The sequence below is a fragment of the Bufo bufo genome, chromosome 9 (assembly GCF_905171765.1).
Source record: "Bufo bufo chromosome 9, aBufBuf1.1, whole genome shotgun sequence".
Lineage (NCBI taxonomy): Eukaryota > Metazoa > Chordata > Amphibia > Anura > Bufonidae > Bufo > Bufo bufo.
Genome location: NC_053397.1, coordinates 108,732,437 through 108,876,615, shown reverse-complemented (window position 1 = coordinate 108,876,615; position 144,179 = coordinate 108,732,437).

Here is a 144,179-nt window from a genome sequence, read left to right as displayed (position 1 = left end):
TACTTAGTGCACCAATCAGTAATATCTACTTTTATGGGGAGAAAAATAGAACTGGATCACACATCCACAATGCTATGCTTTGATCTAATCAAACTCGCTTCTCAGCGCCTGTGCCGAATGGGAGGAGTGCTGATACCGGTAATAAAGAAGAAAAAGTCAAATAACAATTATCATGGAGAGAAAAACAGAACTGGATCGCACATCCACAGTGCTATGCTTTGATCTGAACTCGCTTCTCAGCGCCATTTTAAAGTGTACAGCCCCCCATACTGCATGCTGTACCAGAGGCCTTAGTGTACATTTTGATCAAAAGGCATAAGCCCACTCACCACGCCAAGGTCGCCTCTTTGAGTGGGACCTACTCTGACAAAGAGGTGCAGCTCTTTAAAATGGCGCTGAGAAGTGAGTTCAGATCAAAGCATAGCACTGTGGATGTGCGATCCAGTTCTGTTTTTCTCCCCATGATATAAGTAATATCTACTCAGACCTGATAAAATGTGAAGTTTCATGTATTGCGCAAAAAATATGCGCATCATTAGTGCCGATTTGTGCAATCGCAAAAATAATGACTGGAGATCACAAATTCTAGAATTCTCTAATTTATTGGAAATATTATGCTAAAAATTAGCAAAATATCACGAAAACGAATATTGCCTATGCCGCTCATAACTAAACATCACTACTAAAAAGTTAAGCAATAATGATATTTGATAAATATAAAAATATAAAATATATTATATGAAATATAACTTAATTAACACATAGGCACAAAATATCTAGACAAGGTAGAGAAATAAGGATCTGTGAATATAACTGCAGCACAATCTTTGACGCACAAGAAATTCACAACCACATTTTTGTCTCTGATTAACGAAAGAGCTATTCTTTGAGGGTTTTGATAACACTAAGGGGTGCACTGTTTAGGATAGGGTATCATTGCTTATCAATAGGATATCTAAGTAACTACCAGTGTTTCAGAGTTTTATTTATTTTTGCTTATCTCAATGTCGAAATCAGTTAATTTATTCAAGTTGTTAAGCAGGTAATTGTAGACCTTAAACATAGTATGTGCTAATATTAGCTGGTAAAGTAGGCCATGTGCATTAGACTTAGGTTGGTTGAGCTCACCACTTTCAGCAGAAGTTGTCAGTCATCTAATTTATACTTGCCATATATTGAGAAAATAAGGATTGGACATATTTTTTTTTTTTTTTTTTATTATTTTTTTTTTTTTTATCTTAAATCAAGATATTAGTACACAAATCAGTATTAAACACAATAGCATAAAATAGTGTATCAATTACAAAACATCATTATGAACGAATTATGTACGTCAACTTAAGTTCGCATCTAAGATAATAGAAAATCTGAATATATATCCCACCCCACCCTCCCCATTGGCTGTCGACCATGCCGTATTAAAATTTGAATGTCATACATATCGCTACATAGTTATGCGTGTACCTCTCCGCTTTCTTTCAATATCCTCAAAAATTCTAATTCGTTGAAGGGATGAAACCCATTCCCTAATCGAGGGCGGGGAGACAGAACCCCAATACTTAACCAATATAGCCCTAGCCACCATCAATCCCCTCATCCAGAGCTGTCTAACCTGGCGTGAGACTTCAATTTCAGGTGAGTCATATCCCAAAATCACTGTCATAATCCCCGGATTATGGTTCGTTAAAGACTCCTTTTGTAAGGTACAGAAAACCTCATCCCAATATTTTTTTATTTTGCTGCAGCTCCAAATCAGATGGACATAGTCCGCATTAACATAACCACATTTAGGGCAGCAACACTCCCGAACCCTATTTTGGGGAAATTTTCCTTGAATTTTAGGGGTATAGTACAGTCGATGAAGGATCTTGAATTGGATTAATCTATGGGCACTAGAAACGGTCGCCTTTCTCACATTCCTATAAATAGTGGACCATTGCAGTGGAGAACAATTCAGCTCTTGCTCCCACTTACTTGGGCTTTTAAAAGGTGTTACAGTTGCCAATGCTGTTCGGAGTTTAGCATATAATCTAGATAGCTTCACTTTCTCGTACTTCTGGGCGTCACAGTAATCAAAAAATATATTCTCTCGTGGATGAATACGGCCCCTATTCCTAGCGGCTTCAAATATGTGTTTTAATCGTGTATACATAAATAAGTCTAGTGGTGAACTATCTATAGAACCAAATTCTGAAAATGACTTAAAATGGCCCAAATAAAAAAGGTGAGAGACCCTATTAATACCCTTACGTGCCCAGTAACCAAAGTCAGTAATTTTAAAGAATTCCTCTAGGCCCCTATTCTCCCACAGGGGGGTGAAGACAAACGGATCTGAGACTTTGAGAATCTCCTTCAGCTTGTTCCACACCCTCTGTAGTGAGTAAGGGATCAGTAAGGTCTTCCTTGTTGCCATGTATCCCGTCTCCAAACATGAAAAGATATTCTCTATTGGTTTATCTATTACTTTAATCAAATAGGGTGACAGTAAATTCCCTTTCCAATAACAACAACGCTGAATCTGTGAACATAAAAAATAACCTTGAAAAAAAGGAAGTGACAGCCCACCATCTGCCTCTGACAACCATAAGTATCTCTGCTTTATCCGTACCCTCTTCCTTCCCCAAATTAAATCGTTAATCAGGGACTCCAGTCTATGAAAGAAAATGTCATCGATCCAAATGGGGGAAGCACACATCGGGAATAAAACTATAGGTAATATAATCATTTTAATCAATGCTATTCGATCTGTCTGTGCCAGTATCAATTTCCGCCAGGCGCTTATTTTAGCCTTAACTTTATTCAGAACCGGGGCCAAATTAAGCTCGTAAAATCTATTTATAGGGAGCCCTATTTTAACCCCCAAATAATCCAAGGTGTCATTTGGGGTCAATACCCGTACTCGCTTCCCCTCATCTACAGCTTTCCGGTTCAGTGGGAGAAGCAATGACTTTGACCAGTTGATCATATAGCCTGATAATTTACCATAGTGCTCTATTACCTCCATCACATATGGGAGAATTTTCCAACCCTGGTCCAAGAACAGAATCACATCATCAGCATATAGGCTTATTTTGTCATTCACTCCCTCCACCCCAAAGCCTTCTATACAATTATCTGATCGAATCCGACAAGCCAATGGTTCAATAAAAAGGGCGAAGAGGAGCGGAGACAGGGGGCAACCCTGCCTCATCCCCCTCCGCATCATAACTGGTGGAGAACTCATACCATTGATATTGATGCGTGCAACCGGCTGTTCGTATAGCATTTGGGTCATTTCCAAAAATATATTCCCGAGGCCAAAGTGGGACATCGTGGCCCACAAAAAGGGCCACTCCATCCTGTCAAACGCTTTTGCGGCGTCCAGAGACAGGATGGAGTGGTCTATATTACCCCCAAGAGACAAATTCAGGTAGACCCTATAAAGACTCATCTGGATTTGGCGGCCCGGGATAAACCCCGTCTGATTGGAATGTACCAGAGAGGCTATAACCCTCTTCAGGCGATTAGCCAAAATTTTTGCAAAGATCTTATAGTCTGTATTTAAGATCGATATAGGTCTATATGACCCCATATCACATGGATCCTTCTCCTTTTTTAAAACCAGGGTAATAACTGCCTCTCTAAATGATGGAGGTAGAGAGCCACATGCACAGGATTCATTCAAAACTAGAAGTAGGATCGGCAGAAGTGATTTGGCATGGTACCTATACAATTCAAACGGCAATCCATCTGGGCCTGGAGATGAATTATATTTTAAGGATGGAAGAGTCGCTTGAAGTTCCTCCAAAGAAATGGGGGAATCCAACTTCTCTCTATCTTGTAAAGATAGCTTGGGGAGCTCCAATTGTTGAAGATATTGGTCCATGTCAATACGGCTAAACATAGACTCAGATTTATAGAGGGTGGAATAATATTTAACAAATTCTTCCCTAATCTCCTCTGCGGATCTTAACCCAACCCCCTGAGAATTCCTAATTTCTATTATACTAGTAACCTCTCTCTGGTTGGCCACCAAGCGAGCCAAAAACCTGCCCGTTTTACCGGATTCACAAAAGCGATTCTGGCCTTGAAATAGGAGCTTATGTTGGGCTTTATTATACAAAAGTGTCTTAAGCTGTGAATTAGCCTCCTTTAACTGACTAATGTATTGCTCCTTATGGGATTCAATTAATGCAGCGCGTAGTCTCCTTATTAAGTCTGTCAGATCTTCTTCCCTGCGACGCGATTCTTTTCTAAACCTATTAATTTTATTAAAATATAAGCCTCTTATATGGGCCTTCAGAACGTCCCACACAAAATGAATATGAGTTGAGCCTACATTAATGTCCCAAAATTCCTGTATATCCTGGTCTAAGCAGGATTGCTCCCCTATCACCTCAAACCAGTGAGAATTCAGTTTTAAGATCCTTCCTACAGTTGGAGCCTCAACAAACGCGATCAGTACTGGGGAATGATCTGAAATTCCATGGGGTTCATATTTCATTCTCAGGACGCGGCTGCACAAATCCCGGCTTGCAAAAGCCAGATCAATACGGGACATTGACCCGTGTGCCTGACTAAAACATGAAAAGGTTTTTTTGTTGCCATAGAGGTGGCGCCAGATATCAACCAGCGCCAGCTCCTGGCACACAGCAGTTAGAGGGGACCCAGTACGCCCGCGTCCAGAAAGCGAAGAGAACCGATCCAGCTCCGGGTCAGGGACTGCATTGAAGTCACCTGCCAATAATAACGCACATTGATTTTTTGTGGATATATATTTAGCTAACTGTGAAAGGACCATTGATTTAAATGGTGGGGGGATATAAATAAAGGCCAATATCACCTCCTGCCCTTTCCAATACCCATAAAGGAATACATATCTCCCTTCTTTATCGATCAAACTATCTAATGGTTGAAACTGCATCCCCCGATGGATATATACACTGACGCCTCTTGCATAAGAGGAGTAGCAATCGTGGTACTCAAAAGAAGCCCATTTCCTTTTCAGTGTATAGATCCTATCTAAAGTTGCGTGGGTCTCCAATAATACCACAATCGCAGGAAGATGACGGACCACAAGATCAAACACAACCGTCCTCTTCACTCTGTCTCCCAAGCCCCTCACATTCCAGAACAAAATATTACACAGGATTGGACATATTGAATTTAAACATGCCTGATACCTACCCCCAGAGGGTCAGACTGTGGCTTATTTCACAATCCGCTTTGAAAAAACATGCATTTTTGCACAAACTACAAGTCATATACAGTATATGGGAATGTGGCTAGAAATGGCTATTGAAAGTATATTGTCAGCTTAAGGCCTCATGCACACGCCCGTTTTTTTTCGGTCTGCAAAACTGATTACCGTTGTTCAGTGATCCGTGACTGTTTTTTCTTCCGTGGGTCGTCCTTGATTTTTGGAGGATCCACGGACATGAAAAGTGAAAAAAAAGTCAAGTTTCCATTGAAAATTATAGGAAAAACGGACACGGATCACGGATGCGGATGACTATCTTGTGTGCATCCGTGATTTTTCATGGACCCATTGACTTGAATGGGTCCGTGAACTGTTGTCCGTGAAAAAAATAGGACAGGTCCTATTTTTTTCATGGACTGGAAACACGGATCACGGACGCGGAAGCCAAACTGTGCATTTTCCGATTTTTCCACAGGCCCATTGAAAGTCAATGGGTCCGCGAAAAAAAACGGAAAACGGAAAACAGATCACTCCATAAGGAGAAATAAATGTGACATAAATGTTGTGGATTTTCTGTAGTGGAATTGTGTGCATAAAATCCTCAGCTTTTTACAGTAGCACCAGTACGGTTAATGAGATTTACACACACAAACGTCATCCACAGACTATGTAAAAAAAAATGACCTGCGGATTTTAAAATTGATCTATGGTGTAGATTTTAAATCTACAGCATGTCATTTTATGCGGATTACATAAATAAATAAAAATGTCCTCTCCCTGCCTTGCCACACCCCTTTTCCTGCAACAAAATTTGTGACTTTTTCATGGCATATACAATAAAAGTCCCATTTCATCCTGCATGGGATAAAATCTACAACAAATATGCAGCAGAAATTCCTCTGCTGATTTATAACGCCGCCCTTCATATGGTCGTACCCTTGTAGTCTCAAATTTACATTTTCCTTGACATTATATCTCAGAAAAGTAGTGATAAACACTGCAGGTAAATTGTGGTGTACTGAAAATCATTGTCGCTGCACCTTCTTTTTGATCATGTTGGGCCAGCCTGCATTAGTATCATTTTGTTGTTTCTTTTTTTTTGCTGTATGGAACAGAGCAGCAGATAGCACTATTACGTACAGAGGCATGCAATAAATAAACATATAGTGGGTCACTTACTAATCTGAAATACGCCTAAATTAGTTGCGCTGCTCTCTGCAACTTCTCCCGCTGCACACCTGCTCTAATGTTGTGGGCGTGGCGTGGGTGGGGAAGGCTGCCTGTCCCATTTATGATTTTCTATGCCTGTTTTAGGCGTAGAAAATGGTCTAAATGTAAGACAGCTCGGAAGCTGTCTTAAATTTAGAACTGCCGCTGGATGCGCTGAAGTTATGGAGAGGCCTGCTAAAACGCTGGCCTTAATAAATGTGCCCCATAACACATGGTATATACAGTGCATTCCGAAAGTCTTCAAACCCTTTCACTTTTTCACATTTTGTTATGTTGCAGCCTTCTGCTAAAACAAAAAACAAGGTGATGATGATTATAGAGATGGGTCGTGGATCCAGGGAGTTATTCTGATTGCCTGATTGGAGTTGGGAATGATTTTTTTTCCCTCTAAAGTGAGAAAAATTGGCTTCTACCTCTCAGTTGTTGTTTTTTTGCCTTCCTCTGGATCAACTTGCAGGATAACAGGCTGTACTGGATAAAACCGCAGCATGCTGAGGTATTATCTCCATCCTGAAAAGGCAAAAAGACTGAACTGAAGACATCCTGATGCATCCTGAACGGATTGCTCTTCATTCAGAATGCATTAGGATAAAACTGATCAGTTCTTTTCCGGTATTGAGCCCCTGGGACGGAACTCAACGCTGGAAAAAAATAACACTAGTGTAAAAGTACCCTAAACTAAACCAAGATTGAATTTTTTGGCTTCAGTTCTATGTGCCCTGTTTAAAGGAAACCATGCACTGCCCAATACCACCCCTACAGTGAAGCATGGTGATGAAAGCATCATCCTGTGGGGGTGTTTTTCAGCGGCTGGGGCAGGGAGACTGATCAGAGTTCAGGTAAAGCTGAAAGTACAGAGATATTCCTAACCTGATCCAGAAAACACTCTGTGAATGTATTTGACTTGAACCCAATTGAACATCTCTGGAGAGAACTGAAAATGGCTGTCCCCTAATGGTCGCCATTCAACTTATCCAAGGTTGAGACCTGCAGAGACAATTGGCAGAAAATTGCCAAATCTAGGTGTGAAAACCTTGTGGCATCATTCCCGAGAAGACTGGAGGCTGTAATCTCTGCCAAAGTTGCTTCAATGAAGTACTGAGTAAAGGGTCTGAATACTTATGTCAATGCAAGATTTTCTTTTTTCTTTTTCAGTAAATTAGAAAAGATTTCTAACATTTTGTTTTCACTTTGTCATTATGGGGTACTGATTGCAGAATGATATCTCAGGAAATCCTCTCAATGCAAATTGCCAATGGACACTGCAAGCAATGTAATTCTGCTATACATTGTTCAGCTAACAGTGTCATAATATTATGGCTACTGGTGTGGCCACCATTTGCCTCATGCAGTGCAACACATCTCCGTCGCATAGAGTTGATCAGGTTGCTAATTGTGGCCTGTGGAATGTTGGTCCAGAATATTGGCAGGAACTGGTGCACGGTGTCGTATACGCCAATCCTGAGCATTCCAAACATGCTCAATAGGTGAGATATCTGGTGAGTATGCTGGCCATGCAAGAACTGGCATGTTTTCAGCTTCCAGGAATTGTGTACAGATGGGGCCGTGCATTACCATGCTGCAACATGAGTTGATGGTCGTGGATGAATGGCACAACAATGGGCCTCAGCATCTCGTCAGGGTATCTCTGTGCATTCAAAATGCCATCAATAAAATGTACCTGTGTTCATTGTCCATAGCATATGCCTGCCCATACCATAACCCCACCGCCACCATGGGCCACTCGATCCACAACATTTACGTCGGGTCACCCACACGACCCCACACATGCTGTCTGCCATCTGCCCTGAATAGTGAAAAACGGGACTCATCTGTGAACAGAACACCTCTCCAACGTGCCAGATGCCATCGAATGTGGGAATTTGCCCACTTAAGTCGGTTACGACGACGAACTGCAGTCAGGTCCAGACCCCGATGAGGACGACGAGCATGCAGATGAACCCTGAGACAGTTTCTGACAGTTTGTGCAGAAATTATTTGGTTATGCAAACCGATTGTTGCTTCAACTGTCCGGGTGGCTGGTCTCAGACTATCATGGAGGTGAACATTCTAGATGTGGAGGTCCTGGGCTGGTGTGGTTACACATGGTCTGCAGTTGTGAGACCGGTTGGATGTACTGCCAAATTCTCTTAAACGCCTTTGGAGACGGCTTATGGTAGAGAAATGAACATTCATTGCACGGGCAACAGCTCTGGTAGACAATCCTGCAGTCAGCATGCCAATTGCACGCTCCCTCAAATGTTGCGACATCTGTGGCACTGTGCAAAGTGGGAGCAAAACCGAAAGTGTTCCGTTTATATTTTTGGTCAGTGTAGATAGGATCTGTTGTGTAAAAAAATCGTATAAGGAATACAGCGGCTCACCCCTATCACGTATGGATAGGTGCTCACCCTCTGGTCCTACCCTCAGGACCTAGAAGGAAAATATATTGTATACAAAATGAGGGGACACACACACACGGGCAACACTGGATGATTGAGTAAATGCTATTTAATATTCTAAAAACAAACCCCTAAAAAATACATAAAACATGTAATCTTGCAATATAGCAACCTATAAACTCACATATACCACTGATGGCGAATACGTGCAAGCGCTGACGTGAAACCTGCTGTGGGTATGGTCACATATGATAGTGCATACAGCCGTGTGCCAAATCATATATACTGGCGTGAACCCTATTGCAGGTATGGTGATGTCACAAATAGTCCAACCAATGTCCCAATTGACAACAAATGTAGATGACTAGTCACACGTTGTGTTCCAATAGTGATGGTGGTATTGGAAATCCGGAGAATCCCACCAATAATACTGTGAACTGTGTCCAAAATGATCAGACACTAATGTCCAATGCTTCAAGAAACGGTACAGCACATGTGGGTAAACTTCCCAGTACTTACGATATCCAGCCGCTTGTACTAACCCGACTGTGGCGTCCCACGTGACCTGGTGATCTGGGGTTCCGGGCAGACGCTTGGATGACGTCACTGGTATGCGGCGGCAATTTCAAATTCGGAAGTAAGTCTTTTGTGCTGACAACTTGGTATCCAGTTTCTTTAGTCTTTGGCTTGAATCCACGCTCACTCTGTAATGCCAGACGCGTTTCAGGGTCTTGCGCCCCTTCCTCAGTGGCCACCGAGTGAGTGGATTCTCACTCCTTTTAAATGGTATTGACCCACCCACAATTGTGTTTTTTTCAGCTTGTTCCAATATGTGGAGTGGATTTGGTTTCTATTACATTCCTATTATATTTTGTGCTTAAAACATAATTAAAAAGACATGATAATAAATAATACATCCCATATAATAACTACATTGTTAAAACATTAAAACAATGATCTTAGAGTGGAACTGCAAGGTCAGAGATACATTTCGAGGAAAAACGCATCAAAATCGCAGCCATGTGAACTGCGGTTTACATGCGATTTTTTTAAATTCAATGTTCTATAGGGCAAAGTGATCCCTGCCAGGGAACCTGGACCAAAACCGCATAAATATATTTAGGTTTTGTTGGTTTATTCCTCAGGATTCATATATTACTGGGGTAATTGATAGTTGAGTATGAGAGGAGCTGTCCCGTGGGGAGGAGAATCACAGTGTCAATTATTGATCGAATATATCGCAGATATCGCAGTTTGATCAATAATTGACACTGTGATTCTCCTCCCCACGGGACAGCTCCTCTCATACTCAACTATCAATTACCCCAGTAATATATGAATCCTGAGGAATAAACCAACAAAACCTAAATATATTGATGCGGTTTTGGTCCAGGTTCCCTGGCAGGGATCACTTTGCCCTATAGAACATTGAATTTAAAAAAATCGCATGTAAACCGCAGTTCACATGGCTGCGATTTTGATGCTTTTTTCCTCGAAATGTATCTCTGACCTTGCAGTTCCACTCTAAGATCATTGTTTTAATGTTTTAACAATGTAGTTATTATATGGGATGTATTATTTATTATCATGTCTTTTTAATTATGTTTTAAGCACAAAATATAATAGGAATGTAATAGAAACCAAATCCACTCCACATATTGGAACAAGCTGAAAAAAACACAATTGTGGGTGGGTCAATACCATTTAAAAGGAGTGAGAATCCACTCACTCGGTGGCCACTGAGGAAGGGGCGCAAGACCCTGAAACGCGTCTGGCATTACAGAGTGAGCGTGGATTCAAGCCAAAGACTAAAGAAACTGGATACCAAGTTGTCAGCACAAAAGACTTACTTCCGAATTTGAAATTGCCGCCGCATACCAGTGACGTCATCCAAGCGTCTGCCCGGAACCCCAGATCACCAGGTCACGTGGGACGCCACAGTCGGCCAGGCACGGCCACCTGGGAAATCAGCGCTGCAGTGAGGCAGCAAGGAGGGGAGAGACCGGGTTAGTACAAGCGGCTGGATATCGTAAGTACTGGGAAGTTTACCCACATGTGCTGTACCGTTTCTTGAAGCATTGGACATTAGTGTCTCATCATTTTGGACACAGTTCACAGTATTATTGGTGGGATTCTCCGGATTTACAATACCACCATCACTATTGGAACACAACGTGTGACTAGTCATCTACATTTGTTGTCAATTGGGACATTGGTTGGACTATTTGTGACATCACCATACCTGCAATAGGGTTCACGCCAGTATATATGATTTGGCACACGGCTGAATGCACTTTCATATGTGACCATACCCACAGCAGGGTTCACGTCAGCGCTTGCACGTATTCGCCATCAGTGGTATATGTGAGTTTATAGGTTGCTATATTGCAAGATTACATGTTTTATGTATTTTTTAGGGGTTTGTTTTTAGAATATTAAATAGCATTTACACAATCATCCAGTGTTGCCCGTGTGTGTGTGCCCCCTCATTTTGTATACAATATAGGATCTGTTGTGTGTCTCATTTTTCTGTCCTTCTGAAATATCAGAAGAAGGGTCAAATAAATAGTAATGTCAACAAGACCAAAAAGGCTAAATTGAAGCCCCGTCATAGAGTGGGGAGGGTGGGAACAGCATGAGGAGACCATAGATTGGCCCAGTGACAGAGTGTTAAGTTGGCAGCAGCATGAGGAGACCACAGAGTGTTGAGTTTGCAGCAGCATGAGGAGACCACAAAGTGGCCCAGTGACAGAGTGTAGAGTTGGCAGCAGCATGTGGAGCCCACAGAGTGGTGAGTTGGCAGCAGCATGAGGAGGCCACAAAGTGGTGAGTTTGCAGCAGCATGAGGAGACCACAGAGTGGCCCAGTGACATAGTGGTGAGTTGGCAGCAGCATGAGGAGCCCACAGAGTGGGGAGTTGGCAGCAGCATGAGGAGCCCACAGAGTGGTGAGTTGGCGGCAGCATGAGGAGACCAAAGAGTGTTGAGATAGCAGCAGCATGAGGAGACCACAAACTGTTGACTTGACAGCAGCATGAGGAGACCACAGAGTGTTAGGTTGGAAGCAGCATGAATAGACCACAGATTGTTCAGTTGGCAGCAGCATGAGGAGACCACAGAGTGGCCCAGTGACAGAGTGGGGAGGTGGGTGGCAATGCTAGTACCAGCTGAAGATGGTGTGTGGTATCAGGCAGGTGGCAGCATCGTAATAGTAGCTGAAACAGGTAGCCAGAAGAAACAGGTCTCTTTTTTGACAAGTTTTGGGTGAGACACCATGGATGATCTAGTCTAATGCATCAGGCATTGGAGTGTGGAAATCCTGCTGATCCACGCCTGATTCATCTTGACAAAGATCAGTCTCTCCACATTTTGGGAGGGCAGGCGAGTTCTCCTTGGGGTAACTATGGCCCCCGCCACGCTAAACACCTGCTCTAATGCCACACTACTGGCCAGGCAGAAAAGCTTTTCCAGGGCAAACTCGGCCATTTGCAGCCACAAATCCAATTCGGCTGCCCAGTAGTTCAGCAGATCTTCAATGTGGAGTAGCAGGGTGCTGTCCAAGTATACCACCACCTGGTTCAGGTTCTGTTCCATGTGTAGCTGATGCTGCTGGTGAGTAGTTTCTTCACTAGGCAGGTGAAGAAGGCTGCTCATCATCGACTCTAGACTCAAGTTGCTGCAGATAGAGCTGCCCCCCCCCTCACAGCAGCCTTGCCAGTTGAATGTGAATGCAGAGGGCCCCCCCCAGTCATACCTGCGTTAGGATAGACGATGGCACAAATAGGCAGCGGCAAACTGACTACATAGCATGTCTCTATAGTAGAGCCAGTAGTCACCCCTCTGCTGAATGGTGACAATTTGGCTGTCTCTACGCAAGTAAATGAGCATGCAGTGGGCCATTTGTGATTCAGAGAAACTCCCTGCTTCCATCTCCACTGCATACTGCCATGGTGTGTCTGGGTCATCTGCCTCGGCTTCCTCATTTCCCAGTAGCTCCTCTTGCTCCTCCGCTCCTGTCACCTGTGTAGAAAAACCGCCCATTTATCTACACTTTGCTTGTGCTCCAATGTCCTCCTCCTCCAGTTCAGCCCCCACAGGGCTGATGTGGCCGTGAGATGTAGGCACCACTTCTCCATTCCCCTGATCAGCCATATTTAGCAGCATCTGTTCCAGGACATGAATCAGTGGAATGACGTTGCTCAACCCATACACCTGGCGACTGACAAATAAACTGGCCTCCTCAAAGGGCCTTAGCAAATGGCAGGTGACACATATGAGCTGCCACTCGCTGACATCGAAGTTACACAGGGGAGTAGTCCTGTCTGCCTGGATCATCAATAAATCTTTTATGGTCTTTCTTTGTTCGTATAGTCGGTCCAACATATGGAGGGTGGAATTCCCATGGGTGGAAACGTCGCATTCCAGCCTATGTTGGGGGACGCCGTTCTGCTGCTGAAGCTCAAGGAGGGTGTGCTTTGCGGTGTACGAGTGGTTGAATTGCATGTAAAGGTTCCTGACCATTTTAAGGATGTCTTGCAGATGGGGTGAAGACTTCAGGAACTGCTTTACAACCAACTTAGGGAGGACCTCAAAGGTAGTATTTTCCGAAATACTACCAGTATCACAAGCCACACAAGAAAGGCAGCGGGAGATTAGGGAGGTTAACAAGTGGCTCAAGAACTGGTGTAGGAAGGAGGTGTTTGGGTTTCTGGAGAACTGGGCTGACTTCTATCTTGGCTACAGGCTCTGTCGTAGGTATGGGCTGCACCTCAATGGGGAAGTGGCAGCTGTGTTGGAGGAGAAGATAGCTAGAAGGTTGGATGAGTGTTTAAACTAGTTACTGGGGAGGGTAATTATGCTATAGGATAGGAAGATAGTTCAGATAGAGACCGGGGGCAAGGTAATGAAACTGGGGGAGGAATGGATTGAGGAACTAGAACAGTTCAGAAGGAAAGGTGTAGGGGAAAAAATATACATAAACCTCTTAATTGTATGTATACTAATGCCAGAAGCCTGACTAATAAAACTGGGGAACTGGAATTAGTGATGTGTGAGGAGGACTATGACATAGTGGGAATAACTGAAACATGGCTGGACGATAGCTATGACTGGGCAGTTAATGTACAGGGTTACAGTCTGTTTAGAAAGTATCGCCAAAAACGGATGGGTAGAAATACATGGAGGCAAAAAACAATAATAAATTACTAATCAGAGTTTATTATAAACCACCTAAAATACCAGAGTCCACAGAAAATCTAATACTAAACGAGATAGACGAGGCGGCAAATCATAATGAGGTGGTTATTATGGGGGACTTCAACTACCCAGATATAGACTGGGAAACTAAACCTGTATATCCCATAAAGAAAACAGATCCTTGACTTAGTATTAACCAATAGACCTGACAGAACAACAAATGTGCAGGTTGGGGGACACCTGGGAACAGTGACCATAAGGTAATAACCTTCAAATTATCATTCAAAAGAGTATTTCTTCAGAGAGGAACAAAAATACTAAACTCACAAAAAAAATGGGACAAAGTCCTCAAAAATAAAAAATACACCCACAAAATGGGATATTTTTAAAAGCATCCTAAACTCTAATTGTGAAAGTTACATACCTTATGGGAATAAAAGGTTAAGGAACAAGAAGAAACAAATGTGGATAAATAGAACTATAAAGAAAGCAATAAATGACAAAAAAAAAGAAGCATTTACAGGTCCATAAATATTGGGACATCAACACAATTCTAACATTTGTGGCTCTATACACCACCACAATGTATTTGAAATGAAACAAACAAGATGTGCTTTAACTGCAGACTGTCAGCTTTAATTTGAGGGTATTTACATCCAAATCAGGTGAACGGTGTAGGAATTACAACAGTTTGCATATGTGCCTCCCACTTGTTAAGGGACCAAAAGTAATAGGACAATTGGCTTCTCAGCTGTTTCATGGCCAGGTGTGTGTTATTCCCTCATAATCCCAATTACAATGAGCAGATAAAATATCCAGAGTTCATTTCAAGTGTGCTATTTGCATTTGGAATCTGTTGCTGTCAACTCTCAAGATGAGATACAAAGAGCTGTCACTATCAGTGAAGCAAGCCATCATTAGGCTGAAAAAACACAACAAACCCATCAGAGAGATAGCAAAAACATTAGGCGTGGCCAAAACAACTGTTTGGAACATTCCTAAAAGGAAGGAATGCACCGGTGAGCTCAGCAACATCAAAAGACCGGGAAGACCACGGAAAACAACTGTGGTGGATGACCGAAGAATTCTTTCCCTGGTATAGAAAACACCCTTCACAACAGTTGGCCAGATCAATAACACTCTCCAGGAGGTAGGTGTATGTGTGTCAAAGTCAACAATCAAGAGAAAACTTCATCAGAGTGAATACAGAGGGTTCACCACAAGATGTAAACCATTGGTGAGCCTCAAAAACAGGAAGGCCAGATTAGAGTTTGCCAAACGACATCTAAAAAAGCCTTCGCAGTTCTGGAACAACATCTTATGGACAGATGAGACCAAGATCAACTTGTACAAGAGTGATGGGAAGAGAAGAGTATGGAGAAGGAAAGGAACTGCTTATGATCCTAAGCATACCACTTCATCAGTGAAGCATGGTGGTGGTAGTGTCATGGCGTGGGCATGTATGGCTGCCAATGGAACTTTTTCTCTTGTATTAATTGATGATGTGACTGCTGACAAAAGCAGCAGGATGAATTCTGAAATGTTTCAGGCAATATTATCTGCTCATATTCAGCCAAATGCTTCAGAACTCATTGGACGGCGCTTCACAGTGCAGATGGACAATGACCCAAAGCATACTGCAAAAGCAACCAAAGAGTTTTTTAAGGGAAAGAAGTGGAATGTTATGCAATGGCCAAGTCAATCACCTGACCTGAATCCGATTGAGCATGCATTTCACTTGCTGGAGACAAAACTGAAGGGAAAATGATCCAAGAACAAGCAGGAACTAAAGACAGTTGCAGTAGAGGCCTGGCAGAGCATCATCAGGGATGAAACCCAGCGTCTGATGATGTCTATGCTTTCCAGACTTCAGGCTGTAATTGACTGCAAAGGATTTGCAACCAAGTATTAAAAAGTGAAAGTTTGATTTATGATTATTATTATGTCCCATTACCTTTGGTCCCTTAACAAGTGGGAGGCACATATGCAAACTGTTGTAATTCCTGCACCGTTCACCTGATTTGGATGTAAATACCCTCAAATTAAAGATGACAGTCTGCAGGTAAAGTACATCTTGTTTGTTTCATTTCAAATGCATTGTGGGGGTGTATAGAGCCAAAAATGTTAGATTTGTGTCAATGTCCCAATATTTATGGACCTGACTGTAAATCACTAAAACAGGAGGGTAGCGAGGAAGCACTGAAAAACTATATGGAAAAAAATTGAATATGCAAAAAACTAATAAAATCAGCCAAACTAGAGACCGAGAGATTAATTGTCAAAGAGAGCAAAACTTATCCTAAAATGTTCTTCAATTACATAAATGGTAAAAAGTATAAATCTGAAGGCGTCGGCCCTCTGCAGAGTGATGAGGGGGGAGTTGCAGAGAGCGACGAGGGGAAAGCAAAGCTATTAAATATTTTTTTCTCCACTGTATTCACTGAGGAAAATAAACTGTCAGATGAAATGCAGAATGTAAAATGTATTCCACATTAAGGGTCCATTCACACGTCCGCAAAATGGGTCCGCATCTGTTCCGCAATTTGTGCGCAGGTGCGGACCCATTCATTTTCAATGGGACCGGAATGTGCTGTCTGAATCCACATTTGCGGATCCGCACTTCCGGATCCGCTCTTCTATTCCGCAAAAAAGTTGAACATGTGCTATTCTTGTCTGCAATTGCGGACAAGAAAAGGAATTTTCTATGAGAGTGCCAGCGATGTGTGGTCTGCAAAATGCGGAACACACATTGCTGGTGTCCGTGTGGTCTGCAAAACACATACGGACGTGTGAATGGACCCTAAAAGTGTCCTGTCTTACCCAGGAAGAAGTACAGCGGCATCTTAAAAAGATTAAAATAGACAAATCGCCAGGATCGGATGGCATGCACACCTGTATCCTAAGAGAATTAAGTAATGTCATAGCAAGACCCTTATTTATGATATTTAAGGACTCTATACTGACAGGGAATGTTCCACAGGATTGGCGCATAGCAAATGTGGTGCCAATATTTAAAAAGGGTCCAAAAACAGAGCCTGGAAACTATAGGCCGGTAAGTTTAACATCTCTCGTGGGTAAACTGTTTAAAGGTTTTCTTAGAGATGCTGTCTTGGAGTATGTCAATTAAAATAAGCAAATAACACCATATCAGCATGGCTTCATGAGGGTTCGGTCATGTCAAACTAATTTAATCAGTTTCTATGAGGAGGTAAGATCTAGACTTGACAGCGGCGAATCAATGGATGTCGTATATCTGGACTTCTCCAAAGCATTTGACACTGTACCACATAAAAGGTTAGTATATACAATGAGAATGCTTGGACTGGGAGAAAAGATCTGTATGTGGGTAAGTAACTGGCTCAGTGATAGAAAACAGAGGGTGGTTATTAGTGGTACACACTCAGATTGGGTCACTGTCACTAGTGGAGTACCTCAGGGGTCAGTATTGGGCCCTATTCTCTTCAATATAATTATTAATGATCTTGTAGAAGGCTTGCACGGTAAAATAAAAAAATTTGCAGATGACACTAAACTGTGTAAAGTAATTAACACTGAAGAGGACAGTATACAGCTACAGAGAGATCTGGATAGATTGGAGGCTTGGGCAGAGAAGTGGCAAATGAGGTTTAACACTGACAAATCACCCGTACATACTAAATGGTAAAACACTGGGTAACACTGACATGGAAAAGGACCTAGGAATTTTAGTGGACAGAAAACTAAGCTATAAAAAACAGTGTTAGGCAGTTGCTACCAAGGCCAATAAGATAATGGGTTGCATCAAAAGGGGCATAGATTCCTGTGATGAGAACATAGTTCTAACACTTTACAAATCACTAGTCAGACCACACATGGAGTACTGTGTACAGTTCTGGGCTCCTGTGAACAAGGCAGAGAGGGTTCAGAGGAGGGCAACTAAAGTAATGCCTGGAATGGGGGTACTACAGTACACTCAAAGATTATCAACATTCTTAGGGTTATTCACTTTAGAAAAAAGACGTCTCAGGGGCGATTTAAATACTATGTGTAAATATATCAGGGGACAGTACAGAGATCTCTCTCATCGTCTATTTATCCCCAGGACTGTGACAAAGGGACATCCTCTGTGTCTGGAGGAAAGAAGGTTTGTACACAAACATAGAAGAGGATTCTTTACGGTAAGAGCAGTGAGGAGGTGGTGATGGGGAGTTCACTAAAAGAGTTCAAGAGGGGCATGTATGTATTTCTGGAGTGTAATAATACACATATATATTAATGCCAAGAATGGCCTAGACCTATCTTGACCCAGGTATATACTTCACTTTTAATTCGACATAATGATGAAACGGCTGTGAGCCATAACAAACAATTAAAACACTTAAATCCACCCCAAAAAGTTGATGACTTAGTTGCTGCCAGGGTGAGGGAGATGTGCACTATCTCCTATTCACCACAACTATATCTGCAGAGTTTGAACATAGGGGGGCAATGTGTGGATAGAGTAATGTAAGCAAACTACCTGTAGTTGCCTGCAAAAACTGATTAAATAGAATAGGTGACTGTGCTCCTACAAACAAACGTTCACAGCACAGCACACTTGTCTGACACTACGTCAGTAGCTGTCAAGACGCGTTCACACACTGCACAGACGCTGCTAAGCGCTCCACCTAGCTCAAAAACGTTGTTATATTGAATGAAATGTCCTACACAAGGACTTCTAAGTAGGGTTGAGTGAACAGTTCGCATTCGTACCGAACTTTAGGATTTTTGGACCCCGAACCCGAACATTTTAGTAAAAGTTTGGGTTCGGTGTTCGGCGCTTTCTTGGCGCTTTTTGAAAATCTGTGCCCTTAGAAGCCATCACAGCTATGCCTACTAATGGCATGGCTGTGATTGGCCAGTGCAGCATGTGACCCAGCCTTTATATAAGCATGAGTCACGTAGCGCTGCACGTCACTCTGCTGTTACTAGTGTAGGGAGAGGATGCTGCTGGTGATTTCAGGGAGAGAATAGGAGAGAATCTTTGTTCATAACTGGAATCTAACTCAGCGATCTACATACATTTAGTTGTGTGGGTGCAGGGCACAATCTTTTTATCCTGCCCTGAGCCCAGTGACAGAAAAAAACAACTTTTCTCCGTCTGTTACTTAGGTGGGCGGCGGAGGCCATTTTATGCAAGCTCAGTGCATCAGCACTGCATATGAGCTTTTGTGACATTGAAATCCAAGCTTGAAAAACTGCACTAATAATTTGGTTTAAAAAAAATCACCCTTTTTTGGCAATATACAACATCTGGTGCATTTGCAGGATTAGTCAGTGTGCAATTTAAGCTAGAAATATAGCCATAATTTTCTGGGGTTTTAAAAACACACTTTTTTGCCAAAATACCCAATTTTACAGCCCTTGCAGCATCAGCACGTGTGAAATTCAAGGGTTATATACAGCTTTCATATCCTTTTAGTAAAAAAACACACTTTTTTGGCAATATCCAACATCTGGATTAGTCAGTGTGCAATTTAAGCTAGATATACAGCCATAATTTTCAGGGTTTTTAAAAACACCCTTTTTTGGCAAAATCCACTATTTTACAGATCTGCACGTGTGAAATTCAAGTTTAATATATACAGCTTTCATATTCTGTTACTAAAAAACACACTTTTTTGGCAATATCCAACATCTGGATTAGTCAGTGTGCAATTTAAGCTAGAAATACAGCCATAATTTTCTGGGTTTTTAAAAACACCCTTTTTTTTGTAAAATCCACTATTTTACAGATCTGCACGTGTGAAATTCAAGTTTAATATACACTCACCTAAAGAATTATTAGGAACACCTGTTCTATTTCTCATTAATGCAATTATCTAGTCAACCAATCACATGGCAGTTGCTTCAATGCATTTAGGGGTGTGGTCCTGGTCAAGACAATCTCCTGAACTACAAACTGAATGTCAGAATGGGAAAGAAAGGTGATTTAAGCAATTTTGAACGTGGCATGGTTGTTGGTGCCAGACGGGCCGGTCTGAGTATTTCACAATCTGCTCAGTTACTGGGATTTTCACGCACAACCATTTTTAGGGTTTACAAAGAATGGTGTGAAAAGGGAAAAACATCCAGTATGCGGCAGTCCTGTGGGCAAAAATGCCTTGTGGATACTAGAGGTCAGAGGAGAATGGGCCGACTGATTCAAGCTGATAGAAGAGCAACATTGACTGAAATAACCACTCGTTACAACCGAGGTATGCAGCAAAGCATTTGTGAAGCCACAACACGCACAACCTTGAGGGGGATGGGCTACAACAGCAGAAGACCCCACCGGGTACCACTCATCTCCACTGCAAATAGGAAAAAGAGGCTACAATTTGCACGAGCTCACCAAAATTGGACTGTTGAAGACTGGAAAAATGTTGCCTGGTCTGATGAGTCTCGATTTCTGTTGAGACATTCAAATGGTAGAGTCCGAATTTGGCGTAAACAGAATGAGAACATGTATCCATCCTCTGATGGCTACTTCCAGCAGGATAATGCACCATGTCACAAAGCTCGAATCATTTCAAATTGGTTTCTTGAACATGACAATGAGTTCACTGTACTAAAATGGCCCCCACAGTCACCAGATCTCAACCCAATAGAGCATCTTTGGGATGTGGTGTAACGGGAGCTTCGTGCCCTGAATGTGCATCCCTCAAATCTCCATCAACTGCAAGATACTATCCTATCAATATGGGCCAACATTTCTAAAGAATGCTATCAGCATCTTGTTGAATCAATGCCACGTAGAATTAAGGCAGTTCTGAAGGCAAAAGGGGGTCCAACACCGTATTAGTATGGTGTTCCTAATAATTCTTTAGGTGAGTGTATACAGCTTTCATATTCTGTTACAAAAAAAACACACTTTTTTGGCAATATACAACATCTGGATTAGTTAGTGTGCAATTTACGCTAGAAATATAGCCATCATTTTCTGGGTTTTTAAAACACCCTTTTTTGGCAAAATCCACTATTTTACAGCCCTTGCCGCATCAGCATGTGAGAAATTCAAGGGTTATATACAGCTTTCATATTCAGTTAGTAAAAAAACAATTTTTTTGGGCAATATCCAACATCTGGATTAGTCAGTGTGCAATTTAAGCTAGATATACAGCCATAATTTTCTGGGTTTTTAAAAACACACTTTTTTGCCAAAATACCCAATTTTACAGCCCTTGCTGCATCTGTCAGCGTTACATTCAAGGGTTATATACTGCTGTCATATTCTGTTATTAAACAAACACTAATTTTGGGCAAAAAACTTAAATTGCGGCCTAGTCTGGATCAGTACGTGTGAGGACGGCCTTTACATACTGTGGTTCTATTCAGTTATTTGAAATACAGCCATTTTGGGGACAAATCTTTAATTGCGGCCTAGTCTGGATCACCGCGTGTGAGATACACCCTTTATATACTGTGGTTATATTCTTCTATTAATAAAACACCCTTTTTTAGGCAAAATACAGTTTTTCTGGCATAGCAGCATCAGCACGTGTGAAATTCAAGGGTTATATACTGCTGTCATATTCTGTTATTAAACAAACACCCGTTTTGGGCAAAAAACTTAAATTGCGGCCTAGTCTGGATCAGTACGTGTGAGGACGGCCTTTACATACTGTGGTTCTATTCTGCTATTAATTAAACACCCATTTATGGCAAGATCCTAAATTTGAGAAATATGAGGAGAGCGCCAAATAAGGGATGTGGCCCAGGTCGTGGTGCTGCTTGTGGGGCTCCTGTTGCAGGGAGAGGACGTGGTCGATCTGTGCCAGCTACACACACAAGTGAAACACCTTCCTCAGGTGCGAGTAGGCGACAGAACCTGCAGCGGTATTTGGTCGGGCCTAATGCAGCTCTACGAATGGTGAGGCCTGAACAAGTACAGGCGATAGTAGATTGGGTTGCTGACAGTGTATCCAGTTCCTTCACATTGTCTTCCACCCAGTCTCCTGCTAAAAGATCATAGTTGGCACCTGCAGCCGATGTCTCTTCTGCTTTTTAATGACTCTGTTAGCAGGGTTTCCCAGGGCCATCCACCTATCTCTGCCCTAGAAGTGGAAGAGATTCAGTGCACCGATGCCCAACCACTTATGTTTCAAGATGAGTACATGGGAGGACCATCGCAGCACGTCTCGGATGATGACAAAACACAGGTGCCAACTGTTGGGGCTTTCGAAAATGTGCAGACCGACAAGGAGGGCAGGGGGTTAAGACTGGGTGGAAGATGATGTGGAGGACGATGAGGTCCTCGACCCCACATGGAATCAAGGTCATGCGAGTGACCTATGTAGTTCGGAGGAAGAGGCGGTGGTCGCACAGAGCCAACAGCACATCAGAAGAGGGAGCAGGGTACAAAAGCGGAGCGGCTGTCCTCTAGACAGTACGCCTGCTACTGCCCACCGCAGCAAGGGACCGAGCACACCAAAGCCAGCTCCAAGGAGTTCCCTGGTGTGGCAGTTCTTCAGACAATATGCTGACGACAAGACACGAGTGGTTTGCACGCTGTGCAATCAGAGCCTGAAGCGAGGCATAAAAGTTCTCAACCTGAGCACAATCTGCATGACCATGCATTTAAGTGCTAAGCACGAGCTGCAGTGGAGTAGACACCTTAAAAACCAATAAAGGTCTCTGGCTCCTCCTGCTTCCTCTTCTGCTGCAGTCTCGGCCTCTTCATCCACCTCTGGAGTTACAGTGCCACCTGCCACCACGTAAACAGAGGATCTGCCAGCAACACCACCACCTGGGTCACCAAGCATCTCCACAATGTCCAACAGAAAGCGTTCTCAGCTCTCCATCTCCCAAAAACTGGAGAGGGAGAGGAAGTACCCCCCTACCCACCCGCGATCCCTAGCCCTGAATGCCAGCATTTCTAAATTACTGGCCTTTGAAATGCTGTCATTCTGTCTGGTGGAGACGGATAGTTTTAAAGGCCTTATGGCTGTGGCTGTCCAACAGTACGTCGTGCCCAGCTTCCACTACTATTCCAGGCGAGCCATCCCTTCCCTGCACAACCAAGTAGGGGACAAAAATCAGGTGTGCACTGCGCAACGCCATCTGTGGCAAGGTGCACCTCACTACGGATACGTGGACCAGTAAGCATGGTCTGGAACATTATATCTCCATAACAGCACACTGGGTAAATGCAGTGGCAGCTGGGCCTGAGGCGTATAGCAGTTTGGCGCATGTCCTTCCACCACCGAGGATTGCAGGGCGCTTCAGATTGCCTCCTGTTGCTTCCACACCAATTTCAGCACAGCCAAGGGTAAACGACAGCAGGCAGTTTTAAAACGTATCTGTTTGGGGGACAAACCCCACACCGCGCAGGAGCTGTGGACGGGCCTTGAACAACAGACCGATGAGTGGTTTGTGCCAGTGAGCCTCATGCCCGGCCCGGTGGTGTGCGATAATGGGCGAAATATCGTAGCAGCTCTGGGACTAGCCGGTTTGACGCACTGAATTTGGTGGTGCAGAGAGTCCTTAAAAATTACTCCGATATGTCAGAGCTGTTGCATAAAGTGCGGGCCGTCTGTGCGCGCTTTCGGCGTTCTCACCCTGCTGCTGCTCGCCTGTCAGCGCTGCAGCGTAACTTCGGCCTACCCGCTCACCGCCTCATATATACCATGTGCCCACAAGGTGGAACTCCACCTTGCACATGCTGGCCAGACTGTGCGAGCAGCAGCAGGCGATAGTGGAGTTTCAGCTGCAGCACGCACGGGTGAGTCGCTCTGTGGAACAGCACCACTTCACCACCAATGACTGGGCCTCCATGAGAGACCTGTGTTCCCTGTTGTGCTGTTTCGAGTACTCCACCAACATGGCCAGTGCCGATAACGCCGTTCTCAGCGTAACTATCCCACTTCTATGCCTCCTTGAAAAAAACGCTGCTGGCGATGATGAAAGAGGATGTGGCACAGGAGGAGGAGGAAGAGGGATCATTTCGTAGGGTTTCCGGCCAGTCATTCACAAGTTGCTCCGAGTGTGGGTTCCTGCACCGACAAACGCCAGGTACACTATTGTCCAGCCAGGGCACAGTTCTGGAGGATGACGAGGTGGAGAATGAGGAGGAGAAGATGGAGCAGGACGAACCAAGTTCACAGCAGGGTGGCATCCAGACTAGCTCATGGCCATCACTGGTGCGTGGCTTGGGGGATACAGAGGACACAGACAATACACCTCCCACAGAGGACAGCTATTCGTTGCCTCTGGGCAACCTGGCACACATGAGCGATTACATGCTGCAGTGTCTCCGCAACGACCGCCGAGTTGCCCACATTCTAACTTGTGCTGATTACTGGGTGGCCACGCTGCTGGATCCCCGTTACAAGGACAATGTACCGTACTTAATTTCGTCACTGGAGCGTGATCGTAAGATGTGTGAGTACAAGCGCACGCTGGTAGACTCCCTGCTGGTGGCACAGTGGAAGCTCAAGGCGAAGGAAGAAGTCGCCAAAGCAGCAGGGGCATCGCCAGCACCTCAGAAGGCAGGGTTAGCATGGCCGAAATGTGGAAAAGCTTTGTCAGCACGCTACAACAACCAGCACCACCAGCTGATATGGAACGTCTTAGCAGGAGGCAGCATTTCACCAACATGGTGGAGCAGTATGTGTTCACACGCCTACATGTACTGAATGACGGGTCTGCCCCCTTCAACTTCTGGGTCTCCAAATTGGGCACATGACCTGAGCTTGCCCTTTACGCCTTGGAGGTGCTGGCCTGCCCTGCAGCCAGTGTATTATCTGAACGTGTGTTTATTACGGCAGGGGGCGTCATCACAGAGAAGCACAGCCGCCTGTCCACAGCCAATGTGGACAAGCTCACGTTCATTATAATGAAACAGGCATGGATCCCACAGGAATTGTCCGTACCTTGTGCAGAATAGACATGTATACCGGCGCTAAGCAGCCATTGTTATACTGCAGCACAATTGCTCATTGTTAAATTTTGGATATTTTACACTCTTTTGGAGCGTACCCTAATTAAAAAAAACAAAACAAATTAAAACCAAAAACCAGTGTTGGCTACCTTGTCCTCCTCCACTGCCGCTTCCACCTACACCGCTACATCCACCGCATCCTCAAACTCCTACTCCATATGGAACTCCACCTCTTAAATCAATTTTTTATTTGTTCGTAATTTATTTTATTTTATGTCATTTCACTAATTTGTCAATTACATTTTCGGGTGATATTCACCAATTTTGGGGTGTGATGTACCACTTCTATACCCAGTAGACAGGTAAAAAAAATATAATAATTGTCAGTTACATTTTCGGTTGAAATTCACCAATTTTTGGGTGTGATATACCACTGCTATACCAAGTAGACAGGTAACAAAAAATTTAAAATTTGTCTGTTACATTTTCGGGTGAAATTCACCAATTTTTGGGTGTAATATACCTCTCCTCTACCTAGTTGACAGCTTAATAAATTTCAATAATTTTTCATTTACATTTTCGGGTGACAATAAACAATTTTTCTCTGTCATAGACCCCTGCTCTACCAAGTAGACAGGTTAATACATTTCTGTAATTTCTCTGCTATATTCTTGGGTTGACATTTTACAATTTTGGACGTGAACAAACCCCTGCTGTAATTTGGCAGTTACTGTTACAATTTTTGGGTGTGATGTACCACTGCTATACCTAGTAGACAGGTGGAAAAAAATAATAATTATCTGTTACATTTTCAGGTGAAATTCACCAATTTTTGGGTGTGATGTACCACTGCTTATACCTATTAGACTGGTGGAAAATAAAATAAAAATTTTCAGTTACATCTTTGGGTTAAATTCACAATTTTTTGGGTGTGATGTACCACTGCTATACCAATTAGACTGGTAAAAATAAATAAAAATTGTCAGTTACATTTTCAGGTGAAATTCACCAATTTTTGGGTGTGATATACCACTGCTATACCTAGTAGACAGGTAAAAAATAAAAATAAATTGTCTGTTACATTTTCTGGTGAAATTCACAATTTTTGGGGTGTGATATACACTGCTATACCTATTAGACAGGTAAAAAAAAGAAAATTTGTCAGTTACATTTTCGGCTGAAATTCAACAATTATTGGGTGTGATTTGCCACTGCTATACCTATTAGACAGGTAAAAAAATATCACGAATTTGTCTGTTACATTTTTATAATGCAAATTTTCGTGATGCAAATTTTTCTAATTGCCGAGTGAAAACATGATTGCTCCCTGCTTCTTGCTTGTGGGCCAATGACTCATTGGCCCACAAGCAAGAAGCAGGGAGGAATCATGACTTTAAATGGGAAAAATTATGAATAGTCAAAAAAACTAATATATAGCACATATCGAATATATTCGTTTATTCGAATATTCGTAATATTCTAAAACAAGACTATATAGCAATATAGCGAATATTCAAAAAAAAAAACGAATATAGAGCAATTTAGATAATATAGTGCTATAATCTTCTTTGTCTAATGATTGCAATTTTTTTCTCATCTGAAGTTCAGATTAGAAAAAAATTTCAACTATTGAAAAAAAAGATTATAACACTATATCAGCTAAATAGCTGTACATTCGTTTTTTTTCTATATTCGCTGTATTGCTATATATTACGAATATTCAAAAAAATGAATATATTCGATATAGTGCTATGACTCATTGGCCCACAAGCAAGAAGCAGGGAGGAATCATATTTTTGCTCAGCAATTGAAAAATTTGCGCTGAAAATTTGCATTACCAAAATTTGCATTTCGAAAATTCGCATATTACGCGATCATTACCTTGTCGATTTTTTGTTTAAAAAAATCATTGAATATAACGATTATTCGAATTCGCAAATATTCTCCAAAATATTTGTGAAATATCGGGATTTCGAATATGACCCCTGCCGCTCATCACTAATCTTCGGTTGAAATTCAACAATTTCTGAGTGTGATGTACCACTGCTATACCTAGTAGACAGGTAAAAAAAAAAACTAGGCATAGCAGTGATGTACAACTGCTATACCTAGTAAACAGGTAAAAAAAAAAAAATATTATCAGTTACATTTTCAGGTGAAATTCACCAATTTTTGGGTGTGATGAACCACTGCTATACCTAGTAGACAGGTAAGAAAAAAAAAAAATTTGTCAGTTACATTTTCAGTTGAAATTCAACAATTTTTGGGTGTGATGTACCACTGCTATACCAATTAGACCGCTAAAAAAAAAAAAATACCTAGTAGACAGGTAAAAAAAAATCACAAATATGTCTGTTACATTTTCAGGTGAAATTCAACAATTTTTGGGTGTGATGTACCACTGCTATACAAATTAGACAGGTAAAAAATAATTATAAATTTGTCAGTTACATTTATGGCTGAAATTCAAAAAATGTTGGGTGTAATGTACCACTGCTATACCTAGTAGACAGGTAAAAATAATAAAATTTGTCTGTTACATTTTTGGGTGATTTTTCACAAATTTTTGAGTGTGATGTACCACTTCTATACGAAGTAGATAGGTAAACAAAAAAAAAAAAAGTGGCTGTTACATTTTTGGATGAAATTCTAAACTTTTTGGGTGTGATGTACCACTGCTATACCTAGTAGACAGGTAAAAAAATAATAACAAATTTGTCTGTTACATTTTTGGGTGAAATTCACCAATTTTTGGGTGAGATGTAGCACTGCTATACCTAGAAGAAAGGTAAAAAAAAAATAAAAAAATTGTCATTTACATTTTTGTGTGAAATTCACCAATTTTTGGGTGTAATATACCACTGCTATACATAGTAGACAGGTAAAAAAAATAAAAAATTTGTCAGTTACATTTTTGGGTGAAATTCACCAATTTTTGGGTGTGATATTCCATTGCTATAACTAGTAGACAGGAAAAAAATATTAAATTTGTCCGTTACATTTTCGGTTGAAATTACCAATTTTTGTGTGTAATGTACCACTGCTATATCTAGTAGACAGGTAAAAAAAAAAAAATTGTCTATTACATTTTCGAGTGAAATTCACCAATTTTTCGGTGTGATGTACCCCTGCTATACCTAGTAGACAGGTAAAAAATAAAAGAACCTGCATGACCAGGCATCTAAGTGCAAAGCAAGAGCTACAGTGGAGTAGACACCTCAAAAACCAAAAAAGGTCTCTGGCTCCGCCTGCTTCCTCTTCTGCTGCAGTCTCGGCCTCTTCATCCACCTCTGGAGTGACAGTGCCACCTGCCACCCCGCAAATAGAGTATCTGCCAGCAACACCACCATCTGGGTCACCAAGCATCTCCACAATGTCCCACGGAAGCGTTTAGCTCTCCATCTCCCAAACACTGGAGCGGAAGAGAAAGTACGGCCTTCAATACACCCGAAGGTCATTTTGAGAATCTTGTCATGCCCTTTGGTTTAACTAATGCGCCAGCGGTCTTTCAGCAATTTGTCAATGATATTTTCCATCATTTAGTGGGAAGGTTCATTGTTATCTACCTTGATGATATACTAATTTACTCACCCGATTTGGAGACCCATCAGGATCACGTGAGACAGGTGTTGTCGATCCTTCGGGAGAATAAATTGTATGCAAAATTGGAAAAATGTGTATTTGCTGTCCAGGAGCTACCGTTTTTAGGATACCTGATTTCTGACTCTGGTTTTCGTATGGACCCCGAAAATGTCCGGGCGGTACTGGGATGGGACCGGACTGAGAATCAGAAAGCTCTGATGCAGTTTTTGGTTTTTACCAATTACTACAGAAAATTCATCTTGAATTATTCCACCATTGTAAAACCTTTGACAGATATGACTAAAAAAGGCGCCGACTTTTCTGTCTGATCGGATGAGGCATTACAGGCCTTTTCTGCTATTACAAAATGTTTTGCGTCTGCTCCCATTCTGATGCAACCTGAGGTGTCTCAACTGTTCATCGTGGAGGTTGATGCATCAGAAGTGGGGGTCGGAGCAGTTCTGTCGCAGGGTCCATCCCCTAGCAAATGGCGTCCGTGTGCTTTTTTCTCCAAGAAACTCTCGTCCCTGAAAGAAATTATGATGTAGGAGATAGAGAGTTGCTTGCCATTAAATTGGCCTTTGAAGAATGGTGTCATTGGTTGGAGGGGGTTACTCATTCTATTACGGTATATACTGACCACAAGAATTTGGCTTACTTGCAGTCTGCTTAGCGCCTGAATCCTAGACAGGCTAGATGGTCACTGTTTTTCTCTAGGTTCAATTTTGTGGTCACCTTTCGCCCTGGGGTTAAAAACGTCAAGGCACATGCGTTGTCACATAGTTTTCTTGGGGGAGTGATTCGAAAGATCCCTCTCCGATTTTGGCTGATGGGGTGGTGGTTTCCGCTCTGTACCCTGAGTTGGAGATGGAGGTGTTGGGGGCCCAGGAGGAGGCTCCTGATTCTTGTCCTCCAGACAAGTTATTTGTTCCTGCTGAACTGCCATACAAGGTGTTCAAGGAACATTATGATACGGTCCTTGCGGGGCATCCTGGAAGCAAATCCACCATAGATCTTATTTCCCAGAGATTCTGGTGGCCAGGGTTGCGCACGGGTGTGGAGGGTCATGTGACAGCTTGGGAGACCTGTGCACACGCGAAGGTGGCTCACACTCGGCCTTCAGGATTCCTTCTTCTTTTATCCATCCCGTCTCGTCCTTGGATGCATTTGTCCATGGACTTTATTACCGATTTACCGAGTTCCACTGGGAAAACTGTGATTTCGGTGGTAGTAGACCGCTTCAGTAAGATGGCCCACTTTGTACCGTTGCCTAGTTTGCCCAAGGCCAAAACTCTCACTCAGGTTTTTATCGATAACATTGTGAAACTACATGGCATTCCCTCTGATGTGGTGTCTGATAGGGGACACAATTTGTTTCCAGGTTTTGGAGGGCATTCTATTCTCGTCTGGGAATTCAACTGTCTTTTTCTTCGGCTTTTCATCCCCAGTCAAATGGTCAGACAGAGCGCACTAACCAAAACCTGGGGACCTATTTCAGGTGTTTTGTTGCCGAGAATCAGGATGACTGGTCCTCGTTCTTGTCTCTAGCCGAATTTACCTTGAATAACCGTAGACAGGAGTCCACTGATAAGTCGCCATTTTTTGGCACATATGGTTTTCACCCACAGTTTGGTACTTTTTATGGGACTGAATCTTCTGGGATGCCAGAACAGGAGAGATTCTCTTCCGCCTTGTCATCTATCTGACGGAAAATCCAAGTTAATTTGGAAAAGATGGGTGAAAGATATAAAAAAGTGGCTGACAGGAGACGTATGACTGGTCCGGACCTGTGTGTGGGTGATTCGGTGTGGTTGTCCACTAGAAACATTAAGCTAAAGGTACCATCTTGGAAATTGGGTCCAAGATTTATTAGCCCTTACAAAATCTCAGCGATTGTCAACCCGGTGGCATTTCGTCTGGTGTACTGGGTTTCATTGTTAGTGAGGCTATTTATCCCTCCTTCCCCCAGTGGCCTGTGTGGGTTATAGTTCTTTCCTGGGAGCTCTTGATTTGTGGTGGATCATCTGCTTCAGCTCTGCTCTAGATAAAGGGAACCTGTCACCAGAATTTTGTGCATAGAGCTGGGGACATGGGCTGCTAGATGGCCGCTAGCACATCTGCAAAACCCAGTCCCCACAGCTCTCTGAGCTTTTATTGTGTTAAAAACCGCTTTGATCAATATGCAAATGAACCTGATATGTGTCCTGTGTCCGGAGATGAGTCCAGCGGAAAGGAGACCAGCACCGCCCCGCGTCCTCCGAATCTCCTCCTTGCTGGCTGACGTCACAGAGCTGGAGCGCTGAAATCTCGCGATACGCGAGCTAGCGCATGCGCAGTGTCGGCATCATGTTCATTCCCTGTGCTGGCATCAGCACAGGGAACGAACTACACATGCGCTAGCTCGCGCATCGCGAGATTTCGGCGCTCCAGCTCTGTGACGTCAGCCAGTAAGGAGGAGATTCGGAGGACGCGGGGCGGTGCTGGGCTCCTTTCCGCTGGACTCATCTCCGGACACAGGACACATATCAGGTTCATTTGCATATTGATCAAAACGTTTTTTTAACACAATAAAAGCGCAGAGAGCTGTGGGGACTGGGTATTGCAGATGTGCTAGCGGCCATCTAGCAGCCCATGTCCCCAGCTCTAATCACAAAATCCTGTTTCCTATAAGTCCTCGCCTTCATTTCCCTATGTGTGTTTTTCTACGCCTCTAGGGAGACACTTGCTTCTTCCTGGTTTGAAGAAGCAGGTTGCCTCTTCCCTTTTCCCTGCTGCCTAGGGTTTGCCCAGGGTGTTTAGGTTTAGGCACGAGGGCATATGCATATCCACCCTAAGAGTATGCACATGGGCACAGCAGTTTAGGGAAAGCTTTTGGGGATCGCTAGGAGGTGACCCTTTCTCCCTAGCTTTTGGGCCTAGTCGTTTGTTCTTTTTTTCCGTGTTTGGTTATTTTCCTGCTTACCTACCTACCTTGACAGCGAGCAGCAGCAGGCGATAGTGGAGTTTCAGCTGCAGCATGCACGGGTGAGTCGCTCTGCTGAACAGCACCACTTCACCACCAATGACTGGGCCTCCATGCGAGACCCATGTTCCTTGTTGCACTGTTTCGAGTACTCCACCAACATGGGCAGTGCCGATAACGCCGTTCTCAGCGCTACTATCCCACCTCTATGCCTCCTTGAAAAAACGCTGCTAGCGATGATGGAAGAGGATGTGGCACAGGAGGAGGAGGGATCATTTCGTAGGGTTTCGGGCCAGTCATTCACAAGTGGCTCCGAGGGTGGGTTCCAGCACCCACAAACGCCAGGTACACAATTGTCCAGCCAGGGCACAGTTCTGGAGGATGACGAGGTGGAGGATGAGGAGGAGGAGGAGATGGAGGAGGAGGAACCTTGTTCACAGCAGGGTGGCACCCAGACCAGCTCATGGCCATCACTGGTGCGTGGCTGGGGGGATACAGAGGACAAAATCGATACACCTCCCACAGAGGACAGCTTTTCATTGCCTCTGGACAGCTTGGCACACATGAACAATTACATGCTGCAGTGTCTCCGCAACGACCGCCGAGTTGCCCACATTCTAACTTGTGCTGATTACTGGGTGGCCACGCTGCTGGATCACCGTTACAAGGACAACGTACTGTACTGAATTCCGTCACTGGAGCGTGATCGTAAGATGCGTGAGTACAAGCGCACGCTGGTAGACGCGCTGCTGGTGGCATTCCCACCTGACAGCGGGGGCACAGTGGAAGCACAAGGCGTAGGCAGAGGAGGAGGAAGAGGTCGCCAAAGCAGCTGGGGCACCACCAGCACCTCAGAAGGCAAGGTTAGCATGGCCAAAATGTGTAAAAGCTTTGTCAGCACGCCACAACAACCAGCACCACCAGCTGATATGGAACGTCTTAGCAAGAGGCATCATTTCACCAACATGGTGGAGCAGTATGTGTGCACACCCCTACACGTACTGAATGATGGGTCTGCCCCCTTCAACTTCTGGGTCTCCAATTTGGACACATGGCCTGATCTTACCCTTTACGCCTTGGAGGTGCTGGACTGCCCTGCTGCCAGTGTATTATCTGAACGTATGTTTAGCACAGCAGGGGGCGTTATCACAGACAAGTGCAGTCGCCTATCCACAGCCAATGTGGACAAGCTCACGTTCATTAAAATGAACCAGGCATGGATCCCACAGGACTTGTCCGTACCTTGTGCAGAATATATATGTATACCGGTCTTACCCAGCGCAATTGCTCATTGTTGTATTTTTGATATTTCACACTCTTTTGGGGTGTACCCTAATAAAAAAATAAATTAAAACCAAAAACAAGTGTTGGCTACCTCGTCCTCCTCCACCGCCGCTTCTACCTACACCGCTACGTCCACCGCCTTCTCAAACTCCATATGGACCTCCACCTCATAAATTAATTTTTTTATTTTATTTATTTGTGTGTATTTTATTTTATTTTATGTCATTTCACTAATTGGTCTGTTACATTTTCGGGTGAAATTCACCAATTTTTGGGTGTGATGTACCACTGCTATACCTAGTAGACAGGTAAAAAAAAATCCCTAATTTATCGGTTACATTTTACGGGGAAATTCAGCCATCTTTGGGTGTGATATACCACTGCTATACCTAGTATACAGGCTAAAAAAATTCACGAATTTGTCAGTTACATTTTCTGGTGAAATTCAACAAATTTTGGGTGTGATATACCACTGCTCTACCTAGTAGACAGGTTAAAAAAAAATCCCTAATTTGTCTGTTACATTTTCAGGTGAAATTCACCAATTTTTCGGTGTGATATACCACTGTTATACCTAGTAGACACGTAAAAAAAAAAACACTAATTTGCCTGTTACATTTTCGGGTGAAATTAACCAATTTTTGGCTGTGATATACCCCTGCTCTACCTAGTTGACAGCTTAATAAATTTCACTAATTTTTCTTTTACATTTTCGGGTGACATTCAACACTTTTTGGCTGTGATAGACCCCTGCTCTACCTAGTAGACAGGTTAATAAATTTCAGTTACATTCTTGGGTTGACATTTTACAATTTTTGAGGTGAATAAACCCCTGCTCTGCATAGGTGACAGGGACCGAATTTTTAAAAAATAATCAGTTCCATTGGTGGGTGACATTAACCCATTTCTGGCGATGAAAAACCTTTACTCTGCATAGGTGACAGGGACTTAAATTTCTAAAATTCGTCTTTAAAGGGCTTCTGTCACCCCCAAAAGACATTATTTTTTTTGGGCTTGTTAAAATCCTTATTTAATTACTATTCCCTATATAGGGATCTTGCCTTTCTCTGTGGCTTCTTTTCCTTAAAAAACGATCTTTTAAAATATGCAAATCACTTCACTACCAGCAAGTAGGGCTTCTACTTGCTGGTAGCCGCCGCAAAACCGCCCCTCCTCCTGTTGATTGACAGGGCCAGCGAGCGCTCTCCTCCTCCGGCTGGCCCTGTCATCATTTCAAATCCCGCGCCTGTCATCATTCGGTGCAGACGATCTGAGAGAAGGAGGCTCGCCTCCTCAGCACTCCCTCAGTGAGCCTGCGCCGATGACGTCACCGAAAGAGAAGACGTCATCGGCGCAGCCGCACTGAGGGAGTGCTGAGGAGGCGAGCCTCCTTCTCTCAGAGTGCCTGAGCCGAATGAAGACAGGCGCGGGATTTGAAATGATGACAGGGCCAGCCGGAGGAGGAGAGCGCTCGCTGGCCCTGTCAATCAACAGGAGGAGGGGGCGGTTTTTTGCGGCGGCTACCAGCAAGTAGAAGCCCTACTTGCTGGTAGTGAAGTGATTTGCATATTTTAAAAGATCGTTTTTTAAGGAAAAGAAGCCACATAAAAAGGTAAGATCCCTAGATAGGGAATAGTAGTTAAATAAGGATTTTAACAAGCCCCAAAAAAATAATGTGTTTTGGGGGTAACAGAAGACCTTTAATTGGCCCTTTCCTTCGATCCTTCTGCTTTAATAACTTTTCCCATTTTCCGCTCGATCAAAATTAAATTTCATCCATTTATCTCCCTTGGATGTGGTCTCTTTCTCACACTCCCTCTCCGTCGTGGAACCCTGATTCGCCGATAACCGTGATCAACATCGAAAGTTGATAGAGAAGATATCCAAATGGATGGTGGACGTCACAGGGACGTGCGATCAGGCAGAAGTTATCTAGAGTCAACAAAGCGTCAGCAGGGCCTCTCCTGTCTAACGTTTCCTAATCCAAAATACCCCAGTGACATTCCCGAGTCTGGAGTGGGTAATTGCAGTGCGCCCCCTCCTTTCCTTCAATTCTTCTGCTTTAATAATTTGTCCAACATTTCCGCTCGATCACAATAAAATGTCATCCATTGATCTCCCTTGGATGTGGTCTTTCTTTTTCACTCTCCCTCTCCGGCGTGGAACCCTGATTCGCCGCTAACCGCTAACATGGTAGGCGCATAAAAGAACATCGAAAGTTGATAGAGCAGATATCCAATTGGATCGTGAACATCACGGGGACGTGCGACATGTAGGGGCAGTATGTTTGCAGATGCCGACACGAACTGACTGATGGGTCTGCTCCTTGCAACTTCTGGGTCTCCAAATTGGGCACATGGCCTGAGCTTGCCCTTTACGCCTTGGAGGTGCTGGCCTGCCCTGCAGCCAGTGTATTGTCTGAACGTGTGTTTAGCATGATTGGAGAGGGTTATCACAGGTTATATTTCCCAATGTTTTGGGGTGTACCCTAATTTAAAAAAATGAAAATAAATTTAAAACCAAAAAGCAGTGTAGGCTACCTCCTCCGCCTCCACCTACACCGCCACATCCACCGCCTCCTCAACCTCCTACTCCATATGGACCTCGTCCACCTAGATCAAGATTTTTATTTTTTATTTTTACGTATTTTATGTTATTTAAAGTCATTTCCCTATCCACATTTGTTTGCAGAGCACTTGCCATGCTCTTAATCACATCTGATGGTATTTGTAACCCTATAGCCCTTTCCATGACAATTTTAAAGCCATTTTAGTGCTCAAATGTTTCGGTCCCCATTAACTTCAATGGAGTTTGGGTTCAGGGTCAACTTCGGTTCCCGAACTCAAACTTTATGAAGTTCGGTCGAACCCGAACATCCAGGTGTCCGCTCAACTCTAGTTGTGATATATGATTTGGGGACGTCTCCTTTAAATATGATAAGAGGGAGTACCCCATGTATTGTGTTTGAATAATGGAGCCCCGACCACTGGTTATAGTATATGACCTGGAGCAGTATGAGTAAGATTAATGTGAAGTTATAATGCCAATAGGTGTAGATTAACAACGGAAGCACTGCTCTGGAAATAGTTAAACTTTCTATACAAAAATGGTTTTGGAATAGATCTACCACTTAGATCCGGTCTGTTTGTGTGCCCAGCACCATGGTAAAGATGGATTTTGAGTAGTATAAATAGGAAGTGATTGATGGTATTGCTGCAGAGGCAGCAATAGACAATTAGGTCTATAAATTGGATTTTTATGTAGACCATCATGCAACACAAATGCTCCTGGGTGTAAATGAGTCGTATAGGTAGACTTAGAAACTGGGTCTACTTCAGTTGCCAGCACATATAAGCCTGATTTATGAAGGCTAGTGTTCAGCGAACTTACGATTTGCGAGTTCAGTGTTTGGGGTCGGGTTATATAAAAATTCTGTAATGAATTCGGTTACCATGGACCATAACGGAATTCTAGAACGACATGCACCACGGAAACCTATAAGAGGCATTCCGTAATGCATTCTGTCATTACTGAAGTCTATGTTGGCCAAGCCTGGTGGTAAATCACTCATATATTTAGACTTCGAACACAGGTTTGAAACACTTCTACAAAGGAACTGCCATAATGACCCCCTATATGTGTGAAACTAAATTTGGTATCACCTTAAATATACTGACTACAGAAATAAAGTTAATACGTCATTTATACAGCATTATAAATGCACAATTAAAAAATAAAATAAAAATGCTCTCTTTTGTCTATTTTGCCTCAAAAAAATGGAGTAAAAGTTATCAAAACTTTACACTGTGGGGCACATTTATTAAGACCGGTGTTTTAGACGCCAGTCTTAATCAAGACCCATCGCTGGTGGTGGATCCGCCAGAGTTATGAAGATGAGTAGGCCACTTCATAACTTTGGCATATCCAGCGCCGCTTCTAAATGTAAGACAGCTTTCTAGCTGTCTAACACTTAGACCTTTTTTTACCCCACGCCACACTCACTTTTTTAGACCTATTGTGAGTCGGGAGAAGTCGCAGATTGCGGCACAACTAACCATTGCACCTCCATCTGTGCCTAAAATATGCCTTATTTCAACCATATATCCAACTTGATTAATGACCCGTTATATGTTCCTGAAAATAGTAGTAATAAAAACGGTCTCTCATTCCTGAGCCCTGCTGAATAATACAAACTTCTTATTGTCCATAGCACTTGCATAAATGGTCACTCAGTACTTGTGTTCTCTCATGGACAGTGGTATGCCAGCCCTACACGTAGGCTTCATTCACATACAGTATTTCAGAAGGGCCTGGCCGATTGCTTTCTGCCAGAGCCTGACACAATCAATGGCATTTGTGAGCACTTTTTGCACCAGTCCAATGTTCATAGCCTAAAATAGCTAATCAAACATTACTACATAAATATGTTTTTGGGAGACATCTGGCATCAAAACTGATGCACTGGATGTCAGAAACGATCCCATAGAAAACCTTGATATCAGCTCCTGCTAGCACTTCTGTACCATGCTGGACAGAAGCTGCAACATATGGCCAGATATATGGAAACCCTGCCTTACAGGATATTTATTCTGCATTAGGGCATATGCACACAAACGTGTGCTAGCCGGGCCCGTGCTGCTGACTGCAAATTGCGGTCCGCAATGCACGGGCACCGACCATAGGGCTGCCGTATGCTGACACAGGACCCCTTGACTTGAATAGGGTCCGTGTTCTGCATCCGACGGTCCGCACTGTAAAATAGTAGTGCATTCACTGTTTTTTGCGGTGGGGAGGCTTGGACTGAAAACCCACGGAAGCACTCTGTAGTGCTTCCTTGGGTTTCCGTGCCTCCGTTCCTCACCATGCCTTCCTGATTGTAGAACCATTCAACTGAATGGGTCCGCATCTGTGATGCGGTGCACAAACGGCCGGTGCCCATATATTCCGGACCTGAAGTTTGTAGGCCGCAATTTGGGCACCAGCCGACAACGGTCGTCTGCATAAGCCCGCATTCTGATAACTATATCATCTTCAGTATATTCGTAGAGTAGAGAAGAAAAAACGCAACCTTTGTAACGGCGCTAATGCAGGAGAAACATATATATGTTTTATTGTCCTGCTAAAGGGGGATGTTCGCCCCTGAAACGCGTAGACCTGGAATAAAGAGTTGTTTTTTTACCGATAGCAATCTGATTCCACGTTTCCTGCATTAGCGCCGTTACAAAGGTCCCGTTTTTTCTTCTCTACTCTACGATTGTTTTCATCCCAAAAACCGCTTCTACGGTACGGGTAAAGACCTCGGCAGCAGTGCAGACATCCTGCACGCTGGACAGGAAAATACCAGGAAGGCGAGACAAAGGTGTTGTGACTCATCACAACATCAAATGGTAAGCGCAACTTATTTATTGCGATTTTGTGTCAAATGGCAAAACACACACGAGGCGCTGCCTCCTGTCTTTTCTTCTTCTTTTACATCTTCAGTATAATAACATAGATAAAAACAACACATACCTAATACTTTTTAACAGGGCAGTTGAAAGATTTGCACTGCAAGTTTACTTTACAGTGTTCATTTTAGGATATCCTCAGATGTCATAGTCAAATATCAGAATAATATTAGATTGAGACAAAATACCCTCCCTGATACTGGACTCTGACACCACAGGGGATTGCAAAGACTCCACAGTGGGACTGCATGCAAGTCAGTAACTATAGATGAGCAAAATATTCCAAAATTCAATTCAGCTGCTTTGCAAAATAAAAGAAAAAATTTATTTGACACAAAAGGCATTTCCTTGTAAGTAGTAGGTACAATGACAGGGAGCAGAGACTGTGCCGCTCCTCGTCATTGTACCCCTCAGATGACGTGTTCATGGCTAATTGCGGCATCTGATAGTAAAAACAGAGCTACAGCCAGGTCCATAAATATTGGGACATCTACACAATTCTACCATTTTTGCCTCTGTACACCACCACAATGGATTTGAAATGAAACAAACAAGATGTGCTTTAACTGCAGACTGTCAGCTTTAATTTGAGGGTATTTACATCCAAATCAGGTGAACGGTGTAGGAATTACAACAGTTTGCATATGTGCCTCCCACTTATTAAGGGACCAAAAGTAATGGGACAATTGGCTTCTCAGCTGTTCCATGGCCAGGTGTGTGTTATTCCCTCATTATCCCAATCACAATGAGCAGATAAAAGGTCCAGAGTTCATTTCAAGTGTGCTATTTGCATTTGGAATCTGTTGCTGTCAACTCTCAAGATGAGATCCAAAGAGCTGTCACTATCAGTGAAACAAGCCATCATTAGGCTGAAAAAACAAAACAAACCCATCAGAGAGATAGCAAAAACATTAGACCTGGCCAAAACAACTGTTTGGAACATTCTTAAAAAGAAGGAACGCACCGGTGAGTAGAGATGTCGCGAACATAAAATTTTCCGTTCGCGGACGGCGAACGCGAATTTCCGCAATTGTTCGCGAACGGGCGAACCGGGCAAACCGCCATAGACTTCAATAGGCAGGCGATTTTTAAAACACACAGGGACTCTTTCTGGCCACAAAAAGTGATGGAAAAGTTGTTTCAAAGGGACTAACACCTGGACTGTGGCATGCCGGAGGGGGATCCATGGCAAAACTCCCATGGAAAATGACATAGTTAACGCAGAGTCTGGTTTTAATCCATAAAAGGCATAAATCACCTAACATTCCTAAATTGTTTGGAATAACGTGCTTTAAAACATCAGGTATGATGTTGTATCGATCAGGTAGTGTAAGGGTTACGCCCGCTTCAGATCAAACTCCCCGTTTAACGCACCGCAAACAACCGCAAACAGTCCATTTGCACAACCGCAAACTCCCCATTTGCACAAGGTTGGATACCAAGCTAGCCATGTCCCTTTCCTTGTCCTCAATGATGTCATTGAAGGTCTCTTCCTCCACCCAGCCACGTACAACACCAAGGGTCCCAGAAAGGTGACAACAAGCCCCCTGGGACGCCTGCTGTGGTTGGTCTTCCACCTCCTCAATGCCACCTTCCTCCTCTGACTCCTCTTCTTCAGACTCCTCTCCCTGCGTTGCCTCTCTCTGCGTTATTATAAGGTGTGTTAAGTAGTACTATTCCTATCAGTTTAATCCCTGTTATGTGCCCTATCAGGGGACGTGTATATGGAATCGATTTTAGGAACCGGGAGATGGAAAAAGATGCTTGGTCGGTCCTCCTACGTCCAATTTGGTGCACTGCGCGTGCAATCTACTGTGCCACCAGATAGGAGCGGTGTGTTAAGTAGTACTATTCTTATCAGTTTAATCCTTGTTACGTCCCCTATCAGGGGACGTGTACATGGAATCGATTTTAGGAACTGGGAGATGGAAAAAGATGCTTGGTCGGTCCTCCTACGTCCAATTTGGTGCACTGCGCGTGCAATCTACTGTGCCACCAGATAGGAGCGGTGTGTTAAGTAGTACTATTCTTATCAGTTTAATCCCTGTTACGTCCCCTATCAGGGGACATGTATATGGAATCGATTTTAGGGACCGGGAGATGGAAAAAGATGCTTGGTTGGTCCTCCTACGTCCAATTTGGGGCACTGCGCGTGAAATCTACTGTGCCACAGGATAGGAGTGGTGTTTTAAGTAGTACTATTCCTATCAGTTTAATCCCTGTTACGTCCACTAGTATTATTATTATTATTATTATTCAAACTTAATACATCTCACCCCCATGGCCTGAACGAACAACTACATTTCGGCTGCTATATATGAACTTTTCCTCCCCATATATCACTGCACTGGTTACTTGCATTTTTATTCATAATGTTTTTCCCTATGCACTTATTTAGCTGGAGTTTACAATACAATGTCCTCTCTGTTAACTGCTTGTCTTTCCCCCCCTTTTCAGGCCAGTTAGTATTTTAACCTACCAAAATGTTCTACTTTGTCCAAATATCGAGGGGTTAATCTCTCCCCATCTGGGGAAGATCAGTGTAGTAGCCACTTGGTCTGCAACTTTACTCTCCTTGTTTAGCTCCACCCCCTCTATCTGCAGATTGTGCTGCAAGTGGCGCCTCGTACTGGGGCGGTCTGAGGATTTCTCCCACTCCCCCCTGAGTTGCGCCCATCGGGCGGCCCGGTAGGTGTGATGACGCGTCACAACAGTTGCCTTCCCCTCGGCCTTACCCGATATTGCCGTGCCCAATGGCGCGTGTGCCCTGTGGGTATGCCGTACCCCCGTTTGGCCCGATCATGTGATTTGATCCGGTCACGTGGGTCGACGTCATACATGGCGCAGGCGCACGGACCGGTGTCTCTTCCCCTTCCTTTCATTTAAATACAGCGCGCCCCGACACACATGTCAGGCGTGCACCCTGTGATGGACGACATGGTGAACCTCCATGCCGCCACTTCTGGACATCGTGTGACACCGCTCCAGTAGTTATGTGAGTACTGGCTCACACCCATCACTATGTGGGCAGCATGGGCACTTAGACTTAGATATTCATTTATACTGTTTCTGTCTATGTTTCTCTATAGGTACACCATCCCACATGCCTCACTCTGTCAATAGTCTACTTTGATGTGGAGTAATTTCCTTGAGTAAATACCCCCATATACTTGCTTCACTGGAATACCTAATACAGTGGCAATAGTTAGACTGACAGGAGCCACAATACTAAGCCCCGTGTTCCGTAACGATTTATGGGGCCTTAGTCTTAAGAAAGTGGACTTAGGATATGTCATACTAATGAAACGCGTCGGGACACGCTTACATATCATTAGACACGCACCTAATTGTGCTTATTATTTTCTTCACTTTATTATTTTTGAGATATATGCAACTTATATAATTTATATCTCTACCTGCCTTGATATACAGGACTCTGCCCTGAGTCACCCTGTGATAGGGTTACCCAGGGATTCCGCATCAGGGCTAGGTTCCGGACGGGGCCACCCCTTGCGGGGCACGGACCCCGTGTTAGGTCACTAGGGCCGGATAGGTCAAGTAGGGAGGTACTAGGGTGAGTTTCTTTTCTGAGGCTACTCTAATACCAGGCCGCATGGACACTTCGGATGTCCTTCCCCCCCCCCTATGGACATCTGATGAAGTACCTACCTACTGCTTGTGACCACCTCCTGTACTAACCCATAACACGCGGTTATTAAGTGAGGCCCTCTTAAGAACTGGTAAGACCTTTTCATTTCTTATCCATTTGATCCTTATACTACCTTTAAGGTTCCAGATACTAGGGATCATACGGTCCTTCCACCATAGGCCCTTGTGTTAATCACCATAGGCATAGGGAGGACGACACCTGTGTTGGTGCACAGCGCTACATACGAGGCGCAACCCTCCAGGGGTCTTGTCTGTCTGTTTGTGTGTATTTTTTGTTTGTAAGGGGTCTTTTACTCCCTATTTTGGGAGAATAGACATATTAAAAGCTAAGTTTTAAATTGTTACTGCTCCCCTTCTCTGCATATATCTTACCTTCCTGAGCGGTACCCAGGTGAACTGCCCCTGCAGTCAAATATCTTGGGAAGACACCATATATATTTTTCTACAATTTGTCTCTAGGGACATGGCGAGTTTTCTTACGGCCGGCCTGGACAGGGAGACATGGTTAACAGAGGCTAAAACAATATTTTCAGACCAATCCTTCACCCAAAAGAAATATACCCCTACACTCAACGGGGCTTTTTCAGAACTTACTCGCATTTATAAGGAACACATCAGCTCCTGGTGGGAGTTGCAGGGGTTAGAACACTACATTAAACAGGGAATAGTGCCACGGGGTCTCCGTATTTCCCTTGCACCAGCGTATCGCATCAGGAATCCAGAACTCCTGGTGAGGTGGGAAAAGGAAGGAAGCAACCAGCAGCTCCCTAAAGTTCATGCAACTTCTCGTAGAGGAATAAAGGGTCATACTTGCGCGGTTGGACAAAAATCTAGCGGAACAGATAGAGATTGTCAAGAAATTCCACTCTGACACAGAATTCAGTATTAAGGAGAGCCAACTGCAGAATACAATAGAGCGCTAGCAATACCATCTAAAGGAGCGCAAGCACAAGCAGTTTACTAGGGACCTACAGGACTTCAAAGACAACAAGGTGTACTTGTTTCTCACGAGTCCGGACATGTCCCAAAAAACTGATCTGTCCTCCACTGACACGGAGGCCTCGGATACCGACAGGGATAGATACCCTAGGAATAGAGGTCGGGGCAGAGGTGGCTATAGAGGCAGGAGACGGGGAGGTGGTAGATACAATACGGGTCAATTTTTAAACCAATCACAATGTCCCCCCTCTACCCAGCCGCCCTCCTCTACGCAGCCCTCTTCCTCCTCCTCTTTTTTAGAACAAGGGACACATTATCCGCTGCGCAACCAAAACCCCACGTTACAAAACGTGTAAGATCAGAGTACGACAGGTTAGTTAGTCCGGACAGGAGCGCAGCGGTGGGGGAGGACGTCCATGAAGAGGCTTGGCAGTGCAGGACTAGGTGAGGAAAGGGTTAATGGTGAGTGGGGGCGGGAGCCGAGGTGAGGCGCGAGTTGCTAGGGCGGCGGGGGGCGTGGCCAGAGGCGAGACTGAGGAAGAAGGCGGAAGCAGGAGCAGTGTTGGCCAGGAGACTGAATCGGCAGCATGTCGGCGTCTGTGATGACGGTGGAGGAGATGTTAGAGAGGCTGAGGAGAGAAGCGGAGGTGCGGGGGCCTGGCTGGCTGCAGGAGCAGGTTGGTGCATGCATGGTTTCACCTGCTCCTGTGGCTACCCCTAATGCTCGGGCTGCCCGGCCGCGGCGGAGTATTCCACCGGCGCGCCTAAGCCCTGAAGTCACCCCCCGGGCCCGGCGCCGAGTAGGGAGCCCCCCTGTGGACCCTCGGCGGCGGAGAGCGGCCGCTCAGCCTTCTGCAAGCCGCTCTCGCCGTGGGAGGAATCCCGATATGCGGCGGGGCCCTGTGAGGAGTGGGACGCCCCTTCCCCCGCTCCCTGCGGCTGTGCAGCTGGATTCGGGACCAGCAACGGTGGACCGGCCCAGTCCCTCCTTCAGCGGGCGGTCCACTCGGCGGTTTGATGAGGTCCGGGTTCCTCGGACTGCGCTGGTGGTGGACGAATACCAGCGCAGGTCCAGAGAAGATTTGAGCAGCGTGGAAGAAGGTCCCCTTGCGGTGGTGGAGGCCGCGGTCTCGTCCCGGTGTCCGGCCAGTGTGGTGCAGAGGGTCGTGCAAGCGGTCCAGGAGGAGCAGCCGTCGACGTCCAGGAGCTATGATGGTGCGGTGTCCGTGCGGCAGGAGTCAGGATCTACGGCAGCGGGAGTCACAGCGCCCGTGGTGCCTGGTGAGATTGCTTGGGGTTCCATGTTAGCGCAGGGTCTCCCGGTTGGTGGGGGGGGGGGACCATGGGGGATTTTAGTAAGGGTTTGGGGCAGTTTTTGGGGGGATTGGCAGGATGGTTGTCAGGTATGGGAGCTGGCGGGGGGTCTCCGTTGCCTGGGTGGGGAGTGGTGCCGGGGTCAGGGGCTGGTGTGCAAGGGGTTGCGGCGGGGTTGGGGTCGGTGTCAGTAGAGACGCCTGCTGGTGGAGAAGGGGAGGGGCAGAGGTTAGATGATAGGGCTCGTGGTGAGGTGTATGTGTGCTTTGAGGGGCCGCTGGGGGCTCATTTGAAGCAAGAAGTGAGGGAAAAGATCTGGAAAGGTGAGTACGTGGAGATATTCTCGCTGCTCCCATTAGAAAGGTTTAATTTGGATAGGGGTAAGAAGGACAAGGGAAAAACGGAGGAGGAGGAGAAGCGGCGGCACCGTTTGATCCCACGTACCTTTGCTAATTGGCTTCAGGCGTTTGCCATATTAGCAAGTGTCATTGGGGAAAGGGCTCCGGAATGTTGTTCGGCGCTTTTTTGCTACCAGGACGCTATTGGGGAGGCGTATAGGGTTTATGGTGGGATGGGTTGGCTCAGGTACGATGAGCAGTTCCGGCAGCGTAAGGCGGTGAGGCCTGATATCCGGTGGGATCATAAGGATATTGGGTTGTGGTTGAGGGTGACGGCGCCTCCTAGGGCTGGGCAGTCCTTTCGGGGGGAGTCCGGGGGATCATCCCCGGGGGCGTTGGCAGCGGCATCGGCAAAAGGGTTGTGTTTCCTTTTCAACTAAGGAAATTGCAGATTTGGGGCCAAGTGCAAATTTAAGCACGAGTGCACGGGGTGTGGGGGAGCCCATGGAGCTAACCGTTGTTTCAAAGGAGGAAGGAATAAGGGGGGTGATGGTTCTGGAAAAAGGACGGACGCCGGTGCGGGTGGAAGAGATGCAGGTGTTCCTAGATAGATACCCGGATCGGGTTGCGGCTGGTTTGTTGGGGGATGGTTTTAGGTTTGGTTTTCAGATTCCATCGGTGGTTACGGCGGGGCCTATGGTTCCTAAGAATCTTAGGTCTGCGCTTGTTCACGCGGAAGTAGTAACCGAGAAATTGAGGAAGGAGGTGGAGTTGGGGCGGATGGCGGGTCCATTCAAGGAGCCGCCGATTGGGGGGTTGAGGGTGTCTCCGCTGGGGGTGGTGCCGAAGAAAGAGCCGAACAAGTTTCGGCTCATTCATCACTTGTCTTACCCGAAAGGTGCGTCGGTCAATGATGGTATAGATCCTGAACTTTGTTCGGTGGTCTACACTTCATTTGATGCGGCTGTAAAATGGGTGAGGCGGTTGGGGCGGGGGGCATTGATGGCTAAGGTTGATGTGGAGGCGGCGTTTCGCTTGCTTCCGGTGCATGTAGAGAGCATGAGATTGTTGGGTTGTTGTTGGGATGGGGAATATTTTGTGGATAGGTGCTTGCCGATGGGCTGCTCTCTTTCGTGTGCGTATTTTGAGACCTTTAGCTCATTTTTGGAATGGGTAGTGGTGGAAGTTTCAGGTTGTTCATCCGTTATCCATTATTTAGACGATTTTTTATGTTTAGGGCCGGCGAATTCTCGGGTTTGTTCTTTGTTGCTGCATACAGTGCAGTCGGTTTTTGCGCGCTTTGGGGTACCGTTGGCGCAGGAGAAGACGTTGGGTCCGGTGACGGAATTGTGTTTTTTGGGGATTGTTATAGATACGGAACTGATGGAGTGTAGGCTTCCGCAGGATAAGTTGGTGGATTTACGTCAGGAGATTGATAGGGCCATTGGGAGGGAGAAGATTAGGTTGCGGGAGTTGCAGTCATTGTTAGGTAAATTGAATTTTGCGTGTCAAATTATGCCTATGGGTAGAATTTTTTGTAGAAGATTGGCCGCGGCTACGGCGGGGGTATCGGCGCCGTATCATTTTATCAGGTTACGTAAAGAGTTAAAAGGGGATTTGAGGGTGTGGGCGGAGTTTTTGGGTCAGTAAAATGGTAGGTCTTTGGTGATGGCGGAGTTGTGTGATAGCGTGGATTTTGAGTTATATACAGACGCGTCAGGAGGGGTGGGTTTTGGGGCCTATTGCCAGGGACAATGGTGTGCAGGCGTGTGGCCAGAGTCGTGGGTAAGTCGTGGGTGGGTGAAAAACATGGCCTTGTTAGAACTCTTTCCCATTGTAATGGCGGTGGTGTTGTGGGGCGAGAAATTTGAAAACAGGAAGGTGCGCTTTCATTGTGACAATTTGGGGGTGGTTCAGGCTATCAACAGTTTGTCCGCATCTTCCCCGCCGGTGGTGAGGCTGTTATAGTTTTTGGTATTGCGATGCTTGTCGATTAACGTGTGGTTGGTGGCGGAACATGTGGCTGGAGTGGCTAATTCAGTGGCGGATTCTCTTTCTCGTTTACAGTGGGAGCGGTTCCGGCTTCTTGCGCCAGAAGCGGAGGTGGAGGGTCTGGAGTGTCCGTCGTGGCTGTGGGCGATCCTGGAGGAGAAGTGATGGGTTTGTTGAGGGATTCATTGAGTCCGGGTACTTGGAGGGAGTATGGTAAGGCGTGGACGACCTGGGAGGCGTGGAATGGGTCTTGGGGTGCTGGTGGAGGGGATGGTGATGTGCGGTTATTGATGTTGTTGGGGCAGTTGAAGAGCGAGGGGTGGTCGGTGTCAAAGGTGACTCATCTTATTTCAGGTATAGCGTTTGGTTTTAAATGGCGGGGGTTACCTGATTTGACTAAGAGTTTTTTGGTGCGGCAGGGATTTGAAGGGTTGGCGTAGGGGGGCAGGCAGGGTGCCGGACTGTCGTAGGCCGGTGTCTTTTGAGCTGTTGGTGCAAATAGGTGATAAGCTGAGTGGTGTTTGTAGTTCAGGGTGGGAGCTAGGGCTGTTTAAGGCTGTGTTTGCTTTGGCATTTTTTGGGGCTTTCCGCTTGGGGGAGTTGGTGTGTGATAGTGTTAGGAGAGCGGGGGGCCTTAGGAGTGAGGATATTGAGTTGGTGGGGGATAGGTTGCATGTCCGGATTCGCAGGTCAAAAACGGATCAGGAAGGTAGGGGGCAGCGTTTTACGTTGTTTACAGTGCCGGGGTGTAGTATGTGCCCGGTGAGGTGTGCGGGATCGTATGGCGCGGGTCTGCAGAGGAACGAGGTCCCGTTTTTGAGGCATGAGGACGGTTCCTTTTTGTCTAGGTTCCAGTTTCTGGCGGTCTTTAAAAATTTTTAAAGGTTTTGGGGGTGCCGGTCAAAGATTATTCTGGGCATTCATTCAGAATTGGGGCGGCGACGGAGGCAGCCAGGTTGGGCGCCAGTGAGGAGGTGATTAGGAGGATTGGGCGTTGGGAGTCGGTTCGTTTTAAATCGTATGTGCGGCCTGCATTGTTGTAGAGTAAGGATGTAGGTAGGTGATGTTTATTTTGTTCTTTTGTGTTCACAGGTCGAATGATGGCGGCGTTGGTGTGGATTTTGGGGCACTCCTATGTGTTCTGGGGTGCGATTAGAGCGGATGTGAGGCCGAGTGGGCGGCAGTTGGGTGTGAGTCCGGAGTTGGCTACGGTTAGGTGGTTAGGCGTCAGAGGTATGTTGTGGGGCGGAGTGTTGCGGGAAGTGCATCATTTCGTTCGTTTGGATCGTCCTCCTAATGTGTTGGTTTTGCATGTGGGGGGGGGAATGATTTAGGAAAGCGTCCGTTTAGGGAATTGGTTCGGGATGTCAAGTTTGACTTACTCAGGATTTGGGCGTTGTTTCCGGGGGTGATCATTGTCTGGTCTGACATTGTGCCGCGGAAGGCGTGGAGAGGTGCGAGGTCAGTGGAGAGCCTTAACAAGGCTAGGATAAAGGTAAACAGAGCGGTGGGCCATTTTATGGCGAGGAATGGTGGTGTGGTGGTGCGGCATGAGGTATTGGAGAAGGGTGAGGGTGCGTTTTGGAGGGCAGATGGAGTGCACCTGAATGCGGTAGGTACGGATTTGTGGGCTCTGGGGCTCCAGAGTGGAGTGGAGATAGCTTTGCGTATGTGGAGGGACGCGCAGGGTTGAGGTGGTCAAGCTGCGCGTTCTTGGAGGCGGGGGAGGTCCTTGAAGTGGTGGAATATGGTGGTACCTGAGGATGGGAGGGCCCCGCGGGAGGGGCTGGACTCTCATTGAGGAGCTGGTAGGAACTAATTACGCGTCCATCAGTTGCTGCCTCCGAGCTGGGTTCAACGGCTGGGGGCAAGATGGAGACGCAGGTGTTCCAGTGTTTATAAAGTTATTGGGGCTTCTAGGACCTCCCTCGTCATGGGTTAACTCCTGTTATATTTATGTTGTATTTATTTAATAAACGGCTGCTGTGGCCGATTAAATCCAAGCAGTGGTGTGGTGTGTTTATTTATGTGGGTTAGGGTAAGGGGTGGGGTTTAGGGAGGGGTAGGCTTATAGGACTGAACGAATAGCCAATGCCTTCTTCAAGTTAGTCCGGACAGGAGCGCAGCGGTGGGGGAGGACGTCCATGAAGAGGCTTGGCAGTGCAGGACTAGGTGAGGAAAGGGTTAATGGTGAGTGGGGGCGGGAGCCGAGGTGAGGCGCGAGTTGCTAGGGCGGCGGGGGGCGTGGCCAGAGGCGAGACTGAGGAAGAAGGCGGAAGCAGGAGCAGTGTTGGCCAGGAGACTGAATCGCCCACCCGCCCGACCCTATTGGAAGTGGAAGTTGTGGGGGTTGGTGTTGTTATATGTCGCGGCAGTCGTGGAGGCGGGGGAGGTCCTTGAAGTGGTGGAATATGGTGGTACCTGAGGATGGGAGGGCCCCGCGGGAGGGGCTGGACTCTCATTGAGGAGCTGGTAGGAACTAATTACGCGTCCATCAGTTGCTGCCTCCGAGCTGGGTTCAACGGCTGGGGGCAAGATGGAGACGCAGGTGTTCCAGTGTTTATAAAGTTATTGGGGCTTCTAGGACCTCCCTCGTCATGGGTTAACTCATGTTATATTTATGTTGTATTTATTTAATAAACGGCTGCTGTGGCCGATTAAATCCAAGCAGTGGTGTGGTGTGTTTATTTATGTGGGTTAGGGTAAGGGGTGGGGTTTAGGGAGGGGTAGGCTTATAGGACTGAACGAATAGCCAATGCCTTCTTCAAGTTATTAATTTGTCCTCTCGCCCCCTGACCACTAAGGAGAATAGCCTCTTGAGAAAGGGACTCTCTTTTGTTCCGACTCAAAAGTATGATGTTTTTCGCTGGGTCAAGGATCTCCACCTGTTTGCCCGGAAGCTGAAATGGCATAAGCACTTTAGAATTAAAGATCATAAAGAAAGTCGTGATCTGGGCATCCCGGTGGAGATCCTCGACGATGTCCATCTCTTATACAATTTGGACACGGTACCCGCCAACTCGGAGGGGAGAGGTCTCTTTACAAAACTTAAGAAGAAGAGCACAAAAATGCCCCCAGCAGGTGAAGTTTCATGTATAGACGTCTTTATTAAGCAAACCGTAGCTGAACTCTGCTCTCTTGAATCTACTGCTACTCGGTTTAACTGTAGCAGAGAAGAAAGGGACATCATTAATTCACTTGAAGGTCATAAAACCATCAGACAAGGGAGGAAACATTGTCCTCATGGACACTCTAGCATACAAATCGATGTGCTTGGCCATTCTGAATGATAAAGAGGGTTATGAAACTTTGCAGAATAACCCCATGCTGAGATTCCAGGGCGAATTATGTGCGATACTTGCTAGTGCCAAGACTGCCCAACTCATTAATGGAAATGAATTTGAATTCTTATATCCCTGCCATCCGGTGACAGCAACGTTTTACTGTCTTCCCAAAGTCCACAAGGACACGACACCCATGAGGGGACGACCCATCGTGTCAGGGGTGGGCAGCCTTTCACAGAATGCGGGCATCTATGTCGACCGTCTCCTTAGCCCATTTGTGCAAGCATTACCCTCCTATATAAGGGACACTGGGGACCTTCTAACCAAACTGGAGCACATCTGCATTGAACCCGATTGGCTCTTGGCGTCAATCGACGTCGAGGCACTATACTCCTCCATTCCCCACGACAAGGGCCTGGGGGCAGCCGCACACTTTCTAAGAGCAAGGGGGTGCCAGCATTCGGCACATAGCGACTTTGTTCTGGAGCTCCTGCAATTTGTCCTTACCAGGAATTTTTTCCTATTCGATGGCCGCACATACCACCAGCTCAGGGGCACGGCGATGGGCAGTTCTTGTGCGCCCTCGTATGCCAACCTGCTCTTGGGCTTGTGGGAGGAGACAGTGGTGTTTGGGGACACGCCTAGCGAGTCCACTGGACACGTTGCCCTTTGGTCTCGCTACATAGATGACATATTCATCCTGTGGAGCGGGACCGAAGGGCAGTTTGACAGCTTCGTCCAAGAGTTAAACACCAACTCTATTGGACTGAAGTTCACCTCCTCCATCACGAGGGATAACCTTCCCTTTTTAGATATTGCTATCTCTAGGGATGATGTGGGCGGGTTGAGGACAACGATATAGCGTAAACCCACGGCAACCAACTCACTATTGAGGTGGGACAGTTGCCACCCTGCCCCACTCAAACGTGGAATCCCTTTCGGACAATACATTCGTCTTAGACGTAACTGTTCCGAACTCAGGGAATTTAAGCAACAGGCATCCATCATGAGAGCTAGGTTCCTAGAACGCGGCTACCCAGATAGAATACTGAGACAAGCGTATCAAAAGGCCCTGGGACGCAGTAGGAGCGCTCTCCTATATCCCACCACACGCCCCAACACAGACTCAACAAAAACAATAAGGATAATTGGCACCTTCGACTCAGCCGCAACCCAAGTAAAAGGAATTCTGGGTCGTAACTGGGAGACCCTTTTGATGGACCCCGACCTAGCCGAAATTCTGAGCCTGCACCCCTCGGTAACATTCAGAAGGGGGGCCAACCTAAGGGACAAATTAGTACACAGCCACTTCAGTCCCGCTGCGACCCAAGGGACATGGCTGGACAGAGATACTATAGGTTGCTATAAATGCGGCCACTGTAGCTTTTGTGATTGGTTGGTCAAGGGCAAATCCTTTGCGGCGAACCCCCCGGACAAAGCCCACACGATCAAGCAGTTTATCAACTGCCGCAGCGTAGGGGTGATATACCTACTTAGCTGTGAGTGCGGCCAACGCTATGTGGGCAAAACCCGGAGGGAACTCCGCAAAAGGATGAGCGAACTCTTGGGAGATATCCGTAATGGAAGGGACACGCCGGTAGCCAGGCATGTTCTTTCGCTGCACGGTGGCCGCACATCAGCGATTAAGTTTATGGGAATCGAACGGGTGAACAAACCATTTCGGGGGGGCGATTGGGACAGATGGATCCTCCAGCATGAATGGTGGTGGATCTTCAAACTTAATACATCTCACACCCATGGCCTGCACGAACAACTACATTTCGGCTGCTATATATGAACTTTTCCTCCCCATATATCACTGCATTGGTTACTTGCATTTTTATTCATAATGTTTTTCCCTATGCACTAATTTAGCGGGAGTTTACAATACAATGTCCTCTCTGTTAACTGCTTGTCTTTCCCCCCCTTTTCAGGCCAGTTAGTACTTTAACCTAACAAAATGTCCTACTTTGTCCAAATATCGAGTGGTTAATCTCTCCCCATCTGGGGAAGATCAGTGCAGTAGCCACTTGGTCTGCAACTTTACTCTCCTTGTTTAGCTCCACCCCCTCTATCTGCAGATTGTGCTGCAAGTGGCGCCTCGTACTGGGGCGGTCTGAGGATTTCTCCCACTCCCCCTGAGTTGCGCCCATCAGGCGGCCCGGTAGGCGTGATGACGCGGCTGCGTCACAACAGTTGCCTCCCCCTCGGCCTTACCCGATATCGCCGTGCCCAATGGTGCGTGCGCTCTGTGGGTACGCCGTACCCCCGTTTGGCCCGATCATGTGATTTGATCCGGTCAAGTGGGTCGACGGCATACATGGCACAGGCGCACGGACCGGCGTCTCTCCCCTTCCTTTCATTTAAATACAGAGCGCCCCAGCACACATGTCAGGCGTGCACCCTGTGATGGACGACATGGTGAACCTCCATGCCGCCACTTCTGGACATCGTGTGACACCGCTCCAGTAGTTATGTGAGTACTGGCTCACACCCATCACTATGTGGGCAGCATGGGCACTTAGACTTAGATATTCATTTATACTGTTTCTGTCTATGTTTCTCTATAGGTACACCATCCCACATGCCTCACTCTGTCAATGGTCTACTTTGATGTGGAGTAATTCCCTTGAGTAAATACCCCCATATAGTTGCTACACTGGAAAACCTAATACAGTGGCATTAGTTAGACTGACAGGAGCCACAATACTAAGCCCCGTGTCCCCTGACGATTTATGGGGCCTTAGTCTTAAGAAAGTGGACTTAGGATATGTCATACTAATGAAACGCGTTGGGACACGCTTACATATCATTAGACACGCACCCTAATTGTGCTTATTATTTTCTTCACTTTATTATTTTTAAGATATATGCAACTTATATAATTTATATCTCTACCTGCCTTGATATACAGGACTCTGCCCTGAGTCACCCTGTGATAGGGTTACCTAAGGATTCCGCATCAGGGCTAGGTTCCAGACGGGGCCACCCCTTGCGGGGCACGGACCCCGTGTTAGGTCACTAGGGCCGGATAGGTCAAGTAGGGAGGTACTAGGGTGAGTTTCTTTTCTGAGGCTACTCTAATACCAGGCCGCATGGACACTTCGGATGTCCTTTCCCTCCCCCCCCCCCCATGGACATCTGATGAAGTAACTACCTACTGCTTGTGACCACCTCCTGTACTAACCCATAACACGCGGTTATTAAGTGAGGCCCTCTTAAGAACTGGTAAGACCTTTCCATTTCTTATCCATTTGATCCTTATACTACCTTTAAGGTTCCAGATACTAGGGATCATACGGTCCTTCCACCATAGGCCCTTGTGTTAATCACCATAGGCCTAGGGAGGACGACACCTGTGTTGGTGCACAGCGCTACATACGCGGCGCAACCCTCCAGGGGTCTTATCTGTCTCTTTGTGTGTTTTTTTGTTTGTATGGGGTCTTTTACTCCCTATTTTGGGAGAATAGACATATTAAAAGCTAAGTTTTAAATTGTTACTGCTCCCCTTTTCTGCATATATCTTACCTTCCTGAGCGGTACCCAGGTGAACTGCCCCTGCAGTCAAATATCCTGGGAAGACACCATATATATTTTTCTATTATTATAAGGTGTGTTAAGTAGTACTATTCCTATCAGTTTAATCCCTGTTACGTCCCCTATCAGGGGACATGTATGGAATAGATTTTAGACAACCGCAAAGAGTTGTCAATATAGTTGACACACTCATGACATAAATTTTATACCTCTATGCGTCAATCTTGGTGTAGTGATGACTGTGCTCGTGCGCACATTTAAGAGATTGCAGACGATGGGGGTTTTTCAAAGCCTATGGTCATGCTGAGGCAGTTCAGTGACAGTTAAAGGGAACCTGTCACCATGATTTTGCGTATAGAGCTGGGGACATGGGCTGCTAGATGGCCGCTAGCACATCTGCAATACGCAGTCCCCACAGCTCTCTGCGCTTTTATTGTGTTAAAAAAACATTTTGAGTGATATGCAAATTACCTGATATGAGTCCTGTAGCCGGGGATGAGTCAAGCGTCAAGGAGCCCAGCACCGCCCCGAGTCCTCCGAATCTCCTCCTTGCTGGCTGACGTCACAGAGCTGGAGCGCCGAAATCTCGCGATGCGCGAGCTAGCGCATGCGTAGTTCGTTCCCTGTGCTGATGCCAGCACAGGGAATGAACATGATGCCGACACTGCGCATGCGCTAGCTCGCGCATCGCGAGATTTCGGCGCTCCAGCTCTGTGACGTCAGCCAGCAAGGAGGAGATTCGGAGGACGCGGGGCGATGCTGGGCTCCTTGACGCTTGACTCATCTCTGGCTACAGGACTCATATCAGGTAATTTGCATATCACTCAAAACGTTTTTTTTTAACACAATAAAAGCGCAGAGAGCTAAGGGACCTGGGTACTGCAGATGTGCTAGTGGCCATCTAGCAGCCCATGTCCCAAGCTCTATATGCAAAATCCTGGTGACAGGTTTGCTTTAAGTGACCCAGAAAACAATGATTCTGCAGTGTGGGCCCATTGTTGGCCTAGTAGGCTTTAATGATCACCTTAGATGATCACAAAGAAAATTCATGTTTTTTCTATGCAAAATTAACCAGCCGATCGCTTTTGGTCTGTTTACAATGAAGCAACGACCTTATCATCTGGGGTGTGCCAACATTGCCATTGCCAACACACTCATAGAGGTGGTCGCTTTATTGTTATACGCAAGCCCCTTCAGCACAACAAGATAACGATCACGAAGGGGAATTGACACATGTATGTGCCTTTTTTTTTGTTTGGTTTTTGAAGCCACAGTGCAGGACCAGAGGCCAGAAAAATTAGGCATGTACACATGGCTGAAAAATTAGGTATTGTTGCAGCCGCTGCTGTAGCAGCAGCCAGAAAAATAGATTTTTCCCAGGCAGAAAGTGCCCTAAAACATTGCGGCTTGAACCCTAGTTGGTGGCGGATAAGTCACGCAAGTCATCCGGCATTCAGAGATAAAATACAGCAGCGTGTGGACCATTTTTAGTTTAAGGCAGCTCATCTCATCAGGCCTTTTTTAGTCGAATGTATCGCCCACTGTCAGTCCCTTCGGGATCCATCACTCATTCATCTTAATAAAGGTGAGGTAATCTAGACTTTTTTGACCTAGGCGACTTCTCTTCTCAGTGACAATACCTCCTGCTGCACTGAAGGTCCTTTCTGACAGGACACTTGAAGCGGGGAAGGCCAGAAGTTCTATCGCAAAATGGGATAGCTCAGGCCACAGGTCAAGCCTGCACACCCAGTAGTCAAGGGGTTCATCGCTCCTCAGAGTGTCAATATCTGCAGTTAAGGCGAGGTAGTCTGCTACATGTCGGTCGAGTCGTTCTCTGAGGTTGGACCCCGAAGGGCTGTGGCGATGCGTAGGACTTAAAAAGCTCCGCATGTCCTCTCCATCAACAACACGTCTGTAAAGCGTCCTGTCCTTGCCGGCGTGGTCGTGGGAGGAGGAGGATTACTTTCACCTCGTCCCCTGTTAGATTCCCGTTGTGCTGTGACATCACCCTTATACGCTGTGTAAAGCATACTTTTTAATTTATTTTGGAACTGCTGCATCCTTTCCGACTTCCAGTAATTCGGTAACATTTCAGGCACTTTCTGCTTATACCGGGGGTCTAGTAGCATGGCCACCCAGTACAGGTCATTCTCCTTCAGCCTTTTTATACGAGGGTCCCTCAACAGGCACAACAGCAGAAAGACCCCATTTTCACAAGGTTGGATGCCGAGCTACTCATGTCCCGTTCCTCATCCTCAGTGATCTCACTGAAGGTATGTTCTTCCCCCCAGCCACGTACAACACCACGGGTACCAGATAGGTGACAACGAGCACCCTGGGATGCTTGTTGTGGTTGGTCTTCCTCCTCCTCCTCAAAGCCACATTCCTCCTCTGACTCCTCTTCATCACACTCCTCTTCCAGCGTTGCCGCAGGTCCAGCAAGCGATGCTGATAAGGCTGTTTCTGGTGGTGATGGTGACCACAACTCTTCCTCTTCACGCTCAAATACGGCCTGATCCAGCACTCTTCGCATGGCACGCTCCAGGAAGAAAACAAATGGGATGATGTCGCTGATGGTGCCTTCGGTGCGACTGACTAGGTTTGTCACCTCCTCAAAAGGACGCATGAGCCTACAGGCATTGCCCATGAGCGTCCAGTAACGTGGCAAAAAAATTCCCAGCTCCGCAGAAGCTGTCCTAGCACCCCGTTCATACAAATACTCGTTGACGGCTTTTTCTTGTTGGAGCAGGCGGTCGAACAATAGGAGTGTTGAATTCCAACGTGTCGGGCTGTCGCAAATCAAGCGCCTCACTGGCATGTTGTTTCGCGGCTGGATATCTGAAAAGTGCGCCATAGCCGTGTAGGAACGCCTGAAATGGTCACACACCTTCCTGGCCTGCTCAAAGCGTTGTACGATCAGATTACACACATGTGCCATGCACGGCACATGTGTCAACTTGCCCAAATTCAATGCTGCCAACAAATTGCTTCCGTTTTCACACACCACTCCATCACATCTCCAGTTGGTGAGGAGTCAGCCACTGATCCAGCTGTGCGTTCAGGGCGGACAGGAGTGCTGGTCCGGTGTGACTCTCTGCTTTCAGGCAAGTCAACCCCAAGACGGCGTGACACTGTCGTATCCGGGATGTGGAATAGCCCCTGGGGAGCTGGGGGGGTGCAGTTGATGTGGAGCAAGACGCAGCAGCAGAAGAGGACTCAGCCAAGGAGGTTATGGAAGAGGATGGAGTAGGAGGAGTAGAGGAGGTGGCAGCAGGCCTGCCTGCAAGTCGTGGCGGTGTCACCAACTCCTCTGCAGAGCCACGCATTCCATGCTTGGCAGCCGTCAGCAGGTTTACCCAATGCGCAGTGTAGGTGATATACCTGCCCTGACCGTGCTTTGCAGACCAGGTATCAGTGGTCAGATGGACCCTTGCCCCAACACTGTGTGCCAGACATGCCATTACTTCCTTTTGCACAATCGAGTACAGGTTGGGGATTGCCTTTTGTGCAAAGAAATTTTGGCCGGGTACCTTCCACTGCGGTGTCCCAATAGCTACAAATTATTTGAAGGCCTCAGACTCCACCAGCTTGTATGGTAAAAGCTGGCGGGCTAAGAGTTCAGACAAGCCAGCTGTCAGACGCCGGGCAAGGGGGTGACTTTGTGACATTGGCTTCTTACGCTCAAACATGTCCTTGACAGACACCTGACTGTGGGCAGATGAGCAGGAACTGCTGAGCTCTGCAATGACGGCATTCTGGTGGTGGCAACAGCATGCGTTGATTGACATGCTGTCTGGCTGACCCCGGGTGCCGATGCATGCTGTCTGACTGAGCCACTAGCTCCTTGTGACGACTTCCCCCTGCTTCCAACTCGTCTCCTCCTCCTCTCTGTCTCCCCATCAGAACTTTCCACCTGTTCTTCTTCTCTTCGAGCGGGCACCCACGTGACATCCATGGACATATCATCATCATCAACCGCTTCACTTGTATCTGACAACTCAGCAAAGGAAGCAGCAGCGGGTACAACATCATCATCATCACACCGTACGTCCATGTGTGTAATGCTGCCTGACTGAGACATATCCCTGTTATCTACATCCTCTGGCAATAATGGTTGCGCATCACTCATTTCTTCCAACTGATGTGTAAATAACTCCTCTGACAGATCAAGTGAAGCGGCTGTGGTGCTAGTGTTGATGGTGGCGGCAGGCGGGCGAGTGGTAACTTGGGAGGTGCCCGAAGCTGAGCTGGAGGAGGATGGTGCGTCAAGGTTCCGAGCGGAAGCTTTAGAAGATTGGGTGTCCTGTGTTAGCCAGTCAACTATGTCCTCAGAACTTTTTGAGTTCAGGGTACGTGGCCTCTGAACACTGGGCATTATTCTAGGGCCAAAGGGAATCACAGCACCATGACGGCCCCTGCGGGGTGGCCTGCCTCTGCCTGTAATTTTTTTTAGATTAGTTAAGTTGTACTATGCATGCAAGCTACTGTGACACCAGATATGAGTTGCGCTGAAGTGACACTATGGACTTGCAGCTGGGCCTTAAACACACAAACACGTGTGTGCAACTGACTGCTATTTATTCAGAGTCAAAATTGTTGTTTTTCTTTAAATGTAATCAAATGTGACACCAGAAATGAATGGTGCTGAAGTGACACTATGCACTGGCAGCTGGGCCTTAAATACACAAACACGTGTGTGCAACTGACTGCTATTTATTCACAGTCAAAATTGTTGTTTTTCTTTAAATGTAATCGAATGTGACTCCAGATATGAGTTGCGCTGGTGACACTATGCACTTGCAGGGCATGAAACACACGCGCGTGTCAGCAACTGACTGCTATTATATTACAGTCCAAAAAGTTTTTTTTTTTTTTTTTTAATGCAAGCTACTGTGACACCAGATATGAGTGGTGGCACTGGGCAAGTGGGCACAGTATACGCTGTGAGCCTGACACACACGCTGGCAGGCAGGCAACTGCAATGAGATTACACAGGAAAAAAAGCAGAATGATGTTCTAGCCCTAAAAAGGGCTTTTTGGGGTGCTGTCCTTACAGCAGAGATCAGATGAGTCTTTCAGGACTTTAGTGGACACTGAATACACTAGCCTAGCTATCGATTTCCCTATTAAATCAGCAGCAGCTACACTGTCCCTCCTCTCACTAAGAATGCAGCTTCCGAATGAATCTAAAATGGATGCTGTCCAGGAGGTGGGAGGGTCTGCTGCTGATTGGCTGGAATGTGTCTGCTGACTGTGAGGTACAGGGTCAAAGTTTACACAATGATGACAATAGGGGGCAGACCGAACATCGCATATGTTCGCCGGCCGCGGCGAACGCGAACAAGCTATGTTCGCCGGGAACTATTCACCGACGAATAGTTCGGGACATCTCTACCGGTGAGCTCAGCAACAGCAAAAGACCCGGAAGACCACGGAAAACAACTGTGGTGGATGACCGAAGAATTCTTTCCCTGGTGAAAAAAACACCCTTCACAACAGATGGCCAGATCAAAAACACTCTCCAGGAGGTAGGTGTATGTGTGTCAAAGTCAGCAATCAAGAGAAGACGTCACCAGAGTGCATACAGAGGGTTCACCACAAGATGTAAACCATTGGTGAGCCTCAAAAACAGAAAGGCCAGATTAGAGTTTGCCAAACGACATCTAAAAAAGCCTTCACAGTTCTGGAACAACATCCTATGGACAGATGAGACCAAGAACAACTTGTATCAGAGTGATGGGAAGAGAAGAGTATGGAAAAGGAAAGGAACTGCTCATGATCCTAAGCATACCACCTCATCAGTGAAGCATGGTGGTGGTAGTGTCATGGCGTGGGCATGTACGGCTGCCAATGGAACTGATTCTCTTGTATTTATTGATGATGTGACTGCTGACAAAAGCAGCAGAATGAATTCTGAAGTGCTTCGGGCAATATTATCTGCTCATATTCAGCCAAATGCTTCAGAACTCATTGGACGGTGCTTCACAGTGCAGATAGACAATGACCGAAAGCAAACTGCAAAAGCAACCAAAGAGTTTTTTAAGGGAAAGAAGTGGACTGTTATGCAATGGCCAAGTCAATCACCTGACCTGAATCTGATTGAGCATGCATTTCACTTGCTGAAGACAAAACTGAAGGGAAAATGCCCCAAGAACAAGCAGGAACTAAAGACAGTTGCAGTAGAGGCCTGGCAGAGCATCACCAGGGATGAAACCCAGCGTCTGGTGATGTCTATGCGTTCCAGAGTTCAGGCTGTAATTGACTGCAAAGGATTTGCAACCAAGTATTAAAAAGGAAAAGTTTGATTTATGATTATTATTCTGTCCCATTACTTTTGGTCCCTTAACAAGTGGGAGGCACATATGCAAACTGTTATAATTCCTACAAAATTCACCTAATTTGGATGTAAATACCCTCAAGTTAAAGCTGACAGTCTGCAGTTAAAGCACATCTTGTTCGTTTCATTTCAAATCCATTGAGGTGGTGTCACGACCGCTATCCCAGCAGCAGTCGTGTCGCACCAGACGGAGGGGAAGGGGGACCCTTATCTACGGATGGGAAATAGAATGGCCACCCCTGACTAACCCTAAGCTGGCACCTGTCTGCCCTGATACCCTAGACGGGGTGTGAACCCGTGCGGCGAGCAGGATGCCTAAACCCTCAGTCGCCCTAACAAGACTGGACTGGGGAAAGGCCGATGGAAGCGCTAGTCAGCATCACTCACGTCTAGGAAAACAACAGGGGAAGACAGCAACAAACAAACAACAGCAGAGATAGACTTATCCAGTCACGAGCAGAGGAGGCGATCCCAAACACGACAGTCCACGCCGGACAAGAGCTCCACAGCAACACCATCAAACGATCTCCTTCCAAGGTCAGAGTAGCACTGGAAGTAAGGACTATATCTGGCAATGACTGCAAGTGAAACTGAAACTAATATAGTAGCTGGGAGTGGCAGACAGGACTCACCTGAGAAGGATGCCTACAAACTCCCAGTCAGGACAAAAAGGTTCACAAGGCAAAACCCAGATGATATACCCTGAACCACGGAGCAAACTCACAAGCTATCGCGAGTAGCAAGTCGCTGCAACCTTCTCCTCCCAGACCTGTCTGGATCAGTCACAGTCGTGACAGGTGGTGTATAGAGCCAAAAATGTTAGAATTGTGTCGATGTCCCAATATTTATGTACCTGACTGTAAATTTTAAAAAAATTATACCTACCTCATCCATTTGCTCGCGATGGGCCGGCCGCCTCCATCTTGATTGAAGATCTGGTGCAAAATCTTAAGCGACCCGTAATGACGTCATCACGTTGGCCAACGTGGTGATGTCACACGTCACTGTGCATGCGATTTTATGCAAGATCTTCAAGAAAGATGACGGCAGCCAGCCCGTCAGGAGCAAATGGATGAGGTAAGTATGATTTTTTTTTTACACTATTTCAGGTAAAATCGATTCGCTGCCCTGAAGCACAAGGAAATTCGAATTCGCTCAACACTATTAGTAATTGTTGGGTGAGCTGAACTTATTCTACATTTTTGATTGCAGAGACTTAGGGCTGAGCGAACCCGAACTGTAAAGTTTTGGTTCGTACCGAACTTCAGGATTTTTGGACCCCGGACCCGAACCCGAACATTTCAGTAAATGTTCGGGGTTCGGCGATTTCTCGGCGCTTTTTGAAAGGCTGCAGAGCAGCCAATCAACAAGCGTTTAACTCTGTGCCCTTAGAAACAATCACAGCCATGCCTACTAATGTCATGGCTGTGATTGGCCAGTGCAGCATGTGACCCACCCAGCCTCTATATAAGCTGGAGTCACGTATCACTGCACGTCACTCTGCTGTTACTAGTGTAGGGAGAGGATGCTGCTGGTAATTTCGGGGACAGAATAGGAGAGAATCTTTGGTTCAGAACGTGAATCTAACTCAGCGATCGACATACATTTAGTTGTGTAGGTGCAGGGCACAATCTTTTTACCCTGCCCTGAGCCCAGTGACCGAAAAAAAACTAAAACTTTTATCCGTCTGTTAGTTAGGTGGGCGGCGGCGGCGGCCATTTTATGCAAGCTGGCACCAGCACTGCAACTGAGCTTTTGTGACATTGAAATCCAATCTAGGAAAACTGCACTAATAATCTGGTTGTAAAAAATCACAATTTTTTGGCAATATACAACATCTGGTGCATTTGCAGGATTAGTCAGTGTGCAATTTAAGCTAGAAATACAGCCATAATTTTCTTTTTCTTTTTTTAAACACCCTTTTTGTGCAAAATGCACTATTTTACAGATCTGCAAGTGTGAAATTCAAGTTTAATATATACAGCTTTCATATTCTGTTAGTAAAAAAACACACTTTTTTGGCAATATACACCATTGGATTAATCACTGTGCAATTTAAGCTAGAAATACAGCCATAATTTTCTGGGTTTTTAAAAACACACTTTTTTGGCAAAATACACCATTTTACAGCCCTTGCAGCATCAGCACGCGTGAAATTCCAGGGTTATATACTGCTGTCATATTCAGTTTTTAAACAAACACACATTTGGGCAAAAAAAAAGTTTATTTGGCAGCCTTTGCTGCAGATGTCATTGTGAGATACACCCTTTATATACAGGGGTTCTATTTAGGCATTTAAAATAAAGCCATTTTTGCAAAACAAATTTAATTGAGGCCTAGTCTGGATCAGGGCGTGTGAGATACACCCTGTACATACTGTCGTTCTATTCTGTTATTAATTAAACACCTATTTAGGGCAAGATCCTAAATTTGAGAAATATGAGGAGAGCATCAAATAAGGAACGTGGCCCAGGTCGTGGTTCTGCTGGTGGAGCTCCTGTTGCAGGGAGAGGACGTGGTCGATCTGTGCCAGCTACACATACAAGTGAAACCCCTTCCTCAGGTGCGAGTAGGTGACAAAACCTGCAGCGGTATTTGGTCGGGCCTAATGTGGCTCTACGAATGGTGAGGCCTGAACAAGTACAGGCAATAGTAGATTGGGTTGCTGACGGTGCCTCCAGTTCCTTCACATTGTCTCCTACCCAGTCTCCTGCTGAAAGACCACAGTTGGCACCTGCAGCCCATGTCCATCAGTCTTTCACGTCACCCCCTTGCAAATAAGCCAAGCAGTCTGAGCCCAAAGTCATGCAGCAGTCTCTTCTGCTTTTTGATGACTCTGTTAGCAGGGTTTGCCAGGGCCATCCACCTATCCCTGCCCCAGAAGTGGAAGAGATTGATTGCACCGATACCCAACCACTTATGTTTTAAGATGAGTACATTAGAGGACCATCGCAGCACATCTCGGATGATGACGAAACACAGGTGCCAACTGCTGGGGCTTTCGAAAGTGTGCAGACCGACAAGGAGGGCAGGGTTAAAGACTGGGTGGAAGATGATGTGGAGGACGATGAGGTCCTCGACCCCACATGGAATCAAGGTCATGCGAGTAACCTATGTAGTTCGGAGGAAGAGGCGGTGGTCGCACAGAGCCACCAGCACAGCAGAAGAGGGAGCAGGGTACAAAAGCGGAGCGGCTGTCCTCTAGACAGTACGCCTGCTACTGCCCACCGCAGCAAGGGACCAAGCACACCAAAGCCAGCTCCAAGGAGTTCCCTGGCGTGACAGTTCTTCAGGCAATGTGCTGACGACAAGACACGAGTGGTTTGCACGCTGTGCAATCAGAGCCTGAAGCGAGGCATAAATATTCTCAACCTGAGCACAACCTGCATGACCAGGCATTTAAGTGCTAAGCACGAGCTACAGTGGAGTAGACACCTCAAAAACCAAGAAAGGTCTCCTGCTTCCTCTCTGCTGCAGTCTCGGCCTCTTCATCCATCTCTGGAGTGACAGTGCCACCTGCCACCCCGCAAACAGAGGATCTTCCAGCAACACCACCACCTGGGTCACCAAGCATCTCCACAATGTCCCACGGAAGCATTCAGCTCTCCATCTCCCAAACACTGTAGAGGAAGAGGAAGTACCCCCCTACCCACCCGTGATCCCTGAATGCCAGCATTTCTAAATTACTGGCCTTCGAAATGCTGTCATTCCATCTGGTGGAGACGGAGAGTTTTAAAAGCGTTATGGCGGGTGCTGTCCCATAGTACGTCGTGTCCAGCCACCACTACTCTTTCAGGCGAGCTATCCCTTCCCTGCGCAACCAAGTAGGTGACAAAATCAGGTGTGCACTGCGCAACGCCATCTGTGGCAAGGTGCACCTCACTACGGATACGTGGACCAGTAAGCACGGTCAGGGACGTTATATCTCCATACCAGCACACTGGGTAAATGCAGTTACGGCTGGGCCAGAGGCGGATAGCAATTTGGCGCATGTTCTTCCACCACCGAGGATTGCAGGGCACTTCATTTTGCTTCCTCCTCCTACTCCGCTTCCTCATCCTCTACCGGCTCCTCATCAGCTCAGCATAACACCTTCACCACCAACTTCAGCACAGCCAGGGGTAAACGACAGCAGGCAGTTTTAAAACTTATCTGTTTGGGGGACAAACCCCACACCGCGCAGGAACTGTGGACGGGCCTTGAACAACAGACCGATGAGTGGTTTGTGCCAGTGAGCCTCAAGCCCAGCCTGGTGGTGTGCGATAATGGGTGAAATCTCGTAGCAGCTCTGGGACTAGCCGGTTTGACGCACATCCCTTGCCTGGCGCATGTGCTGAATTTGGTGGTGCAGAGATTCCTTAAAAATTACCCCGATATGTCAGAGCTGCTGCATAAAGTGCGGGCCGTCTGTGCGTTCACACCCTGCTGCTGCTCACCTGTCAGCACTGCAAGGTAACTTCGGCCTTCCCGCTCACCGCCTCATATGCAACGTGCGCACAAGGTGGAACTCCACCTTGCACATGCTGGCCAGACTGTGCGAGCAGCAGCAGGTGATAGTTTCAGCTGCAGCACGCACGTGTGAGTCGCTCTATGGAACACCTCCACTTCACCACCAACGACTGGGCCTCCATGCGAGACCTGTGTTCCTTGTTGCGCTGTTTCGAGTACTCCACCAACATGGCCAGTGCCGATAACGCTGTTCTCAGCGTTACTATCCCACTTCTATGCCTTCTTGAAAAAACGCTGGTGGCGATGATGGAAGAGGATGTGGCACAGGAGGAGAAGGAGGAAGAGGGATCATTTCGTAGGGTTTCCGGCCATTCATTCCCAAGTGGCTCCGAGGGTGGGTTCCTGCACCCACAAACGCCAGGTACACAATTGTCCAGCCAGGGCACAGTTCTGGAGGATGACGAGGTTGAGGATGAGGAGGAGGAAATGGAGGAGGAGGAACCATGTTCACAGCAGGGTGGCACCCAGACCAGCTCATGGCCATGGTGCGTGGCTGGGGGGATACAGAGGACACAGATGATACACCTCCCACAGAGGACAGCTTTTCGTTGCCTCTGAGCAGCCTGGCAGACATGAGCGATTACATGCTGCAGTTTCTCCGCAACGACCGCCGAGTTGCCCACAATCTAACTTGTGCTGATTACTAGGTAGCCACGCTGCTGGATCCCCGTTACCATCCTTAATTCCCTCAATGGAGCGTGATCGTAAGATGCGCGAGTACAAGCGCACGTTGGTAGATGTGCTGCTGGTGACATTCCCACCTGACAGCGGGGGCACAGTGGAAGCACAGGGCGAAGGCAGAGGAGGAGGAAGAGTTCGCCAACGCAGCTGGGACACCGCCAGCACCTCAGAAGGCAGGGTTAGCATGGCCAAAATGTGGAAAAGCTTTGTCAGCACGCCACGAGAACCAGCACCACCAGCTGATATGGAACGTCTTAGCAGGAGGCATCATTTCACCAACATGGTGGAGCAGTATGTGTGCCCACGCCAACACGTACTGAATGACAGGTCTGCCCCCTTCAACTTCTGGGTCTCCAAATTGGGCACATGGCCTGAGCTTGCCCTTTACGCCTTGTAGGTGCTGGCCTGCCCTGCAGCCAGTGGATTATCTGAACGCGTGTTTAGTACGGCAGGGGGCGTCATCACAGACAAGCGCAGCCGCCTGTCCACAGCCAATGTGGACAAGCTCATGTTCATTAAAATGAACCAGGCATGGATCCCACAGGACTTGTCCATACCTTGTGCAGAATAGACATGTATACCTGCCTTAACCAGCCATTGTTATACTGCAGCGCAATTGCTCATTCTTGTATTTTAGATATTTCACACTTTTTTGGAGTGTAAATCACAGAAAAAATGCACCAAACGGATATGCCACTGACTATACTGGCTAGTCATAAATGCAGATATTAAAAGCTGAGACTTTTGCCAATATATTCCTGTCAGGAAAATATCGGAGCCCATCATGCACCACGTCACGGTCACTCAGCATGGCACGGGGTCCTACCACTACGCTAACTATGGTGTGAACAAGGTCTGAAGGTGATGTAATCCAGCTCACAGCCAAGCTTCCACACAAACGCCTAGCAGGACCACTAGTGCAATGTGAACAAAGCAAGACTGTAAGCCACACCCATATCAGACCATGTGATGGAAGTTTCCAGGTGGAAAAGAGAGTGTTTGAATGCCAGGTAAAGGCACATACACTACATATAAAACAAGACAAACACAGAAATATAGTGGCAAATCTGGGGGAGCTGCTCAACCCCTAACACTGTAGCGTGTTTTTCATTGGGGGAGCAACCCCACCGCATGTGGACCGCAGCAAACGACTATCCCCAGCAAAAAAATTGCATACGGTGGAGGATGTCGGCGCGGTCCACATGCACCACAAAGGCATCCTACACAAAACGGAGCATTGTGTGGATGAAAATATAATCATATAAATCACAGAAATCCAGCTCACAGCCAAGCTTCCACACAAACGCCTAGCAGGACCACTAGTGCAATGTGAACAAAGCAAGACTGTAAGCCACACCCATATCAGACCATGTGATGGAGGTTTCCAGGTGCAAAAGAGAGTCTGATATGGGTGTGGCTTACAGCCTTGCTTTGTTCACATTGCATTAGTGGTCCTGCTAGGCGTTTGTGTGGAAGCTTGGCTGTGAGCTGGATTACATCACCTTCAGACCTTGTTCACACCATAGTTAGCGTAACTCCAATGAAAAACACGCTACAGTGTTAGGGGTTGAGCAGCTCCCCCAGATTTGCCACTATATTTCTGTGTTTGTCTTTTGGAGTGTACCCTAATAAAAAAAAAAAAAAAAAAAAAAAAAACAGTGTTGGCTACCTCATCCTCCTCCACCGCTGCTTCCACCTACACCGCTACGTCCACCGCCTCCTCAAACTCCTACTCCATATGGAACTCCACCTCATAAATCAAATCATTTTTTTTATTTGTACCTATTTTATTTTATGTCATTTCACTATTTTGTCAGTTACATTTTATGGTGAAATTCACAAATTTTTGGGTTTGAAGTACCACTGCTATACCTAGTAGACAGGTTAAAAAATAAATAAATTGTCAGTTACATTTTCTGGTGAAATTCACAAATTTTTGGTTGTGATGTACCAATGCTATACCTATTAGACCGGTAAAAAAATAAAATTGTCAGTTACATTTTCGGTTGAAATTCAACAATTTTTTGGTGAAATTTACCCCTCCTCTACCTAGTTGAGAGCCTAATAAATTGCAATAATTTTTCTTTTACATTTTCGGGTGACAATAAACAATTTTTTTCTGTCATAGACCCCTGCTCTACTAAGTAGACAGGTTAATAAATTTCGGTCATTTTTCTGTTACACTCTTGGGTTGACATTTTACAATTTTAGACGTGAATAAACCCATTCTCTGCATAGGTGACAGGGAATCACCGGCGGGCGGTGATCGGAACCCGGTGCCTGCTCAAATCATTGAGAAGGCACCTAGGCTAAATGCGCCGGGGGGTCCTGTGACCCCCCCATGTCGGCGATCGCAGAAAACAGCAGGTCAATTCAGACCTGCGGTTTTCTGCGTTTCCGGTCTGAAGACCCGATAACCCGGAACAGGATGGTGATGGTGGTGTGATTTTACCCCACCAATCACCATCCTGCGATCCTGAGAGGTGATGGTGACATCACCTCTCAGGATCGCCTCTGATTGGTTGGTGGGCGGGACGGCGGCAGATTCAAATGTTGCAAGCGCTCCTCTCCTCCTCCTTTTGTGTTCCGGAGCCGGAGGAGCGAGGAGCTGCCTGCACGTCGTCCGTCTGTGCCAGCATCACCCCATCTGTGCCCCCCAGGACCCGATCTGTGCCCCAGCACCCCCCATCTGAACAACAGGTACTTAGGGAAAGTATAGGGAAAGTTTGGGTTAGGCAGGGAAAATAAAGGGAAAGTTAGTTTGAATAACTTTGATTGCATCACCCTAAGTTAGGGCGTCTGGGGTCCACAGCACAGCTGTGTGACCCTAGACCCCCCAAGGGTGCTGCCGCTTGCCCCCCCCACCAACTTTTTTGGGGTGCAAGATTTTTATTTTTTTTGTGTACGCTGACTGTGGCCGGCACTCTTAGCCTCCGGCCACTGTTAGCGAATCGCACACCCCACCGCTGATCAACTTCGGACGGTTGATCAGCGGTTTTGAATTTTTTCCCCCACATTTTTAGCCCTTTTTTTTAGTTAGTTATTATTATTTTTTTCTGTTAGTTTTAGGGTGAGTTCGCGAACACCCGTGCCCCCACACACACGCACATACACACGCAGACACACACTCCCCTATGGCCCGCCGGACGTTCTCGGCCGAGGAGGCATACTCCCAGCTTGCCTCCAACTCCGAGAGTCCCAGTGAGGATGAGGATGACCCCACTTTCCTGTTGTCATCCACGTCCTCCTCATCATCTAGCGATGATGATGAGCCCCCAAGGCGGCGGAGACGCCGCCAGGCGGAGCAAGGGGACCGCCATGTTAGGGACCCTGTGGCCCAGCCTAGTACGAGCAGCTCTGGGGCTCGTACTAGTTTTCCGGCCCACCAGTTAAATCCACCGGAGCACCCTGCCGGTGAACTAGTCTGGTGTAGCCCAGAGCGATACGAGCCTGTGATTCCTGATTTTGTAGGCCAATCAGGAATCCAGATTTCCACAGTGGGCTACACTGCATATGACTTTTTTTGTCATTTTTTCAGTGACCCACTGGTAAATCTGATGGTGGAGCAGACGAACCTGTACGCCCAACAGTTCGTTGCTCAACACCCGGGCTCCTTTTTGGCCAGGCCCGGTCAGTGCAGCCGAGATGAGGACATTTTGGCGCCTCGTGCTGCATATGGGCCTGGTCAAGAAACCCAGTGTCAGGCTGTACTGGAGCTTTACAGTACGGCCATGACACGCTCCCGGTTTGAGGCCATCCGGAAATGTCTGCATTATTCAGATAATGCAGCATGTTCCCCCGAGGTGATCCTGCCCATGACTGTCTGTATAAGATACGGCCGGTCATCGATCACTTTGGGGCCAAATTCATGGAGGCCTATGTACCTGGAAGGGAGGTCACGGTTGAAGAGTCTCTCATTGCGTTCAAGGGGAGACTCATTTTCCACCAGTATATGCCCTCCAAGCAGGCGAGGTATGGCGTGAAGCTATACAAAATTTGTGAGAGTACCTCAGGGTACACTTACAAGTTTCGTGTATACGAGGGGCGAGATTCCCGGATTCAACCCACAGAATGTCCCCCCACTCTGGGTGTTACCGGGAAACTTGTGTGGGACCTTATGCACCCACTGCTAGATAAGGGTTACCACCTTTACGTGGATAACTTTTATACTAGTATCCCCTTGTTCCAGTGCCTTGCCGCCAGATCCACGCCCGCTTGTGGGACTGTGTGGAAAAATCAACGCGGCTGTAACGGTCGCGTACACACACACACAGGGGGGAGGGAAGTGACCACTGTGCTCCACCCTTACCCCTGGCCCTGCCTACTTGCCTCACGAGTCCTAATGACAGGGGACAACTGGACGGCAATCCCTAACTTGGAGTAAGTGCAGGGATGACAGACAGACAAACAACAGGACGTGAACGGACCTAGTCAATACCAGGAAAGCTGCAAAGTACAAATGGAGCAAGCAGAGAATTGTCAGGAGAAGCCGGGGTCATAAATACCAGGAGAGCAGAGAAGTACAAGAGGAGTCCTAAGAGAGTAGTCAGGTGGGAGCCGAGGTCACAATTCCAGGACGGAAGCGCAGTACAGGAGGAGCAGGCAAAAGGATGGTCAGGGAACAGGATCAGGTAAGTATTCAGCAGTCCAACAAATAGCCAGGAACCTAGAAATTAACAGGCAACCTGTAGCCAGCAGGCTGCCTGTATTTATAGTGGGGAGTTCAGGTCATGTGACGTGGCCAGCGTCACATGACCGACAGACCAACCAGTCGAGCACTGAGTGATCAGCTCGGCGCTCAAGGCAGACTAGGAGCAGGGAGCCACCCAGCTAGTAAAGCCGCCCTGGGAATGAGGTCAAACACAGAACCTCATTCCAAAAGCTAAGCAACAGTTCTGCGGGCAATGGGGGACCGAGTGCACCTTCGGAACCCCGTGACAGCGGCCTCCCTGCCCTCCCCCTCCAGGTACCTATCCCCAGGGGTGAGACCCGTGCCCTTACCACTGGAAACATGTTGCTGGTCAGGTATAAGAACAAGAGGGATGTCCTTGTACTGTCCACAATTCATGGTAACAGCATCACCCCTGTCCCTGTGCGAGGTACCGCGGCAACGGTCCTCAAGCCCGATTGTATCGTCGACTACAATCGGTATATGGGAGGAGTTGATCTCTCTGATCAAGTCCTCAAGCCATATAATGCCATGCGCAAAACCCGGGCATGGTACAAAAAAGTTGCAGTCTACTTGGTACAGGTTGCCATGTACAACTCTTTTGTGCTGTCCCGGAGCGCTGGCAACACAGGGACATTCCTTCAGTTCTATGAGGCAGTCCTCAAGGCCCTGATATTTTCGGACCGGGAAAGAGCAGGCCGGATTACCTCGGGAACTGGAGGCGCCCGGATTGTCCCTAGCCAACACTTTCCAGGTGTGGTCCCCCATACTGGAAAGAAGGGACAAACCCAAAAAAGGTGCAGAGTGTGTCACAAGAGGGGGATATGGAAGGACACCACTACTCAATGTGACACGTGCCCCGATCATCCGGGCCTCTGCATTATTGGTTGCTTCAGGGAGTATCACACTTCCATGGAGTACTACATTTATATCCCAATTTAGCACTGACATCGGATAAAAAAAACTGGTTCTCAGACTTGAGACACCCCAAAAAACTAAAATAATTAATAAAAAATATACAAATTAGGTATCTCAGCGTCGGTAAGAATCTCCTCTATAAAAATACCCCATGACCCAACCTCCAAGATTAACACGGTCCAAAAAAAAATAAAAAAAGTTGTTGTTTTTTTGTCACCTTACATAACAAAAAGTTTAATAGCAAGCGATCAAAAAGTCATATAGCCCCCAAAATAGTGCCAGTAAAATCGTCCTCTCATCCCGCAAAAAATTAGCCCCTACATAAGATAATCGGATAAAAAAAAAAAAAAAAATGACTCTAAGACTTTAGAGATACAAAAAAAATATTTGGGTATCAAAAAGGATAATATAGTCTAAAACCTAAATAATTGTAAAAAAAAAGTAGACTTATTAGGTATCGCCACGTCCGTAAGAATCTTCTCTATAAAAATACCCCATGACCTAACCCCCCAGATTAACACGGTCAAAAAAAATAACTGTGCCAAAACCCCTATTTTTGGCACTTTTCCATTTCAATCCGTTTTTTCCGGTAACAAAACAAGGGTTAACAACCAAACAAAAGTTAATATTTATTACCCTGATACTGCAGTTTACAGAAATGCCACATTTGTGGTCGTAAACTGCTGTATCAGTAAAAGGGAGGCCGCAAAAGGAAAGGACCGACATGGTTTCTGGAAGGCCGATTTTGATGGCCTTTTTTATTGTCACCATGTCCCTTTTGAAGCCCCCCTGATGCCCCCCTAGAGTAAAAACTCCCTAAAAGTGACCCCATCTAAAAAATTAATGGCAAATGGAGATGACATTTCAGAATTTCAATTTTTGGTAACCTTGCCTCACAAAAATGTAATATAGAGCAACCAAAAATCATATGTACCCTAAAAATAGTCCCAAAAAACCACACCACCTTATCCCGTAGTTTCCAAAATGGGGTCACTTTTAGGTCCATAAAAATGAGCCCTCCAAAAACCACACGACGCTCCGTTCCGTCTACGCCCCGCCGTGTGGCCGTACAGTAGTGTATGACCACATATGGGGTGATTCTGTAAACGGCAGAGTCAGGGCAATAAAGATACAGTCTTGTTTGGCTGTTAACCCTTGCTTTGTTAGTGGAAAAAATGGGTTAAAAGGGAAAATTTGAATACCTTGAGGGGTGTAGTTTCTAGAATGGGGTCATTTTTGGGTGGTTTCTATTATGTAAGCCTCGCAAAGTGACTTCAGACCTGTAGTGGTCCCTAAAAATTGGGTTTTTGAAAATTTCTGAAAAATTTTTGGTACATTTGGTATTTTTTTATGCAAAAAAAAATTATTTTTTGACCCAATTTTAGCAGTGTCATGAAGTACTATATGTGACGAAAAAACAATCTCAGAACGGCCTGGGTAAGTCAAAGCGTTTTAAAGTTATCAGCACTTAAAGTGACACTGGTCAGATTTACAAAAAATGGCCTGGTCCTTAAGGTGAAATAAGGCTGTGTCCCTAAAGGGTTACTTGATGCGTGCCACCTCCTTTTATTCAATTCTTAAACTTTAACAAGTTGTACCATATTTGCGCTTCAATAATTTGTCCCACATTTGCTCTTTACTCATTTGTCCCACATTTGCGCTTCAATAATTTGTCCCACATTTCCGCTTTACTAATTTGTACAACATTTGTGCTTCAATAACTTTTCCCACACTTGCGCTTCTGTAATTTGTCCCACATTTGCGCCTCAATAACTTTTCCCATATTTCCGCTCGATCCCCCAAATTTTTTTTAAAATTTATCTCCCTTAAATGTGGTCTCTCTTTCTCACGCTCGCTCTCCGGCGTGGAACCCTGATTCGCCGATAACCGTGATCAACATGGTAGGCTCAGAAAAGAAAGTTGATAGAGAAGATATCGAAATGGATGGTGGATGTCACTGGGGCACCTCTACATAGGTGACAGGAACATAAATAAATAAATAAAAATCGTGAATTACATTGTCAGGTGAAATTTTTCAAATTTTGCCAGATAGAAACCCCTGCTCTGCACAGTTGACATGGAATAAAATTTAAGAAATTCTTCATTAATTGATGCGCGCCACATCCTTTCACTCAATGCTTAAACTTTAACAAGTTGTCCCACATTTGCGCTTCAATAATTTGTCCCACATTTGCGCTTTACTAATTTGTCCCACATTTGCGCTTCAATAATTTGTCCCACATTTGCGTTTTACTAATTTGTACAACATTTGCGCTTCAATAACTTTTCCCACATTTGCGCTTCTGTAATTTGTCCCACATTTGCGCCTCAATAACTTTTCCCATATTTCCGCTTGATCCAAAACATTTTTTATTAATTTATCTCCCTTAAATGTGGTCTCTCTTTCTCATGCTCCCTCTCCGGCGTGGAACCCTGATTCACCGATAACCATGATCAGCATGGTAGGCTCAGAAAAGAACATCGAAAGTTGATAGAGAAGATATCCAAATAGATGGTGGACGTCACAGGGACGTGCGATCAGGTAGAAGTTAGGCTACTTTCACACCTGCGTTAGGTGCGGATCCGTCTGGTATCTGCACAGATGGATCCGCACCTATAAGTGCAAACGCTGGTATCCGTTCAGTACGGATCCATCTGCATAACTTAGTCAAAAAAAAAGTCTACGTGTAAGTCAAACGGATCCGTCCTGACTTACATTGAAAGTCAATGGGGGACGGATCCGTTTACAATTGCACCATATTTGTGTCAATGTAAACGGATCCGTCCCCATTGACTTACATTGTAAGTCAGGAAGGATCTGTTTGGCTCCGCACCGCCAGGCGGACACCAAAACGCTGCAAGCAGCGTTTTGGTGTCCGCCTCCAGAAAGGAATGGAGTCGAACAGAGCCAAACTGATGCATTCTGAATGGATCCGCATCCATTCAGAATGCATTGGGGCTAAACTGATCCGGACCCAGAAACGGCAGTGTGAAAGTAGCCTTAGCTAGAGTCAAAAAAGCGGCAGCAGGGCCTCTTCTCGCTAACATTTACAAATCCAAAATACCCCAGTGACATTCCCTATAATTTTTTATTAATCATTCCAATAACAGGGCATCTTAAGAGTCCTATATTGTTATTTATCGTCACTACCTCCCCGAGTCAGGAGTGGGTAATTGCCGCGCGCCCCCTCCTTTACTTGGAAGCTTATGCTTCAATACTTTGTCCCACATTTCCGCTCGATTACATTTAATTTCATCCATTCACCTCCCTTGCATGTGGTATCCTTTTCTCAGGCTCCCTCTCCTGCCTGGAACCCTGATTCCCCGCCACCCGTGATCAACATAGTAGGCGCATAAAAGAACATTGAAAGTTGATAGAGCAGATATCAAATTGGATTGTGAACATCACGGGGACGTGCGACATGGTGGGGCAGTAAGTATGCACACGCCTACATGAACTGACTGACAGGGGTCAGCCCCTGCAACTTCTGGGTCTCCAAATTGGGCACATGGCCTGAGCTTGGAGGTGCTGGCCTGCCCTGCAGCCAGTGTATTGTCTGAACGTGTGTTTAGCACGACTGGAGGGGGTTATCACAGGTTATATTTCCCAATGTATTGGGGTGTACCCTAATTTAAAAAAATAAAAATAAATTTAAAACCAAAAAGCAGTGTAGGCTACCTCCTCCTCCTCCACTGCCGCTTCCACATACACCACCACATCCACCGCCTCCTCAACCTCCTACTCCATATGGACCTCGTCCTCCTAGATCAAGATTATTATTATTTTTTACGTATTTTGTTATTTAAAGTCATTTCCCTATCCACATTTGTTTGCAGAGCACTTGCCATGCTCTTAACCACATTTTGATGCCATTTGCAGCCCTCTAGCCCCTTCCATGACATTTTTACAGCCATTTTAGTGCTCAAAAGTTTGGGTGCCCTTTGACTTCAATGGGGTTCGGGGTCAAGTTCGGGTTCCGAACTCGAACTTTTTTGTGAAGTTCGCCGAACCCGTCGAACCCGAACATCCAGGTGTCCGATCAACTCTACAGAGACTGCATACAACTTATGGTAAATTCACGCATGCCAGACTTGTTGCAGGAATTTTGTGACTGTCCCATTATTCAGAAAACCATTTACTTGATCTGGAAATAACTCTTCAGTTTGAATGGAAAATTGCTGTATATTAACTCACCCTGTGAACTGTGATCTGAACAGGTTACAAGAGAAATGGAATGACATTGTTCCTTATATTTTCAGTGCTATAGATGTCTTCTGTCCACAAAAAGAAGGCCTGAATCACCCTGAAACAGCTGTCTGCAGAAGAGGTGCTGGTTTACTTATTATCAATGTCATGTCTCAAGGCTCATTTAAAGGGTTGAAGATTGACTTATAGGATAGCTGCCTTACATCTGGTGGCATCGGAGGCAGAGCTTGCTAAGAGCTCATTTGCATCCCTTTCTTCCCAGCATTCCAAAGGAGCATGTATAATCTATAAGCCTCCTCATGCCGATTAAGTCACTCTCCTTAAGGAGAGATATTACCCCCCAAATATTTTCCACAATTCATGGTGTATTTCCAATAGCTCTGTACATTTACAAGTATAAACAATAAATGGACACAGTATGCTGTATATCATAAATAGCATTAGGAATAGCTAGTTTATCAGTATTTTACCTGCAGTATACATTGTGGTCACTAATTTGCATAAACCTTATGTCCATCAGAATTTTGAGCTAAGCTTTTAACATACACGTGTTGTTCATAAACAGAACAATTTTAAGAATTAGCTACATTTATCCCCACCATGTTTTTATAGAGACTGCTAAACCTGGCCATGCATTGTAGTTATTCAATGAAGCATGTTGACCTGTGAATGACTTACACTACATCTTTGTCATTAAAAGGAACTTTCTGGATTTATTGGTCCATGCACTGAAATTACTGAAATTATCATAAAAATGATTAATGTTACAAATAGTGTTGAGCGAATCGAAGTTGACGAAGTGGAATTCGATGTGAAATGGCTGCTGCACATGTTACAAGGTGAAAGGAAGAAGCCTGGGAACGAGGGATCACCCATAATGCCGTGCCAATCAGCAGCTAGCATGCCCTTGGGATTTCACAGCCCTATAAAAAGTCCCATTCTGCCCAGTCTTGTGAACTTGTGCAAAAAGAGATGTGACAGGCAACAGGGACAGTGATTAGGAAATATTTTATTTACAAAATATAAGTTTGGAACAGCACAGAGATAGTGTAGGGATATAATAGGGAGACTTGGCGGAGTGCAGGGACCAATAGAACAGTGTAACGCTTGGCTAATAGGTAAGCCATTCTATTACACTTTGCTGAACTAATTGGGCGGAAATTATGGTCTGAAACTACTGATTATGGGATGTTAACATTCTTTTATATATACGTAATTCCATTAATCCTTGATTCTATAATTGGGGTGAAATTGTGGTCTGATACTACAGATTTTGGGGTGTTCACATTCTTTTATACATAAGGCATTCCATTAATCCTTGATTCTTTAAATGGGGTGAAATTGCATTCTACTGTAGTACTACTGCTATTTAACAGTTACAGTTACTGTTACAGTACAGTATGTCCAGCAGACATGTGCCAGGGCCTTCCAAGGTGGCAAAAATGTTTCTAGAACTGGCAGAAGTAACAGCAGAAGAAGGGGGATGGTAGCAGCAGTCGCAGCAACAGACCAGAGCTGCCAGTGTGATCCAACTGTCATGTTTTGACCAGCAACCCAGCTGTCCTTGAATGGTTGACTCGGTCTTCAACATCATCTCAACTCTCATCAGACACCCCCAAGCCAGGAGTCGGTGGGTTCCTCTGACACCACGCTTAGTTGGTATGGCCCAGGAACAACCTCTGTGCTCCCACCTGTCCTGAACATGCCTATTTCTTTTTCTGTTCCTTCTGTCAGCTCTGCTCCACTTTTCAGCAAGGAGCTTATTGAGGATAGTCAGCAGCCACTGCCCAGCCAAGATTTGGAGGAGAGATTCGTTGTCTCCTCCTGTAGTCGGGCAAGTAGAGACAATGAGAGTTGCATGGGAGCAGGGTCGGACTGGTTCACCGGGAAGCCGGTGAAATGCCCGGTGGGCCCCTTGCCTGTCTGCTTATACTACAGCCAGAGCCACAAGCAGGGGCAGGGCAGTTACTATACTGTCAGGCGCCTGGCTGTTATCAGGTGCTGGGCTGCAACACTGGCACACATATCATTTTACTTTGGTGAAAGGGACAGCACAATACCTTGCAGCGCTTGTTCCTTTCTCCAAAGTAAACTTCACCGACCCGACATGAGCGGACAGCTCCCCCCCCTCCTCTCTGCAGTGTGATATTCCATCATGTGTGAAGAGGGGGCGGAGCCAGAGGAGCCGAGGCAGCAGCAGCTGCTCTCTCTGAGTCACTGTGCCTCCAGTATAAAGTCCAGTCCTCTTCTCTCACTGGTCCCACTACTCCACACAGCAGAACTGGGGTAAGTTACTGTGGGAGGGAACTGGGAAGTTAGGAGAGTCCTGAAGCTGCTGCCCCTGCACATCTTGTGTCCCCCTGTTGTTCCAGCCCCTCACAGACCTTTGCCCACCAACTATCTCACCTATACTTTATACAGAGCAAGAAGTTATGTCTCCCAGTGTCCCCCTCTTCCCTCTCATCAGTGGCATTTCACACTTTCCCAGCCCCTCACCCCCACATAATATGTAATATCTCTGGAGCAGTGGCATACACACAATCCATGGGGCCCCGGTGCAAAACTGAACCATGGGGGCCCCCCTCCCCGTCGCCACCCCCCCCCCCAACCTCCCTCCACCAGCAGCAGAGTTAGGCTACTTTCACACCTGCGTTAGGTGCGGATCCGTCTGGTATCTGCACAGACGGATCCGTACCTATAATGCAAACGCTTGTATCTGTTCAGAACGTATCCGTTTGCATTACCACGAACAAAAAAAAAAAAGATAATGCAAACGGATCCGTTTTGACTTACACTAAAAGTCAATGGGAGGCAGATCCGTTTTCATTTGCATCATATTGTGTCAGTGAAAACGGATCCGTTCTCATTGACTTACATTGTAAGTCAGGACGGATCCGTTTGGCTCTGCATCGCCAGGCGGACACCAAAACGAATCTGCACAGACGGATCCGCACCTATAATGCAAATGCTTCTATCCGTTCAGAACAGATCCGTTTGGCTGCAAGCAGCGTTTTGGTGTCCGCCTCCAGAGCGGAATGGAGGCTGAACTGAGGCAAACTGATGCATTCTGAGTGGATCCTTATCCATTCAGAATGCATTGGGGCTAAACTGATCCGTTTTGGACCGCTTGTGAGAGCCCTGAAACAGATCTCACAAGCGGACCCAGAAACGCAGGTGTGAAAGTAGCCTAACTCTGCTATATTTCTGTAGCCTTCAACCTCTGACTGCCCAGTTGGACTGAAACTACTACACCCAGCATGTTCTGGCAGTAATAGTAAATGGATATTGGTGCAATTCTGAACTACTAGTCTATATAATAAATATAATAAAAATAGACTAGTAGCTCAGAATTGCACCAAAATCCATTTACTATTACTGCCAGAACATGCTGGGTGTAGTAGTTTCAGTCCAACTGGGCAGTCAGAGGTTGTAGGCTACAGAAATATAGCAGAGCTAGTTATAAAGCCAGCCCCTGCCAGCCCCCATCAGACCCTACTCTGAGTCTAATCTGAACTCACTGACCATAAATGTGGTGAGCAATTATGAAGACCTTTTTTTTTTTTTTTTTACAAATCTTATCTTCTCTTCCGGACTGGCACCGGCTTCTTCACGCTCTCCCGAAAGCTTTTCCGTCGCCTTCTCCCTGCTGCGTCTCGGCGTTGTTGTGCGCCTGCGCAGCCTAGGGAAACGTCATGTCCGGTGCGGCCGCCGAACAGGAAATGACTAGGCACGCCGCACCCGCACGGGGAGGAGAATCAGGGGGAGGAGACTCTCACTCAAGGAGGGTAGGGCTGGCAGCGGGCCCCGGGTCGGGTTAAGGCTGTTTCACACGAGCGAGTCCATTGCAGAAATCACGCTCCGTGTGTGAGTGTGAACCTCAGCTCTGGACTTGCAGGAGCGCACGGCATTATCATGATTTATAATGCTATGTGTCTCTGCATGGCCTTTTTTCCACAGAATCATACTGACAGCTTTATGTCGCTATGATTCAGTGGAAAAAAGGCCATGCAGAGACACATAGTATTATAAACCATGATAATGCGCACGCTCCTGCAATCCAGAGCGGAGGCTCACACTCCCACACGGAGCGTGATTCCCGCAATGGACTCGCTCGTGTGAAACAGCCCTTATACAGGCAGGCACAGCACTACTGCAGGGCGGGGCCAGGGGTCCACATGCGGCCGGGCCCCCTGGAGTGCCGGGCCCGGTCGCAACTGCGACTCCTGTATATACGCCCCTGCTCTGGAGGTTCTATCAGTACTGGAGCGATATAAGAGGAGCGGCTGATATCAGTCACATAGGATGTAATGTCTCTGAAGGTTATATCAGCGTTGGAGCGTTATAAGAGGAGCAGCTGATATCAGTCACATATGATGTAATGTCTCTGGAGGTTACCGTATTTTTCGCCCCATAAGACGCACTTTTTTCCCCCAAAAAATGGGGGGGAAATGCCCCTGCGTCTAATGGGGCGAATGCTGACATTTTTACATCGCAGGCTGCGATGTATGCGAGAGCGGGGAGGGACTGGGAGGAGGAGCTGGGGGCCGGCAATTGCGGCGGGGCCGGTGCAGTCACTGTACTCCGGCCCCGCCGCTCCAGTGCTGCAATATTCAAATATAAAATGTCTCATTCAATTAAAAGTGATTAAACATGCCCCCCCCCCACACACTTTTAATATTACCATACACCCTAACAGCTTCTGTAGAATGCAGGCCGGGCGGGCGGCAGCATAACTCCCTGATGTCACGTGCCTGTACCGCCTACTTTATGAATCAAGCAGGCGGCGCAGGCATGTGACGTCAGTGAGTGACGTGCTGGCCGCCCGGCCTGCCTGCGTTGTACAGAAGCTGTTAGGGTGTACGGTAATATTAGGAGTGAGGGGGCATGTGTAATCACTTTTAATTGAATGAGACATTTTATATTTGTATACTGCAGCACTGGAGCGGTGGGGGGGGGGATCTGTGGATGACAGTTTTATGGGGGACATCTGTGGATGGCACTGTTAAGGGGTGGGGGTTCTGTGGACGTCACTATTATGGGGTGGGGGGTCTGTGATGGCACATATATAACAGTGCCATCCACAGATCCCCCATAACAGTGCCATCCACAGATCCCCCATAACAGTGCCATCCACAGATCCCCCATAACAGTGCCATCCACAGATCCCCCATAACAGTGCCATCCACAGATCCCCCATAACAGTGCCATCCACAGATCCCCCATAACAGTGCCATCCACAGATCCCCCATAACAGTGCCATCCACAGATCCCCCATAACAGTGCCATCCACAAATCCCCCATAACAGTGCCATCCACAGATCCCCCATAACAGTGCCATCCACAGATACGCCCCCATAACAGTGTCCGTCACAGATACCCCCATAACAGTGTCCGTCACAGATACCCCCATAATAGTGCGTCATCCACAGATCCCCCTATAACAATGCGTCATCCACAGATCCCCCCATAACAGTGCGTCATCCACAGATCCCCCCATAAGGCCTCATGCACACGACCGTTGTTGTGTTCCGTTCCGCAAAATGGGGTTCCGTTGTTCCGTGATCCGTTTCCGTTTTTGTTTCCGTGTGTCTTCCTTTATTTTTGGAGGATCACCAGACATGAAGGAAAGTAAAAAAAAATCTAAGTCAAGTTTGCCATGCAAATGATAGGAAAAAAACGGACGCGGACACGCGGACGTGGAAGACAATCTTGTGCGCCTCCGCGTTTTTTCACGGTCCCATTGACTTGAATGGGTCCGCAAACCGTTTTCCGTGGAAAAAATAGGACAGGTTATATTTTTTTGACGGACTGAAACCACGGATCACGGACGCGGATGACAAACGGTGCATTAGCCGAGTTTTCAACAAACCCATTTGAAAGTCAATGTGTCCGCAGAAAATCACGAAAAACAGAACAACGGACAAGGAATAAAACAACGGTCGTGCGCATGAGGCCTAACAGTGCGTCATCCACAGATCCCCCATAACAGTGCGTCATCCACAGATCCCCCATAACAGTGCCATCCCCAGATCCCCCCATAACAGTGTCCTTCACAGATCCCCCCCCCCATAACAGTGTCCTTCATAGATCCCCAGTAATAGTGCCATCCACAGACCACCATTAGTTCCAAACCCACCAAAAGCACACCTTTTGGTTAAAAAAATTTTTTTCTTATTTTCCTCCCCAAAAACCTAGGTGCGTCTTATGGGCCGGTGCGTCTTATAGGGCGAAAAATACGGTATATCAGTACTAGAGCATTATAAGAGGAGCGGCTGATATCAGTCACATGTGATGTAATGTCTCTGGAGGTTATATCAGTGCTGGAGCGTTATAAGAGGAGCGGCTGATATCAGTCACATGACTGTGGATGGGTCATCAGTATCTGATTGGTGGGGGTCTGACACCCAAGACTAGGGATCGACCGATATTGATTTTTTTTGAGCCGATAACCTGTGAACTTTCAGGCCGATAGCCGATAATTTATACCAATATTTTGTGCATTTTCATTTTTAAAAAAATAAATAAAAAATTCCTACACAAATCTGTTGTTAAATGAAGAGATGCCATTATATATCTAAGATTAAATATTTATACTTAATATTTTGGTGTTTTTTTTTAATTTAATAACTATTACCCCCTTAGGGGGTTAGAACCTGGATCCCTTGTCCTATTCACTCTAATAGAGCTCTATCAGGGTGAATAGGACTTCACACTCTCCCTGCTGCCCTGTGCATAGTACACACAGCAGCAGGGAGCTGACTATGGCAGCCAGGGCGTCAGTAGCATCCTGGCTGCCATGGTAACCGATCAGAGCCCCGCAATTACACTGCTTGGGCTCTGATCAGAAGCTGCCACTGCCACCAATGAAGATAACTTGCCCATTAATTCAAATATAGCGACACCTGACCTCTATGAGAGGTAGCTGCGATCCGCGACAGTTAACCCCTCAGATGCAGCTATATGATTCACCCACCTCCTATATTTGAATTAATAACTGAGTTAACATCATTGGTGGCGTAATGGCCACAGCCCCTCCCCTCCTCCTCCCCTCTTGCCTCTCACTGGTGGCAGCGGCAGCAGCAGCACAGGGGGGAGGGACTGCTTCCTTCTCCCCTGTGCTGCTGAGGGAACATTCATCGCAGTGATAGCAGCGCGATCCATGAAAATCCTGAATATCGGCCGATAATATCGGTAAATCCGATAATCGGTCGATCCCTGCCTGGGACCATTGCCGATCAGCTGTTTGAGAAGGCACCGGGGCTCCTGTGAGCCCTGTGCCCTTCTCTGTGATTTTTCTGGGCCATGTGACGTCACGTTCATTGATCAAGTGGCGTAGGAGCAGCTCAGCCCCATAGAGGTGAAAGGGGCTGAACATGATACCAAGCACAGCCGCTATACAATGTACGACGCTGAGCTTGGTGAGCTGTGAGGAGGCCGGGGCACTACTGCGATCACTTCAATAAACTTATCCTTTTGAATATGCAGGAAACATTTCCTTCACTTTGGATATTGTTTAGGCTGGCTGGGGGACTGGGTGGTTCATCTAGGACAGGCATCCTCAAACTGCGGCCCTCCAGCTGTTGCAAAACTTCAACTCCCAGCATGCCTGAACAGCCTACAGGTATCAGCCTACAGCAGGGCATTGTGGGAGTTGTAGTTTTACAACAGCTGGAGGGCCGCAGTTTGAGGATGCCTGATCTAGGACATGGAATGTCCATGTGTGACTGCTGTCTAAACTACTGACTGTAAATAACAGATACAGTTATCAACTATATGAGTTGCTTAAAGGGAACCTGTCACCAGGATTTTGGGTATAGAGCTGAGGACATGGGTTGCTAGATGGCTGCTAGCACATCCGCAATACCCAGTCCCCATAGCTCTGTGTGCTTTTATTGTGTAAAAAACCCGATTTGATACATATGCAAATTAACCTGAGATGAGTCAGAGCTTGAAAATATGACTCTTCTCTGGTCACACAAGTAAGATATGACTCTTTTATGTTAATTTGCATATGTATCAAATCGGTTTTTTTTACACAATAAAAGCACACAGAGCTATGGGGACTGGGTATTGCGGATGTGCTAGTGGCCATCTAGCAACCCATGTCCTCAGCTCTATACCCAAAATCCTGGTGACAGGTTCCCTTTAAAGGGAGTCTGTCATCACAGTTTCACCTTTTTAACCCTTCCCATAGCTTTCGAGCAGCATTACAGTTGATAAAAACGTTAACTTTATAAGAAATCGTGGACTTATAAAACTGGCAAAAATCATCTTAGTAGGATATGCAAATGAGGGCTTGCAAGTGCCCAGGGGCGGCGTCAACCTCGTAGGTTATCAGGCAGCTCTGCCTTATCGTCGCTTCCCCCCGCCCAGTCTTTCCCTCTGCCCGCCCATCTTCTTCTTCTTTCGCACTGCGATGTCCATTCCTGGTACGGCATCACAGTAATTAATGCGCATGCGCCGGCTAACGGACTCAGTGCGCAGTCGCGGGATCTTGGCGAAAGAAGAAGTAAGAAGATGGGCGGGCAGAGGGAAAGGATGGGCGGGCAGAGGGAAAGACTAGGCGGGGGGAAGCGACGATAAGGCAGAGCTGCCTGGGCACCTACGAGGTTGACGCCGCCCCTGGGCACTTGCGAGACCTCATTTGCATATCCTACTAAGATGATTTTTGACAGTTTTATAAGTCCACGATTGCTTATAAAGGTAACGTGATGCTGCTCGAAAGCTATGGGAAGGGTTAAAAAGGTGAAACTGTGATGACAGACTTCATCTGATCTCTGTGCAGCAACAGGACCTTTGGTGACGTCATTCCGGTCATCACATGATCCATCACATGATCTTTTACCATGGTGATGGATCATGTGATGACCGGGCCGCGAACAAGTGGATTAAGGTGAGTTAAATTTTTTTTTATTATTTTTTAACCCCTCCAGCGATGTTTTACTATGCATTCTGTATTCAGAATGCTATTGTTTTCCTGTATAACCATGTTATAAGGGAAAATAATAATGATCGGGTCTCCATCCCGATCGTCTCCTAGAAACCGTGCGTGAAAATCGCACCGCATCCGCACTTGCTTGCGGATGCTTGCGATTTTCCCGCAACCCCATTCATTTCTATGGGGCCTGCGTTACGTGAAAAACTCACAAAGAGGAGCATGCTGCGATTTTCACACAACGCACAAGTGATGCGTAAAAATCACCGCTCATGTGAACAGCCCCATAGAAATGAATGGGTCGGTATTCAGTGCGGGTGCAATGCGTTAACCTCCCGCATCGCATCCGCGCGGAATACTTGCCCGTGTGAAAGGGGCCTTAGTGTTCAATCAGTTATTTCCATCAGTGATTTTTAGCCAAAACCAGGTGCGACTCTAAACACAGAAGAGGTGCAGATCTTTCCCTTATACCTTATGTCTGTGGAGGCTCCAATCCTGGTTTTGGCTCATAATCACTGATAGAAATTACTGACCAAAACACTAAGGCCCCTTTCACACGGGTGAGTATTCCGCGTGGATGCGATGCGTGAGTTGAACGCATTGCACCCGCACTGAATACTGACCCATTCATTTCTATGGGGCTGTTCACATTTAATTTAACTCACTCATGCGCTGCCGGCATCTCGTCTGTCTCCTTCTTTGCTGAACAGGACCTGTGGTGATGTCACTCCGGTCATCACATGATCTTTTACCATGGTGATGGATCATGTGATGGATCATGTGATGGATCATGTGATGACCGGAGTGATGTCACCACAGGTCCTGTTCAGCAAAGGAGACAGAAGGGGATGCCGGGCTGCGCGATCAAGTGGACTAAGGTGAGTTAAATTATTATTATTATTTTTTTAACCCCTCCAGTGCTATTTTACTATGCATTCTGTATTCAAAATGCTATTATTTTCCCTTATAACCATGTTATAAGAGAAAATAATACAATCTACACAACCCCGATCCCAAGCCCGAACTTCTGTGGAGAAGTTCGGGTTTGGGTACCAAACATGCGCGATTTTTCTCACGCGAGTGCAAAACGCATTACAATGTTTTGCACTCGCGCAGAAAAATCGTGCGTGTGCCCGCAACGCACCCGCACATTTTCCCGCAACGCCTGTGTGAAAGAGGCCTCAGGCTGGGTTCACACGGGCGTTGCAGGAAAAGGTGCGGGTGCGTTGCGGGAACATGCGCGATTTTTCAGCGCGAGTGCAAAACATTGTAATGCGTTTTGCACGTGCGTGAGAAAAATCAGCATGTTTGGTACCCAAACCCGAACTTCTTCACAGAAGTTCGGGTTTGGGATCGGGGTTGTGTAGATTGTATTATTTTCCCTTATAACATGGTTATAAGGGAAAATAATAGCATTCTTAATACAGAATGCATAGTACAATAGCGCTGGAGGGGTTAAAAAATAATAATAATAATTTAACTCACCTTAATCCACTTGCTCGCGCAGCCGGCATCTCTTCTGTCTTCTTCTTTGCTGTGTACAGGAAAAGGACCTGTGGTGACGTCACTCCGGTGATTTTCACGCACGGTTGCTAGGAGACGATCGGGATGGAGACCCGATCATTATTATTTTCCCTTATAACATGGTTATAAGGGAAAACAATAGCATTCTGAATACAGAATGCATAGTACAATAGCGCTGGAGGGGTTAAAAAAATAATTTAACTCACCTTAATCCACTTGCTCGCGCAGCCGGCATCTCTTCTGTCTTCTTCTTTGCTGTGTACAGAAAAAGGACCTGTGGTGACATCACTCTGGTCATCACATGGTCTATCACATGATCCATCACCATGGTAAAAGATCATGTGATGGACCATGTGATGACCGGAGTGACGTCACCACAGGTCCTTTTTCTGTACACAGCAAAGAAGAAGACAGAAGAGATGCCGGCTGCGCGAGAAAGTGGATTAAGGTGAGTTAAATTAGTTTTTATTTTTTTTAACCCCTCCAGCGCTATTGTACTATGCATTCTGTATTCAGAATGCTATTGTTTTCCCTTATAACCATTTTATAAGGGAAAATAATAATGATCGGATCTCCATCCCGATCGTCTCCTATCAACCGTGCGTGAAAATCGCACCGCATCCGCACTTGCTTGCGGATGCTTGCGATTTTTACTCACCCCATTCACTTCTATGGGGCCTGCGTTGCGTGATAAACGCACAATATAGAGCATGCTGCGATTTTCATGCAACGCATAAGTGATGCATGAAAATCACACCTCATGTGCACAGCCCCATAGATTCAGTGCGGGTGCAATGCGTTCACCTCCTGCATTGCACACGCGCGGAAATCTCGCCCGTGTGAACTCAGCCTAAGGGTCCATTCACATGTCCGCAAATGGGTCCGCATCCGTTCCGCAATATCGGGAACTGGTGCAGACCCATTAATTCTTTATGGGGCCAGAAGAGATGCAGAGAGCACACTATGTGCTCTCCGCATTTCTGGAACGTGGCCCCGAACTTCCGGGCTTCGGCCCCCAACTTCCAGGCCGCGGCTCCGCAAAAAAATAGAACATGTCCTATTCTTGTCCGCAATTGCGAACAAGAATAGACAGTTCTATGGGGGGTGCCGGCCGGGTGTATTGCAGATCCGCAATACACTACGGATGTATGAATCGACCCTAATGTGTAAATGAGGCTTAAGTCAAGCCTATGCGGAAGAGAAATATACGACTACATGACATACTAAAGTATATTGTTAGTAAACTTTACATTTTGGATTTTTTCATACGCAATATTCTCTCTGAAAATGCTTCACTTTAGTAAAAGGTATTTGCATGTAAACACAGCCCAAATCAGACAAGCAAGAGGTTTATCCCTGAATTCAGGATGGTCTACAGAGGAATTCTATTTGTTCTGATAGGGCTGATCCCTTAGCTTAGGTATCATGCATACAGGTAAGCAATGTGCATGACGCTGTACAGCAGTGTAGAGGCCACAAGATCTCTGTGTGCTGTAGTGGGTACTTGCAGTATGCCAGACCGACAGGGGAATTATATGTGAGGTCACGGTGTGAGCATTAGGTGGGCCGAGGTAAATACAGTTCTGGTTACTCATGGTTATGTCATCCCTGGGCAGGCTCGCATAAGTGATGAGGAGAATGGCACAGGAATTCTCTGGGGAACACTCTGGTGTAAGGGACACAGGCCAGATGGTGGTTCGAGGTGCCCTTGATGGTCTGTATTAATGTGCCTGTGGCAAGGTCCCTTGTAGTCGTGATGCCAGTAGATTTTATGGTGGTACAACCATTTACTGTAGTGTTAACTGAGGAATTGGAGACTGAGACAAGGATGGTGCAATCCAGCTTATAACTTTTACTAAACGTTGCTCCTGGTAACGGTTACATCTAAGTATAAAACAGTCTCTAGTACATCCAGATATGAAATACAGTCTCTTTAAGAGGGACAGAGGTAAATCTGCAAGAGGTTCACTTCTTACAGGTGTGATTTCTGTCTCTCAGGCTATTAATGATATAAGTTTTATGCTTACTGGTAGAGGACTTCTACGCTGGTCCCTGTTATCCCAGTGCAGGTTAGTGAGGCTGCCGGAGGCCGGTAAATCCTTCACTTTTAACTCCAAAGGTCCTAAGGCACGTATAGCGATGGCCGTAACCCTTTGGGTCTCTGTTTCTTTAGTGCTTTCTGAATTAATATCCTTTTCTGAAGCTAATCTAGTTGATGTCCACTAACTCTTAGCAGAGTTCTGAGCAAGGTGTGGATCACATCAGCTCAGGGCTGAAGACTCAAGACACACTCACTCTTTCTAACTAGGCCTGAGCTGGGCCATATATATATGGGATGTGTTGTCTTCCCCTAGTGGTAGGCTCAATGTAATGGAATCTAACACATCTGTAGGCAGGGATTATGCATAAAGATGCACTGCAGCATAAAACAGGTTATATAAAGCATACAAAGCATAACACTACGACTTTGCAGTATCCACGTAGGTAGTGGGACACTGCATACTGTTTGTATGAAATTATTTTTTTGTAGACTACCTCCATATATGCAGCATTTTGATGGAGCATGCAATAATTTTTTTTCTGTCAAACTGGAAAACAATCCAACAAAAAAAGAGGTTACGTCTTTTTCTTTATGACAGTTTGCGCATATGAGAGTACAGTACAAGTCCTATGCATCAGAAATGTTGGTATATCGCTTAGTCACAGACTAAAACTCAGGGGACGCAAAGGTCTTCCAGTGGATGGCATAGAAGCATAACTGCTTTGATCATTATAATAAGCAGAAATATTTATTTTAAAATCCTTCTATGTCTGTGACATCAAGTATTGCATGACTGTGATGCCCTGGAATTCTAAAGCCCACACAGACTGGAAATATCCTGTAAAGGTTGGTACATTTTAAGGGTGTGTAGCAGGTTATAGAGTCATTTCCTTTGAACGCTGTGAATGGCAGCAGACAGCCATAGTAGTCATATACTTTCCCCCCCCCAGAAATCTGAGATATATGTATTGAAACACATAGTAAATGGTACCTTCTGGCTTGGTTAATCATTTATTCAGTAAGAATCTCAAACTGACTTAAACTAGAAAAGCTGAGTCAGAGCTAGTAACTGATGGTGAAAAGAAGAATGAGCAGGGAAAGCCATGCTGATGACGTTGACTTCATAAACTGTTTATGCTTGCCTCGGGAAGCACAATGCAATGGGGGAGATTTATTTTCTTTTGCTACTATGCAACTACGTCAAACAAACAAAAACATATTCAGGCTGCAGAAATACCTGCAAGGGTTGCAAAGGGTTGGGTTCCCTCTTTCTAATCCTGCCACTTTAGATCATAGGGCATACCTTATGCTTCAATGAGCGCACATATTGTTGTGGTTAATTTGCTCTTGCTCATGATGACTCTGTCTGAACACTTGATATTTACTTGTTTTCTTTTGACTTAATGAAAGTATCCCTATTTGCACTCTTTGATGAATCTGTTTCAAATGAGAACTTCCTTCAAAAATGTCTTATGCAGTTTCTAGTTTTAGAGGTTGTGTAGTATAACTTCATTGACTTTCCTTTCATATATCTCAATACATACTTCTCAGTGGCATTGTCTTTCTACAAATGTAACAAATGACAAACTAAATCCACTGCATTTTCCAGAAGCATAAATGAATTTATATAACCGAGAGAGCATGTTTAGCACCCTTAAAGGAATTGTCCATTCTTTTTATAATGTTGGTCTTTCCCCAAGAAGTGAATGGGGGCAGCGCGGCAGAAACTAGCTCCATCCACTACAGCACCTACTTCTGGCACTACTTTTGAACAGCTGACTGCTGAGGGTGCAAGTTGTTGGACCTCTGCCAATCAGGCATTTATAGCTTATTCTCTGGATAGGTCATCAATATAAAAGGAGTGTATAACCTCTTTAACCCCTTCCCAACTGCCGCCATACATGTATAGCAGAAGTGGAGTCTTTAAAGGTCGCGCTCACTCGCAATTGCAGCTGGTGCCATAGCTGCTGGGTTTCTGTTGTTTTAAACAGCAGACACCTGGGGCTAATGTGTGTGATCGACAATTATGCTGATTGCAGACATCTAATCCCTCAGATGTCATGGTTAATTGTGATCATGGCATCTGATGTGTATTTCCCTGGGAGCACTGTGCTCATGGGGCCTGAATGGCTCCTCCACATGGAGATAGGGGGAGCTGTTCATTGTCTGAGATAGCCTGGGTCTCCCTGAAGAAACCCATGCTACTACAGTTGTAGCTCCTATTAAGCCCTTTAGGTGGCAGGTCTCCATAAGAACATAGCAAATTTGCAATTAATTACAATGGCAATTCATTTCAATGTAAAGGAGAAGCAATCTAATAATCGCTTCTTATAGTCAGCTAGGGTGACATAAAAAAAGTTTTAAAAAAAGTTTTTAAAATATGAAAAAAATAAAAAATATAAAAATTCTAATCACTCCTTTCCCAATAAATAAATAAAAATGTATAATTTAAGAAATAAACAGCATAGGCATTACTGCATCACAAAATAGCTAAACTATTAAAATACAATAAATGCCGTAATGGAAAAAAAATCCAAATGGCTTGTTCATCTTTTTTTTTTTTGTAGTTTCATCACCCCAAAAAATTGAATTAAAGTGATCCAAAAGTCATACACATTCCTAAATTCTATAAATAAAAAAGATTACAGTAAATGAGCCTTCACACAACTCCATAGACTAAGAAAGTTATGGATAGAAATGAGCGAATCGAAGTTGACGAAGTGGAATTCGATCCAAATTTCAGGAAAAATTCGATTCACAATGAATCCGAATTTCCTCACGCTTCGTGGTAACGAATGGCATTTTTTCCTAAAATCGCTGCTGCACGTGTTAGGACATGGAGCAAAGAACTCTGGGAACGAGGTATCACCCACAATGCCATGCATTCAGCCAATCAGCAGCCAGCCAGCCCCTGTGATGTCACGGCCCTGTAAATAGCCTCAGCCATCTTGGATTCAGTCATTTTCCAGTGTACTTCCAGTGCAAGGAGAGACATTAGCAGGTGCTAGGGACAGTGCTAGGAAAGACTTTAAATCTTTTTTTCTGTCTGAATAGAAGTTCAGGGAAAGATCATTAGAAGTGTAGGGAAAGGATAGGGAGGAATTATTCCACACTATAAAAGGAGAACATAGTCCAATAGGGGAGGGTACAGCCTGAGTAATAGGAGCAATTCTATTACACCTTGCTGCTTTGCCTGGGGATCCAAATTGCAATTATACTGCTGCTTTTAGGTTTGCAAAAGATAATAACTCTGTAATTCCAGCAAACCTTGCTTGTTATTAGGGTTCAAGTGCTGTGTGATACAGCCCGTATTACTAGGAAATATTTGTACGTCTTATTAGCCGTTGTGAGATGCAGTTATATGTTCTAAAGCATTTTTTGGGGTGTGTTAGTGAAAAAAAGGGCTTGTTAGCCGTTCAAGGATGCAGTTATATGTTTTAAAGCCTTTTTTGTGGTGTATTAGTGGGAAAAAAGGGCTTATTTGCCGTTGTGTGGTGAAGTGACAAAATTACAGCCTTTTTTGGGGTGTATTAGTGAAAAAAAGGGCTTATTTGTCGTTCAGCGGTGAAGTTATATGTTCTAAAGCCTTTTTTGTGGTGTATTAGTGGGAAAATGCTTTTTTCGCCATATTGATGACAATAATGACAAAAAATGACAAAAAACGTTCTTCCTCGGGGATACCAGAAGTATTAGAACCAGAAAATGTGCCATACTGGGGGTGAAATCCATAGGCCCCAAAAAATGGCGACTCACCAGTGGACTTCTGACTACCATTGTTTATGGCAAACTCTGCCAAAGACAAAAAGGAAGACCACTCCTCCTGGTTCTCAGATACAAAACATCTCAAGTAAGATTAGTGCGCTCTGTCTGTCCATTCAACTGAGGATAAAAAGCCTTCCAGAATCAGAGTACAGAATGCCTTCCAGAATCTGGAAACAAACTGAGTCCCACGATCTGAGACCACGTCAGACGAGTACAGAACGCCTTCCAGAATCTGGAAACAAACTGAGTCCCACGATCTGAGACCACGTCAGAAGTCATGAAGTTTCACAATTTTGTCAACAAATACCTGTGCAAGGGTTTTAGCATTAGTAGGCCTGGGAATGCAATAAAATTTACCATTTTACTAAAGTGATCAACTACCACCAGAATAACTGTCTTTCCTGAAGAATTAGATAGATCAGTGACAAAGTCCATGGATACATGAGTCCATGGTCTGGACGGAATGGGTAGCGGAAGTAAAGATCCAGAAGGTCGAGTATAAGTCACCTTGGCCCGTGCACATGTAGTACAGGCTGACACATAGTCCTTCACACACTTACGCCACCCCGGCCACCAGAATCTACGAGAGATGAGGTTGGCAGTGGACCTACTCCCAAGATGTCCTGTAAGAACCCTACAATGATGTTCCTCCAACACCCTGTGATGCAATTCCGGTGGCACAAATAGTTTCCAAGAGGGACACGAGTCCGGTACGTCTTCCTGAGCCTCAAACACCTTCACCTCAAGGTCAGGGTAGAGGGTGGATATCACCACCCCTTTAGACAGTATAGGACTGGGGTTTTCACATTACCACCTCCAGGGAAACTACGTGACAAGGGGTCTGCGTTGACATTCTTAATCCCAGGACGACAGGTGACAGTGATAATGAATCTGGTGAAACACAGTGCCCATCTGGCTTGTCTTGGGTTCAGTCATTTTGCGGACTCCAGATAAGCCAGATTTTTGTGATCAGTGAATACTGCGATCGGATGAATCGCTCCTTCCAACCAATGACGCCATTCCTCAAAAGCCAATTTAATGGCTAGCAACTCTCTGTTACCCACATCATAATTTTTCTCAGCGGGTGACAGTTTTTTCGAGAAAAATGCACATGGTCGCCATTTACCAGGTGATGGGCCCTGTGACAAAACTGCTCCTACCCCCACCTTGGATGCGTCCACTTCCACAATAAACGGTTGTGACAAATCTGGCTGCACCAATATGGGAGCAGAAGAGAAGCATTCCTTAATCGCAGAAAAGGCTTGCAACGCTGAATCACACCATACAGAGACATCCGTCCCTTTCTTAGTCATGACCGTTAAGGTTTTACTATTGTAGAATAAATCTTAATAAGTTTTCGGTAATAGTTGGTGAATTCTAAAAACTGCATAAGAGCTTTCAAATCTTTGGGTCGATCCCAGTCCAATTCAGCACGGACTTTCTCAGGATCCATTCGAAACCCCGAAGATGACAGCAGGTAGCCCAAGAACTGCACCTCGTGTACTGCAAAAACACATGTCTCTAATTTTGCTTACAATTTGTTATCCCTTAGAATCTGTAACACCTGTCTCACATGATTTTGATGTGTTTCCATGTCAGGAGAATAATTAAGAATCTCATCCAAATACATGATCACAAACCTCCCCACCAGATGATGAAAGATCTCATTCACAAAATGTTGGAAAACCGCCGGGGGATTGGTCAACCCGAAAGACATGACCAGGTTCTCAAAGTGCCCCTAAGGAGTATTAAAAGCTGTCTTCATTCATCCCCTTTCTTGATCCTAACCAGATTGTTTTCCCCCTTAAGTCCAACTTGGAGAACATCTTGGCACCAATAATCGGGTTAAACAAATCGGGAATCAAAGGAAGAGGTTAAGGATCACGGATAGTAATCTGATTGAGTTCACGAAAATCCAGACGTGGCCGAAGACCTTCATCTTTTTTTTTTTGCAAAAAAGAACCCTGCAGCCACTGGAGACTTGGAAGGTCTTAGGTGTCCTTTCTTTAAACTCTCGGCAATATATTCTCTTATGGCCTGCCTTTCAGGTTCAGAAAGATTAAGGAAAATCCTGACATCCACTCTCAGAAAACACATCGGCAAACTCGGATATATAAGAGGGTACAGCCTTAGTAGTAACCACAGAAAAGGATGTATTGAGACAATTATCAATGCAATAGTCCCCCAATCCAAAATCTGCCTTGCTTGCCATTCGATAGTTGGATTATGCCTGGTAAGCCACGGATAACTTCTTGATGAAAGTTACCCACTCTTAATCTGATATCATGCAAAACTTGCGACAAGCACCTTTGAGTAAGAAGGGCAGAATCAATAGCAAATACAGGAATGTCTTTTTTTTATGCACTTTGTGATAACCCGTGCATGCGGACAAACTGAGAATCAATCAGGTTCACTCCGGCCCCGCTGTCGATAAACACTTCAATTTCCACAGTTTTTTACTCTAGTGCCATCTCGGCAGTCAGCAGAGGACAAATGCACATTCTCTGACTCCCCACTCACATCTCCGATGGGATTTAGACGCCCCTTTTTGTATCTCTTTTTGCCACTGAATGCTTGGACATATATTGACAAAATGTCCCCTTTGACCGCAGAAAAAACACACTCCCTGCTTGCGACTCCTACTTTTGCAAGCAGATCCCTGAGTAATAAAACATCCTGAGAGTGTGGGCCCTTAGATCTCTCTCTCAGGCATCTATCAATATGTACAGCCAAAGACATAGCGGCTTCCAAAGACTCAGGATTCTCATGAAAGGCCAAAGCGTCCTTCAGCCTCTCAGATAATCCCTGACAAAACTGGCTACGGAGAGCTGGATCGTTCCACTCAGTATCCATAGCCCACCTCCTAAATTCGGAACAATAGATCTCCGCCGAACGCTCTCCCTGACGCAGGCCGCGTAGTTTAGTCTCAGGCAAGGGAAATTCGGTCCGGGTCATCATAGATGAGACCTAAAGCTCCGAAAAATGCATCTACTGATCGGAGATACTGTGATCCGGTCGAACGAAATGATCACACCCACTCTCTGGCTCTCGTCCCCAGATGAGTGTGGATGCAACTTAAAAATACCATTTGCACGCTTCCCTGAACCGAATAAAATTATCACTCCCCCCCCTTCCCCCGAGAATCTATCCGGGGGAGCAACTTTAGCTTCAGGACAGGTCAGGTAACCACTACTAGGATCAGCCAACAGTGGTCTCTGCATCTGTGAGACAGTTGTGCGGAGGCCATCCACCTGCAGAGACAGCCCCTGTAGCTTTCCAGTCAGTGCAACGATAACATCCATGGCTGAACTGATACAGACAACAAAATTATGGTTATTCGGCGGTTTATAATGTCACGATCAGTGTGGGGGCAAAACTCCACACTAAACAGAGGAGGGAAGGGGAACAGTAACTGGTGCTGCTGCCAACTCACAACTCTGTTTCTGGGCCACTCTGTGGTCTCCTCATGCTGCTGCTGCCACCTCCAAACTCTGTCATTGTGCCATCTGTGGACTCCTCATGCTGCTACCTTTACACTATATCACCTTGCCAGTCTGTGGCCTCCTGTCACAGACTTTCCCGTGGCAGGTACCAGGAGATTGGAAAGACTGGCAACTCGTGGGTTAAATTGACAAGTTCACTGTGGATCTTATTGAGTCTGTGTTTTGGTGAAGCCACACCCCTTGCTTCAGGTGATGCTTGTTGGTAAACTACCTTTCCCATAGGTAGCAGCTTCTCACTCTTGGAGGTGCAGTTTATAGATTTTCTTCCTGCCTTCTAACTAGCTGGTCATTTGTGCTCTGTGGTGCTTCTGGAGTTGCCAGTTTTCTACTTTCAGATAAGTCTTGTCTTTTCTTATTGTTTTGTGTTATATTCCCTGTTGTTTGTATCTGGGCCTGAGACAGAGACTTCCATTCATCCATCTGGGGAGGAAGGGGTTGTCTCTGGTCCTAACCTCATTCCAGGGCCTTATAGGGCCTAGGTATCCAGCATATGATTATTCCTACCTTCAAGGTCTATTCATATTGATAGGTAGTTAGGCCCAGATTAGGTTTGTTTAGGAGGTGACCTGTTGCTTCTCTAGTTTCCAGGCCCAGTTACTGTTCCCCTTCTCTCCTGTGTTTAGTGTGGAGTTTTCCCCCCACACTGATCATCACACCTCCTCATGCTGCTGCTGCCACCTCCACACTCTGTCATTGTGCCACTCTGTGGTCTCCTCATGCTGCTGCCACATCACCGCTCTCTGGTCTCCTCATACTGCTGCAACATCACCACTCTGTGGTCTACTCATGCTGCTGCTGCCACTTCCATACTATGTCACCTTGCCACTCTGTGGCCCCCGCATGCTGGTGCCAACTCACAACTGTGTTTCTGGGCCACTCTATGGTCTCCTCATGCTGCTGCTGCCACCTCCACATTCTGTCATTGTGCCACTCTGTGGCCTCCTCATGCTGCTGATGCCACCTCCACACTATGTCATTGTTCCACTCTGTGGTCTCCTCATGCTGCTGCCACATCCCCACTCTGTGGTCTTCTCATGCTTCTGCTGCCACCTCCACACTATGTCACCTTGCCACTTTGTGGATTCCTCATGCTGCTACCACATCACCACTCTGTGGTCTCCTCATGCTGCTGCCACATCACCACTCTGTGGTCTCATCATGCTGCTGCAACATCACTACTCTGTGGTCTCCTCATGCAGCTGCTACCTCAACACTTTGTCACTGTGCCACTCTGTGATCTCCTTATGCTGCTGCTACCTCACCACTATGTCTCTGGGCCACTCTGTGTTCTCCTCATGCTGCTGTCAACTCACAACTGTATCTTTAGGCCACTCTGTGGCCTCCTCATACTGCTGCCACCCCACATTATGTCATTATTCCACTCTGTGGTCTCCTCAAGCTGATGCCACCTCCACACTATGTTACCTTGCCACTCAGTAGTCTCCTCATGCTGCTGCCAACTCACAACCCTGTCTCTGGGCCACTCTGTGGTCTCCTCATGCTGATGCTGCCACCTCCACACTATGTTACCTTGTTAGTCTGTGGCCTCCTCATGCTGCTGCTTCCACCTCCACACTATGTCTTTGTGCCACTCTGTGGTCTCCTCATGATGCTGCCAAATCACCACTCTGTGGTCTCCTCATGCTGCTGTCACAGCAACACTATGTCACTGGGCCACTCTGTGGTCTCCTCATGCTGCCACCTCTCCACTATGTCAGTGGAACACTCTGTGGAATTCTCATGATGTTCCCACCCTGCCCCCTCTGTGACTGGGCAACTAGTGTCCCTGTTTGGCCTTTTTGACATCATTGTTTATTTGACCCTTCTTTTGATCTCTCAGAAGTAAGGAAAAATCAGACGCAAAATGGATCCTGTCTATGTAGCAGCTGTAAGGCCTGAATGGTCTCATCAGAATTGGCTTATGATTCGGTAGCCAAAAGTAGGAGTGGGTACAAAGCACAGAAGACATGCAAATATTCCATTCACGTGTCATCTTTGTTTTGGATCCACTCCTGTTTTGTTTTTTTTGGGCTTTAGCAATACTGATGGATTACTGACCAAATGCTGGCGCTAACATTGACCTGTAAGGCTGAGTTCATACAGTAGGTGAACCCGATTTTGTGTCAATCTCGCTGTATTTCTCGGCGAGATTGAGCACATACGAGCCCCATCGCGGGAGCCAGCGCCGAGCTGGCTTGCCGCGATGGAGAGCAAGCGCGTCATAGAAGCGACGGGAGATCCGACTTGGATTCCCGCCAATTCTACACGTGTGCGGCGTTTGTTATGAATCCTGAGGGGGAAGTCCCCGCCGGATTTTAAATAAAAATCCGGCCTGGGTCCCGCCCTCAGGAGCATACCGGGCCCTTAGGTCTGTTATGGGTTGTAAGGAGAGCCCCCCCTACGCCGAAAAAAACGGCGTAGGGGTCCCCCTACAATCCATACCAGACCCGTATCCAAAGCACGCTACCCGGCCAGCCAGGAAGGGAGTGGGGACGAGCGAGCGCCCCCCCCCCCCTCCTGAGCCGTACCAGGCTGCATGCCCTCAACATGGGGGGTTGGGTGCTCTGGGGCAGGGGGCGCACTGCGGCCCCCCCACCTCAGAGCACCCTGTCCCCATGTTGATGAGGACAGGGCCCCTTCCCGACAACCCTGGCCGTTGGTTGTCGGGGTATGCGGGCGGGAGGCTTATCGGAATCTGGGAGCCCCCTTTAATAAGGGGGCCCCCAGATACCGGCCCCCCACCCTAAGTGAATGAGTATGGGGTACATCGTACCCCTACCCATTCACCTGCAAGAAAAGTGGTAAAAACACAAATAAACCACACAGTGTATTAAAATATTTTATTTTTCTGCTCCGGAGGCCGCCCCCTGTCTTCTTTATTAGCTCTTTTACCAGGGGGGGCTCTTCTTCTTCCGATATCCCGACGGGTCTTCTCCGCTATCCGGGGGGGTCTTCTCAACTCTCCGGGGTTCTCCTTCTGTCTTCTCCTTCTGTCTTGTTGTCTCCTTCTGTCTTCTGTCTCCGGGGGGGGCTCTTCTTCTTCCGATATCCCGACGGGTCTTCTCCGCTATCCGGGGGGGTCTTCTCAACTCTCCGGGGTTCTCCTTCTGTCTTCTCCTTCTGTCTTGTTGTCTCGGCGCACCCCGATTCTTCATCCAGGGAGTTATTTTGATTATATTATTGGTGTTTTTTTTCCTTTCTCTGGATCAACTTGCAGGATAATAAGCTGAACTGGATGGACGCATGTCTTTTTTTCTGAAATACAAACTGTTACTATGTTGCTAATCTCCAAAAGAATGCAACTACTCTCTGCTGAATCTTATGGATCTCTCTGGAGCATTTTATAAGATAGACCACAAACTCCTCTACACCATGCTCCACTCTGTGGGCCTCAAGAGCACTGCTCTCTCTTGGTTTTCCTTCTATATGTCTGGCTACTCTTTCAGTGTATCATTCACCGGTAGTGATGTCGCGAACATAAAATTTTCAGTTCGCGAACAGCGAACGAGAACTTCCGCAAATGTTCGCGAACTGGCGAACCGGGCGAACCGCCATAGACTTCAATAGACAGGCGAATTTTAAAACCCACAGGGACTCTTTCTGGCCACAATAGTGATGAGAAAGTTGTTTCAAGGGGTCTAACACCTGGACTGTGGCATGCCGGAGGGGGATCTATGGCAAAACTCCCATGGAAAATTACGTAGTGGACGCAGAGTCGGGTTTTAATCCATAAAGGGCATAAATCAACTAACATTCCTAAATTGTTTGGAATAACGTGCTTTAAAACATCCAGTGTGTGTATACGATCAGGTATGATGTTGTATCGATCAGGTAGTGTAAGGGTTACGCCCGCATCACAGACATTGACAGACCAAACTCCCCTTTTAATGCACCGCAAACAGTTCATTTGCACAACCGCAAACTCCCCATTTGCACAAGGTTGGATACCAAGCTAGCCACGTCCCGGTGATGTCATTGAAGGTTTCTTCCTCCACCCAGCCACGTACAACACCAAGGGTCCCCGAAAGGTCAATTGAATTGATTTTTCGAACGGGGAGATGGTTAAAAAAACGCTGGCTCCCTCCCCTTTGTTTTTATCCACGGTGACTGCGTCTGCGCCGTGCAATTTACTGTCACACCCGATATGAGTGGTATTTTCTGTAGTACTATTCTCATCAGTTTAATCCCTCTAACGTCCCCAATCTGGGTGCCATTTATTGAATAGATTTTTCGAACGGGGAGATGGTATCAGTGGTTGGCACTGGCAGTGGGCACACTACAGTCAGTAGAAGCGGGCCTGACACACACTGGCAGCAGGCAAGCAACTGAAATTACACTAAAGTGTAAAAATTAAATGCCTTATTTATCGGCAAGCTACTGTGCCACCCGGTATGAGTGGTTGGCACTGGCAGTGGGCACACTACAGTCAGTGGAAGAGGGCCTGACACACACTGGCAGCAGGCAAGCAACTGAATTTAGACTACTGTCTAAAAATTAAATGCCTTATTTATCGGCAAGCTACTGTGCCACCCGGTATCAGTGGTTGGCACTGGCAGTGGGCACACTACAGTCAGTGGAAGCGGGCCTGACACACACTGGCAGCAGGCAAGCAACTGAATTTAGACTACTGTCTAAAAATTAAATGCCTTATTTATCGGCAAGCTACTGTGCCACCCGGTATCAGTGGTTGGCACTGGCAGTGGGCACACTACAGTCAGTTGAAGTCGGCCTGACACACACTAGCAGCAGGCAAGCAGCTGAAATTACACTAAAGTGTAAAAATTAAATGCCTTTTTTATGCAAAGTCCTGTGCCAGCCGGTATGAGTGGTGGGCACTGGCAGTGGGCACACTACAGTCAGTGGAAGTCAGCCTGACACACACTGGCAGGCAACTAACCTTAGATTAAAGTGTAAAAATTAAGTGCCTATTTTTTAAGCAAAGTCCTGTGCCACTCGGTATGACAGGGGTGGGCACTGGCAGTGGGCACACTACAGTCAGTTGAAGTCGGCCTGACACACACTAGCAGCAGGCAAGCAGCTGAAATTACATTAAAGTGTAAAAATTAAATGCCTTTTTTAAGCAAAGTCCTGTGCCAGCCGGTATGAGTGGTGGGCACTGGCAGTGGGCACACTACAGTCAGTGGAAGTCAGCCTGACACACACTGGCAGGCAACTAACCTTAGATTAAAGTGTAAAAATTAAGTGCCTATTTTTTAAGCAAAGTCCTGTGCCACTCGGTATGACAGGGGTGGGCACTGGCAGTGGGCACACTACAGTCAGTGGAAGTCAGCCTGACACACACTGGCAGGCAACTAACCTTAGATTAAAGTGTAAAAATTAAGTGCCTATTTTTTAAGCAAAGTCCTGTGCCACTCGGTATGACAGGGGTGGGCACTGGCAGTGGGCACACTACAGTCAGTTGAAGTCGGCCTGACACACACTAGCAGCAGGCAAGCAGCTGAAATTACATTAAAGTGTAAAAATTAAATGCCTTTTTTAAGCAAAGTCCTGTGCCAGCCGGTATGAGTGGTGGGCACTGGCAGTGGGCACACTACAGTCAGTGGAAGTCAGCCTGACACACACTGGCAGGCAACTAACCTTAGATTAAAGTGTAAAAATTAAGTGCCTATTTTTTAAGCAAAGTCCTGTGCCACTCGGGATGACAGGGGTGGGCACTGGCAGTGGGCACACTACAGTCAGTTGAAGTCGGCCTGACACACACTGGCAGGCAACTAACCTTAGATTAAAGTGTAAAAATGAAGTGCCTTTTTTTTAAGCAAAGTCCTGTGCCACACGGGATGACAGGGGTGGGCACTGGCAGTGGGCACACTACAGTCAGTTGAAGTCGGCCTGACACACACTAGCAGCAGGCAAGCAGCTGAAATTACACTAAAGTGTAAAAATTAAATGCCTTTTTTATGCAAAGTCCTGTGCCAGCCGGTATGAGTGGTGGGCACTGGCAGTGGGCACACTACAGTCAGTGGAAGTCAGCCTGACACACACTGGCAGGCAACTAACCTTAGATTAAAGTGTAAAAATTAAGTGCCTATTTTTTAAGCAAAGTCCTGTGCCACTCGGTATGACAGGGGTGGGCACTGGCAGTGGGCACACTACAGTCAGTGGAAGTCAGCCTGACACACACTGGCAGGCAACTAACCTTAGATTAAAGTGTAAAAATTAAGTGCCTATTTTTTAAGCAAAGTCCTGTGCCACTCGGTATGACAGGGGTGGGCACTGGCAGTGGGCCCACTACAGTCAGTTGAAGTCGGCCTGACACACACTAGCAGCAGGCAAGCAGCTGAAATTACATTAAAGTGTAAAAATTAAATGCCTTTTTTAAGCAAAGTCCTGTGCCAGCCGGTATGAGTGGTGGGCACTGGCAGTGGGCACACTACAGTCAGTGGAAGTCAGCCTGACACACACTGGCAGGCAACTAACCTTAGATTAAAGTGTAAAAATTAAGTGCCTATTTTTTAAGCAAAGTCCTGTGCCACTCGGGATGACAGGGGTGGGCACTGGCAGTGGGCACACTACAGTCAGTTGAAGTCGGCCTGACACACACTGGCAGGCAACTAACCTTAGATTAAAGTGTAAAAATGAAGTGCCTTTTTTTTAAGCAAAGTCCTGTGCCACACGGGATGACAGGGGTGGGCACTGGCAGTGGGCACACTACAGTCAGTTGAAGTCGGCCTGACACACACTAGCAGCAGGCAAGCAGCTGAAATTACACTAAAGTGTAAAAATTAAATGCCTTTTTTATGCAAAGTCCTGTGCCAGCCGGTATGAGTGGTGGGCACTGGCAGTGGGCACACTACAGTCAGTGGAAGTCAGCCTGACACACACTGGCAGGCAACTAACCTTAGATTAAAGTGTAAAAATTAAGTGCCTATTTTTTAAGCAAAGTCCTGTGCCACTCGGGATGACAGGGGTGGGCACTGGCAGTGGGCACACTACAGTCAGTTGAAGTCGGCCTGACACACACTGGCAGGCAACTAACCTTAGATTAAAGTGTAAAAATGAAGTGCCTTTTTTTTAAGCAAAGTCCTGTGCCACACGGGATGACAGGGGTGGGCACTGGCAGTGGGCACACTACAGTCAGTTGAAGTCGGCCTGACACACACTAGCAGCAGGCAAGCAGCTGAAATTACACTAAAGTGTAAAAATTAAATGCCTTTTTTATGCAAAGTCCTGTGCCAGCCGGTATGAGTGGTGGGCACTGGCAGTGGGCACACTACAGTCAGTGGAAGTCAGCCTGACACACACTGGCAGGCAACTAACCTTAGATTAAAGTGTAAAAATTAAGTGCCTTTTTTTTAAGCAAAGTCCTGTGCCACACGGGATGACAGGGGTGGGCACTGGCAGTGGGCACACTACAGTCAGTTGAAGTCGGCCTGACACACACTAGCAGCAGGCAAGCAGCTGAAATTACATTAAAGTGTAAAAATGAAATGCCTTTTTTAAGCAAAGTCCTGTGCCAGCCGGTATGAGTGGTGGGCACTGGCAGTGGGCACACTACAGTCAGTGGAAGTCAGCCTGACACACACTGGCAGGCAACTAACCTTAGATTAAAGTGTAAAAATTAAGTGCCTATTTTTTAAGCAAAGTCCTGTGCCACTCGGGATGACAGGGGTGGGCACTGGCAGTGGGCACACTACAGTCAGTTGAAGTCGGCCTGACACACACTGGCAGGCAACTAACCTTAGATTAAAGTGTAAAAATGAAGTGCCTTTTTTTTAAGCAAAGTCCTGTGCCACACGGGATGACAGGGGTGGGCACTGGCAGTGGGCACACTACAGTCAGTTGAAGTCGGCCTGACACACACTAGCAGCAGGCAAGCAGCTGAAATTACACTAAAGTGTAAAAATTAAATGCCTTTTTTATGCAAAGTCCTGTGCCAGCCGGTATGAGTGGTGGGCACTGGCAGTGGGCACACTACAGTCAGTGGAAGTCAGCCTGACACACACTGGCAGGCAACTAACCTTAGATTAAAGTGTAAAAATTAAGTGCCTATTTTTTAAGCAAAGTCCTGTGCCACTCGGGATGACAGGGGTGGGCACTGGCTGTGGGCACACTACAGTCAGTTGAAGTCGGCCTGACACACACTGGCAGGCAACTAACCTTAGATTAAAGTGTAAAAATGAAGTGCCTTTTTTTTAAGCAAAGTCCTGTGCCACACGGGATGACAGGGGTGGGCACTGGCAGTGGGCACACTACAGTCAGTTGAAGTCGGCCTGACACACACTAGCAGCAGGCAAGCAGCTGAAATTACACTAAAGTGTAAAAATTAAATGCCTTTTTTATGCAAAGTCCTGTGCCAGCCGGTATGAGTGGTGGGCACTGGCAGTGGGCACACTACAGTCAGTGGAAGTCAGCCTGACACACACTGGCAGGCAACTAACCTTAGATTAAAGTGTAAAAATTAAGTGCCTATTTTTTAAGCAAAGTCCTGTGCCACTCGGGATGACAGGGGTGGGCACTGGCAGTGGGCACACTACAGTCAGTTGAAGTCGGCCTGACACACACTGGCAGGCAACTAACCTTAGATTAAAGTGTAAAAATGAAGTGCCTTTTTTTTAAGCAAAGTCCTGTGCCACACGGGATGACAGGGGTGGGCACTGGCAGTGGGCACACTACAGTCAGTTGAAGTCGGCCTGACACACACTAGCAGCAGGCAAGCAGCTGAAATTACACTAAAGTGTAAAAATTAAATGCCTTTTTTATGCAAAGTCCTGTGCCAGCCGGTATGAGTGGTGGGCACTGGCAGTGGGCACACTACAGTCAGTGGAAGTCAGCCTGACACACACTGGCAGGCAACTAACCTTAGATTAAAGTGTAAAAATTAAGTGCCTTTTTTTTAAGCAAAGTCCTGTGCCACACGGGATGACAGGGGTGGGCACTGGCAGTGGGCACACTACAGTCAGTTGAAGTCGGCCTGACACACACTAGCAGCAGGCAAGCAGCTGAAATTACACTAAAGTGTAAAAATTAAATGCCTTTTTTATGCAAAGTCCTGTGCCAGCCGGTATGAGTGGTGGGCACTGGCAGTGGGCACACTACAGTCAGTGGAAGTCAGCCTGACACACACTGGCAGGCAACTAACCTTAGATTAAAGTGTAAAAATTAAGTGCCTATTTTTTAAGCAAAGTCCTGTGCCACTCGGGATGACAGGGGTGGGCACTGGCAGTGGGCACACTACAGTCAGTTGAAGTCGGCCTGACACACACTGGCAGGCAACTAACCTTAGATTAAAGTGTAAAAATTAAGTGCCTTTTTTTTAAGCAAAGTCCTGTGCCACACGGGATGACAGGGGTGGGCACTGGCAGTGGGCACACTACAGTCAGTTGAAGTCGGCCTGACACACACTAGCAGCAGGCAAGCAGCTGAAATTACACTAAAGTGTAAAAATTAAATGCCTTTTTTATGCAAAGTCCTGTGCCAGCCGGTATGAGTGGTGGGCACTGGCAGTGGGCACACTACAGTCAGTGGAAGTCAGCCTGACACACACTGGCAGGCAACTAACCTTAGATTAAAGTGTAAAAATTAAGTGCCTTTTTTTAAGCAAAGTCCTGTGCCACACGGAATGACAGGGGTGAGCACTGGCAGTGGGCACACTACAGTCTGTGGGCCTGCAGCTCCTCACACACAGGCAGGCCAGGCAACTGCAATATGTATATAAAGGAAAAAAAAAAAGCAGACTAATGTTGCAGCCCTAAAAAGGGCTTTTTGGGGTGCTGTCAGGACGCTGTCCTTACAGCAGAGATCAGATGAGTCTTTCAGGACTGGAGTGGACACTGAATTCACTAGCCTAGCTATCGATTTCCCAATTAAATCAGCAGCAGTTACAGTCTCCCTCCTCTCACTAAGACTGCAGCTTCAGAATGAATCTAAAATGGATGCTGTGCAGGAGGTGGGAGGGTCTGGGAGGGAGGGTATGCTGCTGATTGGCTGGAATGTGTCTGCTGACTGTGAGGTACAGGGTCAAAGTTTGCTCAATGATGATGTATAGGGGGCGGACCGAACATCGCATGTGTTCGCCCGGCAGAGGCGAACGCGAACAAGCTATGTTCGCCGGGAACTGTTCGCCGTCGGATAGTTCGGGCCATCTCTATTCACCGGTTGTACCTCTTCTCGTCATCATCTTGATGTTGGGGTTCCTTAGAGTTCAGTTCTTGATCTTCTACTTTTTCTCTCTACATAGCCTCGATCAGACAGTCTATCAGTAATTTGGTTTTTAGTACCTTCTCTATGTTGATGACACCCAACTATTCAACTATCTATTTCATCCAGTGACATCACTCCAGCGGTACTACAAAACACTATAGATTGTCTGGCAGTTGTCCCTAAAAGCAGTATCTGAACCTGAACTCAAAAACTGAACTTCTTGTCTTCCCCCATCTACTAACCTACCTAAACCTGATATTTCAATTTCAGTCTGTGGTAATATCATAACCCTGTGGCTGTCTTGGGCTTATGTTTGACTCAGATTTTTTCTTTATTTCCAGGGATGCACCTACCCTTTCTGCTGCTTGAGGCAGAAACTGAAATGTTATTTCTTGCCAATTTCTTAACCTAACGCCTTCTCTCCAGTCCTACCATTAAAGCCATACTTGGAAAACATTACATACAGAGCTACAAAACATACAGGATAAAACATCATTCACACATCAGTGTTTGGTCAGTGATTTCCATCAGTGCCTGTGAGCCAAAACCAGTATTGAGCCTTCACAGACATAAGGTATAAAGGAAAGATCTTCCCCTGTTCTGTGTTTAGAGCCGCACCTGGTTTTTGCTCAAAATCACTGATGGAACTCACTGACCAAAACACTGTTGTGTGAATGAGGCATAATACAGCGCCACATACTTCTTACATCCAGTGATGTCTCTTCTGATGTAGACGTTCTCTTTCTTTATCTTCACCATTCAGACCAGACCGCCATGATGATTTCTTTCAGCCATCTCTTGTCTCTGCAAAGTTTGACAGACATCTTAGTTTCCTACTTTTCCATCCTCCTCACCTTCTGAACACCCCATCCTGTCACCTTTAATACTGTGCCCACTGTGCTTCCCAACACTATACTGTACTGCAGAAACAGATAATCTCTCTGAAAATACTATTACCACACAGATAGTTCCCTATCATAAATTATTGGCACACAGTGCCGTAAACATAGTGTCCTCCAAAAATAATTGTGCTAAGCTACTACAGTGCCAGGGTGCCTCCCAATATAACAGTCCTCCCAAAAGTCCCACCAATAGTAATAATTCTCTGCAAGAGTTCACTATGTGGTAACAGTGCACCCAATAGTAGTAATATCCCTTATTTTGCCCCCAGAACTAACTAGTAATAATCTCCCATATAAAGTGTGTCTGTACAAAAAATACCCCCTTATAATGTGTTCCAGTACTCCTTATAATGTTTGCCAGTAAAATAATTCCCCCTTGCAATGTGTGGCAGTACAAAAATACCCCCTTATGTGTGCCAATACAAACAATGCTCCCTTATAACATGTGCCAGTACAAAAATAACCCTTTTAGTGCTCCCTATATAACAAATGTCCCCATAGTGGCCACCTTAGAATGTGTGCCAGTAAAAAATGTTCTCTTATAATGTGTGCTAAGTACAAAACATGCCACCTTATGTTCCAGTACAAAAAATGCTCCCTTATAATGTGTAGTAGAAATCGAAGGCCACAGCAGCGTATCCAACCAATATCTTCTTTATTGTTCAAAACTCCAAAAGTACAGTGTACAAAATAGCAACGTTTCGGCTATATCTAGCCTTTGTCAAGCATATATTACAAATGTTAGTGCTCACATATAAATAGTAAAAGCTATGCACACCCACAATATTGGTCACCCAATGAACAGATAGATCGGCGAACACAAATCATTGTGTAAATGCAACAGCTGGGCAGGAGACCCCAGATCCAAGGTGGTCCAAAGATAGGCAGTACAAATCGAAGGCCACAGCAGCATATCCAACCAATATCTTCTTTATTGTTCAAAACTCCAAAAGTACAGTGTACAAAATAGCAACGTTTCAGCTATATCTAGCCTTTGTCAAGCATATATTACAAATGTTAGTGCTCACATATAAATAGTAAGCTATGCACACCCACAATATTGGTCACCCAATGAACAGATAGATCGGCGAACACAAATCAAATTGTAAACAATAACAATAGAGTCTCACAGCAATATCTAATTAATATGTATACGCCTATCTATCTCACCTGTATAAACTTTCCATAATCGCGACTGGTGCGGCATTCAGCGTCCCACTGCAATGACTGCGCATGTCCGCGCACGTCATTTGTCTGCGCCTTTGCAAGGTATGGAACATCGCGCGAGATTAGACTAGCGGCGTCAACAGCCAATCAGATGCGCCCGCATCGGCGGCGTCATAGCCGGCGTGCAAGTCATGTGACCGGAGAAACTCTGTCACATGACCGCTGTCAGTATGTATCTTATTATTAGCTGCGCTGTGTTGCCATAACAAGCCAGTACAACATTAATACATTATACAGAAAGAGACCTCCAGAGCGTGTTATATATTTATAGATAAAGAAAGGCACATATCATAAAAATAGAAATAATAACTGCTACAAACCGGCCACAGTGGAAGAGATCCCACCATAGTCGGGTATGGCAATAGTTACATCGATGTGTCACCACTAATAAGGTGATTTAATTAGGGGTGCATATGAATATCCAACATAAAAACATGTAAAAATATACATATAACGGATGAAAAACTAGCTGTACCCACCCAGGTTTGGGTACACAAAGGCTTTTGGCCCCACGCAAAAATGGCACTTTTCCATGTTTGTCTTGCAGCAAATGTGGCAATATCCTGAAAGGGGACCACTTTTTTCATCCTTACAGTGGTAAAAAGTATAAGATCAATGGTTATTATACATGTAGATCACGTGATGTTGTGTATGTTATACAATGTCCCTGTAGTCTCATCTATGTAGGTGAGACTACTATGGAAATCCGCGAACGGATCAATAAACATAAAAGCACAATTCGCAAGGCAAACATGCATAAACCTGTAGCCAAACATTTTGTGGAGGCCGGACACTCTGTCAATCAACTGCACTTTAGGGTGATTGACAGTGTGATCACCCTACGTAGGGGTGGAGATAAGGATGCTGTGCTTAGAAAGAAAGAACTAAAATGGATATATACGCTGAGGTCCTTACAGCCCTTTGGACTCAATTTGGAGTTCAATGTGGCAGGGATCAGCTAGTTTTTCATCCGTTATATGTATATTTTTACATGTTTTTATGTTGGATATTCATATGCACCCCTAATTAAATCACCTTATTAGTGGTGACACATCGATGTAACTATTGCCATACCCGACTATGGTGGGATCTCTTCCACTGTGGCCGGTTTGTAGCAGTTATTATTTCTATTTTTATGATATGTGCCTTTCTTTATCTATAAATATATAACACGCTCTGGAGGTCTCTTTCTGTATAATGTATTAATGTTGTACTGGCTTGTTATGGCAACACAGCGCGGCTAATAATAAGATACATACTGACAGCGGTCATGTGACGGAGTTTCTCCGGTCACGTGACTTGCACGCCGGCTATGACGCCGCCGGTGCGGGCGCATCTGATTGGCTGTTGACACCGCTAGTCTAATCTCGCGCGATGTTCCATACCTTGCACAGGCGCGGATAAATGACGTGCGCGGACATGCGCAGTCATTGCAGTGGGACGCTGAGTGCCTCACCAGTCGCGATTATGGAAAGTTTATACAGGTGAGATAGATAAGCGTATACATATTAATTAGATATTGCTGTGAGACTCTATTGTTATTGGTTACAATTTGATTTGTGTTCGCCGATCTATCTGTTCATTGGGTGACCAATATTGTGGGTGTGCATAGCTTTTACTATTTATATGTGAGCACTAACATTTGTAATATATGCTTGACAAAGGCTAGATATAGCTGAAACGTTGCTATTTTGTACACTGTACTTTTGGAGTTTTGAACAATAAAGAAGATATTGGTTGGATATGCTGCTGTGGCCTTCGATTTGTACTGCCTATCTTTGGACCACCTTGGATCTGGGGTCTCCTGCCCAGCTGTTGCATTTACACAACCACAGCTCTGCAAAGCCGAGTGAAGTGCTGCTTCTACCTCCTTTTTTCCTTTCCCCTTATAATGTGTGTCAGTAAAAAAAACGACCCCTTTTAGTGCACCTCGTAGAACGGATGTCCCCATAGTGGCCCCCTTATAATGTGTGCCAGTATAAAACTACTCCTTTTTACAGCCACAATGTCCCATAGTGCTTTCTCTAGTTATAAAATAATGACCTCCACCTCATTATGGCCTGTTGTAGAATTATTAATAGTTGTAATCTGCTAGTTGTAATCTGCTGGAGGTGACTTAGGAGGTGGCGTTTCGCGTTGGTTGGCGGCTGGTTTGGAATCCTCTGAATCTGGTCCATGGTTTGGTCTTCAGGGCGTCTTGTCTGTTCGGGCTTCGGTAACTCGGTCGATTAGACATCAGGAACATCTCACTCCGGCGTATAGAAGGAATGGAAACAAAAAACATAAGTACATGTCCTATTTCCTTTCGCCCATATCCAATGGAAAACCAGTGAGCCCCAAGACCTCCCAAAGCTTTAAAAAGGATTCTGACCCTCACTAGTCATAGCTCCGCCTCTGCCCTGCTCCTGTCAATATGGGCCTGACCCTTGTCAATGGTGTCTGCAAGCCAGGCATAACCGTATACCTTCCTCACAACTGGAGGATCCCACATCTAGCTGCCCGGACACCCATACAGGATTAACAAGCGAGGAGTAGGAGCCAGATCTAATATTAAACCTATAGCTGATATTACCCTCTAGGAATGTATCGTTATGTGCTATCAACAAATGCCTCCTTGTAACAAATAAACAAAAGTGATACTCTGCATTCTTTGACTTAGTTGAGCAGCTTCTTGCAGTGACTGTTAGGCAATTTGGACTCTTTGCCTATGGTGTCGCTGACACCAGACTTTCGGTGGTAAGCTTGAATTAAGTATTTTCTGATGCCAGGAGGGTGAATCAGATTTAACACCAAACACGTGTCTTGTTCCAATTCACTCTGTTTATTTAGCAGCTTGTAAATGCTTGATATAGGGGGAAGGGGAGGGGGGGGTTGAACTTCCTTGACATCCAATCATATGTTAGCATTTGTCTTAACCTATAGCATGAACAAGCTTTGCATTTACATAATAGATGACTCATAGTAACAGCATTTAACCAATCAGGTATAGACACATACATGCTTAGTATGCATTAAACCAGGATGACATTATAAGGTATGACTGTTTAAACTAAGGAATTTTAAGGGTCGTCTAGAAACTGTCCAAGGACAGGAAAAGGGGGAACTTGAAACTGTGCATGAACTAGATGTAATCTTAATACACATTGTTAAAACAGACAAAATGGAGTTACATATGTCCCTTCAATCCCCTCTTAGAACCTTATATATCTTATACTATATGGTTCTTTCTCTTTTCTCCATTAGTTTGCTTGTAAGCCTTTAGATATTCCATATACCCTTCAGGAGTATAATCCTCAGGCTTTGTTGAGGTTGTGTTTGCCTCTTCTACCTCTACCGGAGTATAGAGGAATGTTGAGTGTACCCCTCTTTCGGCCACTTTTTGACATATGGCAAGAAGGGAGGGCACACACTGTAGACAACAACAGAGGCACACTATTGCAGCGACCACAGCGAGTGCCACTCCTAAAACATACCTTATTTGACCAAAGTCAGGTATCCAGCCAAAAAAGCCAGTCCCACCATCCTTGGTCAACATCTTGTTTTATATGTTTAATCATCTCTTCTAGTTGGCCTATGTTATCTTTTATTCCACGGGAGTAATCTGATAAATTGAAACACATCCCTGCGAACGCTGAGCATCCTATACCATGTTGAAGTAATAAATAGTCAATAGTTGCTCTATTCTGCAAGATAGCTTTTTTATATGTTTGTATATCCAGCAACATATCTTGCAGAATTGCACTAGTGACATTTATCTGTTTTACCATAAAACAGGCAAGTTTTGATATTGTCCTGTGGTTATACACTCACCTAAAGAATTATTAGGAACACCTGTTCTATTTCTCATTAATGCAATTATCTAGTCAACCAATCACATGGCAGTTGCTTTAATGCATTTAGGGGTGTGGTTCTGGTCAAGACAATCTCCTGAACTCCAAACTCAATGTCAGAATGGGAAAGAAAGGTGATTTAAGCAATTTTGAGCGTGGCATGGTTGTTGGTGCCAGACGGGCCGGTCTGAGTATTTCACAATCTGCTCAGTTACTGGGATTTTCACGCACAACCATTTCTAGGGTTTACAAAGAATGGTGGGAAAAGGGAAAAACATCCAGTATGCGGCAGTCCTGTAGGCAAAAATGCCTTGTGGATGCTAGAGGTCAGAGGAGAATGGGCCGACTGATTCAAGCTGATAGAAGAGCAACGTTGACTGAAATAACCACTCGTTGCAACCGAGGTATGCAGCAAAGCATTTGTGAAGCCACAACACGCACAACCTTGAGGCGGATGGGCTACAACAGCAGAAGACCCCACCGGGTACCACTCATCTCTACTACAAATAGGAAAAAGAGGCTACAATTTGCACGAGCTTACCAAAATTGGACTGTTGAAGACTGGAAAAATGTTGCCTGGTCTGATGAGTCTCGATTTCTGTTGAGACATTCAAATGGTAGAGTCCGAATTTGGCGTAAACAGAATGAGAACCTGTATCCATCCTCTGATGGCTACTTCCAGCAGGATAATGCACCATGTCACAAAGCTCGAATCATTTCAAATTGGTTTCTTGAACATGACAATGAGTTCACTGTACTAAAATGGCCCCCACAGTCACCAGATCTCAACCCAATAGAGCATCTTTGGGATGTGGTGGAACGGGAGCTTCGTGCCCTGGATGTGCATCCCTCAAATCTCCATCAACTGCAAGATGCTATTCTATCAATAAGGGCCAACATTTCTAAAGAATGCTATCAGCACCTTGTTGAATCAATGCCACGTAGAATTAAGGCAGTTCTGAAGGCAAAAGGGGGTCCAACACCGTATTAGTATGGTGTTCCTAATAATTCTTTAGGTGAGTGTGTATATATATATATATATATATATATATATGGAAGAGTATTATATACTGGAACTATGGGGGGTAATAATATACTGTATAATATCTATGTATATTGGCACTACAGGGGAGATGTAACTGTGGGGAGGGGGGCATTAGAGCTACAAGGGGCACCGCAGGAGGGTCATTATACATATTTGGTGAACTATGGTAGGATTATTACTACTGGGAGTACTGTGGGGGCATTATTAATATTGAACAGAATATGGAGGGGATTGTTTCTAATGGGGGCACTCTTGGGGAGTATTATCACTCTTGGGGACACTATTACTAATGTGGACAGTCTGAGATCGCTATTACTATGGGGGGGCCTAGCTGCATGGCACTGACAGTATAGTGTTTACGGACATGGGGAAGTACAGCGGGCACAGTATTGGGAGAAACAACAGGATGACAGAGGTATGCATAAATTTGGGAGCTGACCTGGGCACTTCTTAAACTTGGGGTCTGATCTGGAGTTTTTATAAATTTTGGGGCTGATTTCCAAAATCTGTAACAACCCCATCTCTATGTGCCATATAGTAATAATGGTGTCTTCTTATGTGGCAGAGGAGGCTGCACACCCCTGACCAAAGACATCTGCTTGTTATGGTCTGGGCCAAATTGAGAAGAAAAGGAAAGTGAACAATGCAAATCCGTGGAGGCGTTATCTGTAAGTCACTGGATCTGCCCTTGAATGCTTTTTTAACCCCTTCCCGACCAGCACTGTAGTACTACAACGCACTGATAAGGCGGGTACAAGAACTGCGCCTGCCAGATCAGCTGCAGGGGACCGGCTGTTTCCGTTAGCTGGATCCCTGCTGTATGCGCTGGCATCATTATAAACACAGACGCATTAACCCTCACTATGCCGCGGTCAACGCTGACCGCAACATGTGCGGGGTATGTGTAGGGAGGGAGCTCCCTCCCCTTCCCCATTGGGTCCCCGTGCTGCTGTGACGGGCACCCGATGGCAGCCCGATGCCTTCTACAGGCATGGGAGCTGCCTTCCATGTAAGCCTGTGAGATCCAGCCCCCTGGGTCTCACAGGCAGGAAGACTGTAAGTGTATTACAGTGTGTAATACACTTACAGCCAATGCATTACAATACAGAAGTAATGTAATGCATTGCACAGGGGATCAGACCCCCAAAAGTTGTAGGGGGAAAAAAAGTGAAAACAAAAAGTTAAAATAAAGTTTTGCATAATAAAAAAAATAAAAGTTTTAAGTTAAAAAAAAGCGTTCTTTTCCAATAATTAAGTAATACAAAAATTGTAAAAAATAGGGAAAAAAATGCATATTAGGTATTTCCGCGTCTGTATCGACCGGCTCTATAAAAATATCACATGATTCACCCTGTCAGGTGAATGCAGTAAAAAAATAAAAAAATTGTGCCGTAACAACCTGCTATATAAAAATATCACATGAGATTCCCACCTGAGGTGAATTCTGTAAAAAAATAATAATAATAAAATACGCCAAAACAGACTTTTTTCACCTTGCTTCACAAAAAGTGTAATATCAAGCGATCAAAAAGTCTTATGTACTCTAAAATGGAATAAATGAAAAGGTCACCTCATCCCGCAAAAAAAATGAGCCCCCACATAAGACAATCACTCAAAAAATAAAAACCAATAAACCAATCCATCAAAATCTGCCCTGAAAAAGCAATATGGCGCTCCTTCCGTTCTGAGTCCTCCCATGCACCCCCACAGCAGTTTACCACTACATATGGGGTGTTGCCATATTCAGTTGAAAATGGGTAAGACATTTTGGGTGCTTTTTCTCCAGTTATCACTTGTGAAAATGAAAAATTTGGGGCTAAAGCAACATTTTATTGGAAGAAATTAAACTTTTCATTTTCACAGCCAAATGCTTTCAAATTACGTAAAAAAAAAACGTAGGGGGTAAAAGTGCTCAGTACCTGCCTTAATACATTCTTTGAAGGGTGTAGTTTCCAAAATGGGGTCACTTTTTGAGGGTTTCCACTGTAAGGCTATGTCAGGTCTCTTCAAATACAAAATGGTGCCCTAAAACCATTCTAGCAAAATCTGCCTCCAAAATCCATATGGCACTCCTTTCCTTCTGACCTCACATGCCCATAGAGCAGCTTACCACCACATATGGGGTATTTATGTAAACTACAGAATCAGAGTAATGCATATTGAGGTTTAGTTTGCTGTTGACCCCTGCTGTGTTGCAAGAAAAAAATTATTAACATGAAAAATCTGCATAAAAAGTTACATTTTGAAATTTCGCCTCCATTTTCCTTTAATTATTGTGGAACACCTAAAGGGTTAACAAAGTTTGTAACATCAGTTTTGAATAATTTTAAGGTTTTTTGTTTCTAAAATGGGGTCATTTATGGGTGCTTTCCATTATGTAAGACCCTCAAAAATCACTTTATAACTGAATGGGTGCTTGAAAAAAAGGTTTTGGAAATTTTGTTGAACATTTGATAAATGCCTTTTAAACTTCTATGCCTTCTAACATCCTAAAAAAATAAAATGACATTTGCAAAATGATGCCAACATAAAGCAGACATATGGGGAATGATGACTGATAACTATTTTATGAGGCATTACTGTCTGTTTTAAAAGTAGAGAAATTCTAATTTGGAAAATTGTGTATTTTTAATTTTTTTTTGTAAATTTGGGATTTTTTTTTATAAATAAAGGAAAAATATATTGACTCAAATTTAGCACTGTCATGAAGTACAATGTGTCACAAGAAAACAGTCTCAGAATGGCTTGGAAAAGTAAAAGCGTTCCAAAGTTATTACCACATAAAGTGACACATGTCGGATGGGCAAAAAATGGTCTGGGAAGGAAGGTGAAAACTTGCCCGGGGTAGAAAGGGTTAAATGTGTTTTAATATCTTTATTGGTAAGTAATATAACTTTTAATTGATTTGGGCGGGGAAGGGGGTCAATTTGCCTGCTCAGCATAGTGCAGTGAAATACCTCGTCCAGGCCCTGGTGCCAGCCACTCAATTCCTAACTCTCATTCCAAACTCCATATATCAGGTAAGAATTTGTGGGAATACTATTACACAAACATGGATCAGTGAGGATTTTTACACACTGCTGGCTGATGCCAATAAATAGACCTGATATGCTGACAGTGGCTATAAGCAGCCAAAACATGCCACTTCTGCTATCTGAGTTTCCATAATGTTCCATATTCTATTGCTGTTACTGCTTCCACAGCTGCTACTTAGCCTACACAGCCACATATATCCTGCCTTATCCGTACGAACCTATAATGTAATGCTGCTGCCATGGTTACTACTGCTTCTACCCCTAAACAGCTGCACCCCTCCTGCTTTGCCGATTAGATTCCATACTGCTGTCAAAAAAAGGGATAATTTTTGGACCAATTGTTCAGAACAAGTCATTGCTTTTTCCAATAGTACTGTGTATAAATACAAGCAGACATCTGCCCCCTTAATAGGGAATTTTTGGACTGTGTATCAGAACAAACCATTGTTTTTCCAATATTACCATGTGTGTATAAACATGGGTAGGCATCATCGGGATAATATTTGGACCTTTTTTTTTCTAATTTTCAAAGGCTTTACAAATCCAACAGTGGATGTGTTATTAAACAGACTGTTTGCTACAACCAGTCATGCATTTACCCACAGCCATATATGTCTTTGTCACCTTAAGATCACTATTGATGTTTTGGTGTTAAAGATCTTGAAAGTAGTCACATACTTTCATTCAGGTCGAATTTATTTTTCCCTGAATCCAATCTTCTAACAAAGATTGTCGGTCCTGAAACAAATTTTCAAGAAATGTGCTAATATCTAATCAATGTGTTTTCATCTCCCACTACATTTATTGTTCTCAGTGCAGAGCAGCAACTAATTCTACAGATTACAAATGTCATTACATTGTAACAAATGTCTGCAGTTTACTTTGCTATAATAAACTAAAAAGTGATAAACAAAGGCTAAAGAAGCACAAGAACTAACTGGTTGTGCTTCTAATATGTTTTGGAATACACAGAGAGAATCCAGCGTCTGCATGGTCTGAATACACTAATTTGTACAGTGGATGATCAAGAGTGCCAATGTCAAGAAGTAGAAAGCAAAAGAGGTCTCCACAGATGTGATGGGAATATCTTTTAAAGAGGATAGATTCAAATAACCATAAAATGTTTTCACAGCTAAGGAATAACTCATCTAACATGTAATACAGCATTGGGACATCATTTCTACCTTGATGAAAATACTTGCCAGACAGATGAGATAAGAAATATGAATAACATAAATTCAATAAATCAAAGAAGTGAGTCATGCTTCCTTGAGAAAGAAGTTGAGGTGAAGTCAAAGTAAAATTATTGTAACTTATTTTAATAAGCAAAAAAATCTATATAGTTGTGATAGCGAAAAGATGAATAATATACAAACTATGATGAATAATTAGTATTATTTCAACATTCCTCTATCAAACAAAGCAAAGGAATGTATAACCAGTGGTTACATTACACAATATGTGAATAAGAAATGTCTCAGCACCTTGGTAACATAGTATCTAAAATACATGCTCATTTATGAAGCAAGCATGAACAAGATTTTACTTTCCTTATTTGTCTGGAGGTTCATCTTATTTTCATGAGGTTAAACTATTTAACAGAAATGGTTCATCATAAATAGTGATGAGCGAAGTATTCATAAAGCGCATTTCTTTGTAAGTAGTGGGTGTAATGACAGGGAGCGGCGATTGCGCCGCTCTCAGTCATCGAACCCCTTGGAGGCAGCATTCATACATGATCGCAGCATCTGATATTAATAACAGAGTGTAAAATAAAATAAAAATATAATAATACCTGGTCCGTCGGGGGAGAATGGGAGCGTCTGACGTGTGACACTAAGCTCCGCCTCTCCCCCTCGCTATCTGCTGTGGAATTTGCAGGCCATTCTGGAGTCGCCGAGTGTCCGGGAATGGGGAGGTAGTTCAGGAGTGAGGCGAGACAGATGACCAGCATTGCCCGACAAGTTTAGCCCAGCCGAATCCTGCTTTGAGCAGTGTGTCTGGAGGTAAAGCTGCAGGGAGACGAACTTATCGGGGGCTGTGGAGGTGGCGGTGAGCGACAGTTGACGGCGGCGAGCGGGTCAGTGTGGTTGCCTGGCGGTGGATGCGCTTGTCTTGGAAGGAGGAAAGGAGTAGTTTTGCTCGAGGTGGTGGCTGGAGGTTAGAGGGGTCTCCCCTAGGAATGATTGATGGAAAGGGGGTTATGGACTGAGCCTTTTATTACTAATAGCACGTGCCCCCCCCCCCCCCATAAGTACGCAAACTTTTTCCTAATGGGGTCTCCCCCATGAATGATTGAGGAAAAGGAAACTATCAACTTTTCTTTTTATTATTAGCTGCATGTACCCCCCCCCCCCCTCATAAATACGCTAACCTCTCACTAATGAATTTAGGCTTGGTATTAGCCTGCTAATCCCTAACCTATAACCTATTAATCCTGGGCTTCTATCGCTGTTGGTGATGTGAGGTGTGGTTCAGGAGCCGCATTGTGCTTATTACTTGGCATTTATCATAAAAGCTGCCACATCTGGGGATTTGCTGACAAATGTCACTCTGTATTGGATTTTCACCATTTATTATCTGGGAATTATTTCTTTGTATATCCTTCTGAAATGCCACAAACAAAAAAAAAGTAAGGATCAGCAGGGGCCCAGCAATAATAGAAGATCCGGAACGGGGCTGGAAACTAGGCAGAAACAAAATGCCTTAAATAAGTATTTGATTCCTACATCCCCCACATTGAGGCCTGTTGATTCTGTGAAAGAGTTAGCAGAGGGACTTGATCCTCAGTTGAAAGAAAATATGATCCTAAATTATTCAGGGGGGCAGGAAATGAATGATGTAACAACTGAAATTAATGCTAAAATGGTTAAAGAGATTTTTCATACTGTGACTAGACTTGAGAACGTGATGGGGAAATCAGTAACCCAGATTGGGACAGTACAAACCGATGTGAGTCTGATGAGAGATGTATTAGTAAAGCTGAGAGAACATTTGCAGGAGATGGAGAGTAGAACATCAGTAGTGGAAGACTTAATATATAAATTGGAGAAGGATGTAGCGTCTCTAAAACAAGCAAAGGCGGATATGGAGAATAAATTAATAGATTTAGAAGATAGGACAAGACGAACAAATCTGAGATGTGTGAGAATACCAGAGGGGACAGAGGGATCTAATTTTGTTGAATTTATGGAGAAATGGTTTGTTGACAACTGTAAGCCTGGAACGCTTTCTAGCCTTTTTGCTATAGAGAGAGCCCATAGGGTCCCCAGTAAAAAGAGAATACCAGGGGATCATCCAAATCTGGTCAAGTTTCTACTTTCTAAAGATCGGGATGCGATTCTGCAAGACTTTAGATGCTCTAATAAGTTTCAGATTGAGGGGATAAAAATAAGACTATTTCCGGATTACTCAGCGGTCACCAACAGGCGCATAAAAAAATATATGGACATGCAAAACAGATTGAGACAGGCTGGATTAAAGTATAGTCTGTTATTTCCTGCTAAGCTTTGGGTTGTGTATAGAGATGTCGCGAACATAAAATTTTCCGTTCGCGAATGGTGAACGCGAATTTTCGCAAATATTCGCGAACGGGCGAACCGCCATAGACTTCAATAGGCAGGCGAATTTTAAAACCCACAGGGACTCTTTCTGGCCACAATAGTGATGGGAAAGTTGTTTCAAGGGGACTAACACCTGGACTGTGGCATGCCGGAGGGGGATCCATGGCAAAACTCCCATGGAAAATTACATAGTTGACGCAGAGTCTGGTTTTAATCCATAAAGGGCATAAATCATCTAACATTCCTAAATTGTTTGGAATAACGTGCTTTAAAACATCAGGTATGATGTTGTATCGATCAGGTAGTGTAAGGGTTACGCCCGCTTCACAGTGACAGACCAAACTCCCTGTTTAACGCACCGCAAACAGTCCATTTGCACAACCGCAAACTCCCCATTTGCACAAGGTTGGATACCAAGCTAGCCATGTCCCGTTCCTTGTCCTCACTGACGTCATTGAAGGTCTCTTCCTCCACCCAGCCACGTACAACTCTGAGGGTCCCCGAAAGGTGACAACAAGCCCCCTGGGACGCCTGCTGTGCTTGGTCTTCCACCTCCTCAAAGCCACCTTCCTCCTCTGACTCCTCTTCTTCAGACTCCTCTCTCTGCGTTGCCGCAGGTCCAGCAATTGACGACGACAAGGCTGCTTCTGGTGGTGATGGTGACCACAACTCTTCCTCTTCATGCTCATCTACGGCCTGATCCAGCACTCTTCACAGGGCACACTCCAGAAAAAACGCATATGGGATGAGGTCGATGATGTTGCCTTGTGTTTGACTGACCAGGTTTGTCACCTCCGCAAAAGGACGCATGAGCCTACAGCCATTGTGCATGAGCGTTCAGTAACGCGGCAAAAAAATACCCAGCTCCGCAGAGGCTGTCCTCTTTTGTTTAAATTTAAAAAAATCTGTTCTTAACAGTTTAATCTCTGTTTTGTCCCCTATCAGGGGCCAGTGTATGGAATAGATTTTAGGAACCGGGAGATGGAAAAAGATGCTTGGTCGGTCCTCTTACTTCCAATTTGGGGCACTGCGCGTACGCCTTGCAATGTACTGGGCAATCCCAATATGAGTGGTATGTTAAAGAGGACCTTTCACTAGTTTAAAAACTAAAAACTAACTATATCAGTGGGCAGAGTTTTTGTACTGGCTATGAGCTGTGCGCTACGATTGGCCAGCGCTGCAGCAAGGGACAACCCTAATACAAAAACTCTGCCCAGTACAACAGAGGGAGCTGCAGACACAGGAGCCTATACCGGGCGAACGGAGCGGCGCCCAGACATGCTAGTAAGTGCAGGGGGACCCCTGGGTGCCGCCCTGCCCATTGATATAGTTAGTTTTTAGTTTTTAAACTAGTGAAAGGTCCTCTTTAAGTAGTACTATTCCTATCAGTTTAATCCCTGTTACGTCCCCTATCAGGGGACGTGTATGGAATAGATTTTAGGAACTGGGAGATGGAAAAAGATGCTTGGTCGGTCCTCTTACTTCCAATTTGGGGCACTGCGCGTGCGCCGTGTAATGTACTGTGCAATCCCAATATGAGTGGTATGTTAAGTAGTACTATTCCTATCAGTTTAATCCCTGTTGCGTCCCCTATCAGAGGACGTGTATGGAATAGATTTTAGACAACCGCAAAGAGTTGTCAATAGTTGACACACTCATGACATTAATTTTATTCCTCTATGCGTCAATCTTGGTGTAGTGATGACTGTGCTTGTGCGCACGTTTGGGAGATTGCAGGCGATGGGGTTTTTTCAAAGCCTATGGTCGTGCTGAGGTAGTTCAGTGACAGTTAAGTGACCCAGAAAACAATGATTCTGCAGTGTGGGCCCATTGTTGGCCTAGTAGGCTTTAATGATCACCTAGATGATCACAAAGAAAATTTATGTTTTTTCTATGCAAAATTATCCAGCCGATCGCTTTTGGTCTGTTCACAATTAAGCAACGACCTTATCATCTGGGGTGTGCCAACATTGCCATTGCCAACACACTCATAGAGGTGGTTGCTTCATTGTGATACGCAAGCCCCTTCACCACAACAAGGTAACGATCACGAAGGGGAATTGACAAATGTATGTGTCTTTTTTTTGTTTTGTTTTTGCAGCCACAGTGCAGCACCAAAGGCCAGAAAAATTAGGCATGTACACATGCCAGAAAAATAAGGTATTGTTGCAGCCGCTGCTGTAGCAGCCGCCAGAAAAATTTATGTTTTCCAGGCAGAAAGTGCACTAAAACATTGCGGCTTGAAACCTAGTTGGTGGCGGATAAGTCATGCAAGTCACCCGGCATGCAGAGATAAAATACAGCAGCGTGTGGACCATTTTTAGCCCAAAGCAGCTCATCTCATCACCAGTTTTTTTTAGTCAAATGTATCGCCCACTGTCAGTCCCTTCGGGATCCATGCCTCATTCATCTTAATAAAGGTGAGGTAATCTAGACTTTTTTTTACCTAGGCGACTTCTCTTCTCAGTGACAATACCTCCTGCTGCACTGAAGGTCCTTTCTGACAGGACACTTGAAGCGGGGCAGGCTAGAAGTTCTATCGCAAATTGGGATAGCTCAGGCCACAGGTCAAGTCTGCACACCCAATAGTCAAGGGGTTCATCGCTCCTCAGAGTGTCGATATCTGCAGTTAAGGCGAGGTAGTCTGCTACCTGTCGGGCGAGTCGTTCTCTGAGGGTGGACCCCGAAGAGCTGTGGCGATGCGTAGGACTTGAAAAGCTCTGCATGTCCTCCATCAACAACACGTCTGTAAAGCGTCCTGTCCTTGCCGGCGTGGTCGTGGTAGGAGGAGGATTACTTTCACCTCTTCCCCTGTTAGATTCCCGTTGTGCTGTGACATCACCCTTATATGCTGTGTAAAGCATACTTTTTAATTTATTTTGGAACTGCTGCATCCTTTCCGACTTTCCAAGTTGAAATAGCAATTCGATTAATTCAAGTTATAATAATCGAATATCGATTTCAACTTAGCACTGCTATATTCCATATTAGGCTAGAATTAACGAATATAGAATATAGCAGTGCTAAGTTGAAATCGCAATTCGATTATTATAACTTGAATTAATCGAATTGCTATTTCAACTTGGACCTGGTTTACTATGGTTGGCTTGGTAGAATTAGCGAATATGACGAATGTATTCGTCATATTCCTCAAAACGAAGATAACAAAGTATTCTCCATCTTTGTTTTAGCTACCTATTCGTCAACTTCGCTAATTCTAACAATCAAATAGGAAGGTTGACTATAGAGACAGCTGTGTTTAATTCGCTATGCGATTATATTACTTTGCTTTTTTTTTTTTTATATATAAATAGAATCATTATAATAATCAAGTATTTAACTATTTTATAAAAAAAAAAGCAAAGTAATATAATCGCATAGCGAATTAAACTTAGCTGTCTCTATAGTCAACTTTCCTATTTGATTGCTAGAATTAGCGAAGTTGACGAATATGGAGCTAAAACGAAGATGGAGATTGAAATCGAAATTCGATTATTATAACTTGAATTAATCTAATTGCGATTTCAACGTAATTCTCAAATCCGACAGTACATTCTAGTATGGAGACGTTCCCATGGTGATGGGGACGCTCCATGAGCACGGAAGTCGTCAGAAGCGGCAACGGGCACTGACTGGAGCAGCCAGGAATCCTAAGGACAGGTAAGAACTACTTTTGGAAAGTGGTAAAGAAAAAAATATAACTATAAAAAAAAAAAAAATGAATATTCAAAATATCAAATTTATAGCACTATATTTGAAATATTCGCGAATTAGCGAAGTGCCGATATTCGCAAAAAAAATTCAACACTAATCAATAAGTAAAAAACGCACCAAAAAACGTAGAAAAACCGCAGGTGCGTTTTTTGGGTGAATTGTCGTATTTGATGCCGCTTTACATTGCGATCGATGCCCAAAAACTATAAGTATGGGATGATATATTATGATGATTGGCGATTGATAGATTCCTTAAAAAAGTTAGGGTAAATAATATGGACTAAATTTTAAGAGAAAAAGAAAAAAAAGCATCATTAGGTAAAAGACGCATCAAAAATGCAGAGAAACCGCAGGTGCATTTTTTTGGGAAATTGTTTAATTTGATGGTCCTTTCTATTGTTTTAGAGTTATTTTATATTTTTATAAGTTTTTAAAGAGAAATTCATATAGACATGTATATAAAAGGGGTATATTGTATGAATTAAATATACAGTCTGGTCCATAAATATTGGGACATCAACACAATTCTAAATTTTTTGGCTCTATACACCACCACAATGGATTTGAAATGAAACAAACAAGATGTGCTTTAACTGCAGACTGTCAGCCTTAATTTCAGGGTATTTACATCCAAATCAGGTGAACGGTGTAGGAATTACAACAGTTTGCATATGTGTCTCCCACTTGTTAAGGGACCAAAAGTAATGGGACAATTGGATTCTCAGCTGTTCCATGGCCAGGTGTGTGTTATTCCCTCATTATCCTAATTACAATGAGCAGATAAAAGGTCCAGAGTTCTTTTCAAGTGTGCTATTTGAATTTGGAATTTGTTGCTGTCAACCCTTAAGATGAGATCCAAAGAGCTGTCACTATCAGTAAAGCAAGCCATCATTAGGCTGAAAAAACAAAAACCAAACAGAGAGATAGCAAAAAAAACATTAGGCATGGCCAAAACTACTGTTTGGAACATTCTTAAAAAGGAGGAACGCACCCGGGAGCTTAGCAACACCAAAATACCCGGACGACCACGGAAAAACTGTGGTGGATGACCAAAGAATTCTTTCCCTGGTGAAGAAAACACCCTTCACAACAGTTGGCTAGATCAAGAACACTCTCCAGGGGGTAAGTGTATGTGTGTCAAAGTCAACAATCAAGAGAAGACTTCATCAGAGTGAATACAGAGGGTTCACCACAAGATGTAAACCATTGGTGAGCCTCAAAAGCAGGAAGGCCAGATTAGGGTTTGCCAAACGACATCTAAAAAAGCCTTCACAGTTCTGGAACAACAGCCTATGGACAGTTGAGACCAAGATCAACTTGTACCAGAGTGATAGGAAGAGAAGAGTATGGAGAAGGAAAGGAACTGCTCATGATCCTAAGCATACCACCTCATCAGTGAAGCATGGTGGTGGTAGTGTCATGGCGTGGGCATGTATGGCTGCCAATGGAGTTGGTTCTCTTGTATTTATTGATGATGTGACTGCTGACAAAAGCAGCAGGATAAATTATGAAGTGTTTCGGGCAATATTATCTGCTCATATTCAGCCAAATGCTTCAGAACTCATTGGACGGCGCTTCACAGTGCAGATGGACAATGACCCAAAGCATACTGCAAAAGCAACCAAAGAGTTTTTTAAGGGAAAGAAGTGGAATGTTATGCAATGGCCAAGTCAATCACCTGACCTGAATCCGATTGAGCATGCATTTCACTTGCTGAAGACAAAACTGAAGGGAAAATACCCCAAGAACAAGCAGGAACTGAAGACAGTTGCAGTAGAGGCCTGGCAGAGCATCACCAGGGATGAAACCCAGCGTTTGGTGATGTCTATGCGTTCCAGACTTCAGGCTGTAATTGACTGCAAAGGATTTGCAACCTAGTATTAAAAAATGAAAGTTTGATTTATGATTATTATTATGTCCCATTACTTTTGGTTCCTTAACAAGTGGGAGGCACATATGCAAACTGTTTTAATTCCTACACCATTCCCCTGATTTGGATGTAAATACCCTCAAATTAAAGCTGACAGTCTGCAGTTAAAGCATATCTTGTTCGTTTTATTTCAAATCCATTGTGGTGGTGTATAGAGCCAAAATAGTTAGAATTGTGACTATGTTCCAATATTTATGGACCTGACTGTATATATGGTACTGAGTTTAAGAACAGGCACTATATATACTTTTATTAAATGGAAAACATATTATAAACGCAAGGGATATGAATTTTGAACCTCTATATAATTGTGATTAAAGAGTATTCCTGTTTTAAAACAAAATTCCTCCGTATGGAGCAAAAATCTCACCACAACAGGTGAGGAATAAATTTTCGGTGATTGAATGGAAATCATTGGATTCCAGACCATATCTTAGGTTGGATAGAAAGTCAGAAGGGGGTAGTTGCATTTGAAAATAAAGCCACTGAGGAAAAGGTTGTTACCTCGAAACGCGTCTGGCCGTGTTTGGATCTACAACTACCCACCTAAGACCACCACAAAGTGATTATCTATACTAATAAAAGCCCTGTGTATGTGCTCAGGGCTGTTGTCCGTGCGTGTGTGCCGATTAGTGAAGTGCGCATGCGCAGCGCACAAACCAATCAGCACACACTCCACACACACAGCAGGGTGAGTGTGTGCCGATTATATACCATCCGATCAGAGTTTTCTCCAATCCGATGGTATATTTTAACTTGAAGCGTCCCCATCACCATGGGAACGCCTCTATGTTAGAATATACCATCGGATTTGAGTTAGATCGTAAACTCAGATCCGACAGTATATTCTAACACAGAGGCGTTCCCATGGTGATGGGGACGCTTCAAGTTAGAATATACTAAGAACTGTGTACATAATTGCCCCCTGCTGCCTGGCAGCACCCGATCTCTTACAGGGGGCTATGATACGCACAATTAACCCCTCAGGTGCGGCACCTGAGGGGTTAATTGTGCGGATCATAGCCCCCTGTAAGAGATCGGGTGCTGCCAGGCAGCAGGGGCAGACCCTCTCCCTCCCCAGTATTAAATTCATTGGTTTCCAGTGCGGCCTCCCCTCTCCCCACCCACCCACCCATCATTGGTGGCAGCGGAGAGTTCCGATCGGAGTCCCAGTTTAATCGCTGTGGCTCTGATCGGTTACCATGGCAGCCAAGACGCTACTGCAGTCCTGGCTACTTAGCAATTTTAGAAGCATTATACTTACCTGCGCTGTCTGTGGCCGGCCGCGCGCTCCTCTTACTGGTAAGTGAAAGGTCTGTGCTATAAGCAATGCACCGCACAGACCTTTCACTTACCAGTATGAGGAGCGCCCGGCCGGCCACAGACAGCGCAGGCAGTGGCGTTGCAAGGGGGGTGCGGTGGGTGCGGGCCGCACCGGGTGACACCAGCAGGGCCGGCATTTACGAATCCCAGGCATAGTCATTTATATTGCCGTCCTCAGGAGAGGGAGACATGTGTCTGGGATTCGAACCCACACACCTAGCACTGCTATATCTCTATATGACAGCTGTCCCAGCAGACTCAGCTCTGCTATATCTCTATATATGATAGCTGCCCCAGCACACCCAGCTCTGCTACATCTAATACACATGAAAGCTGCACCAGCACACTCAGCTCTACTTTATCTCTATATATGACAGCTGCCCCAGCAAACCCAGCTCTGCTACATCTATACACATGACAGCTGCCCCAGCACACCCAGCTCTGCTACATCTAATACACATGACAGCTGCACCAGCACACTCAGTTCTACTTTATCTCTATATATGACAGCTGCCCCAGCTAACCCAGCTCTGCTACATCTATACACATGACAGCTGCCCAAACACACCCAGCTCTGCTATATCTATACACATGACAGCTGCCCGAGCACACTCAGCTCTGCTATATCTCTATATATCTATCTAATGTATTGCAATACTTAGAGATATATAGATGTAGCAAAGCTGGGTGTGCTGGGGCAGCTGTTATATATAGAGATATATTAGAGCTGAGTGTGCTGGTGCAGCTGTCATGTGTATTATATGTAGCAGAGCTGGGTGTGCTTGGGCAGCTATCATATATAGAGATATAGCAGAGCTGAGTGTGCTGGGACAGCTGTCATATAGAGATATAGCAGTGCTGGGTGTGTTGGGGCAGCTGTCATGTGTATAGATGTACACTTAGCCAGCTATAACAGTTGAAGTCTCATATTTTTTCAGTCAGTGGCAATGCAGCTCTTATGGCTGTGTGGGTAAATGCTTTGCCTCTGATACAAAAGGTCGTGGGTTCGAATCCCAGCAGAAACTTTTCTGAAATAAAGACTAAATTAGAATATACAAGCACTGACTCCATATATGGACATACAGGAAGAGGCTGACATGGAGGTAAGTATAAGTGTTTTTTTTTTTTTAATACCCGACTGTTACTGCCATGGGGGGAGCGGGAGGCACTTGATACTGGCACATGGGGGGAGGGGGGTTGGCACCTGATACTGGCACATGTGGGGGAGGAGAGAGGCACTTGATACTGGCACATGGGGGAGGGAAGAGAGAGGCACTTGATACTGGCACTTTTGGGGGGGGAGATGGCACTATGATACTGGGACATGGGGGGGAAAAGCACTTGATACTGGCACTTTTGGGGGGGAGATGGCACTATGATACTGGGACATGGGGGGGAAGGAGAGAGGCACTTGATACTGGCACTTTTTTTGGGGGGGAGATGGCACTATGATACTGGGACATGGGGGGAAAGAGAGAGGCACTTGATACTGGCACTTTTGGGGGGGGTGGCACTATGATACTGGGATATGGGGGGGGGGGGGGCACTTGATACTGGCACGTGGGGGGGGTTGGCACTTGATACTGGCACATGGGTGGGTTTGGCACTATTATACTGGCACATGGGTGGGTTTGACACTATGATACTGGCACATGGGTGGGTTTGGCACTATGATACTGGCACATGGGGGGGGGGGAGGCACTTGATACTGGCACTATTTTTGGGGGGGGAATGGCACTATGATACTGGGACATGGGGGGAAGAGAGAGGCACTTGATACTGGCACATGGGGGGTTTGGCACTATGATACTGGCACATGGGGGGTGGGAAGGAGAGAGACACTTGATACTGGCACATGATGGGGGGGGCATCTATGGGGGACACTAGGCCGGCAGCCTATCAGAGGCCGGACACTGAGGGCATCTACTGGGGCACTATATATGGGGCATTTTATACTGGTACATTATGGGGGGCACTAGCAGGAAGGGGGGAGAGGAGCACTATGGGGGAATTTACTGGGGGCACTATATAGGGGTATTTTATACTTGGACATTATGGGGACATTAGCTCAACTGGGGGCATTACAAGGGGGTATTTTTTGCACTGTCATATTATAAGGATAATTATTTCTACTGGGGAGGGCATTATGGTGGGCTTTATTACTCCCCCATGGTATTACCCCCGAGTAGCAGCACCAGCCTCTCCCTGCTCTGCTATCCCTCTGCCCCTTCTCCAAATCCTTATTATGAAATCTTTCTCATTAGGATAAAACACAACATCAACCCCACCGAGCCCCCGGCCAAAGTGTGGAAGTGGCGTCCGAGATCCCCAAGGGCCAAGCCAAGTAATTGTAAGTACAGTACACCGCTACACTGTGCCACACAATATACAGTATATCGCTACACTGTGCCACACAATATACAGTATACCTCTACACTGTGCCACACAATATACAGTATACCGCTACACTGTGTAGTCTGTTCTATAAGCACCATTGTTTTGTGGCGGCGGACAGAAAATAATCTGGAAGTGCCCCTCCCGAGACCAGGCTCTGATTGCTAGGGGGGGGTCTTCTGAGCGAACGGATGCCCCCTATGGCAGTAGCACCACCATAGGGGGGGGGGGGGGTGACACAATTTTCTACTGCACCGGGTGACACCAGCCCTAGCAACGCCACTGTGGGCAGGTAAGTATAATGCTTCTAAAATTGCTAAGTAACCATGGCAGCCAGGACTGCAGTAGCATCCTGGCTTCTATGGTAACCGATCGGAGCCACAGCGATTAAACTGGGACTCCGATCGGAACTCTGCCACCAATGCTGGGGGGGTGATTTTAATTAGAGCGGGGGGAGGGGAGGCCGCACTGGCCACATATTGCTTTTAATACTGGGGAGGGAGGGAGGGGGGTGGCACTGGCTACCAATGATGGGGGGGGGATTTTAATTAGAGGGGGGAGGGGAGGCCGCACTGGCCACATATTGCTTTTTATACTGGGGAGGGAGATGGAGGGGGGGGCCGCACTGGCCACATATTGCTTTTAATACTGGGGAGGGAGGGAGGGGGGTGGCACTGGCTACCAATGATGGGGGGGGATTTTAATTAGAGGGGGGGAGGACGCACTGGCCACATATTGCTTTTTATACTGGGGAGGGAGATGGAGGGGGGGGCCGCAATGGCCACATATTGCTTTTAATACTGGGGAGGGAGGGAGGTGGGGCCGCACTGGCCACATATTGCTTTCAATACTGGGGAGGGAGGGAGGTGGGGCCGCACTGGCCACATATTGCTTTTAATACTGGGGAGGGAGGGGGGGCGCACTGGCCACCAATGCTTTTTATACTGGGGAGGGAGGGAGGGGGGGCCGCACTGGCCACCAATGCTTTTTATACTGGGGAGGGAGGGGGGGCCGCACTGGCCACATATTGCTTTTTATACTGGGGAGGGAGGGGGGGCCGCACTGGCCACCAATGCTTTTTATACTGGGAGGAAGGGAGGGGGGAAGGCCGCACTGGCCACCAATGCGGCACCTGAGGGGTTAATTGTGTGAATCACAGCCCCCTGTAAGAGATCGGGTGCTGCCAGGCAGCAGGGGGCAGTTATGTACACAGTTCTTAGTATATTCTAACTTGAAGCGTCCCCATCACCATGAGAACGCCTCTGTGTTAGAATATACTGTCGGATCTGAGTTTTCACTATCGTGAAAACTCAGATCTGAAAAAGTTGTTATGCAGACGGATCCACACTGAACGGATACCATCGTTTGCATTTATAGGTGCGGATCCGTCTGCGCAGGTACCAGACGGATCCGCACCTAGCGCAGGTGTGAAAGTAGCCTAAAATAGGGACTCCTGACTTTACATTGAAAGTCAATGGGGGACGGATCCGTTTACAATTGCACCAATATTGTGTCAATGTAAACGGATCCGTCCCCATTGACTTACATTGTAAGTCAGGACGGATCCGTTCGGCTCCGCACCGCCAGGCGGACACCAAAACGCGCCAGCAGTCTCAGCGCCACGTGGCACTGCCAGTCGTCTAAGCCACCAGTCAGTGCCAGCTGTTTCAGCCATCAGCTGCAGTCTCAGCACCACCAGTTAGTGTCAGCAGTTCGTGCCAGCCATCTCAGGCACCAGTCACAGTGCCCACAGTCTCAGCACCACCAGTCAGTCCTAGCAGTCAGTGCCAGCTGTATCAGCCACCAGTCACAGTGACAGCAGTCAGTGCCAGCCGTATCAGCCACCAGTCACAGTGACAGCAGTCTCAACACCACGTGGCACTTCCAGTCGTCTCAGCCACCAGTAACTGCCAGCTGTTTCAGCCATCAGCTGCAGTCTCAGCACCACCAGTCCGTGCCAGCCATCTCAGGCACCAGTCACAGTGCCCACAGTCTCAGCACCACCAGTCAGTGCCAGCAGTATCAGCCACCAGTCACAGTGCCAGTGCTCTCAGCACCACCAGTCAGTGCCAGCCGTATCAGCCATCAGTCACAGTGCCAGTGGTCTCAGCACCACCAGTCAGTGACAGCTGTATCAGTCACCAGTCACAGTGCAAGTGGTCTCAGCACTACCAGTCAGTGCCAGCAATCAGTGCCAGCAGTATCAGCCACCAGTCACAGTGCCAGTGCTCTCAGCACCACCAGTCAGTGCCAGCCGTATCAGTCACCAGTCACAGTGCCAGTGGTCTCAGCACCACCAGTCAGTGGCAGTCATATCAGCCACCAGTCACAGTGCCTGCAGTCTTTTACCTCTTGCCATCCCCAACAGGCCTTGGACGCACCTGTCAATGGATTTCATTACGGATCTACCAGTATCAGCGGGGAAGACTGTTATCCTTGTAGTTGTTGACAGATTCAGTAAAATGGTGCACTTTATTGCTCTTGCCGCATTGCCTAATGCTAACACACTGGCTCAGGTTTTTATTGACCACATCGTGAAGCTTCACTGGGTCCCTTCCGATATTGTTCCGGATCGTGGTACCCAATTTGTTTCTAGATTTTGGAAAGCTTTTTGTTCTCGTTTAGGGGTTCATCTGTCGTTTTCTTCATCTTTCCATCCACAGTCCAACGGTCAGACTGAACGTACCAATCAAAACCTAGAGACATATTTGAGATGCTTTGTTTCCGAAAATCAGGAGGAATGGTTATCTTATTTACCGTTAGCCGAGTTTGCCATTAATAATCGTCGTCAAGAATCCACCGATAAGTCACCATTTTTTGGTGAGTATGGTTTCCATCCTCAGTTTTGTACGTTTAGTGAGGGGGGGCCGTCTGGGATTCCCGAGGAGGAACGATTTGCGTCTTCACTTTCTTCAGTGTGGCAGAGTGTGCAAGAAAGTTTGAAGAGAATTGGTGGTAGATACAAACGTGCGGCTGATAGGAAGCGTTCTGAAGGTCCGGACCTTGGGGTAAATGACTTGGTGTGGTTGTTTACCAGAAATATCAAGTTGAAGGTTCCCTCGTGGAAATTAGGTCCGAGATTTATTGGTCCTTATAGGGTAATTAAGATCATTAACCCGGTGGCTTTTCGTCTGGAGCTACCTCAGACTCTAAGGATCCATAATGTCTTCCACAGATCTCTGCTTAAGAGATATGTAGAACCTCCTGAACCATTGCCACTACCGCCTCCACCGGTGGTTGTTGATGGCAGTCTTGAGTTTCAGGTAGAAAAGATTGTTGATTCACGATATGTTCGCCGCTCTCTTCAGTACCTGGTGCACTGGAAAGGTTATGGTTCCGAAGAGAGAATGTGGGTTCCAGCATCAGAGATAAAAGCGGACATACTCATTCAGGCTTTTCATAGCTCCCATCCGGAGAGGCCTGGTCTTGAGGGTCCAGGGGCCCCTCGTAGAAAGGGGGGTACTGTCACGACTGTGACTGATCCAGACAGGTCTGGGAGGAGAAGGTCGCAGCGACTTGCTACTCGCAATAGCTTGTGAGTTTGCTCCGTGGTTCAGGGTATGTCATCTGGGTTTTGCCTTGTGAACATTTTTGTCCTGACTGAAAGTTTGTAGGCATCCTTCTCAGGTGAGTCCTGTCTGCCACTCCCAGCTACTATATTAGTTTCACTTTCACTTGCAGTCATTGCCAGATATAGTCCTTACTTCCAGTTCTATTCTGACCTTTGAAGGAGATCGTTTGATGGTGTTGCTGTGGAGCTCTTGTCCGGCGTGGACTGTCGTGATTGGGATCGCCTTCTCTGCTCGTGACTGGATAAGTCTATCTCTGTTATAGTTTGTTTGTTGCTGTCTTCCCCTGCTGTTCTCCTAGACATGAGTGATGGTGACTAGTGCTCCCATCGGCCTTTCCCCACTCTAGGCTTTAGGGTGACTGAGGGTTTAGGCATCCTGCTCGCCGCACGGGTTCACACCCCGCCTAGGGTATCAGGGCAGACAGGTGCCAGCTTAGGGTTAGTCAGGGGTGGCCATTCTATTTCCCATCCGTAGATAAGGTTCCCCCTTCCCCTCCGTCTGGTGCGACACGACTGCTGCTGGGGTAGCGGTCATGACATAAATGCAGCAATGGCCCCAGATGTAGGGTATTGCCAAAAAATTTTATTTTTTTAAACCCAGAATATTATTGCATTATTTCAAGCTTGTATTTCACAGTGAGAAATGCAGCAAAGGCCCCAAATGTAGGGTATTGCCAAAAATGGGTGTTTTTTTTAACTCAGAATATTATTGCAGTATTCTAAGCTTGTATTTCACTGTGACAAAAGCAGCAAAGGACCCAGATGTAGGGTATTGCCAAAAATGGGTGTTTTAAAAAAAAAAAAGAATATTATTGCATTATTTCAAGCTTGTTTTTCACATAGAAAAAAGCAGCAAAGGCCCCAAATGTAGGGTATTGCCAAAAATGGGTGTTTTTTTAAACCCAGAATATTATTGCAGTATTTTAACCACCTCAGCCCCCCTAGCTTAAACACCCTTAATGACAAGGCCACTTTTTACACTTCTGCACTACACTACTTTCACCGTTTATTGCTCGGTCATGCAACTTACCACCCAAATTAATTTTACCTCCTTTTCTTCTCACTAATAGAGCTTTCATTTGGTGGTATTTCATTGCTGCTGATATTTTTACTTTTTTTTGTTATTAATCGAAATTTAACGAAAGTTTTGCAAAAAAATGTCATTTTTCACTTTCAGTTGTAAAATTTTTTAAAAAAAACGACATCCATGTATAATTTTTTCTCTAAATTTATTGTTCTACATGTCTTTGCTAAAAAAAATGTTTGGGTAAAAAAAAAATGGTTTGGGTAAAAGTTATAGCCTTTACAAACTATGGTACAAAAATGTGAATTTCCGCTTTTTGAAGCAGCTCTGACTTTCTGAGCACCTGTCATGTTTCCTGAGGTTCTACAATGGCCAGATAGTACAAGCACCCTAAGGTATTCGCTGATGGGCATAGTGAGTTCATAGAACTTTTTATTTTTTGTCACAAGTTAGCGGAAAATGATGATTTTATTTATTTATTTTTTTCTTACAAAGTCTCATATTCCACTAACTTGTGACAAAAAATAAAAACTTCCATGAACTAACTATGCCCATCATGAAATACCTTGGGGTGTCTTCTTTCCAAAATGGGGTCACTTGTGGGGTAGTTATACTGCCCTGGAATTCAAGGGGCCCTAATGTGTGGTAAATAGTTTGAAATCGAAATGTGTAAAAAATGACCTGTGAAATCCTAAAGGTGCTCTTTAGAATGTGGGCCCCCCCTTTGCCCACCTAGGCTGCAAAAAAGTGTCACACATCTGGTATTGCCGTACTCAGGAGAAGTTGGGCAATGTGTTTTGGGGTGTCATTTTACATATACCCATGCTGGGTGAGAGAAATATCTCGGTCAAATGCCAACTTTGTATAAAAAAAAGGGAAAAGTTGTCTTTTGCCGAGATATTTATCTCACCCAGCATGGGTATATGTAAAATGACACCCCAAACCACATTGCCCAAGTTCTCCTGAGTACGGCGATACCAGATGTGTGACACTTTTTTGCAGCCTAGGTGGGCAAAGGGGCCCACATTCCAAAGAGCACCTTTCAGATTTCACAGGCCATTTTTTACACATTTTGATTTCAAACTGCTTACCACACATTAGGGCCCCTAGAATGCCAGGGCAGTACAACTACCCCACAAGTGACCCCATTTTCCAAAGAGGACACCCCAAGGTATTTCGTGATGGGCATAGTGAGTTCATGGAAGTTTTTATTTTTTGTCACAAGTTAGTGGAATATGAGACTTTGTAAGGAAAAAAAAAAAAAAAAAAAAACATCATTTTCCGCTAACGTGTGACAAAAAATGAAAAATTTTAGGAACTCGCCATGCCCCTCACAGAATACCTTGGGGTGTCTTCTTTCCAAAATGGGGTCACTTGTGAGGTAGTTATACTGCCCTGGCAATTTAGGGGCCCTAATGTGTGGGAAGTATTTTGAAATCAAAATGTGTAAAAAATTACCTGTGAAATCCTAAAGGTGCTCTTTGGAATGTGGGTCCCTTTGCCCACCTAGGCTGCAAAAAAGTGTCACACATCTGGTATGGCCGTATTCAGGAGAAGTTGGGCAATGTGTTTTGGGGTGTCATTTTACATATACCCATGCTGGATGAGAGAAATATCTCGGTCAAATGCCAACTTTGTATAAAAAAAATGGAAAAGTTGTCTTTTGCCGAGATATTTATCTCACCCAGCATGGGTATATGTAAAATGACACCCCAAAACACATTGCCCAACTTTTCCTGAGTACGGCGATACCAGATGTGTGACACTTTTTTGCAGCCTAGATGCGCAAACGGGCCCAAATTCCTTTTAGGAGGGCATTTTTAGACATTTGGATTCCAGACTTCTTCTCACACTTTAGGGCCCCTAAAATGCCAGGACAGTATAAATACCCCACATGTGACCCCATTTTGGAAAGAAGACACCCCAAGGTATTCCATGAGGGGCATGGCGAGTTCATAGAATTTTTTTTTTTTTGGCACAAGTTAGCGGAAATTTATTTTTTTTGGTTTTTTCTCACAAAGTCTCCCTTTCCGCTAACTTGAAACAAAAATTTCAATCTTTCATGGACTCAATATGCCCCTCAGTGAATACCTTGGGGTGTCTTCTTTCCAAAATGGGGTCATTTGTGGGGTGTTTGTACTGCCCTGGCATTTGAGGGTCTCCGCAATCATTACATGTATGGCCAGCATTAGGAGTTTCTGCTATTCTCCTTATGTTGAGCATACGGGTAATGAGATTTTTTTTTCCGTTTAGCCTCTGGGCTGAATGAAAAAATGAACGGCACAGATTTCTTCATTCGCATCGATCAATGTGAATGAAAAAATCTCTGCCAAAAAAAAAAGGAGGGGAAAGGCGTCTGCCAGGACATAGGAGCTCCGCCCAACATCCATACCCACTTAGCTCGTATGCCCTGGCAAACCAGATTTCTCCATTCACATCAATCGATGTGAATGAATAAATCATTGCCGGGATTTATTTATTTTTTTATATACAAAGTGTTTGCCAAAGTATATGAACACCGCCGCCTCCTCAGCTCATATGCCTTGGCAAACGTATCTTTTACTGCAGAGGAGAAATCTCGTCTTGCAGCGCCGCATACACCGACTTTTGTGTAATTTGACAGCAGCGCAATGCTTCTGTCAGAATGCACATCAGTGCTGCAGCTAGTCGATCGGTTGGTCCACCTGGAAGGTAAAAAAAAAAGAAAAAACCAGGCCGCAACGCAATAAATTTATTAACTTTATAATAAAATTTGAACGGAACATATAAACTTTATTTAACTTTTTGAACTGAACGTTAACTTTTCTGCTTACTAGTGATTTTTTTTTTTTTTACCTTTATAGGACAAACCTCTCCTTCCCCATGGGACAATGTGCAAAGCGCAAATCGCCCAAAGATGTGGCGAAGTACATTATGCACTTTATCCCAGGTGAAAGGAGAGGTTTGCAGCAGCTGTGAGTGAAAGGGCCCTAATAGCCCTGTGTGCCTGTCCTGTGAGATGCAATCCCTATGCTAAGTGTACCTGTGTGTGGTACTTCTGGAAACACTCCCCAAAGCATAGGGCAGGGTGGGCAGGGCAGTCAGGACAGAAATAGCGGGTGTCACGCCTTATTCCACTCCTGCTACAGACACGACATTTTTTTTGGGGTGGCGGACGGTTTGAGGTACCAGCAACGACACTGGGGAAATGTCGCTCGTGTAGACAGTTCACTACACTGGTGGTTGGGGCCACGGAACCTCCTGGATGATCTCTTCCTGAAATTTGAGGAAGGATCCTGTTCTCCCAGCCTTACTGTAGAGAACAAAACTATTATATGCAGCCAATTGAATCAAATATACAGACACCTTCTTATACCAGCGTCTGGTCCCGCGGGAAAGTAGATAAGGAGCCAACATCTGGTCATTGAAGTCCACCCCTCCCATGAGCGCATTATAGTCGTGGACACAGAGGGGCTTTTCAATGACACTGGTTGCTCGTTCAATTCGGAATGTCGTGTCTGCGTGAATGGAGGAGAGCATTCAAACGTCACGCTTGTCTCTCCATTTCACCGCGAGCAGTTCTTGGTTACACAAGGCAGCCCTCTCCCCCCTTGCAAGACGGGTGGTAACGAGCCGTTGGGGGAAGCCCCGGCGACTAGGTCGCGCGGTGCCACAGCAGCCAATCTGTTCTAGGAACAAATGCCTGAAGAGGGCACACTTGTGTAGAAATTGTCCACATAAAGATGGTACCCCTTGCCAAATAAGGGTGACACCAAGTCCCAGACTGTCTTCCCACTGCTCCCCAGGTAGTCAGGGCAACCGACCGGCTCCAGGGTCTGATCTTTACCCTCATAGATCCGAAATTTGTGGGTATAGCCTGTGGCCCTTTGACAGAGCTTATACAATTTGACCCCATACCGGGCGCGCTTGGGATGTATTGTTTGAAGCCAAGGCGCCCGGTAAAATGTATAAGGGACTCGTCTACGCAGATGTTTTGCTCAGGGGTATACAAATCTGCAAATTTGTTGTGGAAGTGGTCTATGAGGGGCCGAATTTTGTGGAGCCGGTCAAAAGCTGGATGGCCTCTGGGACGGGAGGTGGTGTTGCCGCTAAAGTGCAGGAAACGCAGGATGGTCTCAAATCGTGTCCTGGACATAGCAGCAGAGAACATGGGCATGGGATGAATTGGGTTCGTGGACCAATATGACCGCAATTCATGCTTTTTGGTTAGACCCATGTTGAGGAGAAGGCCCAGAAAAAATTTAAATTCGGAAACTTGGACGGGTTTCCACCGGAAAGACTGGGCATAAGAGCTTCCCAGGTTGGCGACTATAAATTGAGTGGCATACCGATTTGTTTCTGCCACGACTAAGTCCAAGAGCTCCGCAGTCAAGAACAGCTCAAAAAACACCAGTGCCGAACCGATCTGAGCTGTCTCAACCCGAACTCCAGACTGGGCGGTGAAAGGGAGAACTAATGCTGCGGCTGAAGTTGGGGACTGCCAATCAGGGTTTGCCAGCACCTCAGGGACTCTAGGGGCTCTACGGGCCTGTCTGTGCGGTGGCTGCGACGGGGTAACTATTGCACGTGCCACCGTACCAGCTTCAACTGCCCTTCTGGTGTTCACCACTTCACCATGTTGTACGGCAGTGCTGGTACTAGGTCCAGGATGGGCTGCGCTGCTGGTGTATGCCTCACCACGTAATCCGACAGCGCCAGCCCCACTCTGCTGCCCTTGAAACGGATCCTGCGCAACCTGTGGTCTAGCAACAAGGGGCCGTGTACGCCTGGTGCTATCAGGGACTTCAACCTCCTCGTCCGAACTTTGGGTCAGACTGCCACTCCTTTCTACAGGTTCATATTCTGACCCACTAGATTCGTCAGATGAGGGTTCCCATTCCTCATTCGACTGGGTCAGAAGCCTGTAGGCCTTTTCAGAAGAATACCCCCTGTTTGACATTTGGACTACTAAATTTAGGGGTATTCCCTGAGACTACCCAAGAAAAAAAGCAAGCCTGTCTTACAAATGGGAGGCTAGTGAAGTACCAGAGGCCGCTGCGATTGCTAAAAAATATCAAAACGGATTTTTTTTATCGCTGCAGCGCTTGTGAAGTGATTGTGCAGTGATCAAAAAAAAATTATATTTTTGTCACTGCGGCGGGGCGGGCGTGGGTGAACGCACGTGTGGGTGACCGATCAGGCCTGATTGGGCAAACACTGCGTTTTGGGTGGAGGGTGAACTAAGGTGACACTAATACTATTATAGATCTGACTGTGATCAGTTTTGATCACTTACAGATACTATAAGGCTGGGTTCAGACCTGAGCGTATTTGATATGCGCGTTTAACGCGCGTTTTTGTCGCGCGTTTTTATGCGCGTTTTTTGCAATAGTAAACGCACGTTTGACGCGCGTTTGTGTGATTGACTGCAGTGTCCTATGGCCACAAACGCGCATCAAAACGCCCCAAAGAAGCTCAAGAACTTGTTTGAGCGTAGGGGGTTTTTCAGCGCGTTCAAACGCGCTGTAAAACGCTCAAGTGAGAACCAGGGCCATAGGGAAGCATTGGTTTTCATGTGTTGAGCGTTTTACAGCGCGTTTGAACGCGCTGTAAAACGCTCAAGTGTGAACCCAGCCTTAAAGTACAAATGCTGATTAGCGATACGCTAATCAGCGAATAAGTGACTGCGGTGCGGTGGGCTGGGCGCTAACTGATGCTAACTACCTAACTAAGGGGCCTAAACTATCCTAAAACCTATCAGTCAATACCAGTGGGAAAAAAAAGTGACAGTTTACACTGATCACTTTTTTCCCTTTCACTAGGTGATTGACAGGGGCGATCAAGGGGTAATCAAGGGGTTAATTGGGGTGATGGGGGTGATCTGGGGCTAAGTATGGTGTTTGGTGGCTACTCACTGTGATGTGTGCTCCTCTGCTGGGACCAACCGACGAAAAGGACCAGCAGAGGAGCACAGAAGCCATTTAACACATTATATTTATAAATATAATGTGTTAACTGGCTTCTGATTCGTTTTTTTGAAAATCATCAACCTGCCAGCGACGATCATTGTCTGGCAGGTTGATGACGAACTTGTCTTTTAAATTTTGCCGGCCCGCGATGCGCATGCGCGGGCCGGCTTTGCCCGAAATCTCGCGTCTCGCGAGAGGACGCACCGGCGCGTCCACCCAGAGTAACAGGACCACCGCAAAGATGCAATCCTGCGTACGGCGGTCCTGAGGAGGTTAAGCTTGTTTTTCATTGTGACAAAAGCAGCAAAGGACCCAGATGTAGGGTATTATGAAAAATTGGTGTTTTTTTAAACCCAGAATATTATTGCAGTATATCAAGCTTGTATTTCACAGTGACAAATACAATAAAGGCCACAGATCTAGGGTATTGCCAAAATTTAATGTTTTTTTAAACCCAGAATATTATTGCAGTATTTCACGCTTGTATTTCACAGTGACAAATGCAGCAAAGGACCCAGATGTAGGATATTGCCAAAAATGGGTGTTTTTTTTAAACCCAGAATATAATTGCATTATACCAATCTTGTATTCCACAGTGACAAATGCAGCAAATTCCATAGATGTAGGGTATTGCCAAAATTGGGTGTTGTTTTTAAACCCAGAATGTTATTGCCGCATTTCAAGCTTGTATTTCACAGTGACAAATGCAGCAAAGGCCCCATATGTAGGGTATTGCAAAAAATAGGTGTTTTTTAAAAATCCAAAATATAATTGCAGTATTACAAGCTTGTATTTCACAGTGACAAATGCAGCAAAGGCCCCAGATGTAGGGTATTGCCAAAAATGTGTTTTTTTTTTTAAACCTAGAATACTATTGCAGTATATCAAGCTTGTATTTCACAGTAACAAATGCAACAAAGGCCAATCATGTAGGGTATTGCCAAAAATTGGTGTTTTTTGTAAACCCAGAATATTATTGGAGTATATCGAGGTTGTATTTCACAGTAACAAATGCAACAAAGGCCACAGATGAAGGCTATTGCAAAAAAATTTGTTTTTTTAAACCCAGAATATTATTGCAGTATTTCAATCTTGTATTTCACAGTGACAAATGCAGCAAATGACCCAGATGTAGGCTATTAGTAACATAGTACATAAGGCCGAAAAAAGACATTTGTCCATCCAGTTCGGCCTGTCATCCTGCAAGTTGATCCAGAGGAAGGCAAAAAAAAAAGTGAGGTAGAAGGTAATTTTACCCAATTTAGGGGAATAAAAAATCAAGCAATCAGAATAACTCCCTGGATCAACAACCCCTCTTTAGTAGCTATAGCCTGTAATATTATTACACTCCAGAAATACATCCAGGCCCCTCTTGAATTCCTTTATTGTACTCACCATCACCACCTCCTCAGGCAGAGAGTTCCATAGTCTCACTGCTCTTACCGTAAAGAATCCTCTTCTATGTTTGTGTACAAACCTTCTTTCCTCCAGACGCAGAGGATGTCCCCTCGTCACAGTTACAGTCCTGGGGTTAAATAGATGATGGGATAGATCTCTGTACTGACCCCTGATATATTTATACATAGTAATTAGTAATCTCCCTTCAGTCATCTTTTTTCTAACGTGAATAACCCTAATTTTGATCATCTTTCAGGGTACTGTAGTTGCCCCATTCCAGTTATTACTTTAGTTGCCCTCCTCTGGACCCTCTCCAGCTCTGCTATGTCTGCCTTGTTCACAGGAGCCCAGAACTGTACACAGTACTCCATGTGTGGTCTGACTAATGATTTGTAAAGTGGTAGGACTATGTTCTCATCACGGGCATCTATGCCCCTTTTGATGCAACCCATTATCTTATTGGCCTTGGCAGCAGCTGCCTGACACAGGTTTTTGCAGCTTAGTTTGCTGTTTATTAAAATTCCTAGATCCTTTTCCATGTCAGTGTTACCAAGTGTTTTACCATTAGTATGTACGGGTGACTTGCATTATTCCTTCCCATGTGCATAACTTTACATTTGTCAGTGTTAAACCTCGTCTGCCACTTATCTGCCCAAGCCTCCAGTCTATCCAGATCACTCTGTAGTAGTATACTGTCCTCTTCAGTGTTAATTACTTTACACAGTTTAGTGTCATCTGCGAAAATGTATATTTTACTATGCAAGCCTTCTACAAGATCATTAATAAATATATTGAAGAGAATAGGCCCCAATACCGACCCCTGAGGTACTCCACTAGTGACAGTTGTAGTGTACGGGAACTGTAATACCCGTCACTACCAAAGTGTCACTTGGTGTGCTGTCGTCCCTCCTAATTATGGGAAGTTGGTATATGTCAGTTTTATAAAATGTCATGTAATGTATGTATTTTCCTGTTACTGAAACTTGCATGTACAGGCCTGCTAGGGGTGTCATTCCAGCTTCTAGTCAATAGAGGGAGCTAGGGAGCCCTAGTTTATATAAGGCCCAGACAAGGAAGTAAAAGTCAGTCTAGACCACAGCTCAGAAGTTTCTAGAGCCTGAGGAAGTGTCCAGAAGCTGAGAGAGACAGAGGCAAAGATCAGGAAAGCAAGAGGTACTCAGAAAGACAGAGGAGGTACTTATAGAAGCCATAGCCAAGGATATAAAGCCAGAATTAGGTTAATGGGCCTTGGTGAAGATATGCTATATTCCAGGATCAGACAGAATTAGAGTGCAAGCTCCTTTGCTGCAAGTCCTGTGTTCAACACTCTGTAATCACCTTGCTGTAACTGAATTGCCTGCATCGACCGAATTGCAAAATCGACTGTATGCCAAGGAACTGCGATTCCAATATTGTCTCTGCTTGAAAATTACTAAAGTTGGAGTTCTGTTTTAATACTACGTTTCCTCAATTTATTCCTGCATCCGCAAACGGCGTGCCACCGTTTACTTGGCACTGGCGTCACGAACTAGTTCTACCTATACCTGCCCTTGCAGAGAGTCAGCTGTACCAGGTTAGTGTATATTGCACTACATCACCCAGAAACACCTACTACACACAACTTGAGTACGCTGCACCTCTCTTTTGGCGTTCCACGAACAGGATACGCACGCTTTCTAGTGCAAGAAGCGTGAACTTTGTGCCTTATACAGTTGCCCTGTGACCAAAGTGACAATTTGCCTGTTTTATTCAAGTGGACTTTGTGGACTGAAAATCATACCCAAAGTGTACCAAAAACCTCTAAAAAGCGCTGTGCAGTGTTGCGCTACCCAGAGGAAGAAAATCGCCGCATTGGAGTGTGGTTTTGTGGACTTTTTACAATCCTGCTTGCTGTCAGTGAATGGACAGCGTTTTGCTAAAGATGGCCACCGGCTGCCTGGAGTAAAGTTTCCCGCGCCGCTGAGGACATTCGTGGGCGGATCCCTGCAAAGACACAGAGAGTCCCGCCCCTCTTCATCATCGCACCGCCGCGGCCCTGCTTCTCCTGCGTCACCGCGGTCTCAGGACGTCCGGAACCTCGCGAGACTTGGCCTGCGCAAGACCAGCGATAACGGTAAGCACTGGTAACCGGAGGGAAGGGGAGTGTACCGGCCCCTTTAGTCGCCAGCGGCCACCTCTCAATAGACTACCATGTCAGAGCCAGGAGTGCCTGAGCAGCCGGCCCCAGGAGAGCTTGCGGCTCCTAATCATCCTACAGCCCCCAGCATGATGCCCTTTACCATGCCTTACTACTTCGGGGCCCCATGGTTCCCTCGTTACAGGGGAGAGACCCATACCCTAAGGGACTTTAAAGAAAAGTTGCTGGCACTATTCCGATTGTACCCTATAAATGCCGACCAGCAAATGGAAATCCTGCTGGCACAACTGGAGGGAGCTACCCATAGAGAAGTGTTATCCTGGCCTGCTACTGAGCGGAGTACTCTAGAACAGATATTCACCCGCCTTAGGGCCACTTTTGAAACTAGGACTGCCTCAGAGATAAAGATGCACTTCTTTGGCAAGAAACAGAAGTCCGGTGAGTCCCTCCGTGACTATGCCCTATCACTTCAGGAGGCTTTAGGGGCTGTACTCCAGATAGATCCCAAAGAGGCTGATAATCAGGACCAGACCCTGAGGGAACAATTTATCAACGGGGTGTCTAGTGAACAAATAAGGACCCAGTTAAAGATGCTGTCCGCCCAACACCCTAACAGTGCCTTTCTGGACTTTAAAGAACTGGCTATAAAAATTCTGGGGTCCACAGTATCTCCTGAGTTGAGCGCCCTATCTGAGTCATCAGCCTGCAAGCCAAAACCGCTTGTCACTAACCGAGCTGAGGCCGGCCAAGCTGTTCAAGTGTCAGCTACTGATACCATTGCCATGCTGACAGAGCAAGTAAATCACCTCACTAAAAGTCTAGAGAAAGTGTGCAGAAAAATAGAGGAATGGGAAAAACCCATAATGCTAGAAGAAGAATTCCTGTCACCTCCTAGGCCGTTCCCACCTCCTTACCAAGAGACTCACCCCAGGGATCCTGGGAGGCGTAATAGAGGTCGCAAGAAGCCCGTGTGTACATACTGCAAAAAGCTGGGACACACAGAATCCACGTGCTGGCAGTTAAACGGGCAACCCCTGAGGCTGAGGACCACCCCTCGGGAGGTAGAACACTAGGTCCAGAGGATCCAAATTGGATGCCACGTTATGTAGGATCCCATCCTAAAATCAATATAGAGATCAACGGGGTCCCCTTTGAAGCCCTATTAGATACTGGGTCTCAGGTCACTACTATTCAGCTGCCTGCATTTGAAAAGTTCTGGGACACCAACCAGTTGACCCAACCGCCTGAATCCTGGGTGGAAATTATCGCCAGCAATGGCAAACCAGTAAAGGTTCATGGATACTGGGAACCCACCCTGCAGGTGGGAGAAGTAACCCTGCCTCAACAGGGAGTGATCGTAGTACAGGCCGGTGACAGAGGAGGACATCCTGTCATTCTAGGCACCAATGTCTTCAAAAACTGTTATTCAGAAATACTTGCTGTATTACATCAGACTTTGCCCACTGCTTCCTCTGCATCCAGGAGCGTGATTCAAAAGACTATTACTGTGTTAAGTGCCCAGCAGAGGTTTGCTAATGGGAAAGGAGAAATTTGTACTGCCAAGATCCGTGATATTAAGCCTGTGACTTTGCCTCCTAATTCTCAAACTCTTTTGTGGTGTCGTGCTGTCCTGGGAGTCGAAGGCCGAGATTATCCAGCCCTGGTGGAACCACTCCAGATGGAGGATTATCCTTATGTGAGAGCTGCCAAGTGCCTGGTGAACGTCTCCCAAGGTAAAGTACCTGTCCGTCTGATTAATCTGAGTAATCATCCTGTTGCGCTTACTAAGCATTGCCCTGTTGCCCAGCTGTCCCAGGTGTCCTTCCAAGACATCATTCGTCTTCCAGTGACAGAAAAGCCGCCAGCTGCAGACAGCAGATGTTCGCCGGTGACCCAGCCACAAGTGCCCTGGTGGGAAGAGCTCCATGTCGGGGACGAGAATACCCCCCAACGGCAACAAGAAGGGATTATACAGCTTGTCAAGGAGCACCACCAGGCCTTCAGTAAGCATGCCACTGATTATGGAGAGGTGAGTGCCATACAACACACAATACCTACTGGCTCTCATCCTCCTATCAAGGAGAGATACCGACCTTTACCGCCTACTTCATATCAGACTGTAAAGGAAATGATCCAAGAGATGAAGGACTCTAATGTAATCCGGGACAGCCGTAGTCCGTGGGCTGCACCCCTGGTCCTTGTAAAGAAGAAGGACGGTGGTATCCGTTTCTGTGTGGATTATAGGAAAATTAATCAAATAACCCACAAAGATGCATACCCACTCCCCCGCATTGAGGAGTCACTAACTGCTCTGGGCTCCTCTGCCTATTTCTCCACATTGGACTTGACCAGTGGCTACTGGCAAGTACCCATGGCCCCTGCAGATAGAGAAAAGACTGCCTTCACTACTCCCATGGGCCTGTTCGAATTCAATTGTATGCCGTTCGGGCTATGTAATGCCCCAGGAACTTTCCAGAGATTAATGGAGCGGTGTTTGGGTCACAAAAACTTCGAAACAGTGCTGCTGTATCTAGATGACGTCATTGTGTACTCAAAAACATATGAGGACCATCTGAAACATTTGGCAGAAGTATTTGAAATCCTTATCAAATATGGCTTGAAGGTAAAGCCATCCAAGTGTCACCTGCTCAAACCTGC